The 144,179-nt window shown below is 42.5% G+C and overlaps 1 protein-coding gene and 2 long non-coding RNA genes across 5 annotated transcripts; all 3 read right to left on the bottom strand.

Annotated features, from left to right (window-relative positions):
* Positions 1-26,996: 26,996 nt before the first annotated feature.
* On the bottom strand, positions 26,997-115,913 carry KITLG (KIT ligand). Of its 3 annotated transcripts, none has more exons than XM_079993480.1 (10): positions 115,640-115,912; positions 68,972-69,085; positions 58,350-58,412; positions 51,868-52,047; positions 49,593-49,755; positions 48,189-48,278; positions 32,774-32,883; positions 32,613-32,689; positions 31,397-31,481; positions 26,997-29,226 (listed from the first exon to the last, which is right to left on the bottom strand). In XM_079993480.1, exons 1-9 carry the CDS (start codon positions 115,652-115,654, stop codon positions 31,442-31,444), a joined length of 852 nt encoding a protein of 283 aa, XP_079849606.1. In that variant the 5' UTR covers positions 115,655-115,912; the 3' UTR covers positions 26,997-29,226; positions 31,397-31,441. The 3 variants fall into 3 exon arrangements, with proteins under 3 accessions (XP_079849606.1, XP_079849607.1, XP_079849608.1); XM_079993481.1 differs by having other exon boundaries at positions 26,997-29,222; XM_079993482.1 differs by lacking the exon at positions 68,972-69,085 and having other exon boundaries at positions 115,640-115,913.
* On the bottom strand, positions 44,283-48,176 carry LOC307225586. The gene is made up of 2 exons (XR_013843097.1): positions 46,599-48,176; positions 44,283-46,357 (listed from the first exon to the last, which is right to left on the bottom strand). It is a non-coding gene; the product is annotated as an uncharacterized lncRNA (long non-coding RNA).
* Positions 115,914-131,963: 16,050 nt separating the features above from the next.
* LOC307225573 lies at positions 131,964-137,969 on the bottom strand. The gene is made up of 3 exons (XR_013843073.1): positions 137,780-137,969; positions 132,569-132,680; positions 131,964-132,108 (listed from the first exon to the last, which is right to left on the bottom strand). It is a non-coding gene; the product is annotated as an uncharacterized lncRNA (long non-coding RNA).
* Between the last annotated feature and the right edge of the window lie 6,210 nt (positions 137,970-144,179).

Below are 144,179 nucleotides of genomic sequence, written 5' to 3'. Positions count from 1 at the left end.
CCTTCTCTTTGTTGTTGTGCAAAGGGGGAAAGATCTCTGGCTATAATTTGACCCATAAGAGGATTCCCAATTACCGGTAGGTCTCAGTGTTCAGTCTTGGGTAAGCTCTCAATGGGTTTGTTTTGTAGGTCCAGGACGTGGTCTTACTTCGTGGGGTGCTCAGGCTTCTCCAACAGCCTCCTTAGCTTTATTTCCTTTCTTCCTTCTTTCCTTGGTTTCCAATGCCCTTTTTTATTCTGCATTTTTGTTGAGTTTGATTCAGGGATTGGAGAGAGGAATGTATTCTTTTTTATTATTAATTTCAAGACTAAAACGTTATACTGAAAACTGGAACACTAACCCCCCTTCAAATGCATCCTACACTCCAGTTTTGATGAATGGGGAACTTTGGTTCTTAAATCATCATCATCATCATCAATGAGCAGTTTCTGTCTGTGAGTAGTACAGAGGGATTCATTGCCCGGTGTACATGCCAGGATACTGGAGGCTCACAGTTGCTGAATTGTTAACTGGCTGTGCCTCACTGGCTCATGCTGTGGAGGTTCAGTCTCACATTTTGTGACTTTTGGGTCTGACAGCATAGAGTGGCATGGGGAGGGAGGGATTGTCCCGCCACTGAATGAGGATTGGCTCCATCGACACCTGGCAACTGTTGACATAGGGCTCCATGATTGGTGGGAGCATTGGCAGTCTTACCACAGATGCTGGCGGTGTGCTTGATAAAGGTGCTCTGTTCTGTGCCTCTTGTGTTACCTTTGTTTTCTCCTTTGTTTTGTGGAGGATAGGGAAGTATAAATTATACTAAGACTGTGTACACACTCTACCTTGAAATCACATTTGAAGCACCTAAGGGCTGCTGGGAACTCTGTGAGGGGTAAACTGCAGTCCCCATAATTCTCTGAGAGGAAAAATGTCCTACAAGTGTGATTTCAAGGTGGAGTGTGTATGCTGCATCATGCCAATGTTATGTCAGTGTAAGTGGCCCTCTCGTGTGCCAAGACCATAGGATTGCCTGGTTAATGTGTAATTAATGTTGTCAAATCTTGTTCATTACACAAGTTCTTAAAAGATGCTGAAACTAAAAAAATTCAAAACCTTCAAAAACTCACCTAGTAACATCAGTAAGAAGGCAGAACCTGTTTATGGAATAAAGCACTGATATTTACAAGCATGCAGATGCAGATTGAGATTAATGAGGAGGTATTTAATGCTGTAAGTAACTGTAAATCTGATTTCATATACAGTTTGACAATGAACAAAGTTTTGTACAAGTTATTGCTTGCACCAACACTCTTGTCAAATGCTTTCAGGCTAGCCAAAAAACAAATGCTACAAATGATGAGCATTTCAATGTATGAAATGATAAAGTTTTCTTCACATAAGATATTTTAATTTTGCTTCTTCAGGTGCTAATAGTTTGACATGGTATTGCTGCTCCCTTGATTACTTCCTGCCAGAAGTGGCCTGTCAGAAGCCACTTCTCACATGGTTGGTGCCTTGTTTTGATCCAGCAAAAGACACTTGTGGAATATCCTCTTATTTTGTGAGGGAGTGGAAAGTGTGCCAAATTACAAGATGGCAGGACCAGCATTATCATTAGGAAGAGCGAGGCAACCCCCTTTGGGCAGCTGATGTTGGGGGGTGAGGTGACGGACATACCGGTAGGTTTATTGATGGGGGCTGAGGTGTTGGAGAACAGCCCTGTGTGTGGCACATGACTTATTTCTCTCCCCCTACCCCTAAGTGAGACTGGCGTCTTGTCTACCTTAAAAAGATAACGGACCCCTGACAGTTAAGTCCAGTTACAAACGACTTGCCGAGGGAGCTGATGTTTGTCCACAGACAGTTTTTCTGGGTCATGACTAAGCTGTTTCTGGCGAAACCAGAGCAGCACACGGAAATGCCATTTACCTTCCTGCCAGAGCGGTACCTATTTATCTACTTGCACTTTGACATGCTTTTGAACTGCTAGGTTGGCAGGAGCTGGGACCAAACAACGTGAGCTCACTCCATTGCGGGGATTCGAACTGCTGACCTTCCAATCGGCCAGCCCTAGGCTCAGTGCTTTAGACTACAATGCCACCCCCGTCTCTTGTCTACCTTAGGGTGAAGTAAAATTCAACTGCCTGCCTGGTTTGCTTTCGTTTGCTGCCTGGTTTTCTTTGGCCACAAACAGCAAAATATTTTGGGCCAGTCCTGCTTGCTTCCCACAGAAATTGGGTTGATTGAATGTGGTTTAGTTAGCAGTGTCTGGGAAATCAATGTTCTCCATTTAGCATTGCTCATAGCCCTTTTGGTGAGTGATTGTGGTGATTCTCTTAAGTCTCAGGTGGGATTTAAAATAAAGATTCTGCATTTAAATATTCTGCATTAAAATATTTTTTAAGGGCTTTGTCTCCATGTGCCAGAGTTCATTTAATGAAGATAATGAATTTTCTGGGAGTTGCCTCTAGCCTGTGTTTCTTCAAAGAGTGTGGTGCTTGCACACTTGGCAGAATGTGGCAAAGAGTCTTTCCTGGTGCAAAGTGGCAGAGCTATTTTGATTTCCATGGAAATCTGTTTCATAGTTGCTGAGCACCTCAGCCTTCCCCGCACAAGTATGCTTTCAGAGGCCATTTATTTATACTGTAAGGTGCCCTTGGTTCTGAGAATATACCATGCTGGCTTGGCAGATGCACAACACAGCCCAGCTAGCATGTCTGCCATTATTAATCTGAGCCGGAGCTCAGTCAAGGAAACCAGCCAAAGGAATCCCCAAATAAGTTTTTCTTCCCTAGCTGTTGACACTTTCCTCCTGCCTGTTTCTTCTCAACTGGAAGAAGTATCCATCCCTGTCCCACTGAAGTTTATTTACACTGCAAAATCTGTAGTTCTAAAGCTAAATTTTAAAATGACATGCCGTGTGGTTTCCACCTTCTTTGGAGTATGCAAAGAATTGTAAGCTTTGTGGTTATCCAAACAACTCCTGCAGAATTCAAATGACTCCATCATTTTCAAAGCAGCACCCTTCTCTCCAACTCCTTATGCAGTACCAGAAGTAATCTCATTAGCAGTTCCACAAAAAAACTGTAACTTTTACACTTCCAGCTACATTGACTAGGCTTTGTTCCCATAAGCTCCTTGCTGTAATCAGATTTGTTGGGGAAGCTGCACTTACCTTCTTTGCTGGAAGAAGCCAATTAAGCAAAATTAATAACCCTAACCATTTGGGGGGGGGGGCAGGAATCTCCAGTAGCTTTGAGCACCATTGACCTAAATTTATCCTCACTTAGGACTTATCCACACTTCCCCATGTAACTGAGGGGAAACCACTCTTTAACACTCAATCAGAGCAAACAGCAATTTGGGTCGCCCCCCCCCCCGAATTGCCATTTGTTCTGATTTATCAATAAAGAGCAGGTTTTCCCTTGGAAAAGGACTGGGGCAAGGGGAACCCACTCAGACTCATGCCTAGAAAGTTCAGGTCAAGTGAAAACCATTCTGTCCTGCACATTCAAGGCATAGCACAAGCGGAGGTTTGGATGAGCCCTTATATTTCCTGTAATCCCTTACCATTGACTGGGATGTTTTCTTGAGACAGGGATAGAAAAGGCCTCAGTCACCCTGAGCTGAAATGGACACTGTTACATGCTACAAGTTTCACGTGACAATTTTGGCAAGGGTAACACAACATGTTTGAGAGAAAGAGCATCTGATTCTCCAGATGATTTCACTATATATCTGGATTTCTTGTAAATTTGTTGAACATATCCAAAGAAGTCTGGATGAAATCTGTCTGTCTAATCTATACACACACCCAGACCCATCTTACCCATAGAGGCTAGTGGCGCAGGGCACCAGGGCGCCAAGTTCTGGAGGTTGCCAGGTGAGAGTCCAGGGAACACTGAATGAGTGTGCTGAGTGCACTGCTCCTGCTGAGCGTCGGCTCGGGTTTTTCCCTTTTAGCCTGCAGGCGCCGAATTCTGCGGGGCACCGGAAGGCTAAAAGGTAAAAAACCTGAGCTGATGCTTGGCAGGAGTGGTGCACACACCCTTGTTCACTCAGCGCAGGCCCGCTTGCTCAGCGTGCTGCCTGCTGTGCCCAGCTGAGCCAGGAAGCCTCCACCTCCGCCCTCCAGCCACTGCCAGCCTCCTCCAGCCCTAAGTAAAGGTCAACAACTCTGGGAAAGGGGGGAGGCGCCAGAGGGATCTTTGCACCACGGCGCCGGATATGCTTAAGATGGCCCTGCACACAGCTTTATTAAATACAATGAAAGAAAATAGTGCACATGTTTTGCAATTCCCCAGACCTCTTTACCAATCTTTATGCTACAAAAAACAAGGGGTGGAAAAAAGCCATTTTTTCAGTAAAAAATAAAGTGTTTTACTGGTAATTGATGATTAGTATTGGTGTCACTCTAGTGGAATTGGATTTTATTCCTTTGATTCCTCTGCAGTTTACATGAAATCTATAAATTTGATTTAAATACTTGCTGGCACTGCAACATTAATTACTTATGGTTGTGATTATCTGTGAACAGACTCTTGCTACCATCTACACTTCTAGTCAGATGCATAAGTGTTAGACAGTATTTGCTTAATTAATCTATTTTTTTTTTTAAATATTTTTATTAATTTCCAATTTTTTAACAGAAACAAAAAACAACAAAAAAACAGACAAACAAAAAACTCATATTTTCATAACCTTATTTTCATAACCCTCTTTTCCCGGACTTCCCCATACCTTTCCCTTTTTGCATCCTTAGTTTAGTACCATTATTCAGCAACCTATCTTGCCCAATTAAATATAAATTTGTCCTCTTTCTCTATTCCACCCTTAATTTTAAACCCAATTATCGCTGCAATTCTACGTCTTCTTTTCCCTCAGCATTTTAACACTCCTCAGTTTTATAATAATTCTTAAGATACATCTTAAATTTCTTCCAATCTTCTTCCACAGTCTCTTTCTCTTGGTCGCGGATTCTGCCGGTCATTTCTGCCAGTCCCATAAAGTCAATCACTTTCGCCTGCCATTCCTCCAGCGTGGGTAGCTCTTGTGTCTTCCAATACTTTGCTAGAAGGATCCTTGCTGCCGTAGTAGCGTACAAAAAGAAATTCTTATCCTTCTTCGGCACCAACTGGCCGACCATACCCAAGAGAAATGCCTCTGGTTTCTTGTTAAAGGTGCACTTAAGCACTTTCTTAATTTCATTATAAATCATTTCCCAGAAGGCCTTAATCTTTGGGCAGGTCCACCAGAGGTGGAAAAAGGTACCCTCAGTCTCTTTACATTTCCAGCATTTATTATTGGGCAAATGATAAATCTTCGCAAGCTTGACTGGGGTCATGTACCACCTATAAATCATTTTCATAATGTTTTCTCGTAAGGCATTGCATGCCGTAAATTTAATACCTGTGGTCCATAACTGCTCCCAGTCAGCAAACATAATGTCATGACCTATGTCCTGTGCCCATTTAACCATAGCAGACTTCACTGTCTCATCTATTGTATTCCACTTCAACAGCAAGTTGTACATTCTTGATAAATTCTTAGTATTGGGTTCTAACAATTCTGTTTCCAATTTCGATTTCTCCACCTGGAAACCAATTTTCCTGTCTTGTTTGAAAGCCTCCATTATTTGAAAATAATGGAGCCAATCTCGTACCTTGGACTTTATTTTCTCATAACTTTGTAATTTAAATTCACCACCTTCTTGTTCTAAAATCTCAGAGTATTTCGGCCAATTGGTTGTCATATTAAGTTTCTTTACTTCCTTAGCCTCCATAGGTGAAAGCCACCTGGGAGTTCTGTTTTCCAGTAAATCTTTATACCGTATCCATACATTATATAGTGCTTTCCTGACAATATGATTTTTAAAACCCTTATACACTTTAACCTTGTCATACCAAATATATGCATGCCAACCAAAATTATTGTCAAATCCTTCCAAATCTAGAATGTCTGCATTTTCAAGAAGTAGCCAATCTTTTAACCAGCAGAAAGCTGCCGATTCATAGTAAAGTCTTAAGTCCGGCAGGGCAAACCCCCCTCTTTCTTTAGAGTCGGTGAGTATCTTAAACTTAATTCTGGGCTTTTTGCCCTGCCAGACAAATTTAGATATGTCTTTCTGCCACTTCTTGAAACAGCCCAGTTTATCAACAATTTGTAATGTCTGAAACAAAAATAACATTCTAGGCAATACATTCATTTTGATCACAGCAATTCGACCTAACAAGGAAAGCTTCAGGTTTGACCATATTTCTAAATCTTTCTTTATCTCAGTCCAGCACTTGTCATAGTTGTCCTTAAATAAGTTCACATTCTTAGATGTCATGTTAATCCCCAGGTATTTTACACTCTTTGCCACCACTAACCCAGTTTCCTCTTGGAATCTTTCCCTTTCAACATTTGTTAAGTTCTTTTCCAATACCTTAGTTTTTTGTTTATTCAACTTAAATCCTGCGACCTGGCCAAATACTTGAATTAATTCCAAAGCTCTTTTGGTACTAGTGTCTGGCTCTTGCAAGGTCAGTACTAAGTCATCTGCAAAAGCCTTTAATTTGTAATGTCTGGCTCCGACCTGAATCCCTTTTACCAGCTGATCTCCCCTAATCATATTTAACAGGACCTCCAGGACCGATATAAAAAGTAATGGGGATATTGGGCACCCCTGACGTGTCCCTTTTTCTATAGGTAGTTCATCCATAACCGCATTATTTACAATTAACTTCGCCTTTTGCTCAGAATAAATTGCACTTATACCATTTTCAAACCTTTGGCCTACCCCCATCCCATGGAGATTCTTTTTCATAAATTTCCAAGATATATTGTCAAAGGCTTTCTCCGCGTCCACAAAAATTAAAACTGCCTTCGTATTAATGTTCACTGTCAGCATTTCTATAATGTCAATTATATTCCTTAGATTAGTAGATATATGCCTACCCGGGAGAAAGCCTGCCTGGTCTTTATGAATCTCCTCCACCAGCACCTTCTTTAGTCTTTTTGCCAAAATGTCTGCAAAAATTTTGTAATCCACATTAAGTAGTGATATAGGGCGGTAGTTCTTGATCTGTTTTTTATCAACCTCAGTCTTTGGTATAAGTGTAATGAAGGCTTCTTTCCACGTCTCAGGTGCCCTTTTCCCCTCTAATATCTCGTTGCAAACCTCCTTAAGTGGCTGAATTATCCAGTCTTTCAAGGCTTTGTAATATCTGGAGGTTAGTCCATCTGGCCCTGGAGATTTCCCCAGTTGCATGTTTTGAATGGCACCCTCAATTTCTTGTTCAGTTATTTTCTCATTTAAAAACGCCATACTTTGTTGCGAAATTTTTTGTAATCCATATTTCCTAAGAAATTCTTCAATGTCTCTTTCGTTTTCCGGCCCTTGTGCATACAATCTTCTGAAATAGCTCTGAAAGCAGTTGCTGATCTCATTTGGTTTCGAAATATTCTTTCCATCTACCTCCAAACTTGTAACTGTGTTCAGTTTCAGTCTCTTCTTCAATTGCCATGACAGGAGTTTCCCACATTTATCTGCCGATTCAAATGTCTTTTGTCTCATTCGTTTAATTTTCCATTCAATCTCCTGGTTCATCAATTCCATATATTGCTTCTGATACAATTTGATTTGTCTCAAGATCTCATGTGACTTTGGGTTGGATCTCAGTTTCTTTTCACTGTCTTTTATCTTTTCCAAAATTTTATCTTTCTTCTCCTGTTGTTTCCTCCTTTTCAAGGAATTCTGCTGTATCAAGAAACCCCTCATCACGGCCTTGCTTGCGTCCCAGATCACTCGTTTCTCCACTTCTGTCCTTAGATTTATCTCAAAATAGTCCTTCAAAGTCTTTTGGGCCTTTTGGTACACCTCTGGATCTTTAAATAGGGTGTCATTCATTCTCCATCTGAAAGAGCCAGCTGTTGTTGTTTTCATTTCCATCTTTACTGCATTGTGGTCGGAGCATGTCTTTGGGCAGATTTCCACTTTCTTTATCTTAGGAGCCATCCCACTAGTAATCCATATTTGATCTATTCTTGTCCAGGTCATCTGTGATTCTGAAAAGAATGTTCCCTCCCTCTCGAGGGGGTTTCTTATTCTCCAAATGTCGATCAGGTCCAAGTTGTCAGTCATTTCAAAAAAAGTCTTAGGTAGTCTCCCGTCCTTGGAGATCACCTGTCTTTGTGCTTTGTCCATATTTGTAGAGACGACCCCGTTCATATCGCCTAATAAAATCACCTTGTAATCCAGATAATTTGTTAATGTCTCATGTAATTTCTTATAAAATTCTGCCTTCCCTTCATTTGGTGCATAAATTCCAAATATCAAAATTTTTTCTCCTTGAATCTGTATCTCAATTGCCAAGATTCTGCCCTGTTCATCTTTGAAAATCTGTCTTGGAGCCAATTTCTCTTTTGCGTATATCACCACTCCTCTTTTCTTAACTTTATCTGATGAGATAAATTCTTGTCCCAATCTTTTATTTATAAGTAATCTTCTGTGTGCTCTTGTCACGTGGGTTTCTTGTAGACAAATCAGATCCAATTGTTCTTTCTTCAAAATGTGAAAAACCTCACGCCTTTTTCTGGGAAGGTTCAGTCCATTACAGTTCCAAGTTAAAATTCTCAGAGACATTGTTGGTTAGTTACCTCCAACTGCACCCTGCAGCTGTTCTTCGTCCGTTGGTGATTTGAGTCCAAATGTCAAATTCCCCAAGTCTGTGTCTGCGGTTGAGTTGAGGACCCCTTTCACCAGGTCTTCTCCGTGTTTATGTAGGAACTGTTCTTTATCTTGTGCAGTTTTTATCTTGACTTTCTTTCCTCTGAAGTTGAAAGACAAACCCTGTGGAAATTCCCACCTGAAAGGTATGTTGTTCTTCTTCAGCAGGTCCACCAAAGTCTTGAACTGAGTTCTCACCTCCAAAATATATTTTGGGATATCCCTGTAGATTTGCACAGAGACGTTTTGAATCTGGAGTGTTTTCTGGTAATGCAAACTAAGTATCTTGTCTCTCTCCTCTTTCGACCTCAATGTAATCAGGCAGTCCCTTGGAATCTTCCTGCCTTGCCTTCTACCCAATCTGAAGGCGGTTGTAATCTCAAATTCTGTTCCCTCTAGGTTTTCCTGCCAGAAGTCTGAAATTTCTTTTGTGAGAAAGTCCACTAGGTTGTCCCCCTCACTCTCAGGAACCAACCTAAGTCTTAAATTCTTCTCCTTCCGCTGCATGTCCCATAAAGAGAGGGTCGCCTCATGCTGGTCAAGCCTCCTACAAACAGGAACTAAATTTTCCTGTGTGGATTCCGCAGTAGATTTAGCCTCTTCTGCAATTTTCCTTATTGTGGCGTTCTCCTCTACCAATTGTTGTATAATCTGTGTATTAGACGTTACGCTCTTCGTGTTTAAATCCAATTTTGCCGTTAGATCTGCCAGTTGCTTAGTATTTTCTGTACTCTGTTTGTTCAATCTTTCTAAAGATTCATTTATCTTCAATAATGCCTGCGTCACTGACTCCATGAATGCACTTATTCCCTTTTCCTGTCCACCTGGGCCTGTTGGCAATAGTCCTGATAAGGAGCCCCTTTTCTTATGTGCTGCTTTGGACTTGGATCTTGTTGCTATCTCATCTCCAGGCCCGCTCATGTCCCAAGGTCGTTCTCACAGGAACAGGTTTGAATGGAAAAAACCAGTGACTAACAATCGTGTTGCAACTGTTACTTCCAGCCCTCTAGAGGGAGCTGAGATCTTCAATATAGCAAAGAAACAATGAATCCAAAAGCCCTCAGAGAGAAAAGTTACTAAAAACTTCTCTCAGTCTTTTTAGTTGCAACCGTATAATTTTTACAAAGTCTCAATAAATTGTATCAAATAAAGTCTCCTCTTTGCAATGCCTTTGACAGCTCCCTGTCAAAGTGTATCACTCAGGCAGTCCGTTCCCAGAGACAGAGTCTGCGGTAGATTGTCCCTTAAAAAGTTTCCCTGCAGGTTTCCTTTCTTTTTCACCCCCCCCCCGTTCCTGCTCCCTAGGGGGGAGGACTTAAGTCAATGCTGGGGTTAATCCTTTTTTTAAAAATTTTCCTTAAAAGATGTCAATTGCAGCTTACCAAGTCCGTTGCTTTAGCAGTCATGCAATCTGGGGAAGGCAGACTTCCTTTGTTTACCATCCCCACTTTCGGCCAAATTTTGAAGAAGTTAAATTTAAAGTCCCGAAAGGGTTGCCAATCCTACTCACGGGAATCTCTTTCAGTCCAAATAACAGGAAGAAGTCGGCGCTCTCCGCTAATGGCGATGCGGCTTCACTCCACGAGCTGGGTAGCGACTCTCAGCTCTGCGCTCCCCCGATGCTCCTCCGGAGCCTTTAAAAAGGCTCTTTCGCAGTAAAAGGGGGCGCAAACGATGCCCACCGAGTCTCCTTGCTCACAGGCTTCCGCGCCTGTGATTTTAGGGGTCCCCGCTTCGCCGTAGCGGTCAGACCCGAACTCGCGGAGCAGCTCTCTCTCTGGAGAACGGAGAGCGAGCCGCCATTAGCGCCGGCGCCAACCGGAAGTATTTGCTTAATTAATCTAGAATCACAAATGAGTCTTTGTTCAATCCAGTTATGTTCTGGAGAAAAATCAGGCTCATTTCTCCCCGATCTAAAATGTATACCTTTCAGTCTGTGGTTTCTGAGACAATATGTTCAGCTTGTTTCTAAATTAATTTCTTAAATCTTGCCTTCCCCCTATGTATGCCACAGCAAGAGTCACCCATAAGAGTCATCATGGGCAAATGGCAACCTGCTTAGAAAGAGACATTCTTCCCAAATTGGTTTCAGAGTGAATTGTTCCCCCTGTACGTTTATTCTTATTATATCCTCAATCACAATGTCTGCAGGGTGGAACTGTTCAGAAGAGAGCCATAATTCCTTAAGAACTTGAAAATGCTAAGGACACACCAAACCTCCTGATACTTGCTAGCGGGAAGAAGCGTGTAAGTTTTTGCAGGTGTCCCCATCCCCTGACTTCTGCTCTGCCAGTATGGGAAGCATTTGCCACTGCGAAAGCTGCTGATACTTTAAAGCATGACCAACTGAACACCACTGGCAGCGGTGTTCCTGCTGGCTTTGGCCAATGTGGTGCCTCAAAATGGAGCATTATGGTTAGCAAGGGCTGGGCATGAATCTACTAGATCATAAGTCAGTCCATTACCCGGAGAAGGGCCTGATTCAGATTTGTTGTCTGCAAGCCAATGTTCCTGCTATGCAGCAGAAATGGCAGGAAAACTGCCCTCACTTTCTAACACGACTAGCCTAAAGAATTAAAAATGTTACCCTGAGGAAAGTAGCTTTGGATAAAATGATCTGACCTTCTCTGTGACTATCCCACCCCACTCTGCCACCACCTTCTTAAATTCTGTCAGCTTGCTTATATCATGCAAGAGGAGCAGAAGGAACAACAGCTTTGTGGCTTTAAGGAGACCATTTACAGAATCTCGAGGCATCAACATTAGAGCCTCTGGGATTTAGTAAGGCCTTGCGCTCTTTGCAGCTTGCTCCATGGACTGTATACACTTAGTGCCAGTTGGCTGATGGATGGCATGGGAAGCTGTATAAATATTTCCCAACTTTTTGTGCATTAGATTAAACATGATAGGTGAAGTGAGGGCTTTTTGTACTGAGCTGAAATACTTCATAGGAGAAGAAAACCCTTCATCTCTAAGGCTATGTCAAGAACCTAATCATCATTGAATATATCGCATTATCTCTTGAGACCAATGTTTTTATTTTCAAAATAAAGGACATGCTAGGGTACTTGCAGAATTTCTCTTCAAGCTAGTATCCTAAAACCATCTGTTACAGCAGGATGTAACAAAGTGAGAATAGATTAAATGAAGAAAGAGGAGGAGGGACTTGCTGGAAGGCCTCCAGTCTAATTATTTTAAATGGAAAAGAATGCACAAGATACTATTTTTGCAGAACCACAAGAACACATTTTTAATAGAAGTGTACTCCCAGGGATTGGTCTGTGGGAAAAGTTGTAACAAATCATCTCCCACCATTGTACTGCCAGGCAGACTAAAAAGCAAATAAACAAAAGCTTCCTTTCCTTTTATAGAAAATGTCAGCTGTTTATGAGGTTGCTGTTCTTTCACTCCTCAAACACCACAAGGTCCATATTAGTGGGCAAGGACGTGGCAAATTTCATAATCTATCCTGAACCAAATATTCCTGGTCATTTTCAACTAAGTTTTTCTCAGAGTTACAACCATTTAAATTAATGAACATGACTAAATTAGGTCCATTCATTTCAGTGGTTCTGCTCTGAGAAAAACTTAGTTGAATACCAACCTCTATATCCAGACATAATAGACTTTTAGAAAAGTCAGTCTTTTTTCTTCAAAGCAGAATTCTAGTGACCAAATGCAGTGTCAATTTGTTTTAAATTTCATCAGTGGACAGTCACCACTGGACATGGCTCAACGCTTTTAATGTCTAGTATCTAAAGGGGTATTTTAATTGTTTTATTTAAAACATATGCATCAATCCTATGTGTACCTACTCATAAGTAAGTCTCAGCCCTCCATAGCTGATTGGCAGGGTGCACATGGGGCTGAAGGAAGCAGTGGAGGAAGAGGGAATTTCATTGCTTGCATGGAAATCCCTTGCTTCAACAGAGCTACAATGTTGGATATAGTTCATTTTTCTCATTTAACATTTTTAGGTCCATTACAAAGAATAAAAGAACAGTTGACTACCAAATAATTCTGACAACAGAAAAGGATCTGGGTGAGAAAGAAGGAAAGGAATCCCTTGCTTTCTTATTTATTTAGAGAACCTATAGTTCACCTACAGTACAGAGCAGGGTTATCCAAATTCTGGTCCACAGATGACGCACTTCATTCATGTGGTTCACAGCATGTTCACATTAAATATTCATATTTATTTTTATTGTCTTTCTATTGTTTCTTTTATTTCTTATATTGTAAAAGGTAAAGGTGAAGGTACCCCTGCCCGTAGGGGCCAGTCTTGACAGACTCTGGGGTTGTGCGCCCATCTCACTTAAGAGGCCAGGGGCCAGCGCTGTCCGGAGACACTTCCGGGTCACGTGGCCAGCGTGACATCGCTGCTCTGGCCAGAGCCAGAGCCGCACACAGAAATGCCGTTTACCTTCCCGCTGGTAAGCGGTCCCTATTTATCTACTTGCACCTGGAGGTGCTTTCGAACTGCTAGGTTGGCAGGCGCTGGGACCGAGCAGCGGGAGCGCACCCCGCCGCAGGGATTCGAACCGCCGACCTTTCGATCGGCAAGCCCTTTCTTATATTGTATTGCCTTACAATTGGCATTCCATAGAATTCAAACGGCAATACAATAAAATACAATATAAGAAATAAAAGAAGCAATAAAAAGACAATAGAAAATACATGGCATCTACCATAGCACATTACATTTGCAACAACAGGCAGAAAAATCTACTAAGACCATCGGCAGTTTTCAAATGGGAAAGTTTGGGAACCATTGTTCTAGACAGGGAAGAGAAATATACAATTCAAACATCAGTAAAATGATCCGAGGGGGATAATAAACAGATTAAAAGTACAGCTACCAATATAAAAGAAAGTAAGCACACCTTGCAGCAACTGCCCAAACAGGTTACACATGGATGCCCATCTAGATGCTAGTTGGCTTACCTTTTGATGTTCTATTACAGTCAACAGCAGAAGGTGAATATGCACCACCAGATTCTCGGTCAAGAGAGTCAGTTTGGTTCCTATAGGCCAGATCCAGATTCTAAGTGTTTGTAGCATGAAGCTTGGCAACTATCCTTGTTGACTGTCAAAGCTAGGATTTTTATTAGGCTGTGCTTGTCTGTATCATTCCTGAGTTCTTTTCAAAAGGTTTGTTATCACAGCAAGCACAGAAAATTTAAAATGTAGGTTTCTGAGTGCGAAAGAAACACTACCATATATACATAGTTTGCCTAGATTCCTCTGTCCTCTGAAGAGATGACAAGCCATTCTGCAACACATAGATCTGGAAACCTGGTAGCCACTAAATAAAAAATAAATGAAGGAGTTTGTGTCATTTGCATAACAGAGGTTGAACAGCTGTCACAGTAGACTAAGGGCTTGTCCACAGCTCTGCTTGTCCCATGCCTAGAAGGCATGGGTTCAAGACAATTTGCCTTTGCCCCATCACTTGCCCCCCTCCAAATCCATAGAAAACCCAATTGCCATTTGTTCCAATCCATCGCTAAAGATTGGGGTTCCCCAGGGGAAAGTGGTGAGGCAAATGAGTATGTTGTTGAGCCCTAAGCCACTGTTTTCTTTTAAATTTATAATGCTGCCATTCTTTGTGACTTTAGTTGGTGGAAACAATGTATTGCTTTAAATACATGTTCAGATTCATATCTATTTTTGCTAATGGTCATGAATGATGAGAGTTGTAGTCCAGCAATATCGATAACGCCAGAGGTCTTTCTCTACCCTCGTTGTAGAGGACAGTCTACATGGTGGGAATAATAGAAAGGCAAATATTAATACTGTCATTTTCCTGCCAATAATTCTGGGACTGACCACCCCAACCCCTTCTCCAGAAGGAAAACATGCTCTGTCACGGTTCTGCCATTCCACAGACCTCAGACATTGCTATTTCCTTCTCTTTCCATGAATTAATTCCTCTTTAATTCTGTTATGTACTGAGTTGAATAGGATCCAAACTGCAGCAGTCTGATTGGTCCTAGAACAATAGGATTCAGAATGCAGAAGTCTGATTGGTCCTAGAAAAATGCAGCAGTATGATTGGTCGGCAGGAGCCACCCAATCCAGCTCCAGATAGAAGTGAATCCACAACCTGATTGGCTTACAGGAGAAGTCCGGAATTAGCCAATCACGTGCAGCCCATTGTGTAAATAATGTATATAAAGCAGATACTTTGCGGGGACTTCCATTCCTCCTCACCACTATGAGCTGAATAAAGAGCATGAAATCACTTTGCGACTCTGAGTATATTTTAAATTCTCAAATCTAAGAGCACTGCTTTGCATTTGTTTAAGCTGTGGAGGTAAACTACCCCCATTTTAATTAGCAAACCCATCTTTGTTGATATATGATGATGATTAAGAAAAAGTACTACTGTATAATAATTATTGCTCACAGGAGCATTATCAGGATCATGGCCAACTAGCAGCATTCCAAATTCAACTTCCTTAAGCTTAATTCTATGAGATGTCGATTGTGGTGTTTGGCAGGACTATTTGTTTTTTGTGGTGGTTTTTCTTTCTTTAATAAGTCCTAAAAATCTCTTAATTAATGGTTTGAATGCATGCCATCAAACCAAATTAGGCCAAGGAAGCAATCCTAAACACATTGCTAGGGGATATTTTGAACTAGGAAGGATTTTGTACCTAGTTTCTGTGACTTTTTGTGGCATTTGAACAGAACACCCCCCGATGCATATTTTTTTTAATTTTTATTTTTGCATTCCTTTTAACTCCCTGGTCCAGGCACAGCTCCAAATTTCTGGGGCGCAGGGTATCAGTGGGCCCTTGGCCTCTCCCCTTCCACCTCAAACCATACCCCTTCCTCTTAACCCCACCCATTTAAACTAAAAATGGTGTCCTCCCTAAAAGAGGGCATGTGTTGTGGTGAGACCTGGAGACTAACCCCCTGCATTGTGGGTGGGTTGGATTAGTTAGCCACAATACCTGATTGGTAAGTCCCTCGATGTTGGGTTCAAACTGCCAATGGAGTGCAGTCTAAATGGATCGAGGGACCTATATATACCCATGCATGTGCCCAGAGCTTCCTCTTTCGGCTCGTGCATTCGGAACACCCGCCCACCTCTCCCTACTTTTAAGGCTTGTGCACTTGACCTTGCTATGCCGTCGTGTGTCATCTGTCACTGGGACAGGGGCAAGGCAGGAATTTCCCCACTTGGCTGATTGGCTGTTGCCATTTGGGTTTCACCTGCCGCGAAGCAAATTGTCACAACTTGTAAGGTTCAGGTGATAGGGATGGGAGAGCGGTCTTGCCATCCCTATGTGAAGGGTATTCTGTTAAAGGAATCCAGGGATTCAACTGGTTTGGTCAACCCACAAGAGGGGGTTGTGCCCATGCCTGAGTTCAGGGGGGCATCTGGGTGGCGAACATAGTCTGTTCCCAGCTGTTCGCCTTCCCAGGTGTTCACCCTTGGCTGACCTATGCAAGGGTGCATGGAGCTAGTTGAACCAGAGCCTGTGCAACCACTCACCTTCTGTAATCAATAAAGTTGTGGTCTAAATTCTGCCAAAAACCAAAACTAAAATTTTAGATATGTGTGAATTTATTTAGTGGGGAGGTCTCTGGGTCTGAACACGGAAACAAATGGTGAGCAATATCTCACTCAGGATTTGGATGTGAACCAAATCAGGCCGCTTCCAAAGTGCTTTGGACCAAAAGCAGGTTGTGTTCTGAAGCATTGAACCAAATTTTGTGGTTGGTGCACACCCCCAATGTACTTTTCAAGGTGATGAATTCTGGGACTAAATAATCAGGAGGTTCCTCTTAACTGAGAGCTACTAACTTTGTTAATGCACTTGATGTGCATGGTAAATCCAGATCAAGAAAAGCTCAACATCAAGACCCTTCTTTTGTTCAAATGTTTTCTTTTAAAAATCTGTAACAAATAATAACTTTACTGACTTGTTTCCCTCTTCTGAACAGTGCTAGTGCAGAGTATGTTCTTTATCCCAGAATGGGCCCTTGAAAGCCACAGAAGTATCTAGATGGATTGTTGGCCTTTCTGGGAAGACTCAGAATAAAAATCTGATTCCTTATCCTGCCTGTTGGAACATATGCAAACGCCTGCATTAAGTTTATTAGAAAGTAATTAGGTGATTGGATTTGTTGCTGGAAAAGCACTAATATTTTTTTTAATCTGCTTTGACACTTTGATTGAATTTGTTTATTTGGCCTTTAGATAGCTGATATGGTTTTCTTTCCTTACTAGTTGTTTGCCTATTTTTTTATTATTATTTAAAAGGGTCTCTTTATCCTCCCACTATTTTTTAAAAAAACAGCTGTACTTCAGTGATTACAACATAGCTGTCAACTTACAGATTTGAAAATAAGGGACCAGCAGCCAAAATAAGGGATTTTAGTCAACCAGTTTAAAGGGACCAGAAAATTTTGGAGAGCAGCGCCAGTTTTTAGCCCTTCATTTCCAGAGGTTGCTGCTCAAGACACCAGCCGATGAAACACTGCAATTAAGTAACTACAAGCAGCAACCACTTTTCGCGCAAAACGAAGTCCAAGCTACGAAGATGCTGCTGCAGTTCTGTATCTTTTATCTTGTGCTCCATCTGCAGCTCTCAATTCCATTAGGTGGGGGGGGGGAGGGGAAATAGCGCCCAAAGTAAACCCGCAGATCTGACCATCTATGCTAGTCTACCACTACAAATCTATGGGAGAAGCGCTTGCGGTCCTTCCCTTGTAGCCCTTGGAACACCTGCCCACGCCTCCGCCTCCTCCTCTTCCTCCTCTCTCTGAACTGCTTTCTCTATGGTTGCCCTCGCTCTCCTCTCAAGGCTCCTCAGCAATTCATAGGCCATGCCAAGCTGCCCATCTCATCCGGGTCCTTCGGTGCCACAGCTGCAGTACAGCCTAGCGGGAGCGGGAGTGGCGGTGATGGGCAGAGGGGAGGCCCCAGGCAGAGACGCTCAATTCGGCAGTCATGAGGAGGATGGCGACAGAAGGGCCCGAGGCTCCCGCCAGTCCCAGTGGGGAGGGGTTCCCGGGGGCTGAGGCTGGTGAAAGGAGGCTAGAGGAGGGCGGACCGGGCAGCCAAGCAACACAGTTGGAGCCTCCCTCCTCCCTGGCCGGCAGGGAGGGAGGGAGAGGAGCTGCTTCCTTTGAAACCTGGGAAATTTAAGGGACATCCATCAATAAGGGACAGCAGCGGGACATGGCGCTGGGATAAGGGACTGTCCCTCCAGATAAGGGACGCTTGACAGCTATGGATTACAATCTCTTGGTATCTCTTTCTTGCATGCAGCAAAAGTAAACCACTCATTACTCACTTTTTATGATGTTTCTTCGATGTCAATGTTCAAAAGACAGTTGTCATGACAGTGGCATAGATGAAAGGGTTCTACCCACCTAAGTCCTACTCAGAATAGATCTACTGAAATTAATGGGGCTAAGTTAGTCGGGCAGACGGTCTTCTTGGTGGTGGCACCTGCCCTGTGGAATGCCCTCCTATCAAACAACTATTTGACTTTTAGAAGGCAGCTCTGTTAGAGCGGAATGACATCTGGGGGGAATTTCCAAAATGTGGCGCTTTTGCAAGTCAGTTGCAAAATTGCATGGTGTTTGTTTGTTTGTTTTTTTGGTGTTTCTGTAAAAAGAAAAGCTCAACTTTGGGAGTTTCCTAAAAAAGTTCAACCGTTTCAGTGGTTTCCTCAAACAAACAAAAAATTCAACTTTGGGGTCTTCCTAAAAAAAAAGCTCAAAACTTATGGGGTGTCCTGGTTTTTACTTTTTGAAATGTTTGATATTTTATTGTGTTTTTAATATTTTGTTGGGAGCTGCCCAGAATGGCTGGGGCAACCCAGTCAGATGGGCGGCATATAAATAATAAAATTGTTGTTGCTGTTGTTGTTAGTCATGTCCAATGATTTCAATGTAGGGCTTGCATTGCATGCAACCCATAGTCTGGACCAGGAGGGTCAAACGTTTTATACCAAGTGGGCCACAAGAGTACTTCAACATGAAACCCATGGGCCACACACTGCCTTGTCATGGTGTGTGTGGATTCAACACCCCCAGCCCTCGTGCAGCCTACCCAAAGCCAGCTAAGTGAGGCGCCAGGCTTTGGGAAGGAGGTGCAGAGTTCTGGTAGGTTCCTAGAGCCCTCCATCCTCCTTGCATGTTGAGGTCCACAAGCCACCCCAATAACTCACATTTCACATGGAATTTTTAAGGTTTTTGGCATAATTTTGGGCACAACTTTATTTAAATACATAACTGTGATTGGTTGCTTAGGCATTGGTTACGACTATCTGTCCTTGCCCCAGGGACAGAACTGACTTCCGGATTCCAGCGGAAGCCAGTCAGGGAAAACAATATTGGGGAGCGATGAAGCTGGGCAGCAGACCCTCACCTCATCCCCGCATGCTCCCAAAGGCTTGCGCGGTCCAAGCCCGATGCCAGGGACTTGGACGAAATCATAGCAAGCCCCTGGATTCCTTTAATGGAATTCCCTTACCATTGTTGTGACGATTTGCTAAGCAGTAGGCAAAAACCAAATGGCTCCAGCCAATCAGCCAAATGGGCAAAATTCCTACCAGGCCCCTGCCCCAAAAGCAGGCGACCCCATGACAGGCATAGCAAGGTCAAGTGCAAAATCCCTGATTCAGGGAGGGTGGGCGGGTGATCCAGTGCATGCAGCAAAAGAGGCCGCTCAGAGCTGCACGCCCAGTATTTAAAACCTTTGAGCCCAACCCACAAATTTGCAACATCAAAATCTTCCCAGAAACTCAAGTGCCCAATCATAGCCTGTGGCCATCCAAACAGACCTGCCCAGCAACAGTGGGGTGGCCTACAAGACCCCACCACAACATGTGCTCTCTGTTAAGGAGAACACACTTTCCAAAAGCTGGGAAAGCACTAACAAGGCACTGAGAAAGAGACAGGAGGACTCTGGGACCCTGTCAGAGCCCTCACGCCTTTCTCCCAAAGCCCAGCACCTCCTTACTTTGGTTTAGGAAGACAGTGTGAGGGCTGTAGGCATGAGGTGTAAAATGTTGTCGAGGGCCACCAAAAAGGCATAGAGGGCCACTTGCATGTTAGACTGCCCTGGTTTGAACTGTTTGCATACTGCAGATGTATATTGCTACTGATCAGCATGCTACACAATCCTCACTTATTCTGGGTCAGGGAAATAAGTCTTGCTTGTGTGTTTGTGGCAAGCATCCAGCAGGTAGCAGTAAAAGAGGTAACTGCCCAGTGATCAAGTTGCAGAAGAAACAAACATACCTTGGAAACAGAGAACATTTTTCTGCAGAAGGGTCATGCCCTCTTCTGGACAACTTTCTGAGGGAAAGCACATGCCACTGGGGGTGGGCCAGAGGCAAAGGTGAGCAAAGCAAGAAATGGAATTTTTACTTCTGTGCAGTAGGCTAGCTTCTACACACATTAATTGCCTTTTCCTTTTATTTGTTAAGAGAGAGGGGAATAACACATGTTTTCCATTAATAAACATATGGCTCCTCCTCTGTTGGTAGTCCTGAAAGGATAAATGTTAAAAGACATTCAGTTCCATGGGCAAGACAGATGAATTGTCATAATATTCAACAGGGAAAATGAAAGCTATGAGGAGGAGGAATGTCTAACATGCAGGCCATTTGGCATTTGTGCTCTTTGGTCACTTAAAACTGATACAAGCCACACATTCTGCCTTTCAGCTTCTTTAATTGGGCCTATTTTACTATTACACTTCATTCACCATGGCACAATAGCTTGCAAACAAAGAGGCGCTTGTAGTCTCCAAAGAATCTTTTTTTTCACAAGTTCAAGAAAACCTCTCATTTTGCCAAAAGAGACAGAAAACTGCCCCTGTGTTCAGGCCTGGACAGAAGCCCAAAATGTCACATACGTCTGGAAAAAATGAATCTGTGCTCTGAGTTTCTATTCTTTTTCCATGGAATTTACCAGAAGGGGCTGGAGGTCAAAAGGGCCATACTTGTTTATAGAGTCAGCCCTGTATTATGCCCAAGTTGTTGAAGATGAATGAAAAAGAATTTAAAAAGACCCGGGGGGGGGGGGGAGTAATAGCAATTTAGAAACGAGAAGCTGAATCAATACCTGCCAACATTTTGCAGTGCCTAGATTGACAATAATATAGCCTATCATTTTGTTTGTAAGTATTTGACATTTTGGACCAGTTACCATTAAAGCTCCCCTCCGCCAAAGCTATTTTCTATTCAAGCATTGTAGATAAACAGAAAGGAATATAGGAAGCTGTCTATCTAGCTCAGTATTGCATACCCTCCAAGTGTCCAGATTTTCCAGGGTCAGTCCCAGAATTATGAAAGCTGTCCCAGCTTCTGATTTGATCCCAGAATGTCCCTATTTCCCCCACTGGTGCTGCTGCTGCCGTCAGTGGCTTCTGTAATTCCTGGACTGTCCCTGGAAAATTGGGACACTTGGAGGGCATGCCAGACTCAACCAGAGAAGAAGTGGATGACCTCTTATCAAAGGAGCTCCAAATGATGGAGCTAACACTGGCCACTGTCTGGAATCTGAGGAACCACTAGGTTGCTTGTGCAACCTGATGCCTCAGGCGTCTCTTCCATGTGGAGTCTCTTGGAAAGTCCTACAAGCGACACAATTAAACACAGTTAGGAGCAAAATAAAATTAGGCAAGTTCCATTTGTGTGTGGAAATGATGCAGGGGACTTTTGACACAGGCTAGAGCAAACATTCTGTTTTTTAAAAATGTATAAGAACATATTAGTACATGACTGTGTGTGCATGTGCGTGCTCACACACACACACACATTTCAGTTCCTTTATAATTTATTCTGATCCTTAGAAGAATTTCAACCATTAGTTTGTAAATAATTGATGGTAGAAGTAGACGGAGAGCTCCAACTTCTTAAGCTATAGTAGAACTTGAACTACTGAACCTGCTTGCCCCAGTAAAACAAGATAATGTTCCCAGGTTTCCAAAACGTCCTGTAAAAATGGCTTTTGATAGCTCATATGGAAACACTCCATGTTAACATGTCAGCTAGAATTACATCTGCGTCACTGGGTTGGATTTTTGTCTAATGTAAACTGATGTAGCAGTAGGAAAAGGCATACAGCTATGAAGTTCTGCAGCAGCCGAGAGTCAGAGTTATAGGTGAAAATATTAGCATTTACATTAATTGCGGGGACATTTTGGTTTCTATCACTCTGGAAAAGGTGGCCTGGAAAACTGGCCTGTCAACCTCCCATCTAATTCTCAGAAGCTCATTTGCTTGTAAAATTGGAGCGACAGGCTTGTAGGTTAGGTGATGCTGTGAACTATTATGGTGTATTCATACCTGCTTTCCCCAGAAGATCATGTCCAGGAGCAGCTGGGGCATTTCGTGTCACATTCCCTGTGGAGTCACTGATGGGCAGAGCAACCCAACCCCCCCTTGTCTTACGAGCGGTTTTCTCATAGCTAAGCCAACCTGTCACTGCCCATGTGGGAACATCCATGGAGGACCAGGGCAGGTGCGTTCCCGACGTGCGCGTGGGCGCGTTCCCAAGGGGTGCAGAGGGTGCTCTCCCACGCGCGGGGTAGCCACGCATGAACCCACCCATCCTGCTTCCTTCCTCTCCCCTTCCTGCTCACCTGTCTCCTCCAGCTGGGAGCACGGGGCAACGGCACACCGCCCACCCTTGACCCCCGTGCCTACTGCCAACTGTCAGGGGGAAGGGAGGAGCTGCTGCGCCAATGGCTCACAGTAGGCAGGGAAGTCCGAGTCACGGGTGGGGGGAGACCAAATGTCACCCACACTCAGGAATGACACCTGGAGCGTTCCTCCGCCAGCAGTCAGCACAATGGCTCTGAACAGAGTTTACCAGAAGTTTGAGGGGGGCTGATGCAGCTGGGAATCTATTGAACCCAAGCTCGCCTCATTGCCATCAGGGCTGATCACTGAACCAGCTCCAGAATGCTGTCCTTCTGCCTTGGCTGCTGTGTTCAGAAGGGTTGCAGATTTGGCTCTGCCCCTCTGGAAAGTGTGACTGGATTGCAGCATCACTGTGGTTACAGGAAACCATGTTCTTCACCCAACACAGCATGACTTGTTATGCTCCATGTAACATCTAAAAAGATGTTGCCCAGATGTTGCACTGCCTTCTTCCTCAGCAATGAATTCAAGGGCTGCGATGTGCGCTATGGAGTGAATCTGTTTTGGGTTTGGTTTTTTTGCAAGCCATGGAGTGAATCTGTTGAAGATGAAGTCTGATCTCCTGGTGACTAAGCACATCATCTTGGCATTGTTTAACCATCTAGAGGTTCATGCAATTTTCACCTCTGAAGCAATTTGCTCCAAGCAAGGAAGCAGGGCAGCCCAGCTTCGTGCAGTGCTGCAAGGCATGGCATAGAAGCATCCAGTGTTCTGCACCCACTGAAGATTTCATTTGTCAGAAACAATGCCCAACAGTAGAGGTTTTTTCTTTCTCCCTACCAGGTGCAATGGGCATCACCTCTGTTTGCTGTGAGGCACTGGCAAAAGCCAGGTCTCCCCCTCCTCCGCTAGTGATTGGTGGTGGTAGCAAGTAGCTCATTCACACTCCTACATGTGGTGCAGCTGAGTGCACAATTGCTTATCACAACATACATATCTTCACAGGAGCCACTCTTGTTTTCAAATTTCAGAGGGAGAATGCTGTAAAAAACAGCATCACTAGATGTGGCAAATGTTAAAACCTCATCATCTTGCTTATACTCATGCACTAAGACCAAGCTTAATTCTTTGCTAATAGGGTTTATCAAGTTTGGGCAAGTATCTAAGAAATTGAGTTCCACAGGTGTAGGACTGTCAAATTTGCTCCTTACAGGCTTCTTTTTTTCCTCCAACATGGGCACACATAAGAAACTAATTCAATGCCAGCTGAACAGCTGGCCATCTGGCACAGTCCCTTTGGTGAGCATTATAGTAATCTAGCCACAAGCACAATGGCTCCAGGGTCAAAATCCTAAGGCTGCTAGCTGTTTCACTAGAATATAGCCTCTCTAAGTCACAAGGTCTCATTTGTCACCAATGTTTCATGATTGTCTGGATTCAACTACAATTGAGTCACATGCACCCAGTCCTTAAAGGCATCGATTCCAAACATCTGGCCAAGTGCAGTACAGTGGTACCTCGGGTTACATACGCTTCAGGTTACATATGCTTCAGGTTACACACTCCACTAAGCCAGAAATAGTTCTTCAGGTTAAGAACTTTGCTTCAGGATAAGAACAGAAATCTGGCTCCAGCAGCCCGGCAGCATCAGGAGGCCCCATTAGCTAAAGTGGTGCTTCAGGTTAAGAACAGTTTCAGGTTACGTACAGACCTCCAGAACAAATTAAGTACTTAACCTGAGGTACCACTGTACTAACAAGAAATACATACATTGACTGTTGCAAAAGGTTTGACTAATAGCAAATGTGCTGATATTAGGAAACAGCTTTGGGACCATTAGGAAGAGGATTTCCTTAAAGATCTAGAGAGCTTTCAAAGCTCATTAAGAATATAGCAGTAATAATACCATGAATTCCACAGACGATGGAAGGAATCAATTAGGGATATGATATTGTGTTAGCACCCTGTGCAATTAAACATTATCAGTTTATATAATATTGCTGCTGGTGGAAAAGGGATGCCATATTTAAAAAACTGCTGATGTTCCCCAGGAAGCCTCTCCTTATGGAGTGAATGAAAGGAAAGCACTCATTAAACCTCAGTGCATAAAATTCATTGTTTAGAACAATAAAGTATATGTATATAATTTCAGATTCAACCAATATAAAAAAGGACAGGGGTATACATCTATTTTTAAGAGGACACATAAGATACACATTACGTTTTATAAACTTGGTCAATTAACCTTCAGTCAGATTACAAATACACATCAAAATATACATAATCTCAATCCATGACTGAGCCAGCAAAGGAATATATCTGTCCAATAAGAAGGAGCCTGAAGTTTCTGAGTTCCTAGGACTTAAATATATTTAATAATAATATATTTTTTTTACATGGCTTCTTTTAAAAATACAGGTGAATGAAATTACTAGTGATACAGGGGAAACTGTTATGTAATTCTCAAACTCTTATTCCAAATAGCTGAAACAATACAAACGTAGCTTTTTGATTTAACAATTAAATAGTGTGTAGTCTGGAGAGTCTAACCACATTCAAAAGAGAAAGGAACATAGCATGGCACATTTGTATTAAATATGGATCTAGAATGAGCTTGCAGTGAAATAAGTACCATTAAGTTATTCAAGTAAAACCTCTTGTAACATAGCATATTGAAATTTGCCCTATGTAGCTAGCTGCTTTCTGTTTCCACAGAAGCTATCCATGAATTCACTAGATGCACTTTCACGAGCTCCATAAGGGATAAAATGATGTTGGCTTAATTGATCTATTAATTTTCTTTAAAAAACAGCATTTTTATTCTTTTGGAGGAATATACAGTCGTACCTTGGATCCCGAATGCCCTGGAACTCAGACGTTTTGGCTCCCGAACTCCACAAACCCAGAAGTGATTGTTTTGGTTTGTGAATGTTCTTTCGGAACCTGAACGTCCAATGGGGTTTCCGCAGCTTCCGATTGGCTGCAGGAGGTTCCTGCAGCCAATCAGAAGCTACGATTTGGTTTTCAAACGTTTTGGAAGTCAAAAGGACTTTCAGAACAGACTCCGTTCAACTTCCAGGGCACGACTATAAGGCCCCCTTGCTGCAAAACATCCACCTCCCCCCCCCCAAAAAAAGAGCACTACATACACTACACAAAGAGAAAATGTTGGATCTGGAGATAAGTCACTGGGGGGGGGGAACATGGGCAGTGTCACTGATTTGCATACTGTTGCACAGGAAGTAGGTCTTTGTTCAACACAGACTTTGCACAAGCACACATCTCGAGATGTTGTGCAACAGAAGCACACCACTGGATTTCCCCATGGAAGGATCTTGTGCTGTTGTTAGGAGTAGCCCTTCTGTTTGTGGAAGGACATCACTTGATCCAACCCAAAGGATGTTTAAAAAGGTTTTTATCTGAATGATAATGGTGGCTCCTACCCTTATACTCAGTAATCAACAATCCAAAAGAACTCATAAGCACAAAAGAAAACCTCGCTGGGGTTCTGCCCACACAAAAACTGATTCATATCCTCAATCTACTGCTAACTATGCACTGAGAAGACAGAGGAAGTTCCCCCATTCAGATTCTGAATTTAACTGAATTCTTAAATGGTATTGGGGTGATTAATCTGCATTAAGTGATCTTCAGTATGTGCTATGCCAGCTTCCCACCTCTATTTCTTTTAAAGAGTGTTTGCCCCTTCTCCATGCTGTTGTGAATGATCCCTTCACGAAACACTTGGAGCTGCAACATCGCACACACAGTGATTGGCACTGTCGAATCTAAAACAGAGCTCTGTGACTCATGAAAGCTAGACAGCCATGCTCTACTTCCCATGAAGAACAACTAACTCATTCCTAAAAAAAAAAAAATCAGATAATGTGGCCACTCTGAACTATTTGCCTTGTTGCCCAGAGTCCTGGCTGTGACCGGGCTGGATCCCAATTCTGGCACAAAGACACTAATTTTACCTTTCTGGTGTAGTCATGCTCTTAAACTCAATAGTAGCCACTTTGACAATTCCAGAATTCAAAATCTGGCCACGAATCATTTTAATATCACAATAAAAGGGAAATGAGCTATGTCCACAACCAAATTTAGGTACCAAATAAACAAACTGGATTTGGATCCAAAGATTGCTCTTCCTCGGATGGAGATATCCATCCCTTTACAGTTTTCAAAGATTAGGTTGCCAAATGGTAATCCTAAGTAGTGAAGTAGTCTCCAGATATTTCATCTTTGTGACATTCAACTGAGATGGCCCAAACCACTCAGTCAAATATCTTAAGCATAAAATGCCAAGGAAATGCTACTCACTGTCAAAATGATTATTCAGCTTTAGTTTTGATGGGATGGTATTCCACTTTGTGCTAATGGAGGTTATTTACATTCAAAGCGAGAACAATGATTGTTATGCAAGCATGGTAAGGCCAGTAGGATTATACTTGGAATTTTTCGTTGGCTCTGTAAATGCCTCTTGACCTTAAATTTGTCTCGTTCTGTTTTTTTGGGAAGGGAAAAAGAATGTGGCATTGTTATAAACCCTGCAGTATAAATGAATCTTTGCACAATATGTACTGCAGTTTCCAACAAGTATGCAATGTTACCTTTAAAGCCATTTTAATCAAGCAACAAATGGGTCCTTTGTTCCCTTCTGAAGATTTTTTTTTTTTTAAAAAAAAGCAGGTTTCGGATATTGCATCCACAACTGTGTTCCAGAACACTTACTGGAATGTGAAATGTTGTCCATGTTTATGATGTGCATAGTGATTTACTGAGGCATGTTGCTATTGACTGAGGCTCTAGTTTCTACCTTGTTGGGGCCTGCACTAGAGCTACATTCAAGCAGATCTTCCAATATCTTTAGGTTGCGCAGAGATTTTCATGATTTTCCGACTCTAAAGATGGACAGTCACAATTGTAGGCTCTGATCTAGCTATGGGCTATAGTCACAGATAGAAGCTGGTGGACCTGGGCATCATCAAGCCAGCTCAACAGATCAGCTCTGTCATTTGGACTGCAATATGCATCCCAAATATGCCTCATAGAATTGTAGAATTGGAAGGGACCCCAAGGGTCTTCTAGTCCAATGCTCTGCAATGCAGAAATCCTGCTCAAGGCCATCCATCCTTGGGTAGGCTCCAACCACCAACTTTCTGGTTAACAGCCAGACACACTGATCTCATCCTAATTTCTACAAATGGTTTTGGTGGTACGTATGCTGTCATTTGGCTTCGATGCCAGCCAAAAAAATAACAGGACAGAGATTTTAGGAATGCCAGATTTGTGTTATTTTTAAATCTATCCTAAATACATTCTATAGTTTTTCATATATTATTTCTAAGAGTCTGTGACATATATGAAAAATAAATAAATATGTGAAAATCTTTTAAATAAAGTATCCCTTAAGCATAGGTAATTTAATCACTGCGTTGTAAATGAGCATTTTAACAATAGTTAAACTTTTAGTTTAACAATAGTTAAGATTATAGTTTAAGGTTATTATTGGATTAGTAGCTTGGAATGTAGAGCAACCCAGCTGTTTCACAGAATACAATATCCTGTGAATATCTCTTCCGGAAATATTCCAATATTGTCTAAAGAGAAAAAGAAGGAAAGAGAAAATAATGTCAATATAAGCCAGGATTTGTGTGAATTTGTTAAATTAGGGTATGGATGATTTGAGGGGAAGCTGAAGGAAGTCTTATAGAAAGAAATCTGTGACAACAAGGTGTAAATTGCTGTATTTTTTGTTTGTTTGTTATGATTTAAAAAACAATAAAAATTATGCAGAAAGAAAAAAAATATCTCTTCCGGAAATAATAATAACTTAAGTAAATTCTATATGGGCTCTGATTAACTTTTAGTGCCCTCTTTTAAATTTATGAATAGCAGGTTATTTTCAGTCTTGGATTTGTTGTCCACAGCTTTGCTACAAATAATATCAAGAGGCTGACAACTATTAAGAAAGTTTTCTCTTTTTTTATTTGAGCTGAACTAATATAATAATTGATGGAGAAGGCTAAGTGATGAAAAGTGTATTACTTTTAAAATTCATTTGCAAATATGAAATGGCATACAGTAAAAGCTAAACTAAACCTTAGTATCTTCGAGATGACATGATTTTTTTGCAAATGTCAAGAACAAAATTGCATGTTTATATGCATTTTAAAAAGACGTCATGGCATTTTTTTTTTTATTCCTGAAGCTGACTTCTTTTCTCTCTCTCCATTTTCTCACTGGAACATTAATAGGAGTCTCCCCAACATCAGGCGGCCAATGTTCAATTCTATTCCAATTGCCCCATTTTCATGATCCAGTGTTTACTTCTCCTTGATGGATATTAACAGCTTTGCCAAAGTGTATGTTTGTTTTCTGTGACATGGAATAAAATTTCACTTACAGCTCGACAGATATCCAATCTTATTTAATATGAACCCAGTTCCACCGATGAAAGAAAGCTAGCACATTAGTCCACTGCATAACCTTACTTGCAAGTCTTATGTACAGTGCTGAAGATTTGTATTCTCATTCATTTCTGCGTTTTTCTCCCATTCAGAGTTTCCTTTTGTACACAAAATGCAAATTTCCTGCTGACTTTTGGAGTTGGATCACATAAATCCAGAATTATTTGTTCATGCATTCGCGAAATTCCACTGCAAATTTGAAGATGCAAAGAAACAAATCTGTCTGAATATAAAAATACAGTCCATTTCAGTGCAGACTCTTCTTTGATGTTTAATTCAACGTTGGTTTCACAGTAGCACACTCTTTGTCCACAGCTCTATATTCTCAATATGGAGTCACGGGCAACAACAACAGATGCAGACTCAGTCTGTCACTCCAGAAGGAATACAAATATGCTTAAAGCTGCTTCATTTATGAAGCAAACATGGAACTGTTAGCTGCCTAGTAGAGAAGAGAGGGGGGAAAGAAAAACGCAATAGCTTTTGGCAGATGTTTCCTTGAAATTTGTTTAATTTCACAAATTAGCAAAAGGCACCTCCAAATGACAAAACCAAGCAAATTCCTCCATGTGAAGCAGTTTCAGCATACATGCATTATGTCTGTAGCAGAATGGACTTGCCCTTTCAGGGAAGGAAGTGATAGCATCATGAGGTATCAGGGAAGAAGGAAGAGAAGAAGATATAGGAAAGAGAGGAAAGAAATGTTGGGCAAAGTGTGAAAATTTATGAAAGGAATGGACACAGAAGAGGGTTGGAGGATAGGACCGTGGGATGAGAATATGGGCAACAATGAAAGCATAGAAGAATATTATCCCACGCTGTGTTAACTAGGGGTGTTTGTTCATATATTACCTTCAACATGTCTATGTGTGCCATGCAGATGTACGAGTTGAACTGTGCATTTGTAGTTATAAAAAGGTAAAGGTAAAGGGACCCCTGACCATTAGGTCCAGTCATGGCCGACTCTGGGGTTGCGGCACTCATCTCGCTTTACTGGCCAAGGGAGCCGGTGTTCAGCTTCCGGGTCATGTGGCCAGCATGACTAAGCTGCTTCTGGCGAACCAGAGCAGCACACGGAAACGCTGTTTACCTTCCCACTGGAGCGGTACCTATTTATCTACTTGCACTTTGACGTGCTTTCGAACTGCTAGGTGGGCAGGAGCAGGGACCGAGCAACGGGAGCTCACCCCGTCATGGGGATTCGAACTGCCGCCCTTCTGATCGGCAAGTTCTAGGCTCTGTGGTTTAACCCACAGTGCCACCCGTGTCTCATATTTGTAGTTATACAGATGCAATATTCAATGAGCAGTACTTTTTTTTCTTAAAAAAACATGTTTACGGGGTACTTTCATTTTCCTACTCATATTGAAATACGTACTGCCCCTCAATGAGGCCAAACTTAGATTCACAAAATGTTTAGGGGTATGCGTACCCTTGCGTACCCCCAAGAAAAAAAACCACTGTCAGTGAGTATACGGTCTGTGTAGCTCTATACACAATAGTGTGCTCTTTCACATCATAAACACATGTATGTGTGTAAAGATAGTTTGCACCTCTGTTCATTGTAAAGTGGGACAAGTCATGTGTTAGTGTATGCATGTTTGAGAGGGGGGCAGAGAAGAGGAGAAATGTTATGGTGTTTGCCAGCAAAAACCTTGGCCACAAACCTCATTTTATGTACATTCTAAATCTTTAACTTAAACTCAGTTCACATCTGAAATATATTGGCCAACTTAGCTTAGTCTTGTCAAAAAAGTCAACCCCTAGATACAATTGACAATCAAATTATACCAGTCAAGGAGGTGAGATTGTCTTCAGGAAAGCAGCAGTGAAGGGAGGTTTAAGCCTCCCTTGCTGTGATATTGATGAATATCACCCCCTCCCTGCCCTGGATTAGGTGCAAATTGTAAAGCTGCTATAGGTCAAGGGCTGGATTCCCCCCCCCCCCCCAATATATGGCTGCAATACAAAATGAATGCTATGATGGAAACTGGAAACTCAGTGAAGGCCCTTATCAACCCACTATATGGATAGGCCATAGAATGCAATATTTTAAAGTGGTCGTTTGTACCACAGCAACTACTTTGCAGATAAATATCCTTTAATACTTTGGAATGCTAATGCAGAGTTTCACAGGAACACATGAAATTGCTGTATACTGAGTCAGGACCATTGGCCCAGCTAGCTCAGTATTGTCAACACTGACCAGTGGTGACTATCCAGTATCTCAAGCAGGGAATATTCCCAATCCTATATGTAGATGCTGGATATTGCAACCGTCTGCATGCAAAGCAGATGAGAGTTACTGGGAGTGCCAGTACTAGATGAAATTCTAGCCCCAGAAGGGCACAAGTTGTGTTTTTAGATACTAGAGCTCAGAGGTCTCATTGAATAGCCTACCATCTCTTGAATACCTCTCTAAAGGGAAGCAAAGGGGCTTACTTTCAAAGGCTGTGACTCTACTGTTACTGAAGCAGTACTTTTTAAATTAACAGCCTGTTAGCTTCAAATTTTATAAAATAATCCTTAGGGAATAGTTACTACACATTTCAACAGGCTAATCATTAGAAAAGGTTTGTGGGCAATTCAAAATTGTCTTCTCCAGAACTTACCAAGACATGAAACAGTAACAGTGTATATATATAAAAAAGCAACAGCTACACCTGTAGAAGTATTTTCTCTTTTTGCTGCAGCATACTGAAAGGTAAACAAAAACCAAAGTGCATTTTTTATCATATGGGCAGCAGAGAGGATCAATTTTAACACAATTTTAAAGGTTAAAGAGCATCCATTTGTAGAGAAAGGTCATAGGTGGGTTTCAGACTTATTGTAAAGCATAATTGGATGAAAATTATGATTTTTCTATTCTTAAGACTCCTCTGAGTTTCCCGTGAGTAAGACCCAGTTATTCATTGGGCCTTATTTCGGAGTAGGCATACAAAGAACTGTGTTGGAAGCTGGCAAAAGAACTGCAGTAAACCTGACGTCTGCATGGGAAGAAAGCTTTCTTCTGACTTTTCAGCTGTTTGTTTTACGTTCTGACAGCACAATCCTTTTGCATATCTACTCAGAAAATAAGTCGCCCTATGTTACCCTGAGCAAGTTAGCTTTGGACTGGAGGCTTAATGGAACATAGTATATGAGACATGAACCAAAGTTTTCCCTCAGATGTATTTCATGTTCAGGCCTCACCTTCTTCCTATCCCTGAAGCAGCACTGCACAGAATCAAATCCCCTTGATTACCAGCTGCTAAACAGGAGGAAGAAGAGTTTGGATTTGATATTCCACTTTACTACCCTAAGGAATCTCAAAGCAGCTAACAATCTCCTTTCCCTTCCTCCCCCACAACAAACACTCTGTGAGGTGAGTGAGGCTGAGAGACTTCAGAGAAGTGTGACTAGCCCAAGGTCACCCAGCAGCTGCATGTGGAGGAGCAGGGAAGCAAACCCGGTTCACCAGATTACGAGTCCACCACTCTTAACCACTACACCACACCCATCCTGCATAGTGCCAGTCACTACTTCTCTGTGAGTGGCTTCCCTCACATACATGAAGCCACCTGCAAAGGGGTAGCTTCCCATGGGATCAGATTATTTAGCTTACCAGCAGGAGGATTTGATCCTACATGGTGCTATTTGCAAAGGAACAGCACACCTCAGGAATGAACCAACATGCTCTAGTCAGCACCGCCACCTACCCCCACCAGCTCCTGTTTGTTAAAATAGGGTTTAAAAAAAATCCTTATGCCCCTTCCACTCCATCCCCCAGAGCAGCACAAAGCAGATTGGTCTGATCCAGGAGCCATGGAATTATTTTTTTTAAAATACCTTATTTCGTTATCCTCTTGGCAGATGTTTGATTCTGTATTCTGGTCACTTTCTGAAAAGTGTTTGCGGGTTGTTTTCTATAGAAAAACAGTGGTATATAAGTATTTTTACGTGTCAGCAAATGCATAAAGTAAGCCAGCGTTCTATTTGGCATATCTCACCTTCCAGCACAGAGCTCCCAAAATAAAGCCAATCAGAAGAGTCACCAGCCCTGTTAGTGCTATGCTGATCCCATGCATGCTGGCGCTGTTGAGGAAACCCAACTCTGTGTCTGTAATTGAAAACATTTCCAGTTAGTTTAGGCAGATTTCTTTCTTTTTAATCTCCGGGGTAACGTTGTTCATAAAAGGTAGTTAGGTATCACCTCTGCAGACCATACATTGCAAGTTATACCTTGAGAGATTTGTTTGTCATTAGGAAGCATTTGGTTCCCTGAAATTCACAGCTTTATTTGCACTCCCTCCGGAAAGGCAAACATTCTGGCAACTGTATAATAACAATTTTACCATCTGCGGAGCAACATTTACCAAGCTATTTTCTTCCTCTCTCTTTGCAGCAAAAAAATCTCCTCTCCCCATTCACCTCCCAAGGCCGCTTAGCAGAACAGAACAGACTTTTCAGCAGGAAGATACTAGGAGTAAATTTCATATATGGGCTCACAAGGGACTGAGCACTATAAACTTAAATACTCTACCATCCCGGAAGTATTTCCCCCCACTTCTCTGGAGTAATAATAGCAATGCTTGGAAATGAGCAATGCTGTTGACCACTGGATGATGCTGACCACATATTTCCAATTTACAGGTTATGATTTTAATTAGCAGCCTGGAAGTAGCTCTGTTATATGCAACAGAGCAGAGGGGTAGGGGTGGACAAAAAATGAATAAAATAATAATAATAATAACTAAACCAATGAAACATGAATATCGGTCCCTATTCTTTGCAAGCAGCCTTTGCTTGTTAAAAAAAAATCCTTTCATACCAAATGGAAACAATTCATTTTTTAAAAATATTGCAGCTTTGTGTAAATATATTTGATTGAGCAACCTACAAGGCGTGTTTATACATGTTTCTCACACACTGTTGCATTGTTTTACAGTTCAGAAGGATGCTAGTGGCATATGTGTGTGGTGCTGTGTTATGTGACACATAACTGGGCAGACTGATACCATAAGTGAGTGATATCATTTGGCCCAGAGTACTTAAGTCTGTGGTTTTATCCCTCCGACCTATATCAAGAGTGCGTCCTAGCCTCCATTTCATGATCATGACAGCCACGATATGGCACGTTCCCACAATCTTGACTAGGCTGCAAATCCACTGGCTGTCTTTTGAACTACAGGGGAGGAGACATGGACTTCCGGTTGGCGCCGGCGCTAATGGCGGCTCGCTCTCCGTTCTCCGGAGAGAGAGCTGCTCCGCGTGTTCGGGTCTGACCGCTACGGCGAAGCGGGGACCCCTAAAATCACAGGCGCGGAAGCCTGTGAGCAAGGAGACTCGGTGGGCATCGTTTGCGCCCCCTTTTACTGCGAAAGAGCCTTTTTAAAGGCTCCGGAGGAGCATCGGGGGAGCGCAGAGCTGAGAGTCGTTACCCAGCTCGTGGAGTGAAGCCGCATCGCCATTAGCGGAGAGCGCCGACTTCTTCCTGTTATTTGGACTGAAAGAGATTCCCGTGAGTAGGATTGGCAACCCTTTCGGGACTTTAAATTTAACTTCTTTAAAAATTTGGCCGAAAGTGGGGACGGTAAACAAAGGAAGTCTGCCTTCCCCAGATTGCATGACTGCTAAAGCAACGGACTTGGTAAGCTGCAATTGACACTTTTTAAGAAAAATTTTAAAAAAAGGGATTAACCCCAGCATTGATTTAAGTCCCCCCCCCTAGGGAGCAGGAACGGGGGGGGGGTGAAAAAGAAAGGAAACCTGCAGGGAAACTTTTTAAGGGACAATCTACCGCAGACTCTGTTTCTGGGAACGGACTGCCTGAGTGAAACACTTTGACAGGGAGCTGTCAAAGACATTGCAAAGAGGAGACTTTATTTGATACAATCTATTGAGACTTTGTAAAAATTATACGGTTGCAACTAAAAAGACTGAGAGAAGTTTTTAGTAACTTTTCTCTCTGAGGGCTTTTGGATTCATTGTTTCTTTGCTATATTGAAGATCTCAGCTCCCTCTAGAGGGCTGGAAGTAACAGTTGCAACACGATTGTTAACAACAAAGTCACTGGATTTTTCCATCCAAACCTGTTCCTGTGAGAACGACCTTGGGACATGAGCGGCCCTGGAGATGAGATAGCAACAAGATCCAAGTCTAAAGCAGCACATAAGAAAAGGGGCTCTTTATCAGGACTATTGCCAACAGGCCCAGGTGGACAGGAAAAGGGAATAAGTGCATTCATGGAGTCAGTGACGCAGGCATTATTGAAGATAAATGAATCTCTAGAAAGATTGAACAAACAGAGTACAGAAAATACTAAGCAACTGGCAGACCTAACGGCAAAATTGGATTTAAACACGAAGAGCGTAACGTCTAACACAGAGATTATACAACAGTTGGTAGAGGAGAACGCCACAATAAGGAAAATTGCAGAAGAGGCTAAATCTACTGCGGAATCTACACAGGAAAATTTAGTTCCTGTTTGTAGGAGGCTTGACCAGCATGAGGCGACCCTCTCTTTATGGGACATGCAGCGTAAGGAGAAGAATTTAAGACTTAGGTTGGTTCCTGAGAGTGAAGGGGACAACCTAGTGGACTTTCTCACAAAAGAAATTTCAGACTTTTGGCAGGAAAACCTAGAGGGAACAGAATTTGAGATTAAAACCGCCTTCAGATTGGGTAGAAGGCAAGGCAGGAAGATCCCAAGGGACTGCCTGATTACATTGAGGTCGAAAGAGGAGAGAGACAAGATACTTAGTTTGCATTACCAGAAAACACTCCAGATTCAAAACGTCTCTGTGCAAATTTACAGGGATATCCCAAAATATATTTTGGAGGTGAGAACTCAGTTCAAGACTTTGGTGGACCTGCTGAAGAAGAACAACATACCTTTCAGGTGGGAATTTCCACAGGGTTTGTCTTTCAACTTCAGAGGAAAGAAAGTCAAGATAAAAACTGTACAAGATAAAGAACAGTTCCTACATAAACACGGAGAAGACCTGGTGAAAGGGGTCCTCAACTCAACTGCAGACACAGATTTGGGGAATTTGACATTTGGACTCAAATCACCAACGGACGAAGAACAGCTGCAGGGTGCAGTTGGAGGTAACTAACCAACAATGTCTCTGAGAATTTTAACTTGGAACTGTAATGGACTGAACCTTCCCAGAAAAAGGCGTGAGGTCTTTCACATTTTGAAGAAAGAACAATTGGATCTAATTTGTCTACAAGAAACCCACGTGACAAGAGCACAGAGAAGATTACTTATAAATAAAAGATTGGGACAAGAATTTATCTCATCAGATAAAGTTAAGAAAAGAGGAGTGGTGATATACGCAAAAGAGAAATTGGCTCCAAGACAGATTTTCAAAGATGAACAGGGCAGAATCTTGGCAATTGAGATACAGATTCAAGGAGAAAAAATCTTGATATTTGGAATTTATGCACCAAATGAAGGGAAGGCAGAATTTTATAAGAAATTACATGAGACATTAACAAACTATCTGGACTATAAGGTGATCTTATTAGGCGATATGAACGGGGTCGTCTCTACAAACATGGATAAAGCACAAAGACAGGTGATCTCCAAGGACGGGAGACTACCTAAGACTTTTTTTGAAATGACTGACAACTTGGACCTGATCGACATTTGGAGAACAAGAAATCCCCTCGAGAGGGAGGGAACATTCTTTTCAGAATCACAGATGACCTGGACAAGAATAGATCAAATATGGATTACTAGTGGGATGGCTCCTAAGATAAAGAAAGTGGAAATCTGCCCAAAGACATGCTCCGACCATAATGCAGTAAAGATGGAAATGAAAACAACAACAGCTGGCTCCTTCAGATGGAGAATGAATGACACCCTATTTAAAGATCCAGAGGTGTACCAAAAGGCCCAAAAGACTTTGAAGGACTATTTTGAGATAAATCTAAGGACAGAAGTGGAGAAACGAGTGATCTGGGACGCAAGCAAGGCCGTGATGAGGGGTTTCTTGATACAGCAGAATTCCTTGAAAAGGAGGAAACAACAGGAGAAGAAAGATAAAATTTTGGAAAAGATAAAAGATAGTGAAAAGAAATTGAGATCTAACCCAAAGTCACATGAGATCTTGAGACAAATCAAATTGTACCAGAAGCAATATATGGAATTGATGAACCAGGAGATTGAATGGAAAATTAAACGAATGAGACAAAAGACATTTGAATCGGCAGATAAATGTGGGAAACTCCTGTCATGGCAATTGAAGAAGAGACTGAAATTGAACACAGTTACAAGCTTGGAGGTAGATGGAAAGAATATTTCGAAACCAAATGAGATCAGCAACTGCTTTCAGAGCTATTTCAGAAGATTGTATGCACAAGGGCCAGAAAACGAAAGAGACATTGAAGAATTTCTTAAGAAATATGGATTACAAAAAATTTCGCAACAAAGTATGGCGTTTTTAAATGAGAAAATAACTGAACAAGAAATTGAGGGTGCCATTCAAAACATGCAATTGGGGAAATCTCCAGGGCCAGATGGACTAACCTCCAGATATTACAAAGCCTTGAAAGACTGGATAATCCAGCCACTTAAGGAGGTTTGTAACGAGATATTAGAGGGGAAAAGGGCACCTGAGACGTGGAAAGAAGCCTTCATCACACTTATACCAAAGACTGAGGTTGATAAAAAACAGATCAAAAACTACCGCCCTATATCACTACTTAATGTGGATTACAAAATTTTTGCAGACATTTTGGCAAAAAGATTAAAGAAGGTGCTGGTGGAGGAGATTCATAAAGACCAGGCAGGCTTTCTCCCGGGTAGGCATATATCTGCTAATGTAAGGAATATAATTGACATCATAGAAATGTTGACAGTGAACATTAATACGAAGGCAGTTTTAATTTTCGTGGACGCGGAGAAAGCCTTTGACAATATATCTTGGAAATTTATGAAAAAGAATCTCCATGGGATGGGGGTAGGCCAAAGGTTTGAAAATGGTATAAGTGCAATCTATTCTGAGCAAAAGGCGAAGTTAATTGTAAATAATGTGGTTATGGATGAATTACCTATAGAAAAAGGGACACGTCAGGGGTGCCCAATATCCCCATTACTTTTTATATCGGTCCTGGAGGTCCTGTTAAATATGATTAGGGGAGATCAGCTGGTAAAAGGGATTCAGGTCGGAGCCAGACATTACAAATTAAAGGCTTTTGCAGATGATTTAGTACTGACCTTGCAAGAGCCAGACACTAGTACCAAAAGAGCTTTGGAATTAATTCAAATATTTGGCCAGGTCGCAGGATTTAAGTTGAATAAACAAAAAACCAAGGTACTGGAAAAGAACTTAACAAATGTTGAAAGGGAAAGATTCCAAGAGGAAACTGGGTTAGTGGTGGCAAAGAGTGTAAAATACCTGGGGATTAACATGACATCTAAGAATGTGAACTTATTTAAGGACAACTATGACAAGTGCTGGACTGAGATAAAGAAAGATTTAGAAATATGGTCAAACCTTAAGCTTTCCCTGTTAGGTCGAATTGCTGTGATCAAAATGAATGTATTGCCTAGAATGTTATTTTTGTTTCAGACATTACAAATTGTTGATAAACTGGACTGTTTCAAGAAGTGGCAGAAAGACATATCTAAATTTGTCTGGCAGGGCAAAAAGCCCAGAATTAAGTTTAAGATACTTACTGACTCTAAAGAAAGAGGGGGGTTTGCCCTGCCGGACTTAAGACTTTACTATGAATCGGCAGCTTTCTGCTGGTTAAAAGATTGGCTACTTCTTGAAAATGCAGACATTCTAGATTTGGAAGGATTTGATAATAATTTTGGTTGGCATGCATATATCTGGTATGACAAGGTTAAAGTGTATAAGGGTTTCAAAAATCACATTGTCAGGAAAGCACTATACAATGTATGGATACGGTATAAAGATTTATTGGAAAACAGAACTCCCAGGTGGCTTTCACCTATGGAGGCTAAGGAGGTAAAGAAACTTAATATGACAACCAATTGGCCGAAATATTCTGAGATTTTAGAACAAGAAGGTGGTGAATTTAGATTACAAAGTTATGAGAAAATAAAGTCCAAGGTACGAGATTGGCTCCATTATTTTCAAATAATGGAGGCTTTCAAACAAGACAGGAAAATTGGTTTCCAGGTGGAGAAATCGAAATTAGAAACAGAATTGTTAGAACCCAATACTAAGAATTTATCAAGAATGTACAACTTGCTGTTGAAGTGGAATACAATAGATGAGACAGTGAAGTCTGCTATGGTTAAATGGGCACAGGACATAGGTCATGACATTATGTTTGCTGACTGGGAGCAGTTATGGACCACAGGTATTAAATTCACGGCATGTAATGCCTTAAGAGAAAACATTATGAAAATGATTTACAGGTGGTACATGACCCCAGTCAAGCTTGCGAAGATTTATCATTTGCCCAATAATAAATGCTGGAAATGTAAAGAGACTGAGGGTACCTTTTTCCACCTTTGGTGGACCTGCCCAAAGATTAAGGCCTTCTGGGAAATGATTTATAATGAAATTAAGAAAGTGCTTAAGTGCACCTTTAACAAGAATCCAGAGGCATTTCTCTTGGGTATGGTCGGCCAGTTGGTGTCGAAGAAGGATAAGAATTTCTTTTTGTACGCTACTACGGCAGCAAGGATTCTTCTAGCAAAGTATTGGAAGACACAAGAGCTACCCACGCTGGAGGAATGGCAGGCGAAAGTGATTGACTTTATGGGACTGGCAGAAATGACCGGCAGAATCCGCGACCAAGAGAAAGAGACTGTGGAAGAAGATTGGAAGAAATTTAAGATGTATCTTAAGAATTATTATAAAACTGAGGAGTGTTAAAATGCTGAGGGAAAAGAAGACGTAGAATTGCAGCGATAATTGGGTTTAAAATTTAGGGTGGAATAGAGGAAGAGGACGAATTTATATTTAATTGGACAAGATAGGTTGCTGAATAATGGTACTAAACTAAGGATGCAAAAAGGGAAAGGTATGGGGAAGTCCGGGAAAAGAGGGCTATGAAAATAAGGTTATGAAAATATGAGTTTTTTGTTTGTCTGTTTTTTGTTGTCTTTTGTTTTTGTTAAAAAATTGGAAATTAATAAAAATCTTTATATAAAAAAAAAAAAAAATACAGGGGAGGAGACATGAGAGCTACCTACTGTTTAAACCAGAGGTGGGGAACCTGATGCCCTCCAGACTTCACTTCCCATAATCCCTGGCAACTGGCTATTCTAGATGGAGCTGATGGGAGTTGGAGACCAACAACATATGAAAGTTCCCTATTAGGGCAATCGTAGTCTTGGATGGAGGGGAGGTTGTAGTCTCTTTGCCTGCCCCTCCAAATACTGGGGTATCCCGTTAAAGGGATCTGGGGGGGGGGAGTTGCCTGTGGGGTTCACCCTATTTGATGTAAGTATTAGAAACCCCTGCACAGACTGACTGATAGCATCACTTTCAGCAGGTAGGCTGGAATAATTTGATTGCCCCTTGCCCAAGCCAAACCTCTTTCATCTGTATTCAATAAAGTTGTGGCCTGTTTTGATCCAAACCAGTCTCAGTTGCCTTTTATTTCCTTATGGGCTGGGGGCTGGGGGGGGCATGACGCCTGGGCCTGCAACATCTAGACCAGGGGCAGGCAACCTAAGGCCCGGGGGCCAGATGCGGCCCAATTGCCTTCTCAATGGGCCCATGGACGGTCTAGGAATCAGCATGTTTTTACATGAGTAGAATGCATCCTTTTATCTAAAATGCATCTCTGGGTTATTTGTGGGGCATAGGAAGTCGTTCATTATTATTTTTCAAAATATAGTCCGGTCCACTACATGGTCTGAGGGACGGTGGACTGACCCACAGCTGAAAAAGGTTGCTGACCCCTGATCTAGAGGTTACCCATCCTTGCTCTCAATCAGGGTGTCCCAAACTTGGGTATCTAGCTGTTTTTGGACAACAGTCCCCATCATCCCTGACCACTGGTCCGGCTAGTTTAGAATGATGGGTGTTGTAGCCCAAAAAATATCTGGAGACCCAAAATATCTAATTTCCCAAAATATTTGGGAAACACTGATCTAAACCAAGCCTGTCTATTCCTGTCACAGTGCAGGTGAAAAAAAACCTATTGTAGCATGTTTTAGTTTCAATCGTTTTTCCTGCAGACAAGCAGCTAAAAACTCAACTCTCAACAAAATCAAATTAAGCACACTAGGGAATGGGATAAGCAGCAGCTAAGAAGTGCGGGTATGATGTGGTGCCAGATATACTCGCCATTCCGATTCCTTCCTGTAGACTTTCTATTCATTAGGAACCACTTCTTCTGCTGATGAGATTTTATTTTCCCACTTCAATTCTACCACAAAAATCCTGCCCACTCGAGTTGAAACCACATCTCAAGCCTCAGTGCAAACAGGGACTGACAATTTACAGTTCATAAAGCTGTCTTGGATTCTAAACCTTGTTTCTAATCAAATCTCTAGCCAACATTGTTTGAACTTTGCTTAGCCCCCGCAGGTGTGCCAACTCTAAAAGGAAATTTTAGTCAAGCAGAACAGATACTTCATGGTTGCATAATGGGAAGGTGGTTATTTTACACCATGCACGCTAACCGTAGTAGATAAAAGGTGAAGCTCTGGAAAAAAAACCTTAGTAGAAACTTAGGAAGCTGCCCTTTCCAGACTCGTGTCCCAGCCTGGGGCATCTAAGTCAGTGTTGTTTGTACTGACTAACAGTGGTTTTCCAGGTGACTTGGAAAAAAGGCAGGATACTCCCCATCCATCTGCCCTGTGACTCCAATCAGGCTGGGCCAACCTGCTTCAGCCTGGATCTGGTCCCAAATTAGTTCAGTGAAGGGACTAATGTTTAATTGGATTTTTAAAAAACAAAAGCAAAAAGCAAAACCTTAATTAAGCATCCAGCTAGGATGGGGGCGGTGATAGGAGATTTTGCATCTTTCAGAGCAGGTGCAATCTGTCAAAGTACCAGAGTAATGGACTTTCCCTCCTTGCTCTGCCAAGTGATTGAAGTGCTTTCAAGCTTGTCTGTTGCAGATTTGCACAGAGCAGGGGGGGGCTTACCTGTCTCCACCTGCCCTCCAAGATGCTGATAGACTTAAACTCTAATCAGCTTCAGCCAGAATGACCATTGGCCAGGGATGATGGATAGTGCAACTACATTGGGGAAGAAGTGGCACCGGTTTGCCACCCCTCGCATAGAGGGAGTCAGAGGATGAAGAAGGTTTTTTTCTTTTCTTTGATGGGGTCAAAAAGTAAAGAATTATATAGCTGCTGGCTTCGGACCTTTGGTTCAGTGTGTTTTACAAGGTGAACCTCTGCAGTCAGCAGTAGGCAACAATGGAGCAAGCAATGGAGCTTACTCCCAGGAAAGCATGAAGAAGATTATGGTCCTGTTATTCTATCTACAGCTGCCCTATGCATATAATGGATCAACCTTCCTGCATTTTTGGATTCTATTTGGAGGCATGGACTCTCCATAGGGAGTGATCAGTGATCCTGTATCACTTTATTTTATGTTTTCTTACAAATAATTTTATTTGCCATTTTGCTGCCCATTTATCTAAGTTTGGAGCCCTCTGCAATTGACTTGGGCTTCCACTCTCCTGAATATGTTGGTTGTTGTTGTTGTTTAGTTGTTTAGTCGTGTCCGACTCTTCGTGATCCCATGGACCAGAGCACGCCAGGCACTCCTGTCTTCGACCGCCTCCCGCAGTTTGGTCAAACTCATGCTGGTAGCTTCGAGAACACTTTCCAACCATCTTGTCCTCTGTCATCCCCTTCCCCTTGTGCCTCAATCTTTCCCAACATCAGGGTCTTTTCCAGGGAGTCTTCTCTTCTCATGAGGTAGCCAAAGTATTGGAGCCTCAGCTTCAGGATCTGTCCTTCCAGTGAGCACTCAGGGCTGATTTCATTAAGAATGGAGAGGTTTGATCTTCTTGCAGTCCATGGGACTCTCAAGAGACTCCTCCAGCACCACAATTCAAAAGCATCAATTCTTCGGTGCTCAGCCTTCTTTATGGTGAATATGTTGGTATCATCTGCAAATCTGGCTTCCTCACTGCTTGTCCCAGAATCTGGATAATTTGTGAATAAATTAAATAGCAATAGTCCCAATACAAATACTTGGGAAACTTCACTGCTTAGTCTTCTTCACTGTGAACATTGTTTGCTTGCTCCTACTCTCTGTTTCCACTTGCACAATCAGTTACCAATCCACAAGAGGCTATGTCCTCTTATTCCATGCTGTGTTTACTCTGGTGAAAGCATTTGGTCAAACGCTGGATCCATCCAATCTACATTCTTGTTGATACTCTCAATGTACCCTAAATGAGGCATGCCTTCCCTTTGCAGAAACCATAGGGATACTACCTTGGAAAGATTTGTTATTCTATATAACTGAAGGGTTAAAAAATGCTTTCCCTGCTCTTACCAGGAACAGAAGTCAATGGACATTTTGCTTCCTTGATCTCCCTTGAATTCTTTAAAACAAAAACAAAAACCTGGCATTCTATTGCTTACCATCCAGTCCTTGGAAAGCTAATTGATTAGTGGCAAGTTGCATTTTGTTTTTGAGTTCGTTAAGCAATCTCTGGTGTAGGTCATCTAGATTTCGTGATTTTTTCATTTTAAATCTGTCAATAAGCACTCAAGCTCATCTGGTCATCGCTATATGACTCGGCTCTACAGATGCACCCCCAACCCCCACCCAATGTAGTTCAGTTCTGAGTCTGTCCAACAGTTTTTTAAGTGTAAGGTAAAGGTAAAGGGACCCCTGACCATTAGTCCAGTTGTGGCTGACTCCGGAGTTGCAGCGCTCATCTCGCTTTATTGGCCGAGGGAGCCGGCGTACAGCTTCTGGGTCATGTGGCCAGCATGACTAAGCTGCTTCTGGTGAACCAGAGCAGCACACGGAAACGCCGTTTACCTTCCCGCTGGAGCGGTACCTATTTATCTACTTGCACTTTGACATGCTTTCGAACTGCTAGGTGGGCAGGAGCAGGGACCGAGCAACGGGAGCTCACCCCGTCATGGGGATTCAAACTGCCACCCTTCTGATCGGCAAGTCCTAGGCTCTGTGGTTTAACCCACAGCACCACCCGCATTCCTTTTTAAGTGTCGGTGGTTGCAATGAATTTGTTTGCCTTCTCTTGTAGTAATCCTTTCACATCTTTGCTTCCTGGCAGCCTGAGTGCTAGCTTCTTGCTTGTGATTTTCCCTTTTTTAAAAAATACACCTCCATCAAGCACATCACCCCATTTTAATGGTTGTGCTGATCTGGTTGTTGTTGTTTTCCTTCCTTCAAACTCTGCTGCTGAAGCTGTAAACTGAAGTAGAAGACTAGTTCTGAGAAGAGGTAGGAGAAAGAGGGACTCACCTGTCTCCCCCTCTGGAAACTGCCTCCAAAGGGAGACAGTTAAGAAGTTGCTCCTCTGCCCTCCCCATGCCAGTCTTCTGCTTCAGTTTACAGCCTCCACTGCTGCATTTTGTAAAACACACACACACACACACACACACTAGGGTAGGGCACAAACTTGCACACATGTATAGCTTGGGTTTTAATCAGCAAAGGCGCTGTGGCTCTTAATATTTCTATTGTAACATCGTCAAGCTTCAAGAATGCAGCAACTCCCATCTGGTGCCAGGCAAGGTGAATAGAGTTGGAAAACTGACACAATGAACCACATACTAATCCTGCTGCCAGCTTTGTCACCCATGGATTTGCTCCAGATTAATTAAGACAAGATTTTAATCTATGTTACTTCAATGCTTTTCACACCTGCACATTTAGTCATATAATTAAAAATAATTGGGCAGAGGAACAAATATGCAGAGCCGATCCACTCTGCTTTAAATTGCAAATGTATTCATTCTTAGGGAACTTACTGACTGAATGCCATGGGTTTTTTTGGTATTGCTTTTAAATGTTTGATTAATTGGGGACATCAGAGACTGAAAACATGGAGCCACAGAGATCAGAAGGGTGGTTTCTGAAAGGATGCATGCCAAGCTTCAGCCAAATGGCAGAGGATGGTGCTTTGCTATAGAAGAGAGTGGAGCTCTCCGTGAAATGCAGTCACTGATACAGAGGCCAGTCGGAGAATAATACAAATAAATACAAAATGAAGAATGTGAAACTGGGTAGCTCCACATATTGCATTAAAAAAGATCCAAAAACAGCTTCTCTGCCTTTTTCTCCATGCAAAAACTTTGCTGGAGAAGGCACCACAACACATCACGTCACTCTCTGGGGCACCTGTGAGAAATGACTATTAGCCACTGTATGGGATCTTGAGGAGATAGTGATCTGACATGGTCCACCCTTCCGTCTCTGATCTCTTCATAATTCTCCTATCTGTATTTTATTACTTTCAATATCCCTTGTGAAAAGGCCTTGGATGTACTGATGACACTGGTCAGCAAAGCCTTTGATGTATAGCCTGGCATTTTTGTCTTTTGATGTAGAGTAGCTCTGGTTGAGCCTGTATCGTCCTAATATAGGGGTCAGCAAACTTTTTTCAGTAGAGTCCACTGTCCCTCAGACCTTGTGGGGGGCCAGACTATATTTTGGGGACAAAAGAAGAAGAACCAATTCCTATGCCCCACAAATAACCCAGAGATGCATTTTTTTAAAAAACACACACATTCTACTCATGTAAAAACACCAGGCAGGCCCCACAAATAACCCAGAGATGCATTTTAAATAAAAGGACACATTCTACTCATGTAAAAACTTGCTGATTCCCAGACCACCCGCGGGCCGGATTTAGAAGTCTATTGGGCCAGATCCAGCCCCCTGGCCTTAGTTTGCTTACCCATGTCCTAATAGGACACAGGTCTATAAAATACCTGGCTATGGAGCATGCCAAGCAGAAGCTCAGCAGAGTCTATCGGTCATAGAGCTGTGCACCAAGACTATCTGGGGGGACACTTTCCCACTCCTTCCAGGCTTCTCAGTGGCAGATTGAGGTGCTGCTTGGTAATGTATATTTTGCTTGCTATATGTAATAAAATCTGTAATCTTCTTACCCAATTGTGTTTGTATTAGCTTCTGAATCTAATCATTAAAAGAACCATCTTGCATTTAGCAAAACAGCCACAATACCCCCACAGATGGAGACAGCAATACTTCTGAATACAAAGTTGCTGGAATCTACAGGTGAGGAGAGTACTCTTTTGCTCAAATTCTGCTTGCTGGTTTCCCACAGGCCTCTGGTTGCCACAGGATGCTGGACTAGATGGATCATTGACCTGATCCATCATGACAAGTTGTAGTGAGGAGTTAGCAGCCCCCAACAGTTCCTGTTTAGCTGATTGCAGCCTCTGGGAGCTTGTGGCCAGGACTTGTAAACAGGGGTGTTTGCGAAGGTGTTTTGAGGGAAAGGCCCAGAATGTGGTCTCGTGGTGTGCGTAGGACCAAGAGACAGTGACCTGCAGCATCCTTGCTATATTTGTCTTCCTGCCTGAGAATGTGCACTACTCTACCTGCAGCAAGTGCAGTCTGGTTGCCTTGCTGGAAGAGAAGGTGTAGAAACTTGAGGCCCACCCATAACCACACTTCAAGCTACTGGGCAAGAAGAGTTTGGATTTGATATCCCACTTTATCACTACCCAAAGGAGTCTCAAAGCGGCTAACATTCTCCTTTCCCTTCCTCCCCCACAACAAACACTCTGTGAGGTGAGTGAGGCTGAGAGACTTCAGAGAAGTGTGACTGGCCCAAGGTCACCCAGCAGCTGCATGTGGAGGAGCAGAGACGCGAACCCGGTTCCCCAGATTACGAATCTACCGCTCTTAACCACTACACCACACTGGCAAGGTGAGGAATTTCTCGATAGAGCTGAGTGGACAGTCCTGGAAGAGCAATGCAGGTGGGGTGCCCCCAGGGAGGAGGAAAATTTCCTATTGTGCGAGACAAACCCCTGGAGTTATATCTCCCCCCTACACACACATGGATAACCTCCAAGTGCCCTCACACACCTGCCTTTTTGCTGCACATTTTAACAAGGTAAACCCCTGACTTGGATTCTGAAGGATAACCAGCTTGGCTTACCATCACAGCCAAATGGCTAAGCAGAATAGTAGCTTGTCCTTCTTTGGTTGTCCACTCTGGAACTATGCTCTGGCTCTTGAGACAAACTTCACGTGGCAACTTCATGTGGCAATTTTGAGTCATCATTATATTAGATGTTAATGTGTATTTCCAGCCCCTAACAAGGTTCCCGGAAGCCTGAAACAGGACCTTGTGTAGCCATGCACGGGACTTATCATATACTACTGAAACCTTCCAGCAATGTAATATAGCTCACAACCATAGCATACATTTAAAGCTCAAGGCTTCCTCCAAAGAGTCCCAGGAACCGTAGTTTATTTAGGGTGTTGGGAATCGTAGCTCTGTTTGGAGTAAACTACAAGTCCCAGTATTCTTAGCGAAAAGCCATGTGCTTTAAATGTATGGTATGAACACGGCCAAGTTCTCTTGAACTTGACTGGGAAGCAGATTCCACAGTTGTGGTGCTAATAATACCAGCCAATCATTTGCAATATGGACTCCATCCTGCAATTCCTAATTGGCGCCATTATATAACTTATACAGTGGTACCTGGGGTTACAGACGCTTCAGATTACAGACTCCACTAACCCAGAAATAATACCTCGGGTCAAGAACTTTGATTCAGGATGAGAACAGAAATTGCGCTGCAGTGGCACAGCAGCAGCGGGAGGCTCCATTAGCTAAAGTGGTACCTCAGGTTAAGAACAGTTTCAGGTTAAGAATGGACCTCCAGAACGAATCAAGTTCTTAACCTGAGGTTCCACTTTACCAGCTGTGGGGAACCTTTGTCCCTCCAGATGCTTTTGAAGTAGTACAACTCTCAGCCCCATCAAGCATTCCCAAAGGTCAGGGTTGATGGGAGTTGTAGTTCGGCAATATCTGGATGGACAAACATTCCCCCCACCTGCCTTATAGCAACAAATAAAAAACAAACCCATGTGTTCTTTCTCACTATGTTGCTGCCTCCACCTTAGAAGTGATGTCAATTCTAAGTGTTATTACTACTTACTAACACTTATAACTGCACAATGTGCTTGCAATAAACTGTATTCCTTTGCAAGCACAAATGCTGATTTATTTATTTCGTTGATATTCTACCTGTCCTCCAAGGACCTCATACTTCTCTTCCTCCCCATGTTAACCTCACAATAACCCCTGTTAGGCTGAGACCAAGTTCACCCAGTGAGTTTCATGGGTCAGTGTGGATTTGAACCCCTGTCTCCCAGGTCCTAAGTCCAGCACTCTAACCACTACGCCACATTAGATACTGACAACACACACCCATTCCCTGCACAATGCAGTTGTTTCCCCCTGTATAAATCAAATACAAATGGGTACAATACTTACGCTCGCTGCTATCTCCACTGCTGTCATTCTTAAGAGAGCTGGCAGCAACAGGATGTAACAAAATGGGCTCTGTGACACTGTTGCCGGCATCTAAGACAAACAGAGTGGATTGGTGGTCTATATTTGGGAAAACTGCAGATTATTTTGCCTGTATTATAGCATTTAACCAAGTCAACAGAACTGTTTGCAAATAATATTGACCAATAGCAACAATGCAAATAAAAAAAAATGATTAACAGTGACCCCCCCCCAAAAAATCTGTTTTTTAAAACTACTCAGCTGTACCTCAGCTCAAACTTCAGAGTCGTCTTTCCTATTGGGCTTAGTGGTGTGTTGCACCAGGGTGCTGGCCTTTCAGGGGCGCCCCAGCGAGTGGGAAAGCTGTGCGGCTTTGCCGGTGGCCTCCCCTTTCCCTGCACGCCCACCAGCCGTGCCCTGTCAACCATATGGCTGGGGGGCATGCAGCTTCCTTCCCAAGCCTCCACGGGAGGAGCGCGATCTCCGCAAAGGCTTGGGGAAAGGTTGACAACTCTTGCAAAGGGGGGGGGGGGCGCCAGAGGGATCTTTGAATCACGGCACTGGATATGCTTAAGACGGCCCTGTCGAACTCCCTCATAATAACCCCAGAATATGCTTGCAACCATTTTAAGAGATAGTCACCAGAAGGCCTACTGACATGGATCAGCCCCAGTATATTGGAGGGAGGTGGAGAAAAACAGCGGGATTCAACCCTTTGTCCTCTCTGCAGTCCCAATCCAACTTCCCCTAACACCTTTCACCCCATTCACATAGGGAAGAAACCTTCCATTAACATCAAATGATTGTCACATTCAGCAGCTGATTGTCACTACTAGTAAGATCTATGTCCATATATAATCAGCTGCAGCTTTATATAACTATAAGTGCCATATTATACAGAATTAGCACAGTCTTGCTAACAGTGCAGTCCTGAAGTTGGCATGCGGGGCAATCCACAGGTAGTTTAGCTGTCCAACCAAAGCCCTACTGGGCTCATTCCTGCAGGGTGAAAGTGAGTTTGGAGGAAACTCATATGGTTCTCTGTCCATTTTGCAACTCCCAGCAACAACCTAGATTGATGGGATGGAAAGAAAAGTCACAGGTGGTTTGGGATACATTGGAACCAAACTGCTTCCCAGTCCTCTACAACATGCCCATGGACCTCAGAGCTCAGAAAGCAGCTGGGCCAGGGCATCAAATGTTTCCAAGGTGGCAGAACAGGGAAATTTGATATTGGACCTCCTTCTCCAAAATCTGAGACGTCTCTTCAGTGTCAGAGTGGAAGATTAGATATTTCCTCCGGCCCCTGAGATAGCTTCCCGGGGACCACAGATGATCAGAGTTTGTGTCATTTGAGGACACATCCAGATAAAAATGAAGTCTTACCATTTGGGGAGGGCTCTGTTGCCGAAAGCAGAACACAGTCGCTCTGTTCTGGTGCTTTTGCAATGCTTTTGTAGACATCAATAGTGCTATTAAAGTGCTTAAAGAACTCTTCTGGAAAGAATTTACCTTCTTCATAAAGATGGTCATTATATTTTCTAAAGTTCTAAGGGGAGAAAAATAACAAAATCCATTTGTAAAGGAAGCACAAATAAGCTGAGCTACCACAGCGTGAAATGGTATGGATCATGAATAGATGGAAAAGTGTTTAACAGGTGGTACAAACTGGGAGGTCAAAACTGTAAATTATAAAGGTCAAATTCAGTTGGATACATTTTCCTTGATACAAAAGCTCTGTTCCCTGGATTGCAATTGATTTCTTTCTTGCTGCAAAACTTTATCAGTTAATGGCAAAACTGGCTCCAAACAATATGGTTTTCAGTTACATCATACTTCTTTAACATGATATTTCAGTTAACTACTAAAACATGGTTACTTTGTGTATTGTAAACATGGGGATACCTTGGGCCAGATTGCGCAATACTCTCCTGATCAGTGCCATGCGTTTGTTTGTTTTTTTATACTAAGATTTATACCCTGCTTCCCCCTTCATTTTAATCAGCAAGTTAAGACAATAATACTAAATTCATGAGGCAGGGAGTTCCACATGCAGTGTGCTGCCACCGAAAGGCCCTTCTGCCACCAATCATAACACAGAAGCGGCTGAATCTAGACTCATCAAAGAAGTGTTTCAGTTTAAAGCGTTGTATATCGCACATACAACACATAAAATCGGTTTTTCTTTACCCGTCTAGCTGAGTCAAGGTCTTGACATGCATAAGAGGGTATCAAGGCAGCTTCACGTGGGCAGCAACTGATACTGATATAACTTGATCCCAAGATGTTTAGGTCTTTAAAGGGAATACCTAGTGCTTTGAATTGCACTCCTAAATCATATGGCAGCTGGTGCAACTGATAAAATAAAAGTGGTGAATGAACTCACCACTTGGCCCCTGTCAAAATCATGGCAGTGGCATTTTGCACCAACTGTGGTTTACAGGTTGTTTTCCAGAGCAACTCCACGTAGAATGTGCCACAGTAGTTTAATCACAAAGTAATAAAGACACATGAATCCATGTGGCTGAAACAAGGGCAGGTTTTACACCTGCCTGCCTTCAACATCATGGGAGATCTATGTGAAGGCATAATTACTTCTATAGTATAATGTTATATGCCAGTAACATTTGTAAGATTGCTATCACTTAAATTTTGGGGGAAGCAGTCCTTGAACAGATTTCCTAAATCTGTTTTAGCTATTCCCAATGGCTCAAATGTGCAGTGACTTTGCTTTTGGAAATGTGTGTGTGTGTGTGTGTGTGTGTGCACGTGCAGACACACACACACACACAAACTATGCAGGTGGCGTGTACGAAACTGCCTCAGAAACTCGCTTAGATTTAAAAAATAGTTCTGTGGTTGTCCAGAGCTTCCTTAGGTGTGTGGAGCCTTAGTTGTGTCTCCCAGACAACAAGGAGTCCATCCATACTGTATATAAAAAGTAATATTGCATCCCCAGTCAAATATTAAGGATGCAATCCAAAAAATGCTTACTTGGGAATAAGTACTATTGAGCTCAATTGGGCTTACTTCAGAGTAGGCATCTACAGAATCACACTGAAATAAATGATAAAAAGTGGATAGGAAATCTAGTTGCAGGCAGACTGAGGGGCTTAAATATAATAGCAAGAAACTAGTACAAAGTGAAACAATCCTAGAGACAAGATAATTTCCGTGTAACACTCAATAAATATTTAGCGATATAGGCACAAGCAAGGGCAAGCCCAAGCAAAGTCTTGGGCTTGTGTTTTCCACACACACACACCCTTCTACTATGATTGGAAAAAGGACCTCTGCAGCATTTAGTTTCACTTTTAGAAAATCCTGGCTTGGTGTTGTTACCTGTGAACTACAGACCATGGTTTAAAACAAATTCCAAAATTTTAAAACAATCAAACTGCTAACTGACTTGTTTATTTAACAACTTTAGAATAAATGTCTCTGATTTGCACATGAAGAGCTGGGATTTTCTGAAGGCAAAATGAAGCACTGCAGAAGTCTTTTGCCTGGCTGTGCAGGAGGCCGAGATGAAAGCAGGTGCTGAAGCTCGGCCAGGATCCTTCCCACTACATACAAACCAGTCTATTCTGTTCTGGTCTGCTCTCTATACACAAAGGTATTATTTTGCAACCAAGAGGGAAGATTAATCTTAGATTATTACCTTATTTTTATTAGTAGACAGGCATGCCATTAGATCATTGATGATCCTTGTGAGATTATTGATGATTGAGTAATTACTTAAGACATCTGACATATCTGAAAAGTCTTTAAATCTGTGCAGAAGATTATTCAGACTCGCTGACAATTCAGGAACCATCAGATACAACCAACAATGATTAGGCTGTCAGGGGTGATAAAAAGAAAAGAGAGAGAGATTACACTCCAAACACAACTGTTTAAGTAATTTAAAGTGTGTAAAAGTAGATTAACGTGTCCTTTCCAATAGGTATTAGCTTGCACTTTGTCAGATTGAAAATTCAGCTGCCATTAGATTACCTGCTGTTTTCTTGAGTCCTTTTTGGAATTCCTGACAGTCCTTCTTAACATAACTAGGTCAGCCATGACTGTCAGTAGATGTTGCCAGTTCTGCTTTATCCCTGAGTCTACTAGCTTCAAAGCTGTCAAAAAAATCACTGCTAGCGTTTAACTTCTTTCACACTGAAGTATGCGGGAATCTAACACACAATCTTGTTCTTCTTTACACAATGACTTGTAGATTGATTATTATGCCTTTTAGTCTTCTAATTATGCTATACTTTTTTAAAAAAGTGTATCTTCACATTAGGTTCTACAAGACACTTTTGTTGTAAAATGCATTATGCAACCCCCACCATCCCACAATTTATGCCTTGAATTTGTCTATCTCGATGTCAAACATGGTTTACTAACACTCACAACTAAAACACAATTTGAGATCTTTAATGCAACGATTCGGTGGAGCTGCACAGGGCAGGGATGGAGAACCTATGGCCCTCCCGATGTCACTGGATTCTAGCTACTGCAAAAATCTTAACTGAGAGCAAACGGAGATGTCAAAAGCAAATAAACCAATACTGTAGAATCACTTGCTAACTCTTGGAAACTGACCCAAATGATGAAACTCATGGTGTGTTCATTTGAGAAGCAGAAAGACCCAACTGAAGAAGCCAAGGGCCTCATTTACAAATTTCATGAGGACGAAGTACAATTTCGACCTGAAGTATATCAGTCTATTGCATTTATTTAATGAGCATTTATATGTGCATTTTATTTGTATTTGCACCCACTGCCCTACATGCAGAATTCTACAGCACAAATCCTTGCTGCTAATTTCACTATCCTTTTTCTGGGTGGTCCACCATAAAAACAATTGTTGGCAACAAACTAGGAAGATGGTGGGGGGAGAGGAGTAAAGGAGAACCATAAAATTCACTATACAGCTTGGTAGCATATTTCAGAGATAAGAGAGTAACTCAAATCTATTAATTCTGCTGCTCCCACAAACACTAACTTTCAGTAAAGAACATCAAGTTTATGGAAAACTGAACTTAATAGTAACATTTAAATCATAGAATCATAGAATTGTAGAGTTGGAAGGGACCCTGAGGTTCATTTAGTCCAACCCCTTGCAATGAAGATGTCCCGTATGGGGATCAAATCTGCAACCTTGGAGTTATCAGCCCCATGCTCTAACCAACTGAGCAAGCCACAAAACTTGGATTACCCACCCTATCTTTTTCAACACTTGCAGAAGAAGGTTCTTCCTCGTTCATGCTTCCGTTTGCACATGCAAGAATACACACACACACATACACACACAAAAACCATTTTACTTACTCTTCCTGCCAGCAAACAGACTTCCTTTGGCCTTTAACTGAGCAGCACCCACCCACACTATTCTTTGCAGTTTGTACATTTGCTTTTTGGCTCACAGAATTAGATGCTTGGCTGAAAGTAATTTGCAATGCATTAATTTTTTTTATTAAAAAAATGTTGGCATTGGATGCATTTTATAGATCTGTGTTGCTGACACATTTTGGCTTGGAATATTTTTTGTTGCACCAAGTGCCAAAAACTAATATATTTCTTCAGTTGACTGAAAGCATGCTAATTGGGCTTGTTCCACCTTGCCCTCCCCCACATATTGATTTAAGTTTAAAACTGATTTTAGGGCTATCACACAGAAGGTGAAGAAAGCTTGTTTTCTCCTGCTCCAGACCAAACCAATAGTTTCAAGTTACGAGACAGGAGATTTCTACTAAACATCAGGAAGAACTTTCTGGCTGTAAGAGCTGTTTGACAGTGGAGCAGACTTCATTGGAGGTTTTTAAGCAGAGGCTGGATGGCCATTTGCCACTGATGCTTTAGCTAAGATTCTTGAATCACAGGGGATTGGACTTGACCCCCAAGATCCCGTCCAATTCTACAATTCTATGGTTCTGTAAGAGCTTCATTAGATGTTTTGAAGGGCGGTACTGTTATAACACTGATGATCTGCAACTTTGGCTTTCTTATTCATCAAAGCAGAGCTGTACACTGTGTAGATGAGGCAGCATGAAAACACACCAATGGAATTTATGAATGACCACTTCACATCCAAACTATTGTCAAGAACAGTCCAGAATGGTCCAGATGTTTCAGTGTCCATGTGTTTTTAATTTAAGGTACTGAACATTGTTGTGAGAAAACTGCACCACAAGTATGAAAACTAAAAGCTGCTCCACTGATGTGGATATATTGATAACCGCAGTTCCACATTTTGGAACACTTTGGGGGGGGGGAATAGTGGAAGGAACTAAGGGCCTCAGACAAAAGAAACTCAGAACAGCCGTGCTGGAGCAGACCAAAGGACCATCATTTCTTATGCTGGCCGGCTGGACGCCTTGGGAACGCATAAGCACAGCATGAAGATCAAAGAAACATTGTTGTTGTTGTTGTTGTTTAATCGTTTAGTCATGTCCGACTCTTCATGACCCCATGGATCGGAGCACGCCAGGCACTCCTGTCTTCCACAGCCTCCCGCAGTTTGGTCAAACTCATGCTGGTAGCTTTGAGAACACCATCCAACCATCTCATCCTCTGTCGTCCCCTTCTCCTTGTGCCCTCCATCTTTCCCAACATCAGGGTCTTTTCCAGGGAGTCTTCTCTTCTCATGAGGTGGCCAAAGTATTGGAGCCTCAGCTTCACAATCTGTCCTTCCAGTGAGTACTCAGGGCTGATTTCCTTCAGAATGGATCGGTTTGATCTTCTTGCCGTCCATGGGACTCTCAAGAGTCTCCTCCAGCACCATAATTCAAAAGCATCAATTCTTCAGCAATCAGCCTTCTTTATGGTCCAGCTTTCACTTCCATACATCACTACTGGGAAAACCATAGCTTTAACTATACGGACCTTTGTTGGCAAGGTGATGTCTCTACTTTTTAAGATGCTGTCTAGGTTTGTCATTGCTTTTCTCCCTAGAAGCACGCTGCATTATACCAAGTGAGAGCCTTGGTCCAGCCTAGCTCAGCATTGCCTTCACAGACTGGCAGCAATTTTGATGGCCTCAGTTGGGATTTTTTTGCAGATCAACCTGGAGGAGATCTTTCCATGCAAAGCATGTACATCAGGCAAGCAGCAATGTTGAGAGGTTCACACGGCAGTCCAAGAAGTAAGGATTCCCATCTCCTCTTTTCCTTGACCCACTCCCAGTCCTATATCCAGCCTCCTCCCCTCCCTATTTTATCGCTTAATATATCTGGATACTTGTCCTGGCAGCTTACCGTCTTTTCCACCTTTTCCCTCTACTGGTTGGGCAGCCTCTATCAATTTGACACTTTCTAATCTTAGCTATCACTGTTATTACAATATTAATATTTTAATAATAATGTTTTTTATTATTTGCTGGGGGCAGGGAGTGTATTAGCAGAAGAAAGGAGCTATGTTGCCCCATTTGAAAACATCTTCCAACACCACCTAAAAAGGAGGGAGTCTCTTTCTGGAAAGAGAATTAACCCCTTGTGGCATTGTTATTAACACAACTGGGGTGTTAATAATACCAGTTGTAGGATTAATTATTATGTTCTAAATATAGTTTGGGATGTGGGTGGCGCTGTGGGTTAAACCACAGAGCCTAGGACTTGCCAATCAGAAGGTCGGCAGTTCGAATTCCGCAACGGGGTGAGCTCCCGTTGCTCAGTCCCTGCTCCTGCCAACCTAGCAGTTCGAAAGCATGTTAAAGTGCAAGTAGATAAATAGGTACCACTCCAGCGGGAAGGTAAACGGCATTTCCGTGTGCTGCTCTGGTTCGTCATGCTGGCTACATAACCTGGAAGCTGTACGCCGGCTCCCTCGGCCAATAAAGCAAGATGAGCGCCACAACCCCAGAGTCGGCCATGACTGGACCTAATGGTCAGGGGTCCTTTTACCTTTTTAAATATAGTTTAAAATATACCTACTAATGCAAAATTAACCAATCTCATAAATTAGTTTTTGCCACTCAAAACAATGTTAATCTGAAGGGAAGTGTCCCTGTTTTAATATTCCTCACAAAACCAAACAATACAGCACTTAAGAGCTCTTACCAAGGCTAACAAAATTTGCAGGCATTTCGAGTTTTATTCAACTAAATTATACTCATGAGTAGAACCACTGAATTCAATAAACAAAATTTAACAATGGTCATTGACCATGTCCAAAGTTTCTACTCTGAGTGGATTAACACTGAATACACTGAATACACTGATTTTTTTTTTTTATTCTGAAAGCATCCGGATATTTCTAAAACAGCATGAATATTGCATTGGAATAAGGAGCATTTAGGACTGGCAGAATTATGCAAGCAAACAACAAAGAAAGGCATATATGTCAGGGAAATAAAATATACTTTTGATTACCCAGTGCATTCATTAAAGAGATAATCATAATAATTATCACAACTAAAGAAGCTGTTCACCTCCTTTATCTCTGGCAATGTCTTGTATGGATTTCCACTGTGGAAATGATAATTATACATAGGCTTATCCCTTTTGCTGCCAAAGTCACTGTACAATAGGATCGAAAATATAAATCAAAGATTCAAACCAAAAATCTATGTTCTCTGCCTTGCACACTAATGAGCATTTATTGCATTTTAACACTAAAGAAAAGATATGGGGCACTCTCAAGCAGAAATATAGTGTAGTTAATGTTAAGGGAAAAGGTTTAAGTCAGGGGTTGTTAGATGTTGTTGTTTTTCTCCTGAGGGCATTCACTTGTGGTCCAGGCTTGGGGCAGAGCATCCCTTTCTGGGTGTGGCCAAAAAGGGGCATTGCTATCCCACACTCTTGCATAAACTCTCTCACAGAATAATAATAATAATAATAATAATAATAATAATAATAATAATAATAATAATGCCACTCTGGGCAGCTTCCAACAGAACATTAAAAACAGAATTTAACAATGAATGGGATAAATTTAGGATATATATGGAAATAGAGACAAGGGGAAAATTAAAATGTTGATCAGAAACACATATGTACTTATAGAAATCACAGTAGGCATGAGATAACGCTTACTATGTAAAAAGTTTTATTAAGGAATAGACACAGCAGATAGATAAACAAGTTAATAATTTCCGAAATCGAGATAAAGGGAAGTCGATCAATGTCATCAAAGTTGTATGTATTTCATGTTTTGTTTGTTTGTTTTTTTCTCTTTTTCTGTTTTTTCTTTTTCATTTTGTCTTTTGTATGTTTGTGAAATATATTTATGTCAAAATTTAATAAAAAATTAAAAAAAAAACAAACAGAATAAAACTTCAAACATTAAAAACTTCCCTAAACAGGGCTGCCTTCAGATGTCTTCTAAAAGTCTGATAGTTGGTGTTCTTTTTGACATCTGGTGGGAGGGCGTACCACAGGGATGGCACCACTACAGAGAAGGCCCTCTGCCTGGTTCCCTGTAACCTCACTTCTCGCAGTGAGGGAACTGCCAGAAGGCCCTCGCCGCTGGACTTCAGTGCCCGGGCTGAACAATGGGGGTGGAGACGCTCCTTCAGGTATACTGGGCCAAGGCCGTTTAGGGCTTTAAAGGTCTACACCAACACTTTGAAGTGTGCTTGGAAATGCACTAGGAACCAATGTAGGTCTCTCAGGACCAGTGTTATATGGTCTTGGCAGCCACTCCCAGTCACTAGTCTAGCTGCCGCATTTTGGATTAGTTGCAGTTTCCAAGTCACCTTCAAAGGTAGTCCCACATAGAATACACACATGGGAACATAGGCCTCCTCATCAGTGGATTTGGGCAGATCATTTGAGGAAGTGTGATTAAAGCTCACCTCCATGCATTAAATGACTGATCCGATAATGGGTGAGGAGGTAATTTATGTCCCAATGAGGGTGTTGGGCTGGGCAGAGCATTGCATATATTTACCCTTCTTAGATCTGCCCAAATTTGTGGGGGTCATAGGGTGTGCTGGGCTGAAGCTTAGCCACTCCTGGTTTAAGCTTAACTCACCCACAGAAACCACTGAGTCTTAGTACTGATCAATATCTTTTGAAGTAAATAGCTTTTGAAAGGCCTTTGTTTAGTAAGAGCTTTAACAAAACCTGAAGTTCTCATCTCATAAGAGCAGAAAACAAGAATCATCAAGGACTCCCATGGTTGTTTTACAAAGAATATAATTCAAGCAGTTGTACATACCAGACTGTCCATCTTCCGGACATATTTAAGGGTTATCATATAATCATTTGGAAGATTTCCAACCTACAGACAGACAATAAAGGACATTAAATGTTATTTAGTGGTTCTATATAAAATAAAGCTTAAATTTAATTATTGCTATATAGAAAAATATCATTAAATGTTCTGCTAAAGCAGGGGTGGAAAACGCATAGCTCATCAGATGCTGCTGGACTAAAACTTCCATCATCCCTGGCCACTGGCCATGTTGACTGGGGCTGATGGGAATTGGAGTCCAATGAAATCCTATACAAAGGTAGTGCATGAATCCAAGACTCATCGTGGCTTGTGCTTATTTTCTGTTACATCTGAATTCTGAACTGGAACAGTAGGTTATTGGGAAAGGCTGCTAATTCCTCATCCCAGTCATTGCTGGAGAAGATTTTCAGCTTGCCAGATGGAATGATTCCCCCATACGCTGTTCTTAAGGTTCTCCGGATCCCCCTAAGCCAGTTTGGGGAGATGGGGGCAGAAGAGGAGGCAAAGCCCCATTGCATTAGCGGAAGTCCTTACGCAGGCATCCATGAGTCGAATCCCACCCTGTATTTCTCATCATCCTGACAGCAGATAATTTGGGATCCAGCAACAGCCACACTTCAAGCAAAAGGGAATACATTGTTTTCCATACTCAGTATGCAGGAAGGGACTTGATACTTAGCAATGTCAGCAACTGTATATTCCTTTAAGAAAGGTCACTGCAAGATTAAATTTGTTCCAGATCAACAAGCACTACAAGAATTGGCATGCATTATGTATACAATCTACTTTACCGGCATCAGGGCCTGTCAAGCACTTTTCACGCACAGTTTAAAAAACACACACAAAAACGTAAGTGGTCAAGACTACAAATTCAAGGAGTAAGAGCATTACTTCCAAACAGAAAACAACTCAGCATGAGACAGCTTGTGCATGACAGTGGATAATATATATGCATGGTGTCTTACTCAGAAAACTTTCCTTAATTGCAAATTATTTATAGAATTGTCTATCAAATATAGTTGTAATTTTGCAGTCTCATCTATGTCCAAGTCACAGCAAGTCCAAAGTGGTCACGTGGATACTATCTCAGCAAAGCTCATACTTAGAAGGATCCTCCTTAGAATCCTAATCCTCCAACCCTTTCAGCCTTGCATTACCTTCCTTGATTTCCGAAGTATTTGCCTTTCCTGCCTCTCTTAACACTGTCAGCTGATCTTCTTTGAAGGTTGCATGCCTCCTCTGATGTCACAGAAAGCACTTGGATAGACCCTTACAATTTAAATGTCCACAGCCAAGAGTTGGGAAATTTACATAAATCATGTGAAATTCAGTAAGACCTTTCAAGGTCTCAGTCAGGGAGATCGTTGCACACCCTTTGGCCAAAAGATAACACAGGCCTGTGTATCACTTCCTTAACCCATTTGCAATGGGTTGTTCCTGGTCCAGTAATCTGGTAAGCAACCAACTCCAGCGCTACTTGTGACACAGCTGCTTGCAAGGTGCTCTGTAAAGCACCTGCTTCCTGCATGGGAACTGGAAAATTGAGGTGTGTCATGCCCTTGGCAGGCCACATCACACGGAGCAGATGAGCCACTTTGGCTTGTGGTGGCACAAATTCTTCTGCAAAATAATGCTTCAGATGTCTTTGGGTGCAACTTCTCTGGCAACAGAGACACTGTCAGAGACCTAAGAAGGAGGGGAAATAATCTACTACTACTGTGACTTAGGGAAAGACAGCCAGGAACACCCTAAGGAAGCTGCCTTAGTCCAGCCTTCTCCAACCTGGTGCCCTTTAAGATGAACAAAACCTCGAGCTGGTGAGAGTGGTAGTCTAACCAGGTTGGGGAAGCCTATCCATTCAAACTGGTACCAGCTCTAGAGGGTTTTCTTGGCTGAAAGTTTTCCCAGCCTAGATATCTAATTAATTGGGCTCTTAACACAGAATGAACATCATTTTTTTGTGTCACTAGCTCAGTAGACCAATCCCCTTCACCTGCCTGCTTCTCTATTTGCATGCCAAGCTGTATATATAGTACTCCAAACAAACATACATAACTAGACTCAGAAAATAGGCCTGCCATTTCTGGTAGAGCTGATGACTAAGCAATGGTGAGGCCTGGTTAGAGCTGCTCACTAGGAAACTTGTACTCCAGTTCTACCTCTCCATCATTTCTCAACGAGTAGACCTGCTGTCCATCTGTGGTTGGGCCGGGCACCCAGATAATGCTTTTCTATGCACTACTGCAGCTCTCAATTGCCCCGTCCCCCCTTCAGCCCTTCATTAACTGCAATGCTGCTACAGTCAACTTCACAGATTCCCCACCCCTCTATTTCCCTAGGAAAACCCACATAGCCATGAAGATAATACTGGACTACGTCTCCTCAAAAGGAACATGAAATAGTGGGTTGTTGTTGTTGTTGTTGTTCCCCGCCCATCTGGCTGGGGTTTCCCAGCCACTCTGGGCAGCTTACAGCATATATAAAAACATAATAAAACATCAAACATTAAAACCTTCCTGATATAGGGCTGCCTTCAGATGTCTTCTAAAAGTTGTGTAGTTCTTTATCTCCTTGACATCTGAAAGGAGGGTGTTCCACAGGGAGGGTGCCACTACTGAGAAGGCTCTCTGCCTGGTTCCCTGTAACTTCACTTCTTGCAGTGAGGGAACCTGCAGAAGATCCTCGGAGGAGGACCTCAGTGTCTGGGCTGAGCGATGGTGGTGGAGACTTAAAGTGGGCTGGGGGTACCTCAAAGCCCAGAGGCAGAATGTGGACCTCTAAGCCTCTGTATTTAGAGCTTGGGGTTCTCACCAGTCATATTCCCCACCAGCCTTCCTCACCACCCTCCAACAGACCATATGGAATATGGGCCGATTCAAATTTTTTTGAGGACTGTTTACTACCCAGCACCTCAGCTCTGTGGTGCTTCTGTGTCCTTTTCCTCCTTTATGTGATGTGCCCTGAGCCATTTTCTCCAGCTGGTTCCTACTAGGAGGATTTGGGGAAAGCTGTAGAAAGATGAAGTGGGATTACCATTACCGAATTATCAGTACAATAAATGTTTATGTGTTCAGCAGTAGCATTGCTGCAGGGCAGGATCAAGAATGAATATCTGATCCGTAAGTTTGTTTTGGGAAGGAACACTGAACGTTTTGCTCTTGGAACTCAGGTTAAAAGGCTGCAATGATTGCCATAAGCAATTACATATACTAAATGACAAACACGTGTATTATATACTTAGCCAAGGCTGTATTTGTTTTGTTTGCCTAATGTTAATAGTTTAGATATGATGTTTCCAGTGTGAGTAGACTATGAAACAGTAAAGTGTTTCTTACCATAAAAATGAACTATCTTAGCACATACATTTTGATATAAGTTGAGCTTGGCCAGCCCTACCACTAGACAGAGTGAGGCAGATGCCTCAGGTGGCAAATGCCAGAGGACAGTAGTATCCCTCCTATCATTCACTCCAAGGGTAGCACCTTTACATATATATATATAAAGGGAGAACCTCTGGTTGCAGATATCTTTGGGGAAATACCGTAGGTCCCATGATTAGTGCAACATATAGTACTTCTGATACAGAGAGGAATCTCCTCTTTCATTAGTATGTGCACAACTACTCTGGAAGCACTGAATGACCACTCACTTTGCATCCCTTCCTTGCATAAGCAGAAAATGATCTGCAGACTTGCTCTGCTAGCACACAGAGTACATGTTCTGCATGCGCACACCCAGGTGATACCTAGACCAGAAGAGTTTTATTGAGCTTTTTGATCACTATCACAATCTACAACAGTGGGACCCTTTCCCCTTGGGAGCTTTCCCAAAAGTTTCAAGTGTGCTTTTATAATTTTAGTGTGCTTTTAAAATTCACTTAAGGCAAGTTGTAAAATTTAATTTGTTGTTACTCACAGTCAGAGTTTTCTGGGTGCAAATTAAAAACAAACAATGAGAAGAGTTGGAAAGGCACAGTTGTTGTAGGATGATAAAGAGAAGGTGGGATGGTTCAAGAGAGGATAGAAGGAGCAAAAGGACTGGAGTGAGTTCCTTTCAGATGGCAGAATTGGCTTCAGACAGTGAAAAGGAAGGTCACAAAGGAGGGGTGTTTGAAGAATGATTCCAAAGGTTTAAAAAGATGCCAGAGATTATGAGCAAATTGATGGCCACCTCTTTCTTATTGATGGTATCATAAAGAATGGCAACTTAATGTGTTACAGGATCACAGTAATCCAATCATGGACACACAAACTTAGAAACAGCATCAAAAGAGCAGCACCAACTAATCAATACAGCAGCAACAAAATCAAAAGCTTGTTTAAAAAGCAAAGTTTTCCACTGCTAGTAAACACAAATAAGGAGGAAGATGATTTAACCTCTTGAAGCAGGGAGTTCCACATATGAGGTCTGACCACAACACATACACACACCATAAAAACATTCCTGTCTTGCCAGCAAGTCTCCTCAAAGGCAAGGGAACATGCAAGGGAAACACCCACAGATGCTCTTGGGGACCCCAAGCCTGGGGGCCAACTGTGCCCCCACAAGCCTCTTTATATGAGACTCTTCCCAGCACTACTTTGAACCCTCCTCAGCTGTTTTTGCCTAGCTGCAATATGCCCTCTAGCTCTGATAATGCCTCCTTGAATGGAGGAGAGAGGTGTGTGAGAGTGTTTGTAGAATGGAGGAGAGGGGTGTGTGAGAGTGTTTGTAGAAACTAGTCTATAATACAAAGATCTAGTCAGCCTTCATTGCTCTGTCAATTTTTGCCTCTGGCTCCTCCCACCAGTGGCATGCAGCCCCTGGAAGGTTTTCCAGAAGGGAATTCACCCCTTGTGCTGAAAATAGCTCCCTCTGCAGCTGAGACAATGAAGGGGCCACGTGATCTCTGCTTCTTGTCCAAGTCAAGATTTTAGCAGCAGAATTCTGTACCAACCAATACTTCAGAGTAGTTTTCATGGGCAGTGGCACATATATCCATTATGGTAGTCCAGCTGAGATGCAGCTAATGAATGTAGGACCATAGTCAATAGGGGCTTAGAGAATTGTAGAACTGTAGAGTTGGAAGGGACCGTGAAGGTCAACTAATCCAAACCCCTGCAATGCAGGAATCTTAGCTGAAGCATCCATGACAAAGGGCCATCCAACCTCTGCTTAGAAACCTCCCAGGAAGGAGAGTTCACCACCCCTCGTGGGAGACCTTTCTGCGGTCAAACAGCGTAATACAGTGAAATGTATGAGACTGACAAAAATCAACCTGTTTATGAGTCTATGCTTATTTGTGTCATTTGGTTCAGATTACTTTGTTGGTTGTATAATACCTTCCATTCAAACGAGGACAATAATAATTTTTAAAGGGAAGTTTGCACTTAGACCAAAGCTTATATGTGGCTTTTGTGTAGGAACAGGCCATTTGTTGTTTGAATAAATAGCTGAACAAAGCCTTATGGCTTCGCTTAGCACAGCTGCTAGATCTTCCGTTTCATTTCATTTGCCCCTTCTCTGTATTTGCAGTTTGTTTCTTCTGCTTAGATGTCTGATTCTCACTTTCTTTCCTGCTTGTACATTTCTCCTCTCTTGCCTCTTGTTTATATTCTCCCACACTATACATTTCCTCTTTCTCAGCTGGAAAAGTGTGCCTCCCTTCTAAGTAGAGCAATGAAACAGTTAATGATATTTACTTATTTAACAGCGCAATACTAAAACCACTTATGCCAGACCACTTCTACTGAAGTTGATGACTCTTGAGTAAGTGGATTGTGAACAGTGATCATAAAACTGTGCGGCATCACTCATAAAACCATATTACATTAACACAATTAATAGAAAATGAATATTATGTGCATAGAATGTTTCCAGGCAGCTCATGAAAATATAAAAAGCATTGTTTCAGAGTTGCCGCTTTAAATTAAAAGCCTGGAGAGTAGGGTAATTAAAATTAAGCACAGCAATTAAAAAATAGGAACAGCAGCAATACACACTAAAATTGTAAATTCTTCCAGACTCCCCCATCATACTGCCTTACATGAGTAAGATGAGCAGAGACACACATAAGAGCAACTTTGAAATGGTTTGTAAAAGGCCAAGCATGTACGTTTATTTTTAGAAATCTGAAAAAAGACTGTCTGTCAAACAGAGAAGGGCTGTAGCACAGTGGTAGAGCACAAACTTTACATGCAGGTTCAATCCCTAGCACCTCTAGATAGGGCTAGGAAAGATTCATGACCCAAACCCTGAAGAATCCCTGCCAGTCAAGTATATTGTACTGAGCTAGGTGGACCAGTGGTCTAAGCCATTTCTTATGCCTCACAGATCTAAGCGATAACTTAAATATTTTGGCCCCAGTGTAATGCTCTGCTTGTTCTCAGAAAACTCCCAAGAAGTGTGGCATAATGGTTCAAATGTTGTACTATGACCTGGGAAACCAGAGTCAGAATCTTCATTCAGCTATGAAGTTCACTGGGTAACCTTGGACCATCTCTTAGCCTAACCTACCTCACAGGGTTGTGAGGATGAAATAGAGAGGAGGCAAACCATGCACACCACCTTGAGCTCCTTGGAAGATAAAGGTGGTATATAAATGTAATGTATAAAAAAATAAAGAAGTTCAAGCATAGAATCACACTAGGAACTGTTCTTGGCGCTTGAGTAACTGGCGATGGTGGGGAACCATGCAAAGGTGGGAATTGTCTGCACATTGTGTCTGAAGAACTGGACACGGAGGAAGGGGTTGATTTCCTTCATGAGCACAAATCACTCTATGTATGAGATAAGCCAACAGGTGCAGAGTCAGCCCAGTCAGTGCTGACTGTATAAGTCAGGCATTGCCAAACTTGGCCCTCCAGCTGTTTTGGGACTACAGTTCCCATCATCCCTGACCACTGGTCCTGTTAGCTAGGGATGATGGGAGTTGTAGTCCCAAAACAGCTGGAGGGCCAAGTTTGGCCATGCCTGGTATAAGTGATTATGGCATATCACACTCAGTATTGTGCTGTCTGTGTCAGAATCAATCTTGAGAAGTGATTCAAAGATTTGAATTGATGGAGCAATGGAGGTATTTCTACTTATCTGTATCTGTATCTGCAAAGCCTACAAGCTGTATGTATATATCAACGCCCAGAAATGTATTACTGAAGCCTTATCTTCTGCAACAGTAAACTATTTGGACCTTAAGCTGCCTCTGTGTGGCGAATGGAACTGGGGGCAACTTCCGCTGTGTGGGGTATCTCACCTCAGATTTCCAACACATTCAAGGATCCATGTGTGCATTGTTTATAAACCTCCCCACCACCACCAAACAAACAAACAAACAAACATTAAACTCCTTGTTAGGAAAAACAACAACATGAAACTATTTCATTTTCCATTGGGAAGCTGGTAGGTGTGATTGTTCGTACTGCACAAGCTAATAACCACATTTCTTCTGATGTCGAGATCAGCTTCACCATAAATATTTATGGTAGCATGAAATGGATTGCATGAAAGCATGTAACGTGCAAGAGCTCAAAAATCTCAAAGGTTTACTGTACCGAAAGAGAGATGATCATATGCAGGACTGTTTCACACCACGACTTACCATCTCTTTCCCCTCCCCACAGCCACACACATTGCAAATACCACAAAGCTAAACCGTGGCTTGACACAAGCACATGACTGTGGGGGCTCCAGAAAGAATATTGTGGTTACTTGCTCCTCCTTCGGTCCTGCTACATTGCTGTGACCTAAACTATGGTTTGGCTTAGTGTGCCATCCAAACCTGGTTTTGTAATTTATCTCCTCCACATAAACCACAAGCCAAATGCTATAGAACAAATATTTGTTATAGTTCATTGTTTCTCTAGAGGGAGAAAAACCACTAGCCTGGATATGGATGACATGTTAAGTCAAACCATGGCGTAGTTCACAGAAGCACAGCAGCATCAGGACTGGAGGAGGAGCAAAATGACTGCAACCTCCTTTCTGAGATCCTGTGATTTCACACTAAGCAGGGCTGTAGTTAACGGAGCGTTAGCTAGGCTTTCAGCCCTGGGTGAAGCTTCTAGAGGGGCAAGACTGAGGCTCCCAGCTTACAGGGGCTTCCTCTGACCGCAGCACCTCTTTGAGGCTCCATAGTCTAAAAGTGTCCTTTGTAGCAGTGTGGATCTTAAGCTGCTGAGCACCAGAGGGGTGCTAATTTGCCAGGGGAAACAGGAAAACCTGGAAAACGATCCTCCTGCTCTTTTCCCCCGTCTGTTTTGGAACTGTGTGTGAAAGAGAAATCCTGGAGAAAGTTGCTCTCCAAGCACATTGAAAAGGCAAAGTTTTCTTTCTTTCTTCTTCTTTTGCTTCTATCAACGTCTCAAAGATCAATTAAAAGTGGTGAAGAGATCAGAACACCACCTCCTACACGTTTTGGGAACAAAAGCACTTTGGAGTATTGCTTGCTTATGTTCGTTCTCTCCCTCCCTCCCTCCCTCCCTCTGTGTGTGTCTGTGTGTGTGTGTGGAGCTAGAGGACAACATACATGTTTACACCATATGAATACATAAAGAGGGCACTGCTGCAAAAATCAGCTGCAAACATTGAGTCCTCTTCATACTGAAAATAAAATATCTGCAATGAAATAAATGTGATCCTGACATATGAAGCACTTTGTATTTATCCCTTCCTGTAGTGTGTGTGTGTACACAAACACATGTGGGGTGGTGGTGGCAAACCGAGTCTTTGCCCCCGGTTACAGAAAGCCTAATTTCAGCCCGGCACTAAACCATGGTTTGGCTTAGCTTAATGTGCAAAGTGGGTCAATGTGGAGCAGTATCAGCTAATCTTTCCCTTATTTCATTTACTCATTTCCACATTAAAAGCAACATGTTTCTCATAAGTGAGGGAACATGTGTTTTCTAGAATCCATGTGACTTTAAAAAAACTGTTCAGCTCACAAGATCACTGTACATTGTTCATAACTGTACTGCATGCTGTTTTTCTTGCTCTTTACTTGGGGGTAAAACATGCAAGGCTGTGTGTTACGAATTGTTTCTGTGACATTTCCATTATCTGAGTCTTGCTGGGATGATCTAATCTAAATTGGCAGAAACCCCTTTGAGATGCATTTTTGTAAAAGAAAAAAAATACAATTAATAAAAGATTGCCCTTTTTCTAATTAGGGAAAAAGCACGTGATTTGGTTTTTCTTCCATAAGATTGTGAGAACACAAGCAGAATGCTCCCCAATCCATTATTTTCAAGTAAAAACACACAAATGAAACTCTCAGGTTTAGGTTAAGGGGCCAGGGGGCCTATTTACCATGGGCTTGAGAGAAAAGCTAATACTAGCACTTGGGGAATTTGCTAATGGGCATCAAAAATGGACCAAAGAAAACAAATTAAGGACATCTGAGATATGCTGCTGACTGTTAGAACAAACATTTGAGTTGAAAAGGAAGCCCTCGAAAGCTGCTGTCTTGGATGCTACAAATCTGGGGTAGCCAACATGCTGCTCTCCAGAGGTTGTTGGATTGCAGCAATTATTGCACGCCAAAGTGCTGTGAAACCATTGCCCCACCCAATCAAGGACTACACATGGCAATATTCATTTTGAATTGAATTAGCCACAACCCTATCGATTACAGATGTAAGGAGTTTGGCCTGGGCATTGGGTATATCCTATATCAACCAACCTACTTGCTGGATGTTTTATGGGGGTCAATCCAGAGATGGTTAGGCCCTGTGACATACATCAAATATCTCCTTGAATGGATTGATGCCTTGAGGAGTGCTATGACCCTGGACCCCACACATGGGCATCTGGGCAGAAGCACCTCCTCCTGGATTCCTTTAATGGGATACCTGTTCCCTCAGTGGGGCAAACAGAGGCTTACAGACTCTCCTCCAACCAAGACTAAGGCCTAACCCATCAAAGTTATGAGAATTGATATGAGGAAGGTAAAACCTTCAGATGAGGCAAATGAGTCTGACAGAACAATTCCTCCCTGGTCCCCAATATGGGGACTGAGATCATCTATAACAAGGTCATGCACTGAGCAATCACTCACAGTAACAGGTAGGCACAAGATGAACCCAAATGGAAAAATGGCAGTGCCAGGGAAGGGCCTGGCTGCTTTTTATTTCTGAGAAGTGGACCAGAGTGAAGTCTTCCTTTGGACCTTGTCTGCCCTGGGCCCATCAGCAATTGGTCAATTTTCAGGCAGGTTGAATCCAAGTCCCCCCAGCCGACGAGAGAGGGACCTGGTCCCTCACTGGCTGGAGGTCCTTAGCAGAGAGAATTCCCTTGGGATGAGGTGGTGGAGTCAACGCCTGACTGCAATGCTGTGCTACAGTGGAGATAAGCAGAATTCCCATGATCCATGACCATTGGTCATGCTGGCAGTGACTGCTGGGAAGTGGAGTCCAACAGTTTCTGGTGGGCACCGAGTTGGCTAGCTCTGCTGTAAACACAACCATTTTTGTGAATGCACTTTCAATCTTCAATTGTCAGTCAAGAAGCACTTCCGTCAACATGCTTTCCCCAGTGTCCCTTCTCGCTTACTGTAGTCTGCTTACTGTGGCTGCTTAGCATAGTCACAACACTTAGTATATAAAAAGAAGGTTACAAGGAAAGCCACTTGCCAGTTTTGCAATGTCATACACATCATCCGTCACAGGATTCCCGCAGGGACTTTGGGCTCTGATAAGAGGATTAAGGAGGAGCAGTTGAAGATAAAAGCAAGTGATAATCCAAGTCTGTAAAAAAGAGGGAATATTTGCTTGGTAAACTTCACAAGAACCAATTACATACAGTAACATGTGATACTTTGAAGTGAAACATTTCTTGTCTAGTAAAATAGTCAGTCACTAGCTTACAGTGATAAAAATGCTGATATCATGGGTTAAGATTTCATTGGGCAATATTTGCAGAAACCAATTCATGCTTCCAAGGCAAATATAAAGTTCTCTATTGAAATTAATAGACCTAACTCTGTAATGTTCATTAAACCCCATGGATTCAACTCTGAATAAAACTTAGTTGAATACTACCCAAAATGTTTATCTCCCCGACCCAATCGTCTCAAGGAGACATGAAAATGCCTAGAACAGGCTCAAGATGCCTAGAATGTATTTCATAAGTTAAAATAAATGTTTTTGTTAGTTGGATAATAGGGGCATAAAATAGGCTATTCATTTGACTATAGGTTGCACCCAAGTTTTACTGAGAGTAAACTCAAACTGAAAGGGATGCACCTAAGTGTTCATTCATTTAAAGGGGCTTCTACTGAGTAAGGCTAACGTTCGATGCAAACCCTACTTATATACAGATTTGTTTACTGCTCTCATGAGCAATTTTGAGCATCATTTGGAAAAGTGGCAAATAGATTATTTTGAAGATTAAGTACCAGTAGCTGGACAGCAACAGTGGGAAAATGTATTCTGCTTTTGAGCCATGCTGGTGGACTTTCCAGGGACATTGGCTTGGCCACTGTGAGAAGAAGCAGGATGCTGGACTAGGTGGCATTTTGATCTTGATCTGGAAGGGTTCTTCATTGGCCCTTACCATATTCACACAAGGAAACATGTGAAATCCTACTTCAGGTAACCAGTTCCATGCAAACAATGTTCCCGAGATACGGACACACTTCAGACATTAGAATGGCACATCAAGCTTTCACATGCTACAGCTGAGCATTTCTCCAAGCCAGAGCAGCACACCCAAGGGTAGCACTCTTTGAAATTGCACTTCAGTGTAATGAAGTTGATCACAGAGACTTGCCTACAGTTTAATTTTTGCACTTCCCAGCAAACCACACATTTTTGCTTACATTTATGCCAACCTAGCAGTTCGAAAGCACCCCCGGGTGCAAGTAGATAAATAGGGACCACTTACTGGTGGGAAGGTAAACGGCGTTTCCGTGTGCTGCGCTGGCTTGCCAGATGCAGCTTTGTCACGCTGGCCACGTGACCCGGAAGTGTCTCCGGACAGCGCTGGCCCCCGGCCTCTTGAGTGAGATGGGCGCACAACCCCAGAGTCTGTCAAGACTGGCCCGTACGGGCAGGGGTACCTTTACCTTTTACCTATCTCAAAATATGCATTCTATATGCATTTTAGCACCTTTTTTTTAATCCAATGACTGTTATCTCAGAATTAGACATGCAAGAACCAAAGGATAACCATGTTCTGATGCATATATTTGTCTCAGAATTGTGAATTAGTTTGGCTCCTTAAAAATGTAAGCAGAGGCCTGCCAGATCAGGCCAAGAGTCCATGCAGTCTAGCATCCTGTTCTCACAGTAGCTAACTTGATGCCTTTTAAAAGCTCATAAGCAGTGCATGAGTACAAGCCCACTCTCCCCACCTGTGATTGCCAGCAACTGGCAGAATTCAGGGCATACCGCCATTGAGAGCCTTCTACTCTATGAGTTTGTCTACTCCTCTGTTAAAGCCACTCAAGTAGGTAGCCATCACTACCTCTTGTGGGAACAGATTCTAGAGTTAAGTACTGTGTGAAAGTACCTCCTTTCGTCTGCCCTGAATCTTCCAATATTCACCTTCATTGGATGAACCAGTATCATAAGAGAGCAGGAAAAACCTTCATTGCATGCCTATAAACCCAATGCACACATGGAGTCTGTTCTCAGCTGTTAAGGCTACTAGGAACATCCAGCACCAATTTGTTTGATCCTTTTAACAAACCGATCTGTTCCAGTGACCCATCTTGCAGCAATAAATCTGTAAGTCAACTGTGTAGGAAAGTCACTCGTTTCACAGTTATCAAATTACTAGCAATTAATTTAATTCATTGTAATTATCTTGAATTCTTTGTGTAGAAATGGACTGCATATAGTTTCTTTTGTCTCCATATTTATTTTTGGTATTTGTATGCTGCCCTATAACATGAAGTTCTCTGGGTAGCTAACAATAAGTAAGCAAAAACAAGTGAAATACTATGGTAACCATTAAAAGGGGAAGAAGCCGGACAAATACAATGAAACAGAACTTGCCACATCCTCAATTTTTTATATTTTTTTTAAAAAACATGGTTCATAAGCAGAGAGGGAGACTACTTAATTTATGTCAAAGGCTTGGGTGAACAAAAAGGTATTCAGCCTGGCAGCAAAAAGACCACAAAAATGGCTAGTCCCCCTGGAAACCTATTCCATAACTGAGATGCCTCTACTGAAAAGGACCTGTCTCTGGTGATTGCTCACCTCACTTCATTAATCAGAGGTACCAGGAACAGGACTTCTTAGGAGGATTTAAAGGTTTGGGTCAACGTGTGTAGGAGAAGACAGTCTTTCATATAACCTGGTCCCATGCTGCTTAGGGTTTCTAAGGTTCAACCTGTGTTTTAAATAGGGCCCAGGGACTAGTGCAACTGACAACCCACAGGCATAGTGTGATCAAGCAGCCAAGTCTAGATTGATTCTTATTGTGTTTTATTTTGGATTTTTTATATTATTACTACTACTACTACTACTACTACTATTAAACTGCTGAGTCTCAGGGCACTTTCAGACCTGTTTATTGGGCATTCGTCATTATTCGTTTTCAGGGAGATTAGATGGCAATTGCTGTTTAATGAACATTCACTCCAGTTTGCTTGTGGGAAGGTTGGGTGCTGCTGCCTCAAAGCAAAAGCTTTTCTACACTTTCCACTGACTCTCCCCATCACTTTCCTTATTACAAAAAGTCCACTCTTTGGGGGAAATGGTTTTTTTGCATAACACATCCCACTCATCTGTGCAATTGTTCGACCTAAATTTGTATGCATGTGACTGAATTCCACCCCAAAACAGATATTGTCTGGAAGCACCTTCAGTTAATAAACTCGTGACCCTCTTCTGCACCAACCACAGTTTCTGGATTGCTTTTAAAGGCAGCCAATCTATCATGCATTGCAAGAGTCTAAACAAGAAGCAAGCAATTCATAATTTTCTAAGCGTCTCTTGTGCTACCTACCAGTCACCATCTCTTTACCACTAGCTAAAAAGCAGTATAAAGCTTTTCTTCACAAGAAAGCTGCTCCACTTTCCTTATCTTTTGCCTTTTCTGTAGAGGAGTTCTGCAATATCCTTTTTGAGAGGAGGTGGCCAGTGGTGCACAGAGTGTTCTGAATGTGTCTCTCTTATGTGCATCTCTCCATATTCTTACAAGTTCTACTCTGTCATATTTTATTTTTTATATTTTATTCCCTCAACTTTTGCCTGTGGTTGGACATGATTTTTTTTGTAACTCTTGTCCACCCAAACTAGCAAAAGCTTGATTTCATAAACATCATCTTAAGGTGCTTATGGCTCCTTAAAACTCTAAGTGGTTTGAATCTATGTTTGTATTTATAGCTATTTCCAAATGTGTGTTTCAAAGTACTCTCCGCATCACATTATGTATTAGATAAATGCTAGGGTAGATGCAGACGACCACTGATCTACTACCTAATCTATGATTAAAAAATTCTCCTTACCAGTTGACAAGATGATACAAACGGCCACATAACCTCACAATGAGAGAAGTGACCCTGAAATGCATGGGCTTGTAGTTTCTTTTGAATTGAACCTGCCTCTTGGGTTCACAGGAAAACCTCAAGTTCTTACATTTTGAGAAAGAGGGAGATTTTGTTATGCCTTTCAACTCAATTTTCTAAGTCTGTATCATGTCATGCCCAGTAAGTGAATAAATGCACACAAAAGCAGCTTTGTGAGTGCTGATTTTTTTAAAAAAAAGGTTAATGCAAGTAACATTATAAGTTTTCAAAATATGTCAAACTAAATTTGGAAGAAGCTTCATAACTGTGGAGCCCTCGCCACCACCTCCTCTGGTATTTTCTGCAGTTGAAGTATATTTCAAAAACCTATAAAACCTTTTATTTTGTTGATGACTACCGTTGGCAGGGTTTAAGCTGTCATGAAGTGGAGGGGTTAACAACTGATTATTCTTATGACTTTAATAAAATGCTTCTGTGGTGGAGCTCCTCTCCTCTGTAGCATGCATCCTATCAGCTTGTTGAAAGAGCAGTCCTCACTTTGCAAAGCTCCCTTTTGGTGAGCCACAGCTATCCTCCCCATCACTTACATGTGAACAGAACTGAGAATGAGACTTGCAAGAGTCCCCCAAAAAGACTTGCTTTAGCTGATGTGTAGGAGAATCTCCAGTGAGCACTCGCATTTCAGTCAACAGGTTTTCTGATACATGTCAACAGCTGCACAAAATTGAATATGACAGCAGATTTCACAACACGGATTATACGTATTAATTGGTACTTTGATCTAGTTAACATTATGCTGTTAAAACAAACCTCCCACATACTGTTATGCCTCATAGCTACATGCAGTTATAGAATTGAAAATAATTAATCCTAGAGGATACAGGGGAAGAGCAAAGATGGGAAAACTGCAAGACAAACCTTGGCTGCATACACAATATCCCTTTAAAATGCATTTGAAGCACATTCTTTTCCTCTAAGAATTCTGGACACTGTAGTTTACCCCTCACAGAGTAACAATTCCCATCAATCTGCTTGGAATGAGCTATTGAGTTATACTATGTATGTAGCCCTTCTTAACATTTTCCTGCGGAATTAAATAAATGGGATTACATAATGGAGCATGACCCCAAGCGATCCATGTGAATCTCGTCTGCTCCCAGAGGGGAAAAGGGGAGTTCCAATGTTTCCTGGGGCCTGTGAAATACCCTCTGAACTGCATGGTAAGATGTATTAACTGGATATTTCAAGACTGAGACCACAATGGAAGGCTTCAGAATTTGGGTGTGCATCTCAAGTTCCCTGCCTTTTTTTTTTTTAAAGCAAGTGGTGCACAACTTTCTCTTTTACAATGTTCAATCAAACATACCCATCAATATCACACATTGTTTGCCTAAAATAAATTTGAGTGGGGCAGAGCTTTCTATCTTAACTGAGGAAAAACGCAGAGCTTGACTTAGAAAAAGACCTGATTTCCTGGCCAGCAGAATTAGTTGTTCAAAGTGCATTTGAACAAATTTTGATCTTTCATCATTACTTGGTCACACTAAGGGTCAAATTAAATGTGAAATTAACTGTAGGAATATCATTACATCAAGCTGGGGGTCTTAACTGGAGGAACAATAAGCTTTGAAATGGAGAAGACCATTTGTGCTCACTTTTAACGTAAAAAAAATGTGTTGTGAACTTAGCAGTACAGGAGTGGAAGAGCAGAAATCAAACTGGTTTTTACTCTCTCTTTTTTAAAAAAACAACACAAAAAACCCCCAGCTTTTAAAATGTTAGGACATTTCTTGAAGGCACATTGTAGCATTTCATTGTGGGGTTTCAACAGGGGTTCATATACGCTGGAAAAAACAATTTAAAAATAAAATGTATTTTTACAGCAGCACAAAAGCTGTCAAAGTGTTCACAGCAGGGCAGTCATATTAAATTGCAGCTCACAAAATGCTCTTTAATGCTTGCTTCCCTTCAGTACAGGTAAGTCTTCAAGGTACAATGTCTGTATCTCTCACAAAGGAATTTTAAGGTCACTTTCATTGTGAGTGTGTGTGTGTGTTTAAGGTCCATATAAATTCATAAAAATGTATTGCCAATTCAGTGGTCCTTTTGGAATCAAATGTGGAATGCTGTCACAAAGCTTTATTGACAACAAAAGGTCTTTTTATTTCCATCCAAAAACACGAACTAGGGGTTTAGTTCCACTGAGCAAATTCGGACTTGCCTCTGAACAGGGATGGGGGGGGTGGGGAGATTCAATTCAGTTTGCATTTTAAGGCAAACCTGGGTAATTTGACTTTCCAAAACAATATGCGAGCAAAAACCCAGCCATCTTTCGAAATTTGCTCTCTTTCTGAATTTTTCACTGCTGTTCTTGGTGAGTAAAGTGGTACCTCGGGTTAAGTACTTAATTCGTTCCGGAGGTCCGTTCTTAACCTGAAACTGTTCTTAACCTGAAGCACCACTTTAGCTAATGGGGCCTCCCGCTGCTGCTGCACCGCTGGAGCACGATTTCTGTTCTCATCCTGAAGCAAAGTTCTTAACCCGAGGTACTATTTCTGGGTTAGCGGAGTCTGTAACCTGAAGCGTCTGTAACCTGAAGCGTCTGTAACCCAAGATACCACTGTATAGTCTGCGTAAAATTGCACATATTAGGGAAAACAGCATACAAACATGTGTTATATTAGGAGACATTTGTATTAAGCACTGATGAATTTTCATGCAAAAAAAAGTTTGGTGTAGAATTGTGGAGAACTGAACTAAAATAGGAAAACTAAGAAACAGAGGCAAATTGGAATTGACAGATCCACACATACTTACTTTTGAATAAGCATGTTTGGACTGAGCTATCAGGCACAGTAATAGTAGCAATAACACAGGAGTATTATTTTTTCTACCACATTAGACAAATTTGAACTTGAACTCCCTCCACCCCGTCCAAAAGAGCTCCAAACAAAGCATAGAATATTCGGTTCAACATTCAGGCAATTTGGATCACCAAACCATGACAACTGAGACACTTTTTCTGATATCAGTGGGACTTCTCTAAATATCCCAAACACTGTGGCTGCTAACATTTTGCATGAATGGCACATCTATGCAGTGAAGTAGGAGTATGCATATATCTAATAATAATAATAATAATAATAATAATAATAATAATAATAATAATAATTTATTAAATTTCTATACCCTTCATCCAAGAATCACATGGCAGCTTACAATATAAAAACACAAAAATGCATAACATAGTAACTAACAAAAACAGTAACTGTCCCCCCTCCCATAATCATACTTGACTGGTTGCAGCTTCCCAAAATGTATAAACAGATGACAGGTGGATTGTTTCATGCCTTTTCCTACAAGAAAATTCTCTTTTTGTGTAAGAAATGTATTACTTCTGAAGAAGCCCTCAGAGAATCCTGGAGTATATCTATAACTTATACCCAGTGCATAGTTTTCTTTGATGGATTCTCAAAAAAACCACTTTGCCTAACTAAAGATCCCTTTCCTTATTTTCAATGCATTTCACTTTTAATATTTAATGCATTTATTTAACCTGTGTTCATTATGTATTTACAATGCCATTCCTTGTTCATGAGAACCATTTATCAGCTGCAAGAGACTTGTTTATACAGGATGCAGAGCTTTACATAGGAGCTTTTCCAAGACTGTGGAATGTGCTCCTTCAAGAACCAAGGACTATTGTTCCAAATGCAAAATGCGTTTATCCAATCTCCTATTTATAAACATTGTCCTTAAAATCATTCCTCCTGGGAATAAAGCAAATGTTAATAGCTTCTCTCGATTTTGTACCTGGAAAAGTCTCAAATACTTCAGCATTGTTACAAGAAAGTGCCACATTAGATTACAATAGTTCATGGTGGCCAGTCCTAGAATATTAGGGCTTAGTGAAATTTGTAGTCATCTTGTTTGAACTACTACAGTAAAACAGCATCCTCTGTGTATTTTCATCCATATTTGCACATATGTAGTGTAGTGGTTAGGGACGCAGGTGGCGCTGTGGGTTAAGGCCTCAGCGCCTAGGGCTTGCCGATCGAAAGGTCGGCGGTTTGAATCCCTGCGGCGGGGTGCGCTCCCGCTGCTCGGTCCCAGCGCCTGCCAACCTAGCAGTTCGAAAGCACCTCCGGGTGCAAGTAGATAAATAGGGACCGCTTACCAGCGGGAAGGTAAACGGCGTTTCCGTGTGCGGCTCTGGCTCTGGCTCTGGCCAGAGCAGCGATGTCACGCTGGCCACGTGACCCGGAAGTGTCTCCGGACAGCGCTGGCCCCTGGCCTCTTAAGTGAGATGGGCACACAACCCCAGAGTCTGTCAAGACTGGCCCGTACGGGCAGGGGTACCTTTACCTTTACCTTTTAGTGTAGTGGTTAAGCATGTGAGCCAGAGAAATCTTCATTCAAATTTTGCCTCAGCCATGAACTCAGGAGATAGCTTTAGGCAAGACACTATGGGCCAATTCATTTTTATTGGGAAATCATTGTTCCCTGTTCCATGAACGAGACTCAGGCCTGTGCGCTTCCTGTTTCACCCTCTTCTTCTTTTGTGAACCACAAGAAAGGATTAGAAGTTTTAAGTTCCAACTTTAAAGAAACCACAGTTTCCCATTACACCCATACTTGAAATACTGTGTCTTGTTAAAACTTAGAGCACAGCAGGATCAAGCTATGGTTTGTTCACTAATTAAAAAGTTTAAACAAACCACAGTGGCTTGAGATCAGACATAACAGGGATCTGTGTTTTATTTGAAAGTAGAAGTTCCTGAATGGCCCTCACAGCCACAAAAGGGGGGAATGAGTGAGAACATGTAAGCCCAGGGCTCACCAGTTTTTTCATGTAGCAGGAAACTATGGTTTCCCAAGCCATCTGAAACAGCCTCTTTCTCAACATCAGCTCATCCATCCATAAGAGAACAGCTGTGGCTGACTTTATAGGATGTTGTTGTTATTGTTTGGCAAGATTAACTAATTGTTATCATTATTATACAACTGAACTAGAAGTAATGGGGAGTAAAAAAAAAACATACACTCTGCCAAAAAGTGTCTGTGAGAGAGTCTGTTAGGAAGACTGTTGAAATCCACCCTGATAGCTCTAACATATTTACTACTGAACAAAACATTGACCCTAAATGATTACAGTATTTGTCTTGTTCCTTTCAATGGGACTTGCTTCCAAGTAAATAGGATTAGGGCTGTTGGCCGAACAGTCATAGGCATACTTTGGAAGAGTTAAACCCCAGTAAGCACATAGGGATTTACTTCTGAGTAAGCATGCCTAGAATCACTCTGTACATCAGCCTACTGGGTTGTTACTGAGTACACATTGTAACAGATAACTTTGGAAGATTAGCTACTGAAAATAAAAACTAGAGAGACTTTCACAATTTAAATTACTGCTTTTGTCTTCCCCTAACGTCAACATGAAACAGAGTTCTGCATTGCTAACGTCCTGTCAGAAACAGCACCAGACTGAAGGCTCAACTGTAATTCATGCACAAACATGCAGAGTGCATACCACATGTTGGAAGAGTGTTTTATAATATGCATATGTAACAAGCCAAGATGCTGGAATGGAGACAGAAGACAAAGAGTAATCAAAGTCTTTTATAAGGGTAGGGGATTTTTGTAGGGGATTTTTGTGCCAGAATCAGAGAATTGCAAGACCACTAAAAATCCTCAGGAAAACTTGGAGGGAGATCAAGAGAACATCAAATTCTGACTCTCTAGAGCACAAATGGGGGACCTGTAGCTCTCCACATGTGCCTGGACTACAACTTGCATCAGCCTTAACCATTAGCCATGATGGCATGGAGTGAGCTTAACAATGTAGCCGCTATGCCACACTGGTTTTCCTTGCATCTTCATCAGTCAGTGTATACAGGCAAAACTCTTACTTGTTGTTGTTGTTTATTCATTTAGTTGTGTCCAACTCTTCGTGACCCCATGGACCAGAGCATGCCAGGCACTCCTGTCTTCCACTGTCTCCCGCAGTTTGGTCAGACTCATGTTTGTAGTTTCGAGAACACTGTCCAACCATCTCATCCTCTGTCGTCCCCTTCTCCTTGTGCCCTCAATCTTTCCCAACATCAGGGTCTTTTCCAGGGAGTCTTCTTTTCTCATGAGATGGCCAAAGTATTGGAGCCTCAGCTTCACGATCAGTCCTTCCAGTGAGCACTCAGGGCTAATTTCCTTAAGAATGGATGTGTTTGATCTTCTTGCAGTCCATGGGACTCTCAAGAGTCTCCTCCAGCACCATAATTCAAAAGCATCAATTCTTTGGCGATCAGCCTTCTTTATGGTCCAGCTCTCACTTCCATACATCACTACTGGGAAAACCATGGCTTTTACTATACGGACCTTTGTTGGCAAGGTGATGTCTCTGCTTTTTAAGATGCTGTCTAGGTTTGCCATCGCCTTTCTCCCAAGGAGCAGGCGTCTTTTAATTTTGTGACAGCTGTCACCATCTGCAGTGATCATGGAGCCCAAGAAAGTAAAATCTCTCACTGCCTCCATTTCTTCCCCTTCTATTTGCCAGGAGGTGATGGGCCCAGTGGCCATGATCTTCGTTTTTTTGATGTTCAGCTTCAGACCATATTTTGCGCTCTCCTCTTTCACCCTCATTAAAAGGTTCTTTAACTCCTCCTCACTTTCTGCCATCAAGGTTGTGTCATCTGCATATCTGAGGTTGTTGATATTTCTTCCGGCAATCTTAATTCCAGCTTGGGATTCATCCAGCCCAGCCTTTCACACTCTTACTTAGTGCTGCACATATTATTTATTAATTAAATCTGTATCCTGCACTTCCTGCCAAAGGAGCCCAGGAGAGTACACATCAAGACATTAAAACAACACAATATAAAGCACATTTAATACTATTAAACACAATCTAAAAACATATAAAAACAATCACATACTCTCACTGTTGCTAATTTCTAAGTTGTCTTGGTCAATAACTGTCAGCCAGCAAATGCCTGGTTAAATAGGAACGTCTTTCCATTTCTCCTGAGTCAGCAGTTATGTACCAAACCAGGGTGGACATTCTACAAACAGGGAAGCACCATTGAGAAGACCTGTCATGGGTCAACATCACCAGACAGCAGCCAGAGGTGGCACCAACAGCAAGGCTTTCCTGCCAGTCATAGGGCCTGAGATGGTTGCTATTGGGGAAGTCACTCCTTTTAGAACTTTGTACGTTGACACTAACACCTTGAATTTGCCTCTATAACCTGCCTAGTATAAGAAGACGGTGACCTAATCTGCAGGTAAACCAAACCAAAGGGAAAGGAAATCAAGTATAATTCCAGGCAACCAAACCTTGTGGTGGTCCAAGGCTGTACACATAGCTGTTTGCTATGCATCCAGTGTACTTCCGGTTTGGGAAGTGGTGTTCACATGATCCATATCTATCCTGTTGTTCCTTAGGTAATTTTGAGTTTTGATGTATTTTAGCACAAAACATAATTCAATCCAAATTGAAAATAGTACAACCTAGCTGTGTGTTAAGCCAGTAATGTTTACAGCCTAAGAGGCAGCTGGGGGTGAGCAAAAGAGGGAGGCCTAAGAAAACTACACTGAGGGATCCAAACACTCATGGGTGACAATGGAGATGTCAGATAAGAAAGCACAAGAATTTGTTCATAATAAGGAAGTCCAAGAGGTTGTTCATAAGTTGATCCAGGTCTGTTTTGAATACAGTTAAATACCCACAATTACCTGGAGGATTGCTCCTGATTTTGCACTACCACCAGTTCAACATACTGTTTAAAATAATTTTTATTAAAGATTTCCTTGTTTATAAAACACATGCATTATCTCTTTCTTCAGGTTGTGTTTTCTACAGATCAGTTACATTTGTTGTGAGACATTTAAGTATGGGCATCTAAAATTAAGCAGAATGCCTTGTTTTTACTCTGGAGTTATTTTTCTTTTCTCTTCCTTTTCTCTAAATTAAGTTGCTTGTACAGAATCCAGAGATGCTGAAGTAGCCTAAAATAGCAACTATGATTTATCACCACCACAGTTCTGGTAGCATACCTGCTCCTGGACTAGGTGGGCACACATACACACATGCATGTTATGAGAAAGTAGCATTTTTAGAGTTATCTGGAAAAGCCCCAGACCAGGGGATTTTTGCAGAGACTTTGTCATATTCAGATTCAGACGCATAGCACAAATCAATAAACAAAATAATGTGAACCTCTCTGAATAAAACTCTATTTCACAATGAAGGTGACTGGATCAGAGGTCACTCTCATCCAAGGCACAGGGCCAATCAGATCAAAAGAAAGGGGAGTGAGCATTTTAAGTTTCCCAAGGACAGAGGGACTTGAGAGATGACTGTGTGGGAAACTTTACACCAAATCACTGCAGAACACCTGACTCAGCATTCTGCATTTCCTTATATTAAGCCCTCTAGGGAACACAGGAAGCTATCAGGCCACTGGTCCATTTAGCTCAGTACTGTACACTTGACAAGCAGCAGCTCTCCAAGATTTCAACCCTGCCTGGAAACACCAGGGATGGTATGTAGTACATTTTGAATGCAAAATAGGTCTTCAAAATAGGTCCCTTGCCACTAGGGACCTGTAGAGCAGCCCTGCTCTGTAGAGGATGTTTCCTTAAGAACAACCTTAAGAAATAAGCTTCATTTTTCCAATAAGACTGAAACACACAACTCCTGCTGCATTTGGACTCCCAAAGGAAGGACTGGGGTTCTCAAAATTTCTACCCCCAGGACCCACTTTGGAGGGCTAGAAATTACTGAGACCCATTAATTGCAAAATGGTGGCACAGGTGCAAAGCCTGTCACAAAATGGTGGCAGATAAAGGAGAAGTTGGGCATAATCAGCAGGCATCCACTAGTGGTCATTTTCTATTGATATGGAATATCTGTTTGGGAAATTGTTAAATTCTTTTCCTGGTAGTTTATATTTCCTCAAGTTGTATAGAAACTGTCTCAGGAGGTATTGTGCATCCATCTCTCCAATTTGGGCAGAACTTGCCGATTCAGTGGCTGTACTTGGAGAATATTTTTATTTAATATTTTCGCTTTCTTTCACAATTAATACTTCTCTCTTGTAATTTCATCTCCCTTTTTACTTCCACACTTAACTTGTACCTTTCCACTATCCCTTGCTTCAAACTGCTAGGTTCTTTAATTCCCCCACTCTGCTCCTTTTACAGTTTTCTTCTCTTATTCCTTTTGTTGCTTTTAAATCACATTTTCTCTCTCCTTCCTTCGACTGCTCTTCCGGCATTTTCCCTCAAAGAAGAAAGGTTTCCCATTGCCCCCCCCCGACCTGAACCTCTCTGTTACCTGCACATTTTTATCAGGATGTGGGGAGTGGCTGGTGCTGGTATCCATCCAACCAGAAGGGATGCAGGCAAAGCCATGGGGCAGGGTGGGAAAGTGATTAAGTCCTGGGCAGGCTTGAGGTGGTGAGGCCCACGCTGGGACAATCCCTTTGATATGCCCACTCAAGCCCAGCAATCTCCTTTTTAATTAACACATTTCCAGCCTCAACGCCTGGCTCTGAAAGGTGTTAAGAGCACTTTCCTAGATAATAAGCAACTTGGCTCACCAGTCATGCTCAACCCACAAGTCAGTCTCTCAAGGCCACCCAGCCTAACAAGGAACAAAATAGAATAATGGGCCCCTATTCCTTTGGCTATCCAAGTCTGCTGCAATCTAAATCAACTTGGGTTGCCCTATGTGTATGTGTCCCCTTCAACAATCTTTCATAGACTAGCAAGCTTTTAAACATTTTTTGACAAGCTTTTTCACAAATCCATGGAAAAGATGGCTATTAATGGCTGCCGGCCGTAATGGCTAAGTTCTGCCTCAGCAGATGGAAGCCACAAGAGAGGACTGCTCTTGTGCTCAGGTCCTGCTTATGGGTTTCCTGCAGGCATTTGGTTGAGCAGGCACTGGGAGAACAGGATAATGGACTAGATGGGTCCTGGATTGCTAGCTTGCCCTGGAAAAGATGCAGCTCAGAGTGCTAGTCTCCTCCCAGGAGTTAGGGCATGAGAAATACAAATGAAGATTCTTGGCCAGCCTACTCCCCAAGGAAGCTGTGTTCACAGTGCCTGTCCCAGGACCACTTCAAAATATTAAAATAGCTACTACTGCTTGATTTGCTTGGAACAAACCATAGTTAAAAATAAACTATAAACAAGAAGCATGCAGGTGCACACAGGTAATACCGTACCTGCTTGGCCCCTCTCCTGCTGTTTCCATGTAGGGGGAAACAGAGGCTGCCTTAGTTTTATATGCAAACCTAAATTCATTGTTTGTTTCCTTCAAAGAAAGCTTGAGAGGTTGGCCTTGACTCCCAATCACAGTTTGTCCGGAGAGAAACAAAGCATGAAGCTTTATGTATGAACCAGGCCAGGCAAGATACAACAACTGAAAGCCATACTGAAATTCAGGCCATATCTGCGTAATTCATTCAGCATCTTCTAGAACAATACTATAAATAAGTGTATTCATTGTGCATGCATGTATTCCTGTCATTGTGGCACTTTGCAAAGAGAAATCTCGCAGATTTGAGACAGATTAAACTTTGAAGTTCTGAGAATTGTTCTGAACGCTTGGCAGAGTCAAAGTACACAGCTCTCTAACCTATTGAAATATTGACAAGTGTAGACAGGTGACAATTACTTTACACAAATGGATAATTCCCATTTTTCTCCTCACAAATTTGGTGGCAAAGAGGCCACAAAAAAATCTGGGGGGAAGGAGTCAAGCCTTAGGGTTTGGAGGGAAAGGAAGGGCCATAGCTCAGTGGTATAGCATCTGCTTCGAATGCAAAGGTCCCAGGTTCAAATCCTGGCATCTCAAGGTAGGGCTGTGGATTATTCATCTCTGAGTCCTTGAAGAACTGCTGTAGACAGTTAGTGTGGACAGTATCAAACAGCAAAGGAATACAGAGAGAAAAGCCTCATAAAGCACAGCTCTGCATAAGAGAGAAGCACTGACACAAGTACAAACAATTTGCAGGGAAGTGGAGGCAGTGGGGAGGGACCCATGTGGGAACCCAGAATATTAAGACACTATGACTGTGTACACATTGCCAGCTTAAATAGGGATGTTGGTGGCACTGTGGCCTAAACTACTGAACCTCTTGGGCTTGCCAATCAGAAGGTTGGCGGTTCAAACCCCCACGACAGGGTGAGCTCCCATTGCTCTGTCCCAGCTCCTGCCAACCTAGCAGTTTGAAAGCACACCAGTGCGAGTAGATAAATAGGTACTGCTGCGGTGGGAAGGTAAACAGCATTTCCATGCACTCTGGCTTCTGTCACGGTGTTCAGTTGCACCAGAAGTGGTTTTGTCATGCTGGGCTGGCCACATGACATGGAAATCCTGTGGACAAACACCCTTGGCCTGAAAGCGAGTTAAGCACCGCAACCCCATAGTCATCTTTGACTGGACCTTTTTTTTTTACCAGCTTAAAATGCAAGTAGGTTTTTCTTTTTTCTCAATTTGGATGGAAGATTGCTGCATTTCATAAGAAACCACAGAATAGATATGGGTTGTGGCTAATACTGTGTGCATACCTCTTCCCAAATCAGCAGTGGGAGCACACTGGATGCAGAGTAAACAGGACAACTGGTGGGGAGGGGATGGGGGGGATAGCATTAAGTGGTTGGAAGAGAAAAAAAATCTAATATAGGTATCTATTAGGGTAGGAAACCTGCAGCTATCCAAATCTTTGTGGATAACAGCTCCTATTATCTCTGACCATTGCTCATGCTGGTTGGGATGAATATCTGAAGGGCAACAGATACGGTACCTCCACCTGGATGCATCTAATTGGTAATTCACACTGACACTATTTGCTCACAGACCTTAATGGAGAAACTAACAAATTTACTGAAGCTAGGATTAGGTATGAGTGCGTCTACCTCCACCCCCCAAAAAGGAGAAAAAAACAGAACAGTCCAGTGCATGGTCAGCGGGCACAGAATGCCAAACAATTGTTTGTTTTGTTTCTTAGCTTAAGTGTCAAAGGAGGGAAGAAAAAGGAGAGATGAGTGAAGGAATGTAGTGGCTTAAGACCTCAACAGAAGCCCTCCAAACTATCATCCAGTTGAAGGGCTCACTTGTAAGTACGCAAAATCATATGTGAATGAAAGAGTTTCACTACACCTACATCCTTCTAAAAATTGGATCCATTCAGACACTTTCTTTTACATCGGGGTAGAGCCAAATGCACAGAGCTAAAGTGAAACTTGCAGGGTGTTTCCCTATATAGTAAATGGGTATTTATTGATCCAAGCCACGTCATCTTGCAAGCCCAAAAGCTAAATTCCACGGAAGTGGATAAATTAGTAACTGAGACTAATCTTCAAATCTTACTAGCAAGTCTTAACGTAAGTAGATGCATGAGGCGGATGATAAGCCCTTTATCTCAGATGGCTAGTGCTTGTAATGACTTACCTAAATGCTTACAGCAATTTAAAGCTGAGTGCTAATAATTAGCAGATCCGTAATACCTATTTTTCTAAATTTCTGCTTTGATGTAGCCATTTTTTTAAAAGTAAAACTTGAATCAATCATGTTCTGGTTACTGCAGTGTAAGTTGTATTACTTCTGCAAATTGGATAGGGGGTCACATGTTGAGATTCCTGCATTGCAGGAAGTTGGATGAAATGACCGTTGAAATCCCTTCCAACACTACTAATCTATGATTCTATAATTCTATATGTAGCAAAAAAAAAAAAAATACAATTAATTATGTATTACCCTATGTAGGTCACATTTATTCAGATTTTCAGCTGTAAAGGTCTCTCAGCTTCTTTGACTTCAGAAAAGGTTTTACTATAGAAGAGATTTTGCTAGCCACTCCTCTATAAAAAATGGTCACATCTGAAGTGTGTACTGTGCGTATGCACTACCAGAAAAGGAAATGCTTAATTGCTGCTTTGGGAAGCAACCCTCCCCCTTTATTTTTCTTGGTAGAAATGCAATGCAATCAGCTACAAAATGCTAAGCTTAAAATAGAAAGAGAAGGGATGGGAAGGGGACAAATCCTTTAACATGAAAAGCCACTTATAATGTTATTTCATTAAAGACACATGTCAGTCTCGTGTTGTTGTTTTTAAAAAAGAATCTCTAAATTTCTTCATTAGTTACCTTTTTAAAATGGTTTCCATCTGTTATTATTTAATTAGATGTGTATCTAAACATCATTTTGGTATATATTATAGAATATACATTGATAAAACTGACATGCATCTTCTGAACTGCAATGGTTGGACTACTTTTCTCTTCCACCCTTCAATCTCTTAGCAGAAGACTTTGTATAAAACCCTTTTAAGAGCTGGTTACAAATTATAACAGACTGAACAACCTCCTGCTCTCACCTACCAGAACCTGGAGTGCCTTGGATTCCAGTGTAAGTCACAGAGTAGACAGGCCTCATAAACCATCTCAGAGTATCTTATTCTGATGGAGCATCGGAAATGTGTTGGAAGAACTGTGAAACATTGGACCAAGGAGGCATATTCTAATCCAATACTCCTGCAAACACTGCTCCCTGCTTCTATGCTGAAGTAATGTTACATTGAAGTAAGTAGCAGGGCAAGTTAGAACTACTCCATTCAGCTCAAAGGCAACAAGTGAAAACATAATATTGGCAACAAATATATTACTGGCAACAAACAAAAACATACTATCACAGCACCCTCTCCCATTCTGCCACCACAGAGCACAGCATTCACTTTAACTGTATCAAATCACCACAGCAGTATAAGAACTCATGTCAACACACCACATTTTGCAAAAGCTGCTGCTTCTGGACCAGTCTCAAGGGCAGCCCCTCCTAGAGCACATTGCAGAAATCCAGCCTGAAGGTTACCAGCAAGTGGACTAAAATGGTCAGGTTCTTCCAGTCCAGAAATGGCCATAGCTGTGTCACCAGTTGAAGTGGGTCACCTGGCCTCTAACAACAAGGATAGAGCATCCTTGGACCACAAGCCTTCCTTCAGGGAGTGCATGACCCCACCCAAAGCAGTCAGTCATAGGCCTCCCATTCCTACTCCCAGCAATTTTCAAGCATGTACTATGCTGGCCAACCATTACTTTCTTCTTCAGCAGCTAGGAGAACTACATAGGAGACCCAAGGGAAAGTATGCAAAGTGTAGAAAAAGCAGCCAAAGATCCCCCACTCACTGTTAAGACCGCAAACTAACCACACCAGTGGAAGTCAGAGGCAGCGCAGTTATGCCATTGAGAAGTAGGGATGTCAGAGAATTTCAGCAAAAACAGAGAAGGAAATTGTCACAGTTTTATGAGTCTGTCTCTGGTCAGGAATGCAAATCAGTCAAGCAAATATAATGTTCACATCAGTTTTTTTAAGTCTGAAAAAAAATATGATTACCGTAAGCCTGAAATTTGTGCACATTTAACTTGTGGACATTCAACCTTACACGTGTGGCTTAAAAACAAAAGGTGGACAGTGGGTGGGTTTCTGGGGGAAAATGTCTTTAACAATCCCACCCATCGTTGAACTCAATGGGTTTTGACTATATTTAATTTCAGCTTTAGGCATGATCCCTGGATCATAACCCAAGTGTAATTTGCAGGCTGACTGTACCTAGTTTTTAAAACATTGTCCTGACATTTCCTTTACAATGAAATGGATGCATGTTACATAGTTACATAACTTAGCTGAGGCAAGAAAAATAATGCAGTATCTGGCAGAAACCATACTGCAGCAGAACAGAAACACTTCTGATTGTGAGATCAGAACAGGAATCACTGCTTCATACAAGCCTATTGCTAATCAGCAAGCACTCCACTCTCATTGTTGCCATGGCTGTCCAAGTATTCCCTCTCCATCCAGAGTTCCAACAGAACTTCCCAAAGCGATCATACACCCTCCCCCCAATAGGATGAGGCACAGAGACAGGAAGAGATAGCACCACGGTCATGGCATCAGTTCTAATAACCAGCAGACACACAGCATTACTCATTATTCTTTCTGTCACTCTGTCAACTCTCCACAGAGTGCCAGAACAACCCCAATCACTGTGCTTTTTATGGCTTCCCCATCTACCTGTTTGCAGGAAGAGTTTTGGGGCAAAGGTAGAGCAGCGGTGGTAGGCATGGGCCAAAGACAAAAATCATCATAGCAATAAATGTAAAAGTTATAGACTAGTTTCTATAACATTTACTTTCCCCTCTCTAGCTTTCATCCAGGGAAGAGGCCTTATCAGAGTCCAAGGACGTGTTCCAGCAAGGCAAAAACACTCAAGGAAGGTGCAGTGCAGTGCCAGTGGGAGATGTAGTCTGGGAAGAGTCCCAAGGGACAGACAGAGAGATTTGAAGGGTCACATTCAGACCCTGGACTTAAGGTTCCTCACCCCTGACATAGAAGAATGGGCCCTCCTGCATTGCCCTTAAGAGAACACAAGCAACCTTGTCTTCCCAGAGCTGGTGAGGAACCCTCTCCTCGGCCATTTGGGAACAGCAAAATGAACATGCACGACACTAACATTGGAAGAGGAGCAGGTGGCATGGATCTATGGGTTACAGGATTGGGAAGGGGAAGTGTGTGAAAAGCATTGCCCAGGGAAATGACTTTGATCATAATGACTTGCCATCAGTGGTCTTGCAGCATGGCAGGGCTGCCCATCAAATGAAATGAATTCTTTCCAAGTGTCTCTGTGATAATTCTGAACACAATTATTGACGCAATCTGTGATACTTTTGGTAGACCACATGAACACTAAAGTAAGATTATACAACACGCCATCTCCTTACTTGCATGAGTAGCAATGAAAATGAAGGTGTGATCCTAAATATATTTGTCAGGGAGTAAACCCCTCTGAAGTCAGTGTGTCTTTCTTCTGAATAAATATGATTAGGCTTTCATTGCTGGGGCCTACAAAAGTGCTGACCAGAACAAGCAGCTGCTAACAGATGGTGGCTTAGAGGTAAATATTTGGAAGGCTGACACACAAAGAACCACGAGTAAAGGTACTTAGAAGTATTTCATGTTTAAATATGGGGTGGGCCTCTCACCAAAAGGATGGCCTTACAGTTTGTGCTGGCCTAACGTTCATCCTCGTATTCACAGTCGTATGTGTTTTGGAAAGTTGTTGCATTTCCCCAGGTTTGCTTATATTGCCATTTGTAGGGGTTAGTGAATAGAGGAGTTTTCATAGTTGTGAAGGACTTTACAAAGAGTAAAGGTAAAATGCAAGACAAAAAAAAAAAAAAGGTTGCCTCCTTCTCTATGACTCGGAACACCCAAATTTTAGATGTGCACAGCTTTCCCAACAATACTTTATATCAAAAATCATGTCATCATATTTTAAAATAATTTCTGAAAGAAGGGAAAGAGGGAAGATTTTATATAGACATATAAAATACACCATAAATAAATGAATGCTGGGATTCTCCAGATTCTAAGAATAGCTCACAGGTTTCATAAAAGCCATTCTGGGGTGACTTTTCATGTGTAATTGGATTAGATGTCATTAAAAGGGGATTTAGAAAATTGTGCAGGCCTTGGAGGACTGAGTATGCAAAAAGTGCTTCTGGGGAGAGGTGTAGATCTAATCTTTTACCAAACCAGCTTAACACTACTTAGTCACTGTTACTCAGTTTAAAAGTTTGGCGAGAGACCCTTAGGATAGAACACAGCTGAAGTGAATTTTGGGACAAAGTATAGCATTATGTAAGCATGATAGCTCCCACATTGATGGATGTCCCAAGCAGCTCCAACATTGCAAAGAATACAGTGGTACCTCGGGTTAAGTACTTAATTCGTTCCGGAGGTCCATTCTTAACCTGAAACTGTTCTTAACCTGAAGCACCACTTTAGCTAATGGGGCCTCCTGCTGCTGCCATGCCGCTGGAGCATGATTTCTGTTCTTATCCTGAAGCAAAGTTCTTAACCTGAAGCACTATTTCTGGGTTAGCGGAGTCTGTAACCTGAAGCGTATGTAACCTGAAGCGTATGTAACCCAAGGTACCACTGTAATAGAATTGTAGAGTTGGAAGGGACCCCAGAGTTATCTAGTCCAACCCCCTGCACTGCAGGAATCTCAATTAAGGCATGCTCCCATCTCGTTTCTCTCCCCTGACATCTGCAAATAGCTTCTGCAAGGACAGGGCCTTCATGGATGCACACACAAGTTTCTACAAATGTGGTTCCCCTCTCGAAATGGAGAGTGCTACATCCAGAATGGGGCTATTTGATGCAGTCTGGCTCCTTGCTCCCACATCCGTCAGCAAGGCAGAGGGCTATAATCACCATCAAAGTGTTATCCATACTTGTACAAGCTAGCAATCTATCACATGAAGGTCAATAATATATTACGCCTCTGAGAAAGTCATCCCCGTAATGGTCGCTCACTCACCTTCCTTACGAATAAGATTACTTTTGTGCTCAGTCGTTTATGAAAATGTATTCCAACATTTTGAATCTTATATCATGCTGCTAGGAACAACTTAAATATATCATGGGGGTCTTTCATGATCAAATCGTGTGATTTGGATTTAACAAACATGCTGTGTCTTATAATACAGTTAATAGGGTTGTCAAAGCTACATCCAATTTTCTAGGATGACAGTTTTTATTACCTTGTTCTGGCTGCCCTCTACTCTCCAAGAGCCCTTTCAGATACAGATTACTTCTGATGCCATAAGTGTGCCGCTTCTTCATTTGTAAATCATGTTTGGAATGTGCACGGACAATGGAAGCATTCACACAAACTTTGCCCCCGCTACGAAATAATCCCCACATGCACCCCATGACAATTAGTAAGACATGAAATAGTGTATTCACTGTTCCTCCCCCCCCCCAAAAAAACGGGGCTCAGTTCCTTCTCTTGAAATGGTTCCAAAGATGTGGGTATAATAATGGGATCACCACAGTCCAAGCCAACAATCGCAGAATAACTGAGCCCACGACACAATACCAGAAGAATGTCCAGAGCTCAACCCCTGGTGACAGCAGAGTGTCCAGAAATGGGCTTACTATTTTCTCTATCGCACTACGGCCTCATGTTTCCCTGGCAGTGTTCACATGAGAACAAAAAAGAAAAGGATTTAGAAGCACGGTGGAAGGAAGATCTCTGCATAGAAGCCATAACCTTTGCTTTTTCCCTCAAGCAATACAATATTTTATCAGGGAGATTTAAAGTCAGCTACAGACTTAAGGCCAACTCCATCTAAATGAGATCTACAAACCTACTGAGCTTTGCCTCTTGCAGGACTCTGCATCTCTTGCAACTTTTCCAGCAATCTATAGTTTCCTCTAGGGACGTGGGTGGCGCCGTGGTGTAAACCACTGAGCCTTGGGATTGCTGATCAGAAGGTCGGCGGTTCAAATCCCTGCAACAGGGTGAGCTCCTGTTGCTTGGTTCCAGCTCCTGCCAACCTAGCAGTTCGAAAGCACATCAAAGTGCAAGTAGATAAATAGGTACCACTCCGGTGGGAAGGTAAATAGCATTTCTGTGTGCTGCTCTGGTTTCACCAGAAGCAGCTTAGTTATGCTGGTCACATAACCCGGAAAAACTGTCTGCGGACAAATGTCAGCTCCCTTGGCCAGTAAAACGAGATGAGAGCCGCAACCCCACAGTCGTTCACAACTGGACTTTACTGGCATAGTTTCCTCTATTGTCTATTCTCTCTTCCTACATTGTAACCTACCATCAGGAACACACAACCAGTGTGGCATAGTGGTTTGAGTGTCATACAAGAACTGGGAGACACAAGCTCAAATCCTCACTCAAGTCGAAGGGTTAACCTTAGGTCAGCTAAAGGGGTGGACTTAGTGGGCCAAAAAGACTTTGGCAATCCCACCCACCACTAAACCCAGTATGTTTTGACTATATGTGATTTTGGCTTTAGCTGTGATCCCTGGAATTTAACCCCCGTGTAAGACACGGGCTTACTGCATATCATTCAGAAAGCTATAGTTCCATAACATGACTGGTAAAGAAATGCAAAGAAAGAAAGAAAGAAAGAAAGAAAGAAAGAAAGAAAGAAAGAAAGAAAGAAAGAAAGAAAGAACTGGCGTTATAATAGATAAAACTAGCACAATAAATCCCAGTTCTTCATGCATTTCTTTTGCCAACACCTTAGTTAGACTTTGGCCTTGGCAATGTCTAACCTGCCAGGTTTTGCTATTGTTTTTCACTTTCACTTTGCTAATCCATGCTAGCCTCAATTGCCCAACGTCATTAATAATTCTATTATTTTCTCTTCAAGGTCAATGTTCACTGTACCTTTTGTACAAAATACAAGCAAGCCTGATTTACTCTGATGCACATCTATTCCAGCGGGTTAGCCACTGTGAAATGCAAACATGGGCCATCGGTCTGATCCAGCAGGGTTTTGCTTACATTCACTTGGTCCCTTTAAAACCCACAAAAGCAGGAGCCCCATTCTTTACTGAGCATAGATTCTGAGGATGTAGGGAGACAGAATGTGCATCCTTCAGACATGGCAAAAGGTGCATGTATTTTGCAGTTGCAGATAGATCCGTGGTCAACTACAAAATGAAAAGAGACTCAATCCCAACAACAATATACAGTGGTACCTTAGTTTAATCTGTTCCAGAAGTCTGTTCTTAAACCAAGGCATGCTTTCCCATAGCAGTGGGGGACTCAATTTACAAATGGAACACACTCAACAGGAAGCAAAACATGCTCTGCTTCCAAGGCAAAGTTCACAAACCAAAACACCTACTGCAGCATTCTTAATCCAAGTTGTTCATAAACTAAGCTGTTCTTAAGCCACTGTATAGCCATTGTAAGCACAGGAGTCTAAGGTACTTGCCAATCTTGGGACCAGACTTGGCAGATCTCCTGAAAGTCTTTTGTGTAGCACACAACAGTGGCACACCTCAAATCTCAGAAGTGCCCCGAGCAATGCCCAAATTCAGGGGGGGGGGCCCTCCACCTCTCACACTCCATTCTAAATCATAGTGGAACCCCCAAGGCTCTGTGCTCAGTGTGACCGAACAGGCTGCATTCCCCTAAATCCGTCTCTGCACACAAATTCTGATCACTGTTCATATAAGCAATTGCAAACCTGTACCTACTTATCGGCCAGTAAGCCCCACTGAATTGAATGGAGCTTAGCTCCAAGTAGACATGTATGGGATCGCACCAGCAAATCTGTATTCCTCACAGCTGCAGAAAACAGTTCTCAAATGCAACGATTTCACCGAACATACCTCAAAGGCTCTGAACAATAGCACAGATATTTGACATTTTTCATTAAGAAAAAGGGTGCCCTCGAGATATGGAATTTCCTGGCAGGTGGGAGGGAATCACACCTCCCAGAGTGCCCTTGTATGGAGATGGCAGACATGTCTAATGCAGCTTCATGCATCATTAGTGTCAAGCGTCACTATGAATAAGGGACTTCAATTTACTGCAGGCACAAATCGCAAATATGTATTAGAGCAACAAATGGAAACAGTCTAAACAAGGAAAATTGAGCAAATTATTTAAAAAATGTAACATAAATGAAATTAGTCGTCATGGCATGCCACAGCAGGATTCTCTCGGATATTGGCACTAACCCAGAGTTGCTTGCTTGGAGATACAGAATTTAAGATTTCCTACCTATTTCTGTAATGCACCATGGAACGATGTTTTACTGAGTTCTTGCCAGCCAGTTGTGGCCTCTTCAAGTACACTCCATTCCAATGCCCACAAAAAGTCGCTCATCGTTTCAGGCCTACTGGGCTTCATGTTAGGTCCCACCCTCCAAATTATTTATTTTTGTACTTCTGCAGTAAAAGGTTAGGGGCGGGCACTTATATAGTAAGTTAAAAAGCAGTATATAGAATCTTTTATATTTTTCCTTCCATAATGGAGTAACTGCCAGTTTTTCCTAAGCCAGCTTGAAGATATCACCACTCCACATAACTATAAATAAAGTGAGTTTTGGAAATACCTTCCCATATTACAAGGTGACTCATTACTAGGCTGCAGCACCACCGTTCCCACGACTCAACTGTATATGTCTCCTTTAAAAAGTTGCTTTGCAAAAGCATGCAGTTTCCTTGGCTCCCATGAAAAGCAGTAAAGAGGAAGTGTGTGGCAATATAAAAGGCTGGCGCAACCCTACTGAGATGGGCTGAATACATCAACGCAACAGCCTCTTTTGCTATATGCTGTAATAACATAAGGCACTTTTGGGGGTAAGATTTCACCCCTTCCTTGATTGGTCAAGTGTTTTCAGCATATTTCTAAGAAGCAAGATATTTTTCTGCATTGTTTTACAATGTTTTCTTTGCCTGGAAAGAAAACCATAAGGACAAGAAACTAAGAGAGAAAAAGAAACTTCCCATGTGCCAAATCTTGTTAACTACACAGTGGTTAAAACTGTGAAACTTCACAGTTTGACAGTCACATTTAGTACCCTCATGTAAGGAAATGCACCGAAGTGTAAATTGCTTATTGTCACTGAGTGGTGCCACGGAGGCCAAGGAGACTTTTACTCTCGACGATAATAAAAATAATGTGGCAAGCTACAAATTGGGTTTACTCCTGATTTGAAACATTTTGCTAAGAACGGGCAAGATTCTAGAAATAGCCAGTCAGTGATTATTGTTTGTAGGTTTTGCATGAGGGCTGGAATGCCTTTGTTTTAAAGAACAAGACCAGGAAAAGGAACATTAAGGGAACAAACAATGTATTTAGATTGTCAGGGGTATTTAAAGTTTGATTCATATTGAAATGTTGCAATAAGATTCAAAAGGAATAATTAAAAAAAACAAAGCAATACAAAGCACACCCTCTAATAACCTTCACTGCATATACAGGAAAATCATTTGCAGCCTATGGAAGTATTGAGGCTGTTGTTTTCATTCTTTCACTTTTAGCACAGCACAATGTCTTCGGCATGGGTAATGATATTCCAGGTTAGACATCTATAAAATATTAAAACTCTCAAAAAGACAGCATCAGAAAAGATCACTGTCAAATATTGGCTTTAACGGCTGCTGAAAATGGATGAAGCAAAAGATTGTGGCTGCACAAATCTTGACTGGCCTTAAGTAGCAGGACCTACAGCTAACTTCAGAGGCCTCTCTCAAGCACCACCCTCTGGGAGCACCCAGCACCGCACTAGTGTCCCAGTCCCTTCCTAAGGGTAGCAGATGAACAGCTAATGCTGAAAATGGGAGTGGTAGGTGTAGTCGCCATCTTGATTTACCCAGAAGGCCTCTGGATCCTACATTGGGGTCCAGAGTTGTTATGGGAAAATTAAGGTGACAGTGGCAGCAGACGCTTCATCTGGTGCTTTGTTTCAGAGTAGCAGGGTCTAAAAAGTGTGCTAAAACTGTTTTAAAATTGTTCATTTACATCAGCAGTAGCGTGGAGGACTCTGTGGGCATTCTGCCCTGGCATTAGCCCCACAATGTCAAATGCTGATTCCAGCTATGCTTAGCAGTCAGGACATGTGTTTACCAAGAACCTGCTTCTCCTCAATGGATTCCCACATACGAATTCATTGGCTTATAGGCAAGGTTTCATAGGAGCAAAAGAAGAGCCCTGCTGTATCAGACAAGGTCCACAAGCAGGGCTTGAGCACCATAGCACTCTCCTCATCCTGATCCCCAGTAAGTGGTATTCAGAGGCATGATGCTTTTGGTTCTAGAAGTAGTAGCTATCATGATTAGTTGCCACTGGCAGCCCATTCCGCTATGAAATTCTCTTGCCCACTTTTAACTCTGTCTACATTCCTTATTAATAAGATCACTGTGATCCTTGGTACAATTTGTTCTTAAACACATGCCACTGTGGACAGTTTGCCCAGGCATTCCCTAACCTGTAAGAATAGACTCTGTTTATTATTATTATTATTATTATTATTATTATTATTCACTTTTATGCATTTTTATATTGCTGCACTATTGCTTTAGGCCGAGTTTTTGTTTTTATGACAGTCTGTTTTTTAGACTGTACCATTAAGAAGTAAACAAATGCTTTTAAATAAATTTATTTTAATTCAATAAAATAACTAAGTAATAATAAAAATATATTATGGCTTCATGCCTGCAATTTTTTTGTTTCTAAGTCTAATTTTTCATTGCTTCTTTTTCCAAATTCATTAAAGGGGAAAAAGAAGATATCAATTTTTTAAAATGATTCCAAGGCTACATCTTTCACCTATTATCCGAGCACATGATTTGCACGCGTGCAGTCTTACAATACAGTTAACAGAGTTATCAAGTTTACCTCTCTTCTAGGATGACAGTTTTATTACCTTGTTCTATCGGTCCTCTAGTCTCCAAGAGCCCTTTCAGATATAGATTACTTCTAATGCTGCAAGCGTGTTGCTTCTCCATTTGTAAATCATGTTTGGAATGTGCATGGACAATGGAAGCATTCACACAAACTTTGCCCTGGCTATGAAATAATCCCCCAAAGCGCCCCATGACAATCAGTAAGACATGAAATATTGTGTTCACTCTTCGTTCCTTTCGCTGATTCCAACAAGCCCAACTGTCCTCTCAAAACATGGTTCCAAAGCCATGGGGAGAAGGAGTGTGTTGTTGTTTTTTAGAAAATCAGGGATGGGGAACCTGAATCCTGCCAGGTGCTCTTGGACTCTGGGCTCCCCATCAGTCCTGACCAGTGCAGCTAATGATTAGGGGAAATGGGAGCTAGAATCCAGCAATACCTGGACGGCCATGGTAGAATGAATGGGACAAGGGCTGAAGTTGTCACACTCAGTGCTCTTCTTCAGAGCAACAGGCTCTGGCCTTTGCCTCATGGGTGCCAATGCTGGGGCTACTTGGTAATCATCCAAAACATTCAACTGCTAAGAATCTGCTGTTCCCCCAATAGAAATAGAAGAGGGCAGGGCTTCAGAAGCCTATCCAGAGATGGGGAGGAACACTTGCCATAATACTTGCCATAATAACCCCTGAATATTGTTCATACTGTCACTTACAATCAGTGGCATGTGGTCAGTGGACTAGGGGGACTAGGCTAGTCTCCTAAATGTTCCCCTGGTGCCCCCTTTCCAAAGCCTGGGAAGCTTCTGCCCTGCTTAGTGAAGGAGGTACAGGTCCAAGAGCCCACCTTCCACCTTCCCAAAGCCCGCCCAGCTTTGGGAAGGAGGCAGAAGGGTTCCAGCATCCTGTCAGAGCCCTGGCAGCTCCTCCCCAAAGCCCAGGAAGCTTCTGTCCAGCTTAAGGAGGAAGGCACAATCCTCTCATGTATCACCCTCGCAAGCTGGTGCCTCTGGTCCTAACTGTTCCCTTATGAAAAAGTTCACCGCATGTCACTGCCCACAATTACCCTTTGGAGCAGCGGTGGGCAGCTTATGGTTCACTAGATGTTGTTGGGACTGTATCCTATCATCCCAGACTATAAGGGGATGCTGGCTGGGGCTGATTAGGAGTTGAAACCCCCAAACCATAGGTTCTCCATCCCTCAGGATGACTATGTAACTACATAGTAATCATTGAACCCAGCTCTGCAACTGGTTTGACACTGAAGCCTATATGGTGCTTTGGGGTGATCTCATAGGCACATTGGATCTAGCACATATAATACTAAATAGCAGGACTTGGTTTTATAGAAAACCCACACAAACTAACAATTGTTAGGTGCAGACTTGTGTAAATGGACAGAGACTAATATTTATATATTTCAATTGAGGCTTCCCACTGCACCCCCCCCCATCCCCAGTTTTTGATCCTGTAGTAGGAACTGAAATTTCCATATGCTGCCGCCGCCACCACCCTAATAAAATAATAATAATAATAATAATAATAATAATAATAATAATAATAATAATAATTTTATACCCTGCCCATCTGGCCGGGTCCCCCCAGCCACTCAGCTGTACTAAATCAAACATTAAAAGCTTCCCTAAACAGGGCTGCCTTCAGATGTCAGGTTATGTGGCTGCCATTAGAAGCTATAGAATAATTTTGTGAACTACAGAAACTGAAGGTGACTCATCTTATCCAATGTGGTTCCGATTAAATTGGGCCTCGGGAACAGCCCGGTAGTCACAATTTATGTGCCAAAATGTGTTAAAATGTTACAGACAAAATAAGGTGATAGACAAGTCACCATCTCTGAGACGTCTTGATAATTTTCACATTCCCTGTGCTAAACATGGGATGACATTTCTGGAAAAGGAGCTTTTGAAATGTGTCTGGTGAGGAAGGAGATAAGCCAAGTAACAGTTGACAAAGTCGTGTTTCAAAAATGTAGAATCTGCAAAAGTCATTGTCAATCAGCTATTTCAAATATAGAAAATAATAAAGAAAGGAAAGTGACTGTATGAAAGTCTCCAATGCAGAAGGACCACAGAGATTAAGAGATGAGGCTTCATTCACAAGACCCAAAAGTCCTTCTGTGAAGGCAAGGGTCCTAGATTTTTTAAAAACAACAACAAAACAACCCAAATTTAAGAAATATTAATATCTTTTTAAGTGACTGACTTTTGGAAGGCAATCCTGAGAAGGGGAGTCCTTGCCAGGTCTCCTTTGAAATTTGCCCCACAGAGAGTTGACCGTTTGTCAAAGCAGCCCTTGCCCTGAGCCATGGCTGCAACAGAGACTCACACAAAGAAACGGAATTCGTTTTTTCCAGGTGTTTGCTCAGCCCCTGCTATGCTGCCTCCCGTACTGTTCTAGAGTATTCCCAGTGCTCTGAAGCAGATTTAAAGAGGACTCAGGAGGTTGCAAGAGGAAGAGAAATTGACCAAAACCACCTCCCTGCTTTATGCTGGTGGGACTCAGGGCCACCCTTTCCATGAGCATGTGGATATGCAATGCAAAGTACAACTGCTCCTTCATATCAGGAGCTCCTATGGTCTACAAGCTCTTTCTTCACCAATCATCATAAGGAAGAAAAATAGCCAAAGGATATTGCCTAATAAAAAATATGTGGCACCCTCCAGATTTTGTTGGACTACAACTCCAATCATCCCTAATCATTGGCTATGTTGGTTGAAGCTGATGGGAGCTGGAGTCTAACACCTTATGGAGGGCACCATGTTGGAGACCCCTGGTTGGATAGGCCTTGCATGGATGACTGGATACAAGAAATGTAACTGATCTTGAGAGAGAGATAGCTTGGGCAGAGAGAAAGTGGTATTAGGCGTTACAAAAAGCAGGTGATAGTTAAGAAATGCCACAAAGGATTACTTTGTGTTTGTCAAGTGCAGGGTTGCAGGAAATTTTCAGAGTAAGAGACATTGGATTTGTTGCATCTCTTCTGAAGTGTCCTAAGGAACTTAAGTGCTCTGAAATAAGAGACGACTGACACCTGGCAATCATTCTGGGAGGACTAAAGGAGAAAAGGAAAAGGACTCCCAGTGTTCTAGCAACAACCCCAGTATAGCTAGGCTCTAGGCATTGCGACAGGGAGCACTTTGAATCCCCTTATATTCTTTACAAGCACAGGTAAGTGATTTTTTCAAAAGCGACCTGAGGAACAAGAAGACAAACCACAGTACCCACGAGGTTCTCTGGGCAGGACACCTGCACACACACAGCACACACATAGCACACCTGGAATGGGACTCAAGGCCCACCTAGGGGAAAGGCTGTTTTGCAAGCAGCCCAGGAGAGGGGCCAGGACACACAATAAGGATGTACACAGCACACAAGCGCTGCAGGGCATAGGATTTGGAAGCTGGAGATGAGAGTTCAAGCCCCACCCACCAGAGAAAACAGGGGAAATTCTTCCAGTTACCTTTTTGTAGTCTGGCAAAAAAGAAGAACGATAGTCATATTGGGGATATTGTGGCCCTCCAGATGTTGGAAGGCTTCAACTCCCTTCACCCCCGGCATGCTCAATGGTCAGTGATGACAGGCATTGTAGAGGACCACATGTTTGAATTAACTCCATCAGGAGAAGCTAGCAGATCTTCCATGCTGCCATAATTTATTGTCAAAGCTAACAGTAGGAACTCCCTGAGCATGCAGAGTTCTGGATTACAGTTTATGGATTTGTAATCAATGAAGATGGGGGCGTGGGTGGCGCTGTGGGTAAAACCTCAGCACCTAGGACTTGCAGATCTCATGGTCGGTGGTTCGAATCCCCGTGGTGGGGTGCGCTCCCGTTGTTCGGTCCCAGCACCTGCCAACCTAGCAGTTCGAAAGCGCCCCCGGGTGCAAGTAGATAAATAGGGACCGCTTACCAGCGGGAAGGTAAACGGCGTTTCCGTGTGCTGTGCTGGCTCACCAGATGCAGCTTCGTCACGCTGGCCACGTGACCCGGAAGTGTCTGCGGACAGCGCTGGCTCCCGGCCTATAGAGTGAGATGAGCGCACAACCCTAGAGTCTGTCAAGACTGGCCCGTACGGGCAGGGGTACCTTTACCTTTACCTTTAATCAATGAAGATAAAGTTTGCTTGCTCTGGAACAAAAACATGTCAATAGAAAATCTTTATAAAACATACAAGAGTTGTCATAACTTAAAACAGGTGCCAATTTCAAATACTCAAAAATTATTCTACAGAAGGAATTCTGCACATTCTTCTCTATGGAAGCTTAGTTTGTACGTGAGGTTTTAAAAAAATCCAGAGAGGGAGTGTGCCAAGTAATATTATACAAGTTTTCTAAATTAAGCTGGCTGCCTATTGTTCACCCTCCCACATACGACTCAAAGCGTATAATTTTTATTTTATTTTATTTTATTTTATTTTATTTTATTGCTGCTCAGTTGCTATTCAGTTCAAACAAGAGTTGACATCCAAATCTGTAACAGTTTTAAAAAGGAGTTGCTGTGTAATTATTGCATTAGATACTGGAACAACAGAATTCATTGCACAAGCCCTCTTGGCTACAGCGTGGACAGAACTAATGCTTTATAAAGATGTTGTTCCATATTAAGAGCCTCAACTCTGGTCTACACACACATTAGCATGAAAATGCAGGCTCCTGTGATTACCATCAGGACTGTGACATTTCAAGCTATCTGTCCACAGAGTTCCATTTTTTTTAATTCTCCCTCGGGTAAGAAAAGTTCCAACAAATTATTTGGAAACATGCACGAAAACCCTTTGTAATAGCTCTGTCTGTTTCCTGCTACATTTGTCTTCTACCTGCAGTGAGAGCAGTTTTTTGGGCATGGCATGGCCATTCCAAAAATATAAACCACTCACCCAAAATCTGAAATGGGGTAGTACGTTTATCAACTGTAAGTTTTTGGCCACATCATTCCCGTCTCACTCTGCCAAGTTATCCAAAGATACAGCTATGGTCTGTTTTGCTGTGTGCATGTATCTACAAGTGCCTAATCATCTAACACAGAGACAACACTGACCACTGGTTTGTGGCTGTTTGCAATTCAAAGTGAGCTAAATAGCAGAAATTTCCCCACTATAAAAATACATCCCATCATGTTGATAAGTTATATCCCATCTTCCCACCAAGAAGCTCAATCAGACATGCATGGATCTTCCTCTTTCCAACAACCCTGTGATGTAAGTTAGGCTAGAGTCACCAATCAGCAAAGGTCACACGCTGAATTTTCATCACTGAGTGGGGATTTGAACCCTAACCTCCCAGATCCTAGTCCATCTGCTATGTCATGCTGGCTCCACATCAACATAACACCTTGTGTCAGTACAGTCATACCTCAGGTTACAGACCCTTCAGGTTGCGCGTTTTCGGGTTATGGCCGTGCCGAAACCTGGAAGTACTGGAACAGGTTAGTTCAGGGTTTCGGCGCTCATGCATGCATAGAAGTACTAAATCGCACTTTGCGCATGCGCAGAAGTGCCGAATCATAACCCGTACATGCGGAGACGCAGTGCTGCGGGTTGCGGACACTGCAGGTTGTGGACACTGCAGGTTGTGAACGTGCCTCCTGCATGGATCATGTTGGCAACCTGAGCATCCACAGTACCAGCATGGGAAAAGGAGTGTTCTTTGCTCTCTGTCAAGGAAATGTAAGACCAATGGTTCTGCCAAGTGATATCTCAATTCTGTGGAACAGATCAGTCAGATACCCTCATTCTTTTACCCAACGCCCTGAAGGCTTCCTTCCTCAACACCCCATCTGTATCCTCTAAAAAGGAAAGAGAAGAGATCACAGTGGGGAAAGAAGGGTGGAAGAGTGTTTGTCCTTGCCTTCTCACACCTACACACTCCTCCAACATGGTTATGTGCAACAATCAACAAACAAGGACCATTTGTTCTGCAGTGTTGTTGTTGTTGTTGTTGTTGTTGTTGTTGTTGTTGTTGTTGTTGTTGTTAATACCCTGTCCATCTGCATTTCCCCAGCCACTCTGGGTAGCTTCCAACAAAATATTAATATGCAATAGTCCTTCAGATATTAAAATCTTCCCTAAACAGGGCTGCCTTCAGATGTCTCCTAAAAGTCTGGTAGTTGTTTATTTCTTTGACATCTGATGGGAGGGCGTTCCACAGGGCGGGCACCACTACTGAAAAGGCCCTCTGCCTGGCTCCCTGTAACTTCACTTCTTGTAGTGAGGGAACCGCCAGAAGGCCTCGACACTTGACCTCAGTGTCCAGGCATAATGATGTAGTGCTTAGTGTGTCAGACTAGGACCTGGGAGACCAGGGTTCAAATCCCCACTCGGCCGTGAAGCTCAGCAGGTGACCTTAGGCCAGCCACTGCCTCTCCACCTGACCTACATCACAGGGTTGTTGGAGGGATTAAGTGAGGAGAGGGAGAACCATATGTGCCAAATTCAGCTCCCTGGAGAAAAAGGTGGGATAGAAATAAGATAGTGTTAATGACCCACACCACAGCATCAGAAAGGGCACCTAGAAATAGCTTGTTATCTCTTTCTCAATTCTGTCCCTCACACAACAAAATGGCAAATGTTCATAGCATGTTTCTCTCTGAACAGGCAAGTGTTGTAGTAGGACAAGGCTTATTATGGGCTGCTGCTGCTTTTCTCTTCCCTCGCCCCACTTCCTTTTTGCTGCTCATATGACACAGAGCAGAATATAGCCACTTTACTGTGCTCTCTCTGGTATGATTGCAACTGTGCCCACTATCTTACATGTATAATGTAGCAGGTTTATTTTTAAACCTCGGTCTAAGGAGTGCAATGCATAGAAGAGGGAGAGGTGGGGGGAAAGATAGGTCAATAGCGGTATCGGGGGGGGGGACTGTCATACAGGCAGTTAATTTTCATTGTACTGCTTTGCCAGCCGAGAAAGTAAATTTTTTTAGGAAAGAAGATACGTGCTAGCCTTACATACACCTTTGAAATAAAAACCAATTTTAAAAAAAAAGTCCGACACAGCTTTTTCAGGCATAGAAAATGTGAATGGGATTAGTAATAATTTGGAGTGCTTGCTTGCAGTGATTCACAACTTGCGGTAAACGAACAGAAGAGGAGACCAAAAGAGCAATCTGCAAATTTAAACAGCTTTCCTCCTCCCCATTGCTTGATGTTATAAGCATGTTTGCACGTGAACTTATGCAACTATAGATCTCTGCTTGCATAATTTTGAAAACTGCTATTTCCAGCACAGCCAGCAGATGAGAACTGACTAGTAACTTTGCAGTGCAGGAACTTCATAAGGCTGCAACATTTTTAACTTTTACACATGAGTAAATGCATACAACAAGATTTTGCTCATAAGCAAACTGACCGCTTGCTTCATTTTTCATTTTTCTGGTTGACGAACTTGTTCCATTTTAAAAAAGTATTATTGGATAGTCTATAATGCATTCTAGATTTAGAATATGAATATGTATATCTGTATTATGTATTGCTAAGAATGTATCCTGGCATCATTGTGCTGCAATTAGATCTGCAAAATTAGTTAGCTAACCAAATGAATGTCATTTTGTTGATCAAAATAGCAATGCTGATCAATCAGGCTACTTTTCTTCCTCCTAAAAAATCCCACCCTGACTTGAAGGAAGGTATGTGGGAGCTTTGACTACCAATCTGGAGGGAGCACAGCAATTTTGAATCTGAATTTATTTATTTGTTGATATTTCAAACTCATCCTTCACCTACTGGTTCCAGGGTGAGAACACAACAGTAAAACAGGTCAAGAAAACAATAAACACATATACCTAATAATTGAAACACCATAAAACTTTAAAATACAGAAGATCAAGTAGCAACAGGAGACAATCAGATTCTAACTGACTGGTTCATTTCAGGTCTCACTACCTTCCAAAGGCCTTGACAAAGACCTGGGGTAGATTTCCATTCAAAGTAGGGTTGGGTGACTCTCAAATTTTGCTTTAAAAACACATGAAAATTAATCAGCACTTTAGTGCTACAATATTTTCTCCTAATATACACATTTTGTATGTGACTTTTTCCTAACATCCACAGTTTTGAAAAAGAATTTCCCCAAATAGTGTTATGAATATGAGTCACACTGAGCCTTGGGCTCAGCAACATTTCCATCCCATATTTTCATCCAGCATGGGCACAGGATCAATATTAGAATCTTGCCATGCCATTAAAACCCCCCACAAACTGTAATTAATTTTAACTATTGTATGTTAATACAGTACAAGGTAACTTCAAACCATAGTTTATGAAGGCTTGTTTCAACTAGCTATAGCTACAACAAATCACAGTTTAGGGTTTTGATGACATGTGGCTAATAATAAAGAACTCAAAGCTTTTGAGCTCCTCCACGCAGTCACAGCAAGGTATACCAGCCCAAGCTCTGTGAAACTTGTTCTCATAAAAGCTAAAATATGGTTTGGCGTTAGTTCCAAACCAACCCATTGACTGAGTCAAGGACTGTAAGTGCTCCAGTGTTCTTTTGCTAACTGGAACCTTCCTGCAGAAACACAACTGATCTCACTATTTCAAATGTTGGGACATACAAGCCTGTACATGTTACTCACAGATAAATCATTAACATGTGAGGAGAGCAGCCACATTTTGAGACCCTTCCCAAACGTCACCTCTTCCCTCCCCCTCAAAAAACCAACTTAATGGTTGAAAAGACCAACATGTCTCCATCTGGGTAAGACTGAGCCACTGATATGGTTGAAGGAAACATTCTAGCCATGCAAACAGCACTTGAGAAGGGTGGTGAATACCTGGGGAGATTTCTGGGGGCAACAGGAATGCATCTGAACCCAAGCCAGAATCTCCCCATCATGGCCTATACAGTGGTACCTTGGCTGTCAAACTGAATCTGTTTCAGGAGTCCGTTCGACTCCCAGAACCATTCAAAAACCAAGGAGCGGCTTCCTATTGGCTACAGGAGCATCCTGCACTCAATCAGAAGCTGAATCAGACATTTGGCTTGCAAAAAATATTTGCAAGCCGGAACACTCACTTCTGGGTTTGTGGCAATCGGGAGCCAAGCCGTTCGACAACCAAGGTACCACTCTACTGCCAGTCAGCAGTTCTCTGTGATTTCATGCAGGGAGACACATGGCAGTTCTTATATTACCAAAGCGGAATATTTTTTTAAGAAGGTGGTGTGCTAAGGAAACAACACCCAAGAGGATTGTTGTGGGGAGAATTGTTGTGTGCCACCTTGCATTCCTTCTAGGTGAGGTAGGGATACAAATGTGATGACTACACACAGTCAACTGCTGATATGCACCAGATGCTACTATAGAAAATATTAGATCAGCGGAACTTAAAAAAAAAAAACCAAATATTCTCAGTTAGATATACAGCAGAGTAATGAATAAAGTCATTCCTTTTTTCCCAACAGTGTTTTAGAATTTTCACAGGTCAGTTCCTTTTTACACAACGTGCTACAACTGTTCTCATCTCAGCCTTATTCTGTTGCAAACCTTTCAATAAACCTGAACATCTGTTTACCAATGGCACCCTGGGCTCCCTTCTATTAAGCTTCAAACACAGTCCTTCAAACCACAAGAAATTGCTGTTTTCACACAATATAATTCCATTTACAATTCCTAATCTAGGTGTCAGTCGAACAGAAAAAAATCTAGGGATGTTCAGAGTATAAACAAGGTCAGCAGGAACATCCCTGAGGAGATACAATTTCTAGAAGTATTAGTGTGAGTCGCCATGGCAAGGAGCAGCGCAGCAGGGTGGGAAACGTGAGGAAGGATTTGGAGAGAGAAAAAAGTGATGTCGGGAAAAGCCAGACATGGCAGGAAAACTCACACAAATCCATTAATACATCCATAAGCACAACAACGGTCATTCATCAGCTTAGCATTTCATTACCATCAATACTATTGGCACATTAAATGGAACACACAATGAAAACATTGTGGTTTTTGGACACTTACGGTCCCCCCCCCCTAAAAATCTATTTAATCTACAAGAACAAATTCTTTAAAAAGATAAAAATCCAAATTTATTTCTTTGTTTCTTTGTCTTTGGGATATGATTAAGTCAGAAATAGTATTCAAAGAGTTAAATCCTACTATGCATGTCTACAAATTGGGACTTACATAGTTATGTGTAAGATTGCACTGTTAGTGAAAGGAGCATGGTTTGAATACACACTTGCTGCTTTGAAAACAAATGTCTTGAAAATCATTAGCTTTCTTACTAAAAGAAAATATGCAAGAACGCAACACTTATACAGTAGACACACATGATGTGGGGAAGAGATGAGGAGGCTTGTCATTGCTCACTGTATGTTCATAGGATTTGTATGTGTATATTTCTGCTACACAATGTTGTCTCCTTTCATCCATAAGTGGAGGTGAGGAAAGAGTGTGTGTGTGTGTGTGTGTGTGTGTGTGTGTGTGTGAGAGAGAGAGAGAGAGAGAGAGTTTTGTTCCACAAATGTGAGGGCACTCAAATCTATGCAGCCAAGGGAAAACATCTTGTGCCAAATACTCTCTACACTGAGGGTAATCAATGTGACGCCCTACAGATGGTTTGTGACCCTGAATGCATCCCAAGCGCTCTCATGACCACCAGGCATTCAACAACTTTTCTGCACCGGGGCGACAGATTCATCCATCCATCCATCCATCCATTCGAATATTGACTTCCAATGCATATAGGTGATCAGGATCTGCCCAGAGAACTCCTGCTACAGGGCAGCTACATAAACACAGTTAAATAAATAAATATGCTCTATTTAAATATATCAAAAGTGGACAAGTAGATAAAAATAAATGCTGGCGGTTTGCCTGACTGTTTTCCCAATTGTGCAGGCACACAACCTATGTGCATATGTACACATATGACACAGCCCCCCCTTTCATGTGCTCAACATACCCAGGGGGCCAAATGAACAGGCTTTTATTTTACAATCACCTTTCTACCAACTGCCGCCAAATGAATAAGAGTCTCTGAGTCTCAGTGAAATTTGATTAGGAGCCCCTCAAACTTGTGAGTTGGTCACTCTGCTTTATAGCTTATCGCTTTGGCATTTTCCCATCTCCCAACCTTCAGCACAAACCCTTGCTCTGATCTTTCCCATTAAGTGAATTTTATTGATTGATGGGTTGAAATGATTCTTACACCACTCCTCATTTACAAAGAAATACTAAACTGGTTCGCATCGTAGCAACACAGCACTGTTGGTATCTGGCTCTGATCTCAACAGGGACAGCATTCTGCACAGTTGCACCACCAACAAAGAAGGCCCTCCTCTGGATGCCCAGCAGATGAACATAAAAAGATCCCTGCTGGATCCGGCCAAAGGCTCATCTAGTTCAGCATCCTCTTCTCACATAGGGCTGCCAGATGCTCATGGGAAGTCTGCAAACAGGACCCAAGTGGAGAAGCTGGGATGAACCTTTGTAGGTTATTTGGAAGAACAATGGAAGAATATTCAACCCAGTTGGCAACACCTGTCCTCTTCTCCCCCTAAACTGAGTAATCCGATTATTTTAAAAAAGGCAGTGCCAACTTGATCCTGTTTGTTCATTTATGCAGTTTTTACACCACTTAATTTAATAATTTAAAAACCTTAAGTGGTTTACATAAGCAATTTACCAATGTCCCCAAGTTAAATTAAGCCAACAGAGCAAGTGTACCTTTTCTCTTGCCTTCTCTTTCCCAGCAACCTGTTGAGCCTGACCCAATTCTAGGAGTTGACTCAGAATTTGGGAAATTACTAGTTAAACAAAAACAAAAAAACCCCTCACCCTGTCACAAAGATTCGGAAAGAGCCATCAATAGCACACTCTTGGAATCTTGTTTAGCCTTGCATTTACAGCATCTACCTAGATGTTGATGTCCACCTCAACTACTGCTTCCTCATATCTCATAACCAAAGGTGGGTTACTCAGTTGCCACTCTCCATGCTATCCCAGAGTAATAAGAACACAAGAAGAGGTCTGCTAGATCAGCCAAAAGGCCTATCCAGTTCAGGATCCTGATTTCCACATTAATTTACCAGATGCCTTTGGGAAACCCTCAAGGAGGAGGAGCTCCTTTGAATTGACCTGTCTGGGTGTTAATGGCACTGCCACCGAACTCTATAGTTTTTGAAGGGCAGGGGAATATGAGAGAGCTGGTTCTATGGTGGTTCCCTGGCTTTGGAATGACCTTCCCTCTGAAGTGCATTATATGTCATTGTTGCACACACTTTTTTCTCATTCCCTTGAAAAAAGCCATCTATGTAGGTAGCAAATGCCATATCCTGAGCAGCAACTTCCAGAAGTTAACTTTGCCCTATGTGTAAATACATCCTTGTGTCTGTCTTGAATGCTCCCTTATTCCACTTTGTTGGATCATCCCAGGCTCTAGCGTTATATGAGAGAGGAATAACGCCTTCTCTTTCTCTGAGCCACGCATCATTTTATAAACCTCCGTGTCCCTCAGCCCCAATCATGAGAGAGAGAGAGGGGGGGAGGGAATGCATTTATCTAACCACTGTAGGTCACTACAAAATATGTACAGCTGACTCACAACTTTTGCGTCTTTAACATGCTCGATTGCAGATTTACGTGGTTGGAGTCTGGCCAGCTGACATGGCACAAATTAAATGCACGCAAGGCACAGGAAGATCTTTTAGGCTCTTCACCTTGCTTACTGGGCTCTGGGAGGCTCTCATGAGATCTCACAGGGTCATCCAAGATCTTGCATGAGCCTTCCACAGTCTGCACGAGAGCTTCCAAAAGCCCAGTAAGCAAAGCGGAGACCTTAAAAGCTCTCCACCTTGGGGTGAGGTAGCAGCAGCAAGGCATGCTCAGTGTACCAGCTTCAGAAAGGGAGGGGGCAATTTCAGGGTTCTTTTGACTATACATGATTTCGGCTTTATGCACCACCCCTGGAGCATAACCACTGTGCAAGTTGTGAGTCAGCTATATGGATTTTGCATGAATCCAATGGAAAAGCATTTGCCACTGTAGGAGTTTGTTGTCCTTTTAACACCTTTGTCCACTCTCCCCCCACACAAAATGATAGAATGCAAGGTATCTCACCTCTGTCCCACCTTGTATTTTCCTGGTTTCCCTCCACACACTGCTTTTCACTAAACTTGATTTAGGTATGAAATAGCCAAGATGCTTCTATCCAGCATGCCTGAGGATAGGCCAGCTACTGTCATGCAAACCCAGTGGGTTTTATGCAACAAAGTCCAACACAGACCAGACCCACTGAAATGAATAAACCCAAGTTGGTCATGTCCATTAACATCAATGAGTCTACTTTGAGTAGGACTAACATTGAATACCACCCTGTATATCCCAAAAAGGAGTCAGAGGAGAGCCTCGGTAGGAGGGAAGGATACATGAAAAGACAAGACACAGAAAAATGAGCTGTAACTCTTGCACGCCAAAGCCACAGAAATGATTCCCAGGCCAGCAGTAGTGCAGACAAACTCTATGAACGTGATAGAATGGAAGTTACTCACATCAAATCACTTATAAACTGTATTTTGAAACAGTAACGTCTTCCCAACAAAACCATTGCGGTTCAGCTCCTATCTTCCCCACATACCTTAGAGGTTATTCTAAGCGGCCAGGAAAGCATTTTAGCCAGTATAACTCATGTTTTAAGAAACCTTGGTTTCAGATCTCCAACTAATTTCTTAGTAGCAGACCTGATGGCCTTCATGGATCAATGCCAAAATGAGTAGCTTGAGAATTACAACTTGTGGATGCTTGCAGTTTTAAAATCAATTATTCAATGAAGATTACATCTCTGTGCTCCCCATACACATCCCCTCCAGCAGTTATTCAGTTCATTTCCAAATCAGTTTTTTAACTAATAAAAGAACTAATATTCACACTTATACAAGTTTCGGTCATTACAAAGACTTTGGATCAAAAATATTCTTTTTTATTTGCCAGATACGCCCCTTAAGTGCCCTATTAAAATAAGAAATTCATCAGTTTAATTAAAATGATAGGCATTTTTAAAATGACGTGCTAAGTAAATGGAAGGATGTGCAGAAATGAAGCTCTCCTTCAACATAATATTTATTCTGTCTCTCTTTCATGGTGGCATCGCCCCACAGCATTCAACAGAAAGACTGTGAACTGGTTTTATATGCTTTCTTTGTAGCAGGTGCCAATTTTTAATGTACGTTCAATTTTAACCTATGCATCCTATGTTGTACAACGCCTGAGCTGGCTTCCTGGATGGAATAACAGCTTCCCCTATGGCACTGTATAAAGATGGAATAACACCATGCATTGCTGAGTCATGCAAAAGCAAGAACAACAGCAAGCTTCCAGCACAGGACTCTCAGGTCTATCATGGCTCATCCATCACTGAAATGTTGCATAAGGTGTTAGAAAACTCATTTCAAGAACATGTGCCTAAATTAGATAATGGAGTTCTGCTGGAGTTATAAAAGAAATGAACCCTGCTAAAGGATCACAGATTTTGTGCAGACAGTTGGGGTGCAAGAAGTCCTCTGAACTGTGGGAGGGTTGGTTGCAGCCACGAATTCCAAGGAAAATTCCCTCAGCACCAATTAAAGACACATTTATTTACTATTATGCTTTTTCCAAAACCTAAGCACCGATACTGAAAAAAGATTCGGAAGCTTACTGCTGGTTCAAACCAAGCCCTGAAAAACAAAGCCAGAGGTTTATTTGTTTTTTAAGGGGGAGGGGAGAAACTGTCACTGAGTTTTAAACATAAGCATACAAACAAATGGCCAGACACCAAGATCACACTTTATTGGTCTAGGATTATGCCTGCAATAGTCAGGTGTCTCACTCTGGCTCACATAGAAACTGAAATCAAAACCCAAACTTATTTCCAGCTCAGCTCTTTTGCATCTGGGCATAATCATTGAATCTTTGAACCTTCTCCTCTGATTCTCAAGGAGGTGCTGCCTCTCACCCCAGGTGTTCTCTTTGGTATTCTTTTTATTATTAGGCTATTAGGAGAACAAAGTGGCATTTCAGTACTACAGGGACTCAGCTGGATTGGTAAAGAGAAAGCGTTTTATATGTGTTGTATATGCGATATAACAATGTGACACCAGATGGTGCTGTGGAGTCCCGTCTTTCCCTACTGGATTTCCCTGTACAGTATGAGTTTACAACACATTTAGCTGAATCACCCCCTTCATGGATCACTACCTTGTCGTGGCGAAGGGGCTTGAATAACTCCAAGAAGCTCTGAACTATGCCGTGCAGGGCCACCCAAGACAGACAGGTCATAACCGAGAGTTTAGACTAAATGTGATCCACCTGGAGAAGGAACTGGCAAACCACTCCAGTATTTTGCCAAGAAAACTCCATGGACATAAAAACGGAGATTTGAGAAGCAAGTGAGAGTTTCCAAGGCATGCTCTGGTTCATGGGGTCAGGTCACGGAGAGTCAAACACGACTAAGATGACTAAACAAAAAGCTGAGTCACATCTTGGACACGTCTAGATCCAGACCAGGTCAGTAAGTTTAGCTGCCCCTTTATGAGTGCAGCTCTCATTTCCCAAAGCAAAGACTGCTTTGTCACAAAAATTGGGCCTTTAAGAAGGCTTCTGAATCAAGTGCACAAGTCCTTCATGTGGTATGGGAATATGGGTGTCTTGGTTTGTCTTGCAAGATATAATGATGGTGGTGGTGGTGATAAAATCATCTTCCCTTTATTTCTGCTCTCCTTCGGGAAATATTCTGGTATGGTTTGCACTGCCTGCTTATTTCCAAAGATCCTCTTCAACAGCAAGAATGCTGCACTACCAGGACTGTCCTCGCTGAGAAGCCCTGAAGGTCATATAACTGCTGGCAATGAATGTACGCATTCAACAAAAGAAAGCTGTATTCTTTCTGCCTCTAGCTCTTTTCCACTACTAAGGTCTCCTAAAGTTTGCATGTCTAGCCAACAGGTCAAATTTCTGACGGGCTCTGGGCAGTTATCACCAAATTCATTATTATCCCTCATATTTCAATGCCTGACATACAGTTGGTGCAATCGCTGCTGTATCTTTTTAAAACACACACACACTTCTCCCAATATATTAGCTGCAGAATTGAAGCTGTAAAAATTGGGGCTTTTTTGCAAGTCCAAAATTTTCTAAACTCGTTCTCCCCTGCCCCCTTTTTTCCTTAAAACACGTTTCCAACAATTACTGTGAGAACTTCAATGTTTTGAATGATAGGGTCAAAACTGTATAGATTTGTCTCTTGTACTAGTGTTTCTTTTACTAAACTTATCATCCTGCAAATCCTCTCACCCAAGTAATCCTTCAATGTGCTTACATCAGTGTGCTTACTGTAAATGAGTAGCTGAATGTTTGAATCCTACATGGTTAATTTAAAAGGCATTACTACAAAGACATTTTTGTAAAGACCATAACATATAATAAAATCTTGTACATACATGCTCAGTTCCCAGTTATGAAAAGTGTTTTCCAATATGATAAAAGTGGTGCCAGCTTACTTTGGTTCTTTCCTTTAAGTGTGGGAGGTCACAAACTACACAGCAAGGCTGTTATAAATGAAGTTCTTCTCTTGCACATCAAACTACTTTATTCATATGCATCTGTTTTTCTAACTGTACCCCTAACCATAATAGAAGAGTTAAACTTCCACGTTACGATATACTCACATATTTGTATATATAAGCATGTTCATATCTGGCATATGTCCTATAATGAATTTTAAGGATTAAAAATCATAATAACAACAAAACTGGTGATCTTCTGTGTAAGTCATACCAGTTGCTCAAAAACTTTATTTTTAAAGCCGCTCATAAATACACAGGTCTCACTGAGTTCAGTGGGACTTACTCCCATCAAGCATGCTTAGCATTAGAACCATAGGTTGCAATACGAAGCATGCTTGCTATGAACTAGGTCCTACTGAGCTTAGTCCTGAACTCAGCAGGACTTACTTCCAAGATAAGACGTTTGGAATCAAGCTGAAAAATCTGACCTGAAATATTTAACACAAATTGAAGCAGAAGCTATTCGCTTATCCACCTTGTTTCTCTCACCCCCCTTTTTTTTCTTCAAAAAGCCATTGGGTGAAAATGTGGTGGGAACAATAGGGCATATTACAGAAGCAAGATGAAAGGTATAAAACAATGGTTGACGTAGAATGATGTAGTGGCTGATTACATCACACTCTGAAGCCACCTAGAGGTCATTCAGTACAATCCCCCCTCTCCCCGGGTCAAAAGGCAGGCGCCTACTAACATCAACCTACATCCACACCTCAGGTGAAACATCCTCTGGTTTAATCCATTTCATTCGCACTCTGTTGCATGACACAAATGGAGCAGGGGGAAATCAGGTGTGCTTGACTATCACCACCAGATTAGTTTCCACTTGCCTTGAGTGTGGAATGTTACTTTTTCTAAAGTGGGGAGAGGGGGGAGAGGCACTTCCTCTTCTTGCTTGAAGCCTCGTCTACTGTGATCTCTCCAAAGGAATCAGACATTTGTTTTTGCCCTTCTCGGCTTAGATTAACATCTAACACTGTTCAGCAAGAAGAGAACAGATCTTTCGGCAAATGGCCCCCACCCTCCATTTTTTCCAATGACAAAAATAAAAATATCGCTCTCAGCCTGACCACATCCCTGAAACTGAATTCCAGCTCACAAGAAGGCTGAGAGCGTGGTGGCGGCTGATGGATGCTTCTCTGCTAAGTCAAAACGGTGCCATAGGCCACCGTGAGGAACTCCTGAGCTCAGCCATATGACCCAGAGCACCAAAGCTAACTGCCTCCTTCTTCAGATTAATGGGATGAGATCTATCATGTCAGCTTTGCTGGAATCTGGAATGTTAACATTAACATTACATTAAAAATAAACTTTCCTTTTCCAAAAGACTCAAGTTCTAGTCTAGGAGTGAGATCCAGCCAGCATTGCCGTTTAAAGTTTTTATTTTTAAAGCAAATCCCTTGTCCTCATTACATTATATTGCAACCAGCTTTTGGGAGGGCTTGTGAGTGCTAATTTAGTTCTAAGCAGATTCAGACACCTGGAAGTTTGCAGCATACAGCCTAACTCTGCAGACTTTGTACCCTGGTTGGGTACAAACCAGGCAATTAAGGGCCAACCACCAAACAGCCAAAGTTTGTAGGACTTTTACTTTCCAGTACTACAGTACTACAAAGACTGTCAGAGATCAATCTACCCTGCAAATAGGTATTAAATCTTTCAGGGTGCCTAAGATCTCAGGCTCCCAAAATTAAGTGCTAAGTGTCACATAAAATACAGAGCCTCCCTGTTTCATTCTTCTTGAGCAACCAATGCACCGATCTACCAAAGTGAATTTTCCTGATTCCCCCCTCCCACCTTATTTCCTTTCTTGCATCCACTGCATCCTTTCCCCTATTAGATACACATGAAAGACCTAAAATGGAATGAGCCAAGAGAGCAGCAGGTACCGAAGGAAGTTGGCAGGAAAGTAAGCACAGCTTTGCGATAAAGGGGCGGGGAAAGGAAAGAACCAGTTATGTGAAAACGTTAAACAAAACCAAGTGTCATATAGTAAGGGAAAGTAGACACAACTTCTGCACACTACCCATTCCCTTTAAGTCACACTTTAAGCAGCTTACTGCAATTAGCAATAAAAAAAATAAAAATAAATCCCAGAGCAATTATTTTCTGGTTCCTATCTCTGCAAACACCTTCTGGTTCATATGTAAGATACACTACCCGCCACTTGGGCGCAACTTGGGAAGCAATAATGGAAGAGGGTTCTAATAAGCGCACAGAGCCATGTATTAAGCAAGGCTGGGCAAGGAGAGAGAAATGGAAGTGTATTGGTGGTGACAGATGCGAGTGTACGGGGAAGGGATGCGCACAAAACGGGAGGTTTGAATGAAGTTGCTGCAAGCCAGAAATAAGCAGCAGCATGTCTCTCTCCCAGCAAAATTTCAGCGGGGACAGGTTCCGTGCGCCTGCTTGCCAACCTGCTTATCTCGTGTGCGCATTATTCACACCATCTGTAATACATCATCTATTAATAGTGCCCTATCAGTGCAGCAAGGAACTTTCCCTCGAAATTGCACAAAGGACAGTGCAGATAAGGAGGAAGGAACAGATAAGGGCAGCGTCTCGCTGCGCGAAACTCGGGAACAACGTTGTAGTGGGGAAGGCGCCTTGGCGAGCAACGGACGCAGTGCTTCTGGGCCAGAGCAACCTGGCAGAGGGCTAGCTCATCATCAGCACATCCCAAATGCTATAGGTCGATGCCCATCTTCTGGGAACCCAGATACGACTTCCATGTCTGTGCCACCCGAATCCACGTGCAGGAAGTTAAGAGCTCCTGCTACACTCCGGAGACTCAGACGCCAGTCAGCTCAGCATTCAGCGTGCACTCCGACAGCCCCGGGCAGGTCTCTCTCAGTTGAGACAAGTGCCCGAGGAAGGAAGGCAGCGCTACTCCGGCCTAAGAGCGGGTTCTCCGATTTCCCTGAGCAATTGGTCTTTTCTGAGTCATCCGGAGAGGAGACCATCTCCCCGCCGCCGCCACCTATCCGTGCAGAAATATATACCACAAGAGCGCATAACTTCCCCCGCGCGATACTCACTTGTGCCTTCTTCATAAGGAAAGAGAGCGCTGCAATCCAGCCCCAGCAGCGGCGTGCAAACTCCGTTTAGCTGATGTGTAGCTCCTGCATGTTGCAAAGGCACCTAGTCCGCGCATTGGGCTTGCCCGGCGCCCTCGGTGGCTGCGCGTCTCCGCTCGCTCGCTTTCTCTTTTGCCCCCAGGCACGCAGGCGGCGGCGGCGGCGCTGCTTGGCTCTGCACGGCCTCGGTGCTCTCGCAGCAAGCAGAGGCGGGGAGTGAAGCCCAAGCCGTCCTCTGAGCAGGGCTTTTATAGCTCCGAGCTGCCTCCTGCAGCAGCAGCAGCAGCAGCAATCCTGACAAGGAGGACACGCCTTTCTTGCGAGGCTTTCTTTGCCAGGGCGAGGAAAGCCCTGGGGAACTTCAGAGAGATGGAGCTCTCAAGAGCAGAATCAGGCCACCAGGCTACAAGACGGAGGCTTGCTCAGTCTGTCTGTCTGTCTGCCAGGCGGGCAGAAAAGAAAGGAGGGAAGTTATGGAGACGGGAGGGAGAAGTGGATTAAAGAAGCCCACTGCACCCTCTGCGGGTTTCCTTCCACATCACCTTCCCTGTCAGCATAAGGGTCTGTCACATGTCATGAAGCAGTTGATTGACATTGATCAAGTGCTCTGGGCGATTACAAGGCCCTTGATGGCACATACCTTAATGTGTGTGTGTGTGAGAGAGAGAGAGAGAGAGAGAGAGATATTCGCCCTGCTCCAATCTGAGACTTGCCATAAAATCTGGAGAAGAGGAGGAAGAGGCCCAGAAGACATTAATAGACAATTACAAGTTCCAAGGTGAATCCTTGGGTAGATCTGATGAATCAATGAGTGGCGCTGTGGGTTAAACCACAAAGCCTAGGACTTGCCGGTCAGAAGGTCGGCAGTTTGAATCCCCGCGACGGGGTGAGCTCCCGTTGCTCGGTCCCTGCTCCTGCCAACCTAGCAGTTCAAAAGCACGTCAAAGTACAAGTAGATAAATAGATACCACTCCAGCGGGAAGGTAAACGGCGTTTCTGTGCGTTGCTCTGGTTTGCCAGAAGTGGCTTAGTCATGCTGGCCACATGACCCGGAAGCTGTACGCCAGCTCCCTCGGCCAATAAAGCGAGATGAGCACTGCAACCCCAGAGTCGGCCATGACTGGACCTAATGGTCAGGGGTCCCTTTACCTTTACCTTTACAAGATCGAAAGTGAATGCTTGGTACATCTGATGAATCAATGGATTCAAAATACAAGGAAGGAGATTCTGACTAAACATTAGGAAGAACTTGCTGTTGGAAGGTGGAATGGACTCCCTCAGAAGGTGGCAGACTCTCTTTCATTGGAAGTTTTGAAGCCAAAGTTTTGAAGCCAAGGTTGGCTGTCTATCTGTCAGGGATGCTTTAGTTGTGATTCCTGCACTGTAGAGGGTTGGGGTAGATGACCCTTGGGATCCTTCCAACTCAACAATTCTATGATTCTGTTATGTCATAATAAAAGGTCACTCTTGCAGGTGCCACAAGACTGTATTTCTCCCCTTTTTTGCCACAACAGCCTCTGAAAATTATCACCATACATACACAGTGGAGGCAAATGTGGCCCTGCCCTACCAACTTCAGGCTGCCCTCATCCAGCTCCCACCTGCTTGTCTTTTACTGGCATCCAGTCCAGCAAATAACACTGGCTATCAGTTTTCTCCTCCTCGATCTCAGTGTTGCCCTTGCAGAACTCAGTAACAGGGAGGATGAGGACAAAACTGGAATTGTTTGGCTCTGCTCATCATTGGCCCAGGCTCCACCTACTGTTGGCATACCTGACTCCCACCCTGCCAGCCCTGATGGTCACCAGCTGCCACTGGGCAGACTTTTAAGACAATTCAACTCACATGCACTGCTCCAGAGTCAGGTAGGTAGCTGTGTTGGTCTGATGCAGTCGATATATGTATATATATGTGTGTGTGTGTATCAAACCTATCCATTCTTAAGGAAATCAGCCCTGAGTGCTCACTGGAAGGACAGATCCTGAAGCTGGGACTCCAATAATTTGGCCACCTCATGAGAAGAGAAGACTCCTGGGAAAAGACCCTGATGTTGGGAAAGATGGAAGGCACAAGGAGAAGGGAACGGCAGAGGACGAGATGGTTGGATAGTGTTCTCGAAGCTACCAGCATGAATTTGACCAAGCTGCGGGAGGCGGTGGAAGACAGGAGTGCCTGGCGTGCTCTGGTCCATGGGGTCACAAAGAGTCAGACACGACTAAACAACAACAACAAAACAACATATATATATATATATGCATATAATGTCCAGTAACACCTTAGAGACCAACTAAGTTTGTTATTGGTATGAGCTTTCATGTGCATGCACACTTTTTCAGAGACACTGAAAGAGAAGTCACCAGACCCTTCTAGTGAAGGGTGGGGTTTTTCTCAGGAGGGTAGTAGGAGATGGGTGATTGACTCAATTGGTATGGTAAACCTGTTGACAACTGTTAATGACTGCAATTAGTCCTACAGGAAAAAGCAAGGGATAGTATGCAGATGATTAGCATATGTAATGGGACAGGAATCTAATATCTCTATTAAGACCAGGTCTCTCCATAGTTTTCAGTTTAGTTGTAATTCAGCAACTTCTTTTTCAAGTGTTTCTGAAATTCTTTTGTAATAAGACAGCTGCTTTGAGGTCCTGGTTGAATGTCCTGCTCCAATAAGGCCATTTTTACAGCTTTGTTGCCCCTACATGTGTACGGTTTATACTGGTGAAAAAATGCATTCCCCACCCCCATGGGAAGTAATTGGCTTTCTTTCCCACATTAACAGTATTGACTCATGTACAAAATCAGTAGCAGAGGCTCACATTCATTGTAAGAGCAATTTCACATGTCAGGCCTGATATATGGATGTAAAAATATGCATTGGCCAGAAGGCTCACTTCAATCTGTACAACAAAGAGTCCTCTTCCGCTTTCTCTTCCCTGTTAAAAATCTAAGCACCCTGTGAAAATGCTCTCAAGGGAGAGCAGTGCCTTAAGGATTCCGCCAACCACTTCCTTTTCTTTCAAGTGTGTTTGAGCAATGGGCATCCCTTTAAATACAGTCGTACCTTGGAAGTCGAATGGAATCTATTCCAGAATTCCGTTCGACTTCCAAAATGTTCAGAAACCAAAGCGCATCTTCTGATTGGCTGGAGGAAGCTCCTGCAGCCAATCAGAAGCCGCAGAAGCCCCATCAGACGTTCGGGTTCCAAAGAACATTCACAAACCCAAACACTCACTTCCAGGTTTGCGGCGTTCAGGAGCCAAAACGTCTGAGTACCAAGGCATTCGGGACCAAGATACGACTGTATACCCATTGAAATAAAGTCCTTAGTTTCAACGAATTTACTTTGTGTGATTAATGGTGTGTTGAAGGTCATTGGCACACTTAAGATGGCATATGGGTGGACATTACCATTCCACAATACTTGGAGAGTCTCCCATTCTGAAAGGTGTATAACCCATTTTTAAGATTATTTAACCTGTAGCACTTACCGTATCCTATAATGCCCTTGCCTAAGAGTGTTAAACAGCGTCCTGGGGCAGGAGGTGAATTAGGCCCCTCTCCAAAAGAAAATTATAGCCTATGGACCCACTGATTTTGGGTGCAGCAAAACATTAACAAATAAATTTAACACTGTGCTGAAGTGGGAAGAGAGGTTTACATTTCTCCATGCAACCCAGCACTCTGAGGGAGAGGCAGATCATTCCCTCCCTAGTCACCAGATTCATCATTTTATGACAACCTCCTAGCTGATCTGCACAGGTTAGTTAAGGAGTGGGAACTGTGCACATGCCTGAGGGTATGTCTGCAAGAGTATAGGGCAGTGCCAGACCGTGGCACCTCAAATTTCAGTGGCGCCCTGTGCAACACTGTCCCCCTACCTCTCATCTTCTGATGAACTTCATAGCTGCAGCACCAGAAGCGACACCTCAGAAGCTCTGTGCCCAGTGTGACTGAAGTGATGGGGCGCCCCTAGATTCACCTTTGTATGGGGTGGCCACTGCCCCTCAGAGGGTTGGCCAAAGGTGAATGCAGTCCTTGGGTCAGAAAAGGTTAGCCACTTCTCCTTTAACTACTTTGTGATGCTTATATAGAGGCATGCCCTACACACATATTCCTTTGCAATTTTTACAGTGCAAACTTAAGGTTGATAAGGAGAAACAGTTATGAGCTAGTTTTTTCCCCTGAGTGCATTAACTTGGAGTGCAGGGATGAGATACTCTGTAGCTGATATTCTGTAGCTGATTTCCCCCCAAAAAAGTATCGCTGGGTTGAGCTTTAGAGAGGAAAGGAGGTCCACACCCACCTTGTTCAGAGATAAGAGAGGGAACTAATGTTTTGGGGTGGGGAAAAACATTTCCTCTAGAAAGAAAGAGCATGCCATAATTTGCTGAAGGTGACAAGACCTTTCTTTTTCTAATTCACATTTTACTCCCAGTCCTGCTTAATGCTAAGCAAGTGTATAACAATGATTCTGCCTTTAAAGTGCAGACTGTGAGCATTATAAGCACACAATGTAATATTGCAATGTATCCCCAATCTCTAAAAAGAGCGCTCAGAGTCTCAGCTACCTTGGAACCAACACCTAATCGACAAAGTAGTCGTGTGTCCTACTTTACAGAAGACTTCAGGGATGAAGAACATGCAGAAGACTTCAGGGATGAAGAACATGCAGCCTCCTAGAGGTTGTTGGACACTAACTCCTTTCAGCTCTAGCCAGCAATGCCAATGGGCAAGGATTGTAGTCCAGCTATATCTGGAAAGTCACAGGTTCCCTACTCCTGATCCATTTGAAGGGCTATCCAATCAAGTTTGCTTTAAAGAATGGGGCAAAAGGTAGGTATAGATAAGCTCTCAAAGTCTTCTCCCCTGTGGTGAGATGTATTGTGTTTCTGTTTAAATCACAATGATTATTTCCAAACTGGATGGGATGTTGATCCCTCTGTTTTTTCCTCCCATCTTCAACTAATTTCACAAACCATGTTGCTCCAACTCTCTCTCTAGCTACTTACTTTTACCCTAGTTCACATCACAGCCCCAAAACTCTACTTCAGACTCTGGCTTTCTCCATCTAACTATCTCTGAGTTGAGGGAGGGGTCACGCGCATTTGTTGTCTCAAACAGAGCCCCCTTCCCTTTGTTCTCTTAATGGCCCATCACCCAGCCAATCAACTCAACACAGGGGCCAGGCTTATATTTTAACACTTGCTGGATCCAGTGGTTAGAAAGGTCTCAACTCTCCCCAGCAACTCATAACAATACTTTTATAATTGTATTCAAATTCAAATTCAAATTCAAACAGTACAACCAGTTTATTACTGACCAAGTTATCATGAGGAGGGGGCGGGCATCCTCCATCCATCACACTCTCAGCTCTGCTGTCCCCACACATTCACATGCAGATGACAATTCCAAACACAGAACATGCATGCAATCTTATTTGTATAGGCTAACACTGTGGGGTCAATTGCTAAATAAAATGTTGCCTGATGTACCTATGCTTTTATGTACACAGGCTCTAAGTGGGATAGATATTCAGGGACAGTGCATTGCTCTGTGCAGTGAACCAGAAATGGAGTCACCCAAACTAGCCCTGAGTCTTTTACAAATCTTGTCTCTCTAGAGCAGCGGTTCTCAACCTGTGGGTCCCCAGATGTTGTTGGACTACAACTCCCATCATTCCTGAGCTCTGGCCTTGCTAGCTAGGGGTGATGGGAATAGTAGTTCAACAACATCTGAGGACCCACAGGTTGAGAAAGGCTGCTCTAGAGCATGGGTAGGCAAACTAAGGCCCGGGGGCCAGATTCGGCCCAATTGCCTTCTAAATCTGGCCCGCGGATGGTCCAGGAATCAGCATGTTTTTACATGAGTAGAATGTGTCCTTTTATTTAAAATGCATCTCTGGGTTATTTGTGGGGCATAGGAATTCATTCTCTTTTCTTCTTTTTTTCAGAATATAGTCCGGCCCCCCACAAGGTCTGAGAGACAGTGGACCGGCCCCCTGCTGAACAAGTTTGCTGACCCCTACTCTAGAGCAAGTGCAGCACTAATTGTGGGTGATCCGAAAGTTCTGCCTCTACTGGGATTGGCGGGTGTTAAATTCAAATGTGGCAGTTTACCTATACCTGTTGTAGTCACAATTTGTACACCATCTCAAAACTGGCTGATGAGCTGAAGCTTGACATTCAGTGGTGCACTGGTGAGTTTAGCGTATCTTTTCTAAAACTTTCTTTCTCTAATGTTGTTGGCATCGTGGCTGTGTTTGAAACATGAACAAATTCCTGAACACAGGAAGCTCGAGTCTCCCGTGTTGCTATTTAGCCAATTCAGCACCTCTCAGGTTTCCATGCAGCCACTCTTCTAAGCAATATTTATTTTTATTTTCTCACACAAAGGGTTGGCCTCTTGTGTTTCCAGAAACTTTGTCGGGGGGGGGGGGGAAGGCGTTGTGGGTGGAAGACTGGTATTGATATCCTCTCTGAAATGAAGTCCACAAAGATAGCAACATCATGTTCTTCATGTCATTCATCTGGTGATAATGGTGTCTGTAGTGCTGTTGAAAGACTATCTGCTGTCATTAGCTCTTTCCCAGGGAGGTGTACTGCTTTATAAGGGGATTTTGTCATCCTGAGATTAAATCTTTGGATCTCTTGGGAGAGGTTTGTGAAGAGATTTGACTCTAAAAAGGACATAAGTGGCTGTTTGTAAGGTGAATGTCAAGCTGGAACTCTGGGAACCTATGGGAGCTTTTCTCCCAATATTAATTGCCACTAAATGTAAAGCATGGTAGAAGCACAGATTTTTACATCAATCAGGGCAAGAGAGAGGAGGCAGGGAGAGGGAACTTCAGGCCCTCCAACCAATACCTTCCCCTAGACCCCACCTCCCCTAGGCCACACCAGCCATCCTTCATGATCCAAATGTCTCTTGCTTGTCTGGATGGAAGAACAGTTTCAGGTTAAGAACAGACCTCTAGAACGAATTAAGTTCTTAACCCGAGGTACCACTGTACTGAGCCCTTTGAGGGGAATATATTTATTTAACCACAGCTCTTGACAGGAATGCCCTCTGCTGCAGTGGGCAGAGACTATCTAGATACCATTGTGTTAATAGGTGAAGTCAGTTTGCTGTTCCACAGTTCCAACAGGACATCAACATCACAGGCTATTCAGTACATTCTCAGAATCCAGTCAGCTCTAGGAAACCTTTCTAGGACTCACCAACCCGACATGTCTCCTTTAGTAGAGAATGCTGCTTCCCATTGTCTGTTACACAATTCCCTTTCATAACTAGCTGGCTCAGAAGAAAATATTGAATAATGTAGTAGTAATGCTTATGAAACTGAATGAGATGTGTGAGAAATCTGACACTTATCTACATGCTGCAGGGATGTTTACCATTGGAAACAACATATTGTTATGAGTTTGTTGGTGCCAGAGTTTGTTGGTGCAAGACACCAAAAATTCCTGGATTTATTAAGTTTTGGGGTTTAACCAATTAAGATGAGCCACCAGACGCTGAATTTAGCAGTGTCAAAATACAGGCTGAACCAGTTTTTCCGTTTTCAGGAAATTGTTTGAGATATGGGACATCAGCAAAGCAGAGACTCTGTGTCAGTCAGAAAATTGGAGAAGTCCCTTCCTGAGCTCTAAGATCGTTAGTCAGAAGGCAATGACAGAGTTTTAGTTAGGAGAAAGTTTTTATGATTTCATTTGGCTGTGGCATGATTGAGAGAACAGGGTGTCACTCTGTTAAATGTGTCAAGCTGGAGAAGGGACATCAGGACACAGTGTGGCTAAGTTTGGATCCAAGGTAGCAGCAGTGTGAGAAACAAGACCCTTTTGGAGTGTAATGCTAAAAAAGCCCCTCCACTGTGGGCTCAGGTTGTATATAAACCATATATCATAAAGACACCACAGTCTCTACTGTGTCTCAGTTCCTGAGGAAACACAAACCCTGTATAAATACCTGGAACCCTGGGATCTCACACTGCCCAGAGATGGGTGGCATGTAACACTGGTGTCAGAAGTGGGATTTGTGTTTCCTGGAGAAAAGGCCTGAGAGCAAGGTGTGCCTAAGCCAAAATGAAGGGAAGGATAGCAGCACTCCTTGAGCAGCTTGAGAGAAGGGAGCAGTGACAAAGCCTCCTGTTCGACAAGATACACCAGCAGCAAGGCCAGTGGCCTGATAGAACATGCCAGCTGCTGACAAAGTGGATGAGAATCCTCTATGAAGATGCCTGATGAGGACATCAAAAGTGACCCAGTAGACTAGGTGTGAGGCAGCCAGATGGAAGGGGTGGCTGAGGAGATGGATGGATGATAGCTGGAAATGAAGAGCTGCTGCTAATTGATTTCTCTACTCCCTGGGAGCCTGCTGTGGAAAGCGGTCAGGAGGAAGAAACAACATTCTGCTGTGCTTCATTTCCTAAGGAAACATGAACCTTGGGTAAGTGCTTGGACCCCTGGAATCTCACACCACTCAGAGACCGGGGTGGCATGTAACAATATTTAAGGCAGTAAACAAGCATGAGTCTATAAGGATGGCACCATTGAAAAATATTGTGCCTCTTCGCCTAGTTGAGATAACCAAGCAAGTGAGCTTAGTATAGCCTGATATTATTTAAAATTCAGAATTAAAACAGAATTGCAATCTTTAGGGTCAAAGGCCAGGGTGAAGAGGTGTACCTTCAGCATTCTCACAAAGCCATACAGTGAAGAAGTCAGATGCACTTCTGTGTGGCAGGTGGGGGTGGAAAGCCACAACTTAGGGGCTGCCTCAGAAAACGCCCTCTCTTGGGTCACTCCACCCCTGAGCTTCTGAGCATAATATCAAGGAGTTGGTAAACCTTCCCTTCTGCCCATGCCACAGTCAAAATGAAAATTCACCTCCCCTGCCCTTAAACAATGGGAGCTTTCTTTCCAGGGTTAATAGTTTTAATTTCTGTTTGAGCTACAGCATTTGAGGAAATCCCTGGGTAGGTACTGATGCCCAGCTGACCCATGTAATCAACACTGTGTTGCACATTAGTTCTGTCTGTATCATCCATCATACCAGAATGTTCAAATGACGCACACAGCACATTGGAACAATGACTGGTGGAATCAGTTACGTTCCACACACAATTTACAAAAGTGTTGGCAATTTGTTATCCTGAACCACATTATTTTTGCTTAATGAAGTACAAAGTTCTGCCACATCAGAACTTGGGGAAAGGATGATGCAAATACTGCTTTAATTCTATTGAAGTCAATGGAACTAAAGGAAGTAGAAATTGAATGCAGTTTGTTTCACAGAGATGTTGCTGCCTTTAAAACTCTCAGCGTTTACTTTAATAGGGATACACTGGTTTAAAACAAAGCACCACCAATTAAATGTGCTAACTCTTATTAATTGCTTGTTAATTAAACTGTTGGCATGTTATGAGTGCAAACATCTATCTCCTTCACAAGAGCACTTCAAGGTAGCTAGATTGTTTTACTTTTATTTTTCTTATTACATTTTCCAGAACACTAAGAACACCTTGGCTTTCCAAGGTGATCTAATGATAGTATTTATGGAGTTCGCTTTTTTTTTTAAAGTATTGAAAGCATTTCACATACATTAGTACAATTCAACCCCTCAAAGTTGTAAGCTAGGTCAACATTATTATCTCTTTAGAAAAGATGGCGCTTCAGGCTGAGAGACGGCACCGCAGCTAGGCCACTGGTTAGAGTGACCATCTAGCCTACCGTGCAAAGGCCAGACCTCTATTTGAAGGACTGCCCAGTCCAAATCTAGTTTTAAAGATAAATAACTATTAGTAGGAAAAGCAGCCAGGCCCTTGAACTTGCCCATCAACAGCACCTGAACAGCAGACTGAGCAAGTAGAAAGGTCAACCAGTCCAAGTCTTCCCCACCATGGTGAGATGTACTGCCATTTTTATCAAAGCACTATTTCTAAATCTGCATATTCAAATATTATGCAGATCACCACCCTCTTTTGTCTTCTGTTTTGGTGACATTAGTGAATTTATAGCAGAAGCATGACTTGAATCAGAGACTTCCTGCTTTATTTCTCAGTCTGTTTCTTAAAATCCAACTGGACAATCCCTCCTTGCTTCTGTTTGCAGCCAGTTGAGCACCTGACATTACAGTGGTACCTCTGGTTATGAACTTAATTCGTTCCGGAGGTCCGTTCTTAACCTGACACCATTCTTAATCAGAGGTACCACTTTAGCTAATGGGGTCTCCTGCTGCCATCACACCACCAGTGTGAGATTTCTGTTCTCATCCTGAGGTAAAGTTCTTAACCTGAGGTACTACTTCCAGGTTAGCAGAGTCTGTAACCAGAAGTGTTTGTAACCAGAAGTGTTTGTAACCCGAGGTAGCACTGTACTGCTCTTTTCCAAGGCAATGGAGGAAGAGGGGGGGAGAGGTATGAGAGGGAACCCTTGGCACTCCCACAATAGACACATGGAACATCTTTTCCAGCTGTGGGTTGTAGTACCCCCAGTTCAGATCTCTGAAAGGAAAAAGACACTCTGTGCATCTTGTAGGAAATGGCAATCAAATATAACTAACAAGCTTATGGCTAGTTAATGCAAAAAGGGATTAAGACCACAGAACTGTATTCCTAGACTCAGTTGGGCCATGTTCTGCCACCTCCAGTGAGGAAGAAAGCAAAGCTTCCTTTGTTCACTTTCCTCTACTATGTGAAGCTGACCAGGCAACATGTCTCGGCTTGATCGCTTCAAACCCAGACCACATGCTCAGAAATGTTTTTCTGTATTTTGTAACCCAATAATTTTCTACCTGTGTCCCTCTTGCTGCTGCATGGAATAACACATGAATCTGACCTTTGGAATTTGTATGTAAAGTATTTATACTTACTAATGGTCTGTTCATTGCAAAAGGGGTAGAATTGGGGAGAGTGCCTTATTCAGGCTAAATGGGATATTAAAAGGGTCAAACATCCTATATTCATAACGCTTCACTGTCGCTACGCATTTTATGACTTTTAAACTCTCCTGGGGTTCTCTTACTGAAGAGTGCCCCATGCTTTGGATCTAGGGATCCAGCCAATTCTTTTACCGATTACCACACATAGATGATCTATAGATTTCATCCATCACATTTGTGGTAGGACAGGAGACAGAGAGACAGGCAGAGAGAGAGAGAGAGAGAAAGAGAGGGAGGGAGGGAGGGAGGGAGGGAGGAATTGGCTATCCTTGTACTAAGGAATGCTTGGGTCATGTTCATGTACTCTCTGCCAATTCGTGCCAACTCCTTCATGGTGCTTAAAGTTTATTTTTAGCTGTTCTATTGGCTCCACCTAAGAGATGAACCTGTTTCAGTATTAAAAACACACAAAAACAGCCTCTAGCTAGATTTGGTTTCTGTTCCCACGTTGACTTCTGATGCTCAGTTCAGGATGAACCAACAAAATGTTGCATCGAAGAGAAAACAAAATGTATTTTTAGAAACAGGTGCCAGTGCTTCTTGAAGAAGAAGAAGAAGAGTTTGGATTTGATATCCCGCTTTATCACTACCCGAAGGAGTCTCAAAGCGGCTAACATTCTCCTTTCCCTTCCTCCCCCACAACAAACACTCTGTGAGGTGAGTGGGGCTGAGAGACTTCAGAGAAGTGTGACTGGCCCAAGGTCACCCAGCAGCTGCATGTGGAGGAGCGGGGAATCGAACCTGGTTCCCCAGATTACGAGTCAACCGCTCTTAACCACTACACCACACTGGCTCTCTGATCTTGATAAAAGATATGAGTTCCTGAAACCCTATGACCATATATGTATGTCTGTATGTATGAAGTAGAATTGTGATCAAGAGCTAAAAAAAAAAAAAAAAAGAAACATGAAGCAAAGGGGAGCCATCCAGATTGGGAGCAGTAAAGTCCAGAAAGAAGTCATAGTAATCACTTAGAAATAAACTGGGACACCCACCAAATTTGATAGTTCTAAAAGGAAGAAATTGAATGATATAATCCACAAATTAAGGCATTAAGGCTATGAAAAGAGACAGAAGAAGGTGTAACCATTGCAGACGAAACCCAAACATCTAATTTATTTCTCTATTCTTTCTTGCTGGAGAGGAAAGGGTCTGGAAGGGGACTTCCCCTTTGTAGTCAGCTCTCCTCGGGAGTTGCTCTACAGTCTGACCTTTCTAGGAGATAAGAAGCCACAAACTATATGTGGGATATATAGTCTGTTGAAAATAATACCTAAAGTGAGAATGTGAAAGAGTTGCTGGTTATTGTTGTTGTTCACATTCTCAGATGGTATGGGAAGATGTCGTTGTGTGTGTGTGTGCCTGCCATAAATTTTTGAGAAGTCATTTTGTCCATTATTCTTGAATCTAGACTTTGAAGAGAATCTGTGTTCTCCTCAGGAGACTCTGGACCCCAGTGCTTCATTTTTCTGCAGAAAAAAAATAGTTACAGTGGTACCTCGGGTTAAGAACTTAATTCGTTCTGGAGGTCTGTTCATAACCTGAAACTGTTCTTAACCTGAGGTACCACTTTAGCTAATGGGGCCTCCCGCTGCCGTTGCGCCTCCGCCACATGATTTCTGTTCTCATCCTGAAGCGAAGTTCTTAACCTGAGGTACTATTTCTGGGTTAACGGAGTCTGTAACCTGAAGCGTATGTAACCTGAAGCGTGTGTAACCCAAAGTACCATTGTACTTAAGTTCATTAATAGCAATGATTGTATACCAATTGCAAATGCAATATTAGGCAAGCTTGGAGTTTGCAAACTAAATTTTTTTTGTGCTTATTAATTTTTCTATATTTTTCCCTGGAAAATGCCTCCACAAATATATCCACCTTTAGACTCTTGTTACAAGTGCAGAGGTCAGGACAGAGTCCAGAGAGTGGGTGTGATGTTGGGCACAGAGCCAGCAGCAAGGTCCTGCTTCCTTTTACTCATGGTGCCTCTTCATGCAAATAAGATGCAAAGGAGCACCTAGTCCCCAATTTCCAGATGGAACCAGTGAACCATGTTTCCTGAAGTCCATGTTCTCCTCGTCCTAAGACTGTAGACCAAAACCTTTGCTCTAGCTCCATTGTTGCTTCTTAAACTATATCTTTTGCATCGGGTAAGAAATAAGTACTTGTCTGTTAGATGACAGGGCGCTGTCATCCTTAGTACCTGAGGGCAGCCAGTTAGCTTAGAGGGCACTGGGTACACAAAACTCTGCTCTCCAGCAGCTTGTTTCTGCTTCCTGCTCCTGTAACATCTGTCACCTGAGGCCGTTTTCAGAGACAATTGTTCTCAGAGTCAACCCCATGTACTACATATTACAATAGCCAAGCTGAAAAGCCATCAAAACATATCAAGCAGAGATGACATACACACACACACAATTTCCAGAAAGGTGAACAGCTTTTATATTACCTTTGGTTGATGTAAATTAGGTGTGGGGCACAGAATCTGGTTGACAGGCTGGATCTTGAGCTTCCTCACCCTCTATGAACCACTTTGGGAAGGGGGCCAGGCTTTCAATGATGGCCTCCATGATGGCAGGCAGCTCAACTTCAAAGGAGAGATTTGGGGACACACTCTAAGGACGCATACAGACATGGAGCTTATTGCATTAGTATTTTTGGATGTAATGGTAGCATTTCTGCCCCAGTTTCTGCTTTTCCTTTTACCTTTCAGTACCTGTTGGAACGGTAGCTTTTTGATTGATAGTCCGCCATGTCATACTCAATTTCACTCACAGCAGTGGGTGTGGTGTGACACAGCAGCAAATGTCCTCAAACAATGTCACCACCCTTCACCCTTTCTGTGCAATCACACTTCTGTTTCCCCATGATTCATCACAAAGTATGCCAAAATGCCATCCAAAACTTCCATTTCAGGAGTGGTGAGACAGATCCATGAAAACCATGGGAAACGTACAGTGCAAAACTCCCACGATATTCCAGGTTTCAGGGGCTGCAAACAGATTTTGTTCTGGAAACAATAAGCTTCTGCTAAATTCTGCTAGATTTCCAGAGGTGGGTTTTCTGTCCTGCGCAAGATCACATAAAATGGGGGAATTAACAGGGAAGGAAATGTTGATAAGTTCCCGCTGTCCTCCAAAGGCTTCAGGGATAGCCGCCTGAAGCCTTTGGAGCATAGCGCGAGGTCCCACTGTGCTCCAGAGGCTTCGGGTTCCTTTTGCTGAAGCCGGGAGAGCAAGACTCTCCTGGCTTCAGCAGAGAGGGAGAGTTGCGCAGCGCCCCTTCAGCCAAGCGGGAGGAGAAATGGAAGGAGCTCCGTTTCTCCTGCCGCTTCGCTGAAGGGGCCCTGAGCAGAGAGGGAGAGATTTTTTTTTCTTGTTCTCCCCCTCTAAAACAAGGTGCGTCCCATGGTCGGGTGCGTCCTATAGAGCGAAAAATACTGTACATCAAGAAATAGCTCTGTGAAAAGCTGAAATTTTCAATTGCTTATGTGAAAGCAAAGAATATGAATATCTCATATTTGTGTGGCTGATAATATTCATGTGTGCTCAAAACAGTCACTGTAAAACCTAGTACAGTGGTACCTTGGTTTACAACCATAATCCGTTCCAGAGGTCCATTTGTAAACCGAAACAGGTTGTAACCTAAGGCGCACTTTCACCAATGGGGCCTCAAAAAACAAATTGTTCGTAATCCCCCAAAAATGGGTTGTAATCCAAAAAAAGTTTGCAAACCAGGACACGTACTTCCAGGTTTGACATGTTTGTAATCCAAAACGTATGCAAACCAGACTGTTTGCAAACCAAGGTACCACTGTACCATGATTAACCAAGTGTCCAGGTGGACACCACTGTAATAGGACAGAGATGTTATACTTACATGGACTTTGTATGGCTTTACCCTGGGGCAAAGCTATGCCTATAAGGCAGAATTTCACCCTTATTTACAGAGAACTTAAAAGAAAAGTAATCATGTAGCAGAAACTCAGTTAAAGAATGCTGTGAAAGTTAAAAGAGACCTATCAAACCTGTTCTGGTCCTTGTAAAATATTTAAAGATTGAGTCAATGATGAAAGATTTTGCGGAGCCTTAAGTATTTCATCCAATCACCCATTGCTTTTCAGCAAAAAAACGGTTTTCAAAGCCTAACAAATGGTTATATTTTCCTCCCCTATTTGCACATCGTATCTTAACTACTTTGCTTGGGTTTACCTGTAGTTTATATCTGAACAGGCAAGCCTTGTTTTCTATGTAGTCCCCAATCATCTCATTTTGATAGTTTAAAGGGTTTTTGGGGTTCATAATATACCACATAAAGGAGAATATACTTTTCCTATCACCATCGTATTAGGATCTAGTTCTGCTTCGCCTATGTAAATTCTAGAAAAATTCAATATTAATTTCAAAAATTGTAATAAGGTGAAGCTAAACTCCCAATGATTTAAATTGTTCTAGATTTTCCCGTTGATGTAAGGAAATTTGTATATTGACCCAGAAAGGCAAGTCTTGTAAGACTTGAAAAGGCTTTAAAACAGTCCTTCCTACATGTGATCACTGCTACCCACCTGCTCACTTACAGGAGAAGCACTACATGAAGCAGTCACTCTGCTTCTCCTTTAAATGAAGGCAAATAGGGGCAGCTGCTTCAAACAGTGCTTTTGAATAAGGCTTTAAAAGAGCCCCCACCCTCCTATTTTGGCCTGACATGGGAGCGTGGTGGCTGTCTTAAAGCCATTGCAAGTCCTCCCACACTTCCCTTTTAAGCTTGTTGTCATGTGACTCACAGGTGGGTGGCCCCACCAAAGTACCACATGTGGCTTGCGGAACCCAAAAGGTTTTCCGAATCCATCTTACATTCTTAATTCAAGTGTGCTTTGGCTCAAATCTTGAAGCAGGGAATCCCAGTATCAACATCCAAATTTCATCTCTTCACATTTTAACAGGAAATGTTGGAGTCTATAGATTTTGCTAATATGATGTTTCAAGCATCTTGCCAGGTATCATTTTAAGTAAGTCACTCATCATTATTCACAGTGTTCCAAATATCCTCAGGTATTCCGAGAAGCCAGAAGACGTTCCAGGAAATTCACAGGGCTCATTTGCCTATGTACTACCAGAAGCAACTGAGAGACAAACCTGTTACTGAAAACAGAACATGCAAATTTTAATATAATCTGTTTTCAGTAACAGATTTGTCTCTCACAGTTGCTACATTATACTAAATTTTAGTATAATGAAGTAGCAAGTTTTGTATACATGAAAACTATATCACGAGAGAAAAGTTTTTTTTTCCTATTTGTTGTTGTTATTGATTTTGTTCAACAACTAATATGTTTTCAGTCATATCTCAGAATTTATTAATTTTTTAAAAAGCTGAATAAAACCATCTGCTTTTCTTCTGGTCATTGGATGTGTGGGGATAATGAATTTTTGCAAAGGAGATATTTGCTTTCAACATTTTCCAGTTATCCACTGTCAGACATTGCATAATGGAAACCTGGTGGAGTGGAGAGAACTGTTAGGACATGGTCATTTCTGGATATAAACTCTATAGGAAGGCTACAAAAGGAAGTATTGGAGGTGGTGTCAACAGGGCATTCAGTTGGCCTCTGTGAATAGGATGCTGGACTAGATGGGCCTTGGCCTGGTTCAGCAAAGTTCTTCTTAGGATCTTACGCTCTTGATTTTTGTCAGAAATAAGATGCACAACTGCATCTTCAACCAAGATAATGGCCATGATTTTTGGTATATTTAACTTTAGGATGGTGAAAGTCGCAGCATTTCCAGAGCAGAAAACATCTCATTATTCTAGTCAGACAGAATATTGCTACTGCCCTAAAAACCACTTCTGAGACTTGCTCAGTGTGAGCAAGCAGATGCTCAAGAACATCACACTGACCTTATTTTTCATTCTTAATTAAAGCCTGACTTGAGCAGTCAATTGCAGTGTCACATACTTGATTCAAGATCAGTCCAAGACGGCAGGTTTTAATGTTGCTATAATCACGCAGGGATATGACTCCAAGACGAACATCCAATTCCAATTAATCTTGCATAAGGAAGCGCAGGCTGAAATGATTTAGGAGAAAAGGGAAATATGGACACTTGGCTAGCTTTTAAAGGAGTTTAGACAAATCCAAGGGAAGATGAAGTTGTCAATTATTATTTTTAGACACTATGACTGTATACTACCCTCCAGTATTGACTTCTATATGCCAGTTGCTGGGAACAGGGGCTGCACATCATATTTTGAAGGTGTCCTCCCACCAAAGCCTCCCACCCAGCGTTGTGTCGTGACCTCTGGGTTCCGACAAGATCTTACCAGAAGCTGCTACTGTTGCTGTTTCTCTTTGCTTCTGCAGTGCCTTCATGGTTGGCACCCGCCCCTCCCACTAGAGAAGAGAGGAGAGGAGCTGCATAAGTGGTTTCTGGTGAGATCTCATACGGCTCTCAAGAGATCACAGCAGAAGCCACCACTACTACTTCTTGCTTCTCTGACACCACTGCAGGTGCCCCTACCCCAGCCTCCCATGACTGGAGACATGGGAAGCATGTGAGAGCCCCATGAGATCTCACCAAAACCCCCAAACTGCCACTGCAGCTGTTTCTCCTTCCTTCTTCAGTGGCAGGTGGCAGGCATGAGAAGCCAAGGAGGCACAGTGGCAGCAGTGGCTTCTGGCAAGATCTTTACAAAATCCTGCAGGACCTCAGTGGAAGCCGCCACCACTTCTCCCCACTTCTCTGGCAGTGGCAGGGTTGCGGATGGGTGAGGAGCCACCCCTGAGAATCCACTGCCCGAGGCAGGTGCCTCAGTCTACCTCATGGACAAGACAGCACTGACGGGGAATCACAAGTGAAGAGAGCAATGTTGCACTCAAGTTCTACTTGCAGAATTCCCACAGACATCTGATTGAAAGCTGTGAGAACATGATTATGAACTATATGGGCCTTTGGATCAATTTTCTCATTAATTTATGGAGAGTGTAGGGTGGTGGGGGAAGTGAGATAAATTTTCAGTACATCAGTAATTTAGATGTTAGGGCCCTTCACCAGTCCGTTTTCACATCAAACTTTATTTATTTATAATCATTTATTATTTTTTCCATACTGTATTTCCAGTTCTCCGGGAAAAAACCTTAAGTGTTTCAGCTTCTTATTAACATCTATTTGTTTGGGTTTTCTATTTTTATTTTAAAATATATTATGTATTTACTTTTTTTTTTAAAAAAAGATACTATATATGCAATTGTTTTAACTGCTTTATATATGTAACTGTTTTCTATGTGTTATTATACTGCAAATTGCTTCAGGATGTCTCTGGGGAAGTGATTAATAAATGGAAAAAAATATTTATTTTTTAAAAACTCCTTTTCAGTGGTAGACTATCTCAATGTACAGCCAAACCTGCAATATAACTCACTTGCTGCTACAAATAAAGTAAGGCATCTCCTTTCTAAATCAAGTACAACTATTAGTTCAGATACTTATTTATTTTGGAATGCAATACTACACACTTTAAGTTATGATGCAACCAAAGATCAGAACTTTCAAGTCCTGTTGATTTCAAAAGAAGATGAATGTAAAGCCTGCCTGGGGAGACCAACTCTATACTCCTGAAGTGGGAAGGGGACACTTATAGCGATCTAGTGGTGGTCTGATACACACCTCCCTTTATACATTCACTGTGCAGAAGTGGGAACGGGGAAAGTGTCACAGAGAGGAAGCCCAACCACAGAATGGAATACGCACACTCCAGCTGTGCCTCTGGTGTCCATCTCAACACCATAGGCCGCCAACAAGCATGAGGACAAAAGGGGCAAGGAAGGAGCCCTCCCCCCCACTCAGAGTAACAGAGACATGGCTTCTGAACATCTTCCCACCCCATCCCATGCACAGCATGCAACCAGTGGCATGGCAACAATAGACTCTCTTCCACTGTGTGTGTTTCCATGTCCATGTCAGCACTGGGAGTTGCCAGAAAGCCCTACACACAATGGTTTGAATCCCCTTTTAACATGGATCCCTGCAGACTAAATAATAATAATAATAATAATAATAATAATAATAATTTATTTGTTCCCCAGCCACTCTGGGCGGCTTCCAACAAAGATTAAAAATACATTAAAATATCACACATTAAAAACTTCCCTGAACAGGGCTGCCTTCAGGTGTCTTCTAAATGTCAGGTAGTTGTTTATCTCTTTGACATCTGGTGGGAGGGCATTCCACAGGGCGGGTGCCACTACCAAGAAGGCCCTCTGCCTGGTTCCCTGTAGCTTTGCTTCTTGCAGTGAGGGAACCGCCAGAAGGCCCTTGGAGCTGGACCTCAGCGTCTGGGAAGAACGATGGGGATGGAGACGCTCTTTCAGATACACTGGGCCGAGGCCATTTAGGGCTTTAAAGGTCAACACCATCACTTTGAATTGTGCTCGGAAACATACTGGGAGCCAGTGTAGGTCTTTCAAGACCAGTGTTATGTGGTGTCGGCAGCTGCCCCCAGTCACCAGTCTAGCTGCCGCATTCTGGATTAGTTTACTGACTAGGACAGAGGAGACATGAATTGATTCTCCACTCCTCTTTTGATTGCCAAGCCAGCTTTAGTCTGGTTGGAGGTAAAAGAGGAGGAGCTCTTTGGATTCAAGATTGACTGTGCAAGCTCCACAGAGAAGCTCTCTGCTCTTTTACCACAGCAACAGACAGAAAGGAGGGACTTTATTGGGAGTGGGCACTCCTGCACATAGCAATAAAAGACATAGCTATATATCACATTTGCATGTGTTCATTGTAGTTCTGTTTATTGAGGTATGTAATTTACAACCTATTGTTATGTGGCCCCTGAGGCAAGGAGATAAGTAACTATACAGCCTTTAGAAGACATCTAAAGGCAGCCCTGTATAGGGAAGTTTTTAATGACTGATGTTTTATTATGTTTTTTTATATGTTGTAAGCTGCCAAGAATAGCTGGAGCAACCCAGTCAGATAGATGGGGTATAAATAATAACTTTTTTTGATTTTATTTATTTATTTATTATTATTAAATAGGATGTCCCAATTTTCTTCAAAGAAATGTTGGAAGGTATGTAACGTCAATCCCAGGTTGGGTTACAGCATAGAGTGTGTGTGTGTGAGAGAGAGAGAGAGAGAGAGAGAGAGTGTGTGTGTGTGTGTGTGTGTGTGTAACATGATAAGGTTACCAGATGTCCCCATTTCCCAGGGACAGTCCCCAGATTTACAAATCAGTCCCCTGACAAAATCCATCTATTTAGTAGAAAGTTGAAAAGTGTCCCCAGATTCATTGAAAAAAAATCTGGTAACCTTATAACATGATCAAATAAGCAATCTGAAAAATCAAACTAAATAATAATAATAATAATAATTTATATCCCCCCCCCTCCCCAGCCGGGCTCAGGGCGGCTAACAACAATCAAATAATACAACATTCTAAAATCATTTCATTATAAAATTAATTCAAATCAAATTGATGGCAACCATAGGGCTAGAGTTCTGTGAAGATTGCCGAAGGAGGGAATCAGGCTGTGCCCTGGCCAAAGGCCTGGTGGAACAGCTCTGTCTTGCAGGCCCTGTGGAAAGATGTCAAATCCCGCAGGGCCCTAGTCTCTTGTGATAGAGCATTCCACCAGATTGGAGCCACAGCCGAAAAAGCCCTGGCTCTAGTTAAGGCCAGCTTAACCTCTCTGTGGCCTGGGACCTTCAAGATGTTTTTGTTTGAAGACCGTAAGTTCCTCTGTGGGACATACCAGGAGAGGCGGTCCCGTAGGTACAAGGGTCCTAGGCTGTATAGGGCTTTAAAGGTTAAAACCAGCACCTTAAACCTGATCCTGTACTCCACCGGGAGCCAGTGCAGCTGGTATAGCACTGGGTGAATGTGATCTCACAGCGAGGACCCCGTAAGGAGTCTCGCCGCAGCATTCTGCACCCGCTGGAGTTTCTGGGTCAGTCTCAAGGCCCCACGTACAGTGAGTTACAATAATCCAGTCTGGAGGTGACCGTTGTGTGGATCACAGTGGCTAGGTCAGGGCGAGAGAGGGAAGGAGCCAACTGCTTAGCTTGGTGGAGATGAAAAAAATGCCGCCTTTGTTATAGCTGCAATCTGCGCCTCCATGGAAAGGGAGGTGTCAAAGATTACACCCAAACTCTTAACGGATGGTGCTGGCACTAACTGCGCCCCCGCAAGAGATGGGAGTTGCCCCCCCAATCCCATATCGTCCCGACCCAGCCAAAGGACCTCTGTCTTCGAAGGATTTAACTTCAATCGGCTCCCACATAACCATCCAGCCACAGCTTCCAAACATCTGATCAGTGTGTCTGGGGCTGAGTCAGGATGGCCATCCATCAACAGATAGAGTTGGGCGTCATCAGCATACTGATGGCAGCCCAGCTCAAAACTCTGGACAAGCTGGGCGAGGGGGCACATAAAGATGTTGAAAAGCATCAGGGAGAGTATCACACCCTGAGGCACTCCACACACCAAGGAGTGGCGCGATGACAATTCCCCCCCAAGCGCCATCCTCTGTCCCCGACCAGAGAGAAACGAGCGCAGCCATTGAAGGACTGTGCCCTGGATCCCCACGTTGGCAAGGCGGTGGTCCAGGAGTTTGTGATCAACCATGTCGAAGGCTGCTGACAGGCCTAGAAGAATCAACCGCCCCGACCCGCCTCAATCCAGCTGCCTGCGGAGATCATCTGTTAGGGCGACCAGAGCCGTCTCAGTCCCATGACCAGTGCGGAAGCCAGACTGGAATGGATCCAGAGCCGATGTTTCATCCAGAAACCCACCAAGCTGTTCAGCAACCGCTCTCTCAGTCACCTTACCCAGGAATGGAAGATTCAAAACCGGGCGGTAATTGGATAGATCTTAGGGATCTAATGATGTTTTCTTTAAGAGCGGGTGCACCACTGCCTCCTTCAGTTCAAACTACTACAACAATGGATCACAGTAGCATGGGGATGACAAAATATCTCCTCCAGTCAAGCTAACTAAATGCCTGCATAAATAAAAAATGTATTTCCCAGACACCTAAAACCCACCAGGGTTAAATTTGAAATACTGTATATAATATAGTTTCACTAATTAAAAACAGTTACTACAATATAAATAGAAATACACCATATCAGATAATACAGTTTTGACAATGTGAGCCACATACCTATTTTCAGTCTGCTTTCCAGGTTTTAGCTGTTGGTGGGCAGTTTCAAGGCCCACCTGCCCTTTCTTCTTATGGTTTTTTATCAGGACTAGAGGACCCTTTGAATAGGGGACTCTCCTCTGCATAGGACGAGAGAGAGCCACTCTAAATTAAGCCTTAATTGAGTTCTGTGAATTAACACACACACAAACACCACAATTGGGCTTGGATGAAGAGTTAAATATTCTCAAAGCAAACTTTCTGTGAACTTTGTGCCTCGTTAAGTTAAAAATTACTCTCAAATGTCCAATTTAATGGAGGAATCCCTTGAGAACATCTGGGTTACAGGTGCTGGCTGAGGGTGTCTATTTGTTCCCCTTTCCAGGTTATGAAGAAAAATGAATGAAAAGATATATGTGTGCAGAGACACTTTAATAAGTTTTGAGGTCAATAGTGAAATGGATTGAAACTGAGCTATGCAACAGATCAAAATGAGGAAGGGGAAAATTAGTATGAGAGAGAGAAAGAGAGAGTGTAACTTCAACAAACAAGAGGGTGTGATAGATATAAGCACTGCTTTAAGGCTAGCTGATTTTCTTAGTGATATTTAAGAAGGAATGCTGTATGACATACTGTGCGTATAACTTTTAGTATGCCAACAGCAGATGTCATAAAATGACCTCCTGTACCTGTGTATTCCTTCTTCCTGAAGTGCTTGAGATGCCTGCAGCTGAATGTGGCATAAAAGAAAGTATGAAAGTGATAGTGAACACTACTCTAATCTTGAATGCATTACCTTCCTTATTGGCCTCTCTCCCTCCTTGGGGGTTCAGTTCTCACCTTTTGCCCAGAGTAGCACAGATTCGTACATTCCCTCCTTCATAAACGCAACACACAACGCAGCCTCTTGTTTCCTGTATTAGCCTCCAGAAAAGGGAGGTGCCCATCCCCAGCAGAAACCCAAATATCAATGACTAGAGTTCATATCGCTCTCCTCTTTCCTTGCCTGATTCACCTGGCAAGGGTTAACTTTGCTCCCAATACTGCTGTTGTTCACTAACCCTCCAACAACCCTGGTCCTTTCCTCCGAGCAAAAAGGCACAATGACAATGGTTTGGATTGGCTTATATCAGGGTGAAGAGATAGATACAGCCAGTGGGACAGCTCCTGGACTTCTTCTCCCCCTCCCCTGCCACGGGCTACCTTGGCAGGTGGGCAGGGGTACCCACTTGCCATTCATCTGGTGTCACCATGGACTCAGCTGATAGAACTTCATTCCTTTGCAACCGTGGCTTGCACAAAAAAGAAGGTTTTTTTGTTTTGCAGCCCAGCATGACCTCAAGCTGGGGCTGCCAAGAATCCTTCTTCCTTTACAGGCATGGTTCAAACTGTGGCTGCAAAGGAAGATTCTTTGCATCTCTGGCTAGAATTCAAGATGGGTTGCAGAGGAAGAATTTGCAGTGAAATTTTGCTGTCCAAAGTTGCCACTTTTAAAATTAGGCAGCTTTCCCCATCACTGCCTGGTTTTGCGCGCACACACACACAGTTCATTTTATGTGCAACTCACTGTTAATGCTAAAGTTTAGCTAGTGCAAGAAGAGAGCTATGGAATTCAATTTTATTTTAGAGAGTGTGGAAATGCCTTGAGATAGATAACGCAGGTATGACTATGGAGACCATTCTTCCCATCAGCTAGCATTCTTAAGACATTATTTTAACCAGACTAGCATGCCAATTTGGAGCTGGTTGAAAATGTATGTCAATGGAAACACCTTATGGTGTGGTTCCTGTTATGGCTGAGATACATTTAAGGGCTCAAGCAAGGTTTCTTTTTCTTCCTTTTTGATGGTATGACAATAATCTGTTCCACAAGGCTAATCATTTGTCCAGTTAACCAGCTTACATTTCAGAAAAGCAACATAGTCTTTTAATCATATTGAATAATCAAGTCGAACTTTGAGCCCTAATTTGCGCAAACAGAGAGAAGGAAAGTTTGTCAGTGTCATATAAAAAGGCAACACGTCTTTTGTGGATTGAGTAAAATCATTCTCTTTACAGTAAATCCAAGCAGGCAATTTGATTTACGGATACACTGAGAACTGATGAGCTTTATTGGAATTAGTTAGCACATATGTATGATCAGAGCATTTATGCTGGGGATGTAGGAGGCCAATTAGCTACTGTATAGTCAGTAGTTCTAAGTGTACTGGTTCCAAGGAGTGCTTGGACTGCCAATTCCAAGATGTACTATTCCCAAAGTGCTGCAAGGATCTAATTTAGAAAAGTGCTAATTTTGGAATAGTTTGTGCCAGGCTTAGTATATCCAAAGACTAATTTCAGAATGGGACAATATGGAGGAAAGAGGCAAGCAAATGAAAATTGGTGAAGAAATGCAGGAGGCCGCTATGAATATAGCTCTCTTCCAAGCCTTTTCAATTAGCAGGAAACAAAAGAATAGAAACCCCCTCAGCCAATGTGTGTGCCAAAGCCATCTTAATGCAATGCTTCCATAGCTCTCCATCATGGCCCACTCACTAATTAATTGAGTTGGAAGTCAAACCGCATGCCTTCACATCCAAGAGAGGCAGAGAAAGGAGCAGCCGAGGCAGCTGCCTGGGGCCTCCTGCTGACCCGCTTCCATGCAAACAGAGAGGAAGGGCGACTGGGAAAGCAAAATGTGTCAGCTTCGAAAGGACAATACAGAACTGGTTCTGGCTGACTTCATACTACCCAGCAGAGCTAGGAGAATGCTAAGCTATTTTGTGGCACACTGTAATATGGCCTGTCTAATCTGAAGTTTCTGGTTTACTAGTTTAGCAGATTTCAAGTGGGATGCAACAAGGCTATGACTGTTGATTCCAGGCGAGAAGTGACCTGATAAAACAAGAGCTCTTAAACAGGGATGAGTAACTTCAGGGCTAAGGGCTGAGACCTCCAGGTCTCCATGCCCAGCCCTCAGGAGTCACTCTGAGGCACACCCCTCACTTCCCTTGCTTCAGTCTCTCCTTGAATGTTTTTCCTATCTGGATTGTGTCCTTGAACTCTGATAAAGCCTTCTACTGGCCTGGGTAATTGGGTAGAGAGGAATATTATGGACGTGTGCAGAAACTGGACTAATGTACAAAGTAGAATTTACATTCATTGCTTCACCTACTTTTGTCCCTAGCTTGTCTCAGCCACTAGTTCGTGGACCCCAGAGGGTTCCCCAGAAAGAAATGCAGCCTTTGGGATGAAAAATATTGTCCACATCTCCCTCCCCATAAAGTACTGTATTTAGTTCGAATGGAACAAACGTACTAAAATTGTAACATTTTCCCTATCCCACATTGTTGGCAATGATGGCCACTGATAAATATTTCTTGGCACCAGATCTATCTACTTGATTGCTGCAAATTCCAGTAGATGAGCACTTGTGTGAACTTTTAATACTCTCCTTGGGAGACATTACATCTGCAGATTGTCTTTTTGATTAACATCAGCATTCAGTAGTTGATTCCAACAATAGGGTGGAGGTTAAGTGTGTAATTGCCATACCTCAGTCTTCAGCATTTCATTTGGAAGAGGAGAATCCACACAGTGCCATCATCATTTTGTAACCCATGTTTTCCAAGTTATTCATCCATTTTTATTACTATTGTGAAAATCATCAACTATTTGTGGAGCTTGTTTGAAGCTAGAACCAAAGTGTGATTTTCAGGGATGTGGGTGGTCCTTTAAGCTACTCTCCTTTCTTTTTTAGGAGTGTGAGGTTTCAGTGTTTGCTGTAGCATTAGTGGAGGATGAACCATATCACTAGAATGTCTCACCTCCTTACTTGAGGACTCTGCTGCTATTTTGTTTCTGGTGACACCACCAGTGCCATGCATACGATCTTCTCTACCTTATTCACATTTGAGTAATTCTTACTGTTCTTCTCACTGTTTTAAAAAGCAGTGCTTTCTTTCTGGGGGGACACAGGGGTATGCATACCCCTAAATGTTTTGTACTTTGTACTTTTGTCCATTTACTGTATTTATTTCCCCCGATTTGAACCATAAAATGGTGATTTTCTTGAGTCAAAATGAGACTACCTCTAAACATATTTTTAGAAAAAAAAGCACTGTTAATAAGTATCTTTCACTGGAAAGAGCAGCAGATTTTTGAAGACATTAAGGTTTATATTGGTGCAGTATTTATTTGCGTAAAGATGTTGGAGGAACATGACCAAAGGCTACAAACAGCTCTGGAATGACCAGAGCAGCAGGTCTATCACTGAATAATCAGAAATGCAAATGTAGAATGCAGGAAATTACATATTTAGGGGGAAAGCTGACTGAAAAGATGTACTGATAGACGCTGTCAGAATTCCATCTATCTCAAATATGTTCCCTCCAAAAGATAAGCAGTTTTCATCTTTGTTTTACGTATGTTTATGGTTTGAATGTAAGTTGACCAAAGCACTTTTAATAGTAACGTTGGTTGGGAAATTCATGTCAGACTTGGCTAACACCGTCCAAGCTACTTTAAAAAGAAAAACAATGCTGGACATAAGCTTCATATTTATTGGACAAGCTGTTTGAAAAGCTGAAGCAAGTAACCAAACTTTTCAGGTACCGGTATACAATACTGTATGTGCCTCAAAAGAGGAACTGTAGCATTATCTCCAGGGATCTTTGGAGACCAGAAGTACTGTATAACCTTCTAGATGTCTCACAGAAGCAGAACACCAAGATGCACAAATAGCAGGAAACTTTTAGCTTAGTATTATTAATGGGAGTCTTCATCAGTGAGGCTGTTGAATTTATTTAGAAGCCAAAGATTGTGATACAAGGATTGCATCTGCTGTGGCCAAATGATAAAATGGGCAGGCCTAATGGTACATTCTAGAGCCAGAGGGCATATTTCAAAAACAATGAGAGAAATAGGAGGAATATGTGAATAGGAAACACCTTTGGGCTGTTGAAAAAGGAGCAGAATAAGGGCCAAATTAAACACGATGTTAAATCTGTGATCAAATTTAATGTGGGGGTTTTTTTGTTTGTTTTAAAGCAGTCTTTGCCAACCAACTGCCTTCGAGATGTTTTGGACTGTGTTTGGACTCATGAGACTTGTAGTCCAAAACATCTGGAAAACCCCAGGTTGGCAGGTGGATTCATATCATGGTACATGACGGAAGGGTGTAACTATTCCCCTTTGTTCTGTAGTCCCAAAGAAAATTGCTCCTCCAGGAGGAAAAGTGCTGTATTTATTTTTAAATCACAGGAAAATGTAACCTTTCCCAAACAGTCTGCAGATTTCCTTGCCCTGTTTTCAACTGAGAATACGTATCAGGACCAATTGGCAAGTGGAGTATGGATGGCTTCAACAGAGGATTAGACAAATTAATGGAGGGTGAGGCTATCAGCAGCTACTCACCCTGGTAGCTTTGTTCCACCTCCACTGCTGTTGCTGGAAACCACAGAAGGGGAAGAGTGCTCTTGTGCACAGATATGGCTTGCAGACTTCCCATAGGCATCTGGTTAGCAACTCTTGAGGACAGGATAACAGACTACGCAGACCAGTCGCCTGACTCAGCAGGCTCTTCTTAACGCAAAGCGAAAAAAGAGAACAAAACTGTTGAATTTAGGTGGGTGGTGTGTCGAATGAGCATCCAAGAGAATGAATGATTTAAGGGTATAAGCATAGCATTTATCAAAAGCTGCTAGGTAAATTGTCCCCCACTGCCACCCCCCAAATAAATCATGCTTTCCGGTGCTTTTTATCAGTAGCATGTTACCCATTCCTGTCTTGCCAGCTCTAGTCTTGCTGCTTGTTTGCCATTGACATATTTCATCTTTTTCTGCCTCTTTCAAAGGAGGAAACAATTTCAAGAGTAGTGTGTTACATTCCAAGGTCAAGATAAGTGAGTGATGCAAACAAATGCTGACTTGACATGGGCAGAAACATGTCATAAAGCAGCAGCAGTGGCTGAATGGCAGATTTATATGTACTTGCAGATATTTTAAATGAAATTTATTTAAGACTACACAGGAGAGATGAAGAAAATCATAAAAAGTATTGCATATAAATATATAAATGTCAACAGTGTTACGTGAATTCCTTTGCAACTCAGAAGGAACCGTAGCTGTGAAATCATAAAAAGTTGACTCAGTAGACTGTTGAAACTGAGGTCCAGTTCACATAACCGTTCCAGCCAGCGGCAGCTGCATTGTTCTTACACCATGCAAGCCTAGGCATGTTTATTCTAAAGCAAATCCTGCTGTGTGCAGTGGGTTACTCACACACAGGTGTGCATTGGAGTCCAACATCACTCACCCAATGCTGACCTTTTGCTTCACAGCTATGGATTTAGCCATGTGACTCTCAGCCAACACAACAGGCTGAAACAATTATATCAACTGGCCCTAAAACTCTATGTATTTTGCCATTGGTGTCAAATTTC

Source organism: Podarcis cretensis (genome assembly GCF_951804945.1).
Source record: "Podarcis cretensis genome assembly, chromosome: 10".
In the NCBI taxonomy this organism is placed as follows: domain Eukaryota; kingdom Metazoa; phylum Chordata; class Lepidosauria; order Squamata; family Lacertidae; genus Podarcis; species Podarcis cretensis.
Note: the sequence above shows the minus strand (reverse complement) of the source record. Positions and strands in the feature narration are given on the sequence as shown.

What these genes read in the sequence shown, in the direction of transcription:
- KITLG (XM_079993480.1), bottom strand. An exon ending in TCCGGAAGATGGACAGTCTG is followed by an intron (nt 52,048 to 58,349) that starts GTATGTACAACT and finishes CACCCCTGACAG; the next exon opens with CCTAATCATTGTTGGTTGTA. An exon ending in CAGTGGAGATAGCAGCGAGC is followed by an intron (nt 32,884 to 48,188) that starts GTAAGTATTGTA and finishes TTTCAATTACAG; the next exon opens with ACACAGAGTTGGGTTTCCTC.